At 37.9% G+C, this 144,179-nt stretch overlaps 2 protein-coding genes, 1 long non-coding RNA gene and 1 pseudogene across 8 annotated transcripts in view; 2 read left to right on the top strand and 2 right to left on the bottom strand.

The window, feature by feature from the left end:
* The window catches only part of LOC123600028, a 4,869-nt gene extending 2,901 nt beyond the window's left edge, over nt 1–1,968 (top strand). Inside the window, exons 2-3 of the long non-coding RNA XR_006713433.1 lie at nt 376–479; nt 1,321–1,968. This is a non-coding gene — a long non-coding RNA (uncharacterized LOC123600028). The remainder of the gene's footprint in view (nt 1–375; nt 480–1,320) is intronic.
* A 43,986-nt stretch (nt 1,969–45,954) lies between these two features.
* On the bottom strand, nt 45,955–58,426 carry LOC123598264 (formin-like protein 5). Of its 2 annotated transcripts, none has more exons than XM_045478352.1 (2): nt 56,967–58,426; nt 45,955–46,045 (listed from the first exon to the last, which is right to left on the bottom strand). In XM_045478352.1, exon 1 carries the CDS (start codon nt 57,801–57,803, stop codon nt 57,006–57,008), a length of 798 nt encoding a protein of 265 aa, XP_045334308.1. In that variant the 5' UTR covers nt 57,804–58,426; the 3' UTR covers nt 45,955–46,045; nt 56,967–57,005. The 2 variants fall into 2 exon arrangements, with proteins under 2 accessions (XP_045334308.1, XP_045334309.1); XM_045478353.1 differs by lacking the exon at nt 45,955–46,045 and adding an exon at nt 53,026–54,063.
* Nucleotides 57,352–122,963, top strand: ARHGAP29 (Rho GTPase activating protein 29). 5 transcript variants are annotated; one of them, XM_045478348.1, is made up of 24 exons: nt 57,356–57,464; nt 59,625–59,695; nt 62,452–62,688; nt 77,964–78,098; nt 89,420–89,516; nt 89,868–89,940; nt 92,441–92,489; nt 93,119–93,256; nt 94,082–94,146; nt 94,811–94,921; nt 95,015–95,095; nt 95,732–95,920; nt 96,637–96,774; nt 107,980–108,137; nt 108,651–108,790; nt 109,290–109,394; nt 111,597–111,695; nt 112,951–113,090; nt 113,369–113,557; nt 113,828–113,965; nt 117,784–118,016; nt 119,233–119,563; nt 119,689–119,797; nt 121,815–122,963. In XM_045478348.1, the coding sequence occupies exons 3-24, from the start codon at nt 62,484–62,486 to the stop codon at nt 122,702–122,704; spliced, it is 3,813 nt and encodes a 1,270-aa protein (XP_045334304.1). In that variant the 5' UTR covers nt 57,356–57,464; nt 59,625–59,695; nt 62,452–62,483; the 3' UTR covers nt 122,705–122,963. The 5 variants fall into 5 exon arrangements, with proteins under 5 accessions (XP_045334303.1, XP_045334305.1, XP_045334306.1 ...); XM_045478347.1 differs by lacking the exon at nt 59,625–59,695 and having other exon boundaries at nt 57,352–57,464; XM_045478349.1 differs by lacking the exon at nt 59,625–59,695 and having other exon boundaries at nt 57,354–57,464; nt 62,460–62,688.
* A 12,458-nt stretch (nt 122,964–135,421) lies between these two features.
* On the bottom strand, nt 135,422–136,231 carry LOC123596824 (annotated as a pseudogene).
* Between the last annotated feature and the right edge of the window lie 7,948 nt (nt 136,232–144,179).

Below are 144,179 nucleotides of genomic sequence, written 5' to 3'. Positions count from 1 at the left end.
GTCCCCATCAACTTCCTGGATGCATGATCCAATACATTCCTGGTTTTAAGCTAGTGGGAGTTGAATTTCTATAACTTGCAAGAGAAAGAAACCTGACTAGTCCACTGGATCAAGTGGTCCTCAATGGAATGGGAAGGATGAAACTAACAAGAAGTATTATGGAGCTGTGTGGTATGAGGAAAAAAGAGTCCTTCTGAGGTTTGGATACCCAGTGACCAAAATACCCTCCTCTGTTACTGAAAAGGTGGAAGAAGTTACTATGTTGGGTACGAAAAAGAAAATTACCGGTACTCCCAGGAACTCTGAGTGATGCTAGCTTCCAAAGGTAAATGAACAACATTATTTATGTCTGTTAACCACTCTGTCCTCTTCCAGAATCTCAAACTTGTGAAGTGTCCAAGGTCTGACTGGAATAGAACTTTTGGACTCTGACCTTTATCCTCTACCTCCACTCAGTAACCTACGAATTCTCCTCTCAGGTATAATCCATTCCCTAATTGGCTCATTCATTCATGTAACACATACTTGCTGAGGGCTTATATGTCAGGTATTGTGCTATAGTGATGAGAAAATAGATATGGTTCCCTGTCTTTAAGGAGTGTGTAATCTAGTGGAGAAAACAGACATGGCATGGATTGTCACACAAATGAATCTGATTAGACATTGTCTTAAGTGCTATGAAGAAAACAGAGTTTCATAAGAAGTTTCTCAGGGGCCTCTAATTTAGATGGAGGAGAGGGAGGGCATGAAGGGATAGCTTCTTTGGGGAAGTAACATTTAAGTTAAGGCCAGACCAGGGTGAGAGGTTCACAATGAAATACAAAGGAAAGGTAGAAACCAAAAAAGTTCGACCCAACTGCCCAGAAGAAACAAGTGACTCACCCATTAGGAATGTGAGGCAGGGAGGTTTGAAAATGGTTGCTTTGAAGTGGAGCTACAGCTACTACCCAAGGCCCTTGGAGCAGGGACTGGAGAATAGATTAGGTATTGTATGACCTGCTGCCTGTTGCCCAGTCACCTCTTGGTGACTGCTCATTCATTCGTTCATTTATTTACTCATTTACGAAATACTTATGGAGTCCCTGTGGGTGGGGAGCATTATACTAAATGCTGAGGATTCAGGAGAAGGAAGGCAGTCTCTAGTCTTGTGCCCAGCAAGAGGGCAGAGGCACAGGTGGGTCCTGCCTCAAATGGCTCCAAGAGACACCCAGATCTTTCCCTTGGGAACCCATTAGACACAGGCATATGTGTCTGTTTGCTAAGCCTTCTTTGTCTAGGCACTCACCCCTCACAAACTTGTACACTTTTTTGTTTTCTCAGAGATTTTAATCTAGTCCCTCCAGCAGGAGCAAAGCTCCTTTACCCACTTGAAGCTAAGAAAGAGGTCACATGCAGCCAACATGGCAGACTGACATCGCACCCGGCATAGCTGCCCAGTCCTGCCAGATAAACATAAGGAAAGGTCATCCAAACACAGGAAGACAGCCGGCCCCTTGCCTTTTCCTTTACCCCCTCCCCTTCCTCCCTCTGGCTCCCTTATCCCCAGAGGGTGGACCCAGCCTTTCCCAAAGTTTATTCTCAGAGTTCCAGGCTCCCACAGTGGAACGTGCTGCGGACATGGGAATACAACAGCCTGGCCAACAGGGAAAACCAAAAATATAAACGGAGAGATTTAAGAGATTCCTCTCCCCACTCCCAAAGTTGTAGCCGAAATATCTGCTTTTATTGTTATTGCTGCTTTTACTATCCTTGATATAAGTCAGCCCATTCTGGAAGGAGGCCTTCTCAAGTTTATTGCATTTGTCCGTAAACACTTTGCACAGAAAAAAAATTGAGCTCTTTCTTAGGATCTCAGTGCCACTGACTGGATCCGCTAAACAAATACAATAAAATGTTAGGAAACAAAGTCCCAAAAGTCTTGCATCTCAAACACTGGCAGTGAGATTAACAGGAATACAAATAACACTAAAACTCTGGTGGGGGGGGGAATGTTTAAGGCTACATTTTCTTTAAATCCACTACTGGAATTTTGTAAATAGCCAGGAACCCTGAGCCCATAAATTGGAAGTCATTCTATCTTTTACTGACATATTCCGATCAAAACAGTGGTGAGAACATAAGCTTTGGTTCTTATTCTCCACTTAGGAGGAAAAAAGTTAATATTACCCGGTTGTGTACTTCCATGATTATAAATCAACATTTATGATGAAATGTTCGGTACTAATTTCAAAACAGGCACAGTGTTTGAAAGCAAAGCATAATGGTGACCTTTCTCATTAGCTGTTGCTCAAACAAAGATATGTTCCAGCAATATCCGATGCTTCCTTCCTGCCAGGGCCTCCACCCAGTGCAATTGAAAACACTTGTGTTACATCCAAACCAGAACTGAGGATGTGGTGGAGCTGAGTTTCGGCAGCATTGTGTTTATTATTACTTTCTAAGGTTTTTAATTTTTTTTTTGTTTTGTTTTCATAAATGTGCTGTCATGAGTTGGGTTTGCAAGATTAAATATGTGGAACTATATAAATGAACTCATTGTATACTTATTTAGTCTTCTATGTCTCCATCTATTTCTTAAACTTTTTTAATTTTTATTTTATTTTTATTTGTTCTTGAGAGACAGAGAGAGAGAGAAAGAGAGCAAGCAGATGAGGGGCAGAGACAGAGGGAGACACAGAATCCGAAGCAGGCTCCAGGCTCTGAGCTGTCAGCACAGAGCCTGATGCGGGGCTCGAACTCATGAACCGTGAGATCATGACCTGAGCCGAAGTTGGATGCTCAACTGACTGAGCCACCCAGGTGCCCCCTCCATGTCTCCATCTACTTTTGTGGCAAATAGTTTCATAGATTCTTGACCATAAGGACACGTTTATTTCATCGCTCTTTAGTACGTGTTTTTCATTAATACATTGTAGGCTAAACAAAAACAATTTTTAAGGACTGTGCTGAACTTGTCTTACGTAAAATCCTATAAATATAAATAAACACAAATCTAAAGAGAATGTGAGAAAGAAAAAGAGAATGAGAGACTTCTTCAGTATAGGTGATCTTCATTTTCGTCATGACTGGTGTTTCTAAATTAGGTAATATACGTTGAAAATGATCAAAGTCAAGGTGATTTTTCTATGGAATGATAAATAAGGAAGGTTGGGTTTTTTGTTTTGTTTTGTTTTCTCCTGGTCAAAGACCCAATGCTCAATCTTTGTAGAAATAATCATAAACTCTCAGTTTCACTATAAATGACATACTACTTTTATTTTCCACAATGAACATAATTTTATAATAGAAAATACATGTTATTTTTAAAGTAAGTTTACTTCTTTATACTTATGCAGTATAAAGCTTTCTAAAGTATATGTACATGAGTTAAAAAGAGCTGCTAATAAATCTTCATGAAAGACCAGGTGGGTGGGTGCCTCTGGCTCAGTTTAACCAGTCAGAGACAATCACTGGATCTCAGAGTGGAATCTGTCATTCTTTAAGAATTTTGCAAAGAATTGGGGGGTCTCCTATATCCCCAAAGAAAATCTGGGCACTACTACGAAAAGGGAAGGGGAAACGGACAGTAAAGAGGCAACCAGTGACTATCCAGTTCAGTATTTCACAGAGGTTGTCACAAAGATTAAATAAACTTATGGGTAAAAGACTTTGTATAGTGCCCGGTGAATATAAGTGCCCAAGGGATGGGCTGAGACTCAAGCAGCAGAGTTTCTCTTCCTAAAGTATCATGAAATGCCAGGAGGTGAGTTTGCAGCGGCCAGTAGCCATATTTCCATATGGAGTCATATGGAGAAAGTCTGTCTGTTGCCGGAGAGAGTAAAGAATAGAAACCTTTAAGAAAACTTAGAAATGGAAAAAAAAAAAAAAAAAAAAAAAAAGAACCCAAATAGCTAATGGTAATAGTATCCTCCAAATCTATGGATCCAGATATGTCTGAAACCCCCTCTGCAGACCAATACAAACCTCAAAATCATGAGTTCAAGCATCATACTCTTTTCTACAACTTGTCATCTTTCCTGCTAGTTTGCTCAATGATGCCTTCTCAGGACGCCAGGTTTTCTACCAACTCCTCCCCTCTTTCCATTTGCATTAGTCCCCTCCTGCCTTCACTATCCTCCCTTTGTAACTTAGATTTACAGTTCAACATTTCAAAAACTCCCTGGTCTCCATTTGGCAAAAATTCAATCTGTGGAGTCTAACTACCTGCTTTCTCCATGCCTGAACATGAGCAATTAAACAGCAGTCGAGAAAAAAATCACACAAAGGCAGGTTGATTTCACCCCAAGTTCAGGACTAGACCTCACAGAGGTGCTCAGGATGGTCAGCAATCCTCTACAATTCTCTGGTTCGTTTTCTTTTATGTTCACTAATGAGAACATCATCTCTTCCCCACTCCATCTCTATTGATGACTTTGCTTCACAAAATGGAACTCATCCTCTATTAATTCTCTTTGCACAATAAAGGAGTTATCTTTCCTATTTAAGCCCCATTCATCTATCTGAGACTTGGATCTCATCCCCTCCCACCTTGTCAAGAATCCACAGTATCAATTTGCCCTTCTCTAGCCTGTATCTCTAACCTCACTCGTCTAGATAGCTCTGTTTGCCTCTCCAGAGCCACTTTTTATCCTTCTCTACCCTGCCTTTGCTGGGGGAGGTGAAGTCTGTATGAACTATATCAGCAGGCTTCTTTGCCCTCTGTCCTCTGGGGGGTTGGCCAATGGGAAGCCCCAACAGGAGGTCTGAGAGAGAGAGAGGAGCCTGAGATAGGAGCATGTATTTCTCTGACTTCTTCACCTGAAAGTCTTTTGCGGATGGCTATTTCTTTGAGCAAAGTCATTGTTTTCTCAAGACAGCCTTTTCCTTCTGGCTTCTGATAATTTCTCCCTTCCCTCATTCCTTTCAATCTGAGTTACTTGTTCCACTATTTCTTGCCCCAGGGTACTCTACAATCCCTTGTAGGTTCCCTACTTGTAACTACACCATTGTAAACACTCCCTTCCTCAAATGATCCTGATGTATTTATGTTTCCTGCTGACTAATACACTCTCCCTCTCTAATGAATTCTCATCGACTTATAAATGTGCTCAAGTAGCTTAGCTTCACGGATCCTTAATCTTTACCCATTATCTACTTTTTCTATTATATGCTTTTTTTTTTTTAAGTAGGCTTCATGCCCAGCATCCAGCACGGAGCCCAACATGGGGCTTGAACCCACAACCCTAAGATCAAGGCCTGACCTAAGAGCAAGAGCCAGATGTTTAACTGACTGAGCCACCCAGGTGCTCCTATCCTACACTCTTGCTCACATCCCAGATCTTGTCATCAACTGGAATTGTTCCATCTCTGAAATCTTAAACTCCAGTATCTGGGCACAGTCTCCTAAACTTGTCAATACATATTTCATAATTGCATCAAAAGCACTAAACCTCTTGACTCCTACACCCCACCTCCAATTTCTTAGTCTCAGCTTGTCCTTATTCCTTCTCCAGGCAGTTTAAAAACAAAGATATTTTTCCCTCAATCTCTTTCTTGCTTAATACTCTCAATTTCATGTCCCCTCATTCTGCTACATGTCCACCTGGAAAAATCCCATTCCTGAGTCAATCCAACTATCCACCTTCTCCACTCTCTACCTAGCACTGATGGAGAGGAACATGCATTTGTACATATGGGTGGCGCTATTCTTTTACGATCTCCAAATCACCTCCAAGCTTTCTAGGCGTCCCTAGACAACATTTTCTTTCTCCTCAAAAGTAGAATTCAAACCTGCTTGAATTGAAAGGAGCATCTACACTGCCATTTTACCCTTCTCACCTCTTTCTCACTTTAACTCACTCCAATACATTTCAGTTTCACACTGCCCACTGACGTTGTTTTTCCATTGTCAGCAACACATTCTTAATTTCTCAACGCAATTGAATTTTCAGGCTTTGTCTTATATGGCCTCTTGAAGACATTGACCATGTTGTCAATTTCCTTCTTGAAACCCTCTGCTGCCTTGCCTTTCAGTTCAACATTATCTCCTGTCACCAGAGGTTCCACTCCTTTCTCTCTTCTCATCCTCCTCTCATTGAATGCTCTTCTCCTCTCGCCAGGTAGTCTTATCCACTGCTAATGGTCACCAGCATGAACAACCTATAAGCAGATGGTTCCTAAGTCTAGGGGCCAAATTTTGCTCCTAAGCTCTAAATCAGAATATGTAATTGCTGAGACTTTTAATTTTATGTCTGACCACTACCCAGAACTCAATAGGTTACAAATTAAATGATTGATATTTCTCTTCACAGTCGGCCCAAGTCTTCCCCCTTTACCAAATGGCTCTGTTTTCCATTTCCCCAGTCACTGAGATCCATCTTTCTGCCACCATCTTTAACTCATAATGCACTGATTCTTATTCATTCATTTGGTCATCAAGCCTTTGTTGGTTCTAATTATTTCTCAACAGTTTTGAAATCCATTCATCCTCTCTTTTCCTACTGACCTCATTAGTTCTTGCTTAGAATGTTATAACAACCTTCTAACCAATCTCTATAATTCTAATCTACCCATCTTTTATACCACAAGAAGTGTAACATTCCAAAACAAAAGTCTTACCGTGTTACTTCCCTTCTCAGAACCCTTCAGTGATTCTATTGTCTTGAGGGTAAAATCCAGACACACTAGCATGATATGATAATCTCTAATAGTGTAAATTCCATTGGCTGCAAGGAACAAACACCAGCTTCTGTCTAACTCAAGAAAAAAAGAGTATAGTTATTGGAAAGATATTGGAGAGGCTTATGGAATTGGAGGAATTGAACAACCAACCAGCAGGAAGAACCTGAACCAAGACAGTTCTGAGGATTTCAGTAGCAAAAGCAAAAAAAAACCTTACTTAACCAGGGGGCATCTGGCTAGGTTAGTCTGTAGAGCATGCAACTCTTTATCTCAGGGTTGTGAGTTTAAGCCCCACATTGGGCATAGTGCTCACTTAAAAAACAAAAAAGAAAAAACCCTTAACCGGGGCTACCACTCATCATTGCGCTGATTGTGCACTATTTATGGTGGCCCTTCTCTCTATAGGGTTGTCGTTAATGTGACTCAATTTAAAGACTTTCAGGCTCTGTGTCCCTTGCTTCTAGGTTCAAAATTCCTAGAAATAATATTCTGAGTGGCCTGGCTTGGATGAATCAATTCATTTCTAGATTCACGGAAGGAGCACATGGCACGGATTCCCTCTTGTATACAGGACAGTCTCAAAGACCTGGGAATCACTGTGAATTGAGAGTATATCTAAATGGGTGTCTACCGTACCTTGTACGTCTTACCTCTTCATTTTTTTTTCCTCCACTGTTCCTCAAATTTTATCATATTTTCCACCATGGCTTATGTTATGGATTGAAGGTTTATGTATCCTCAAGATTCATATGCTGAAGCTCTAACCTCCACTGTGACTCTATGAGAAAATACATGACTCTTTAAGCCACCTAGCCTATGCTGTTTGTTATGGTAGCCCGAGCTAAGACAGTGTGCCACTTGCTGTCTCTTAAAGCAAGTCATGCTCTTTCATACCATCTTGCCTTTGCAACCTGCCTGGCTTTTGTTACCCACCATCCACTGGGACTTGAATTAATTTCTTCTCCTCACCAGTACAACCTTCTTCTCTTCATCTTGCAAAAGCTCACTCATCTGTTAATAATCAACTCAAGGAATACTTCCTCCATAAGGTGTTCTTTGGCTCTTCCAGACCGATTTCATATTCCCTCCTCTATAGATCGTAGCTTCCTGAGCTTGACCTTATCACAGCTCTTCCCTATTAATGACTTTGTCTCTCCTACTGGCTTGTGAGATTTTTGAGATCAAAGGGCTGGTACTTTTTTAAAATCTGTATCTGCAGAGGCAAACATAGCACCCAAATCATTCTTTGATACTCAACATATATTTGTAGAATTAATGACTGAAATTCACGGCTGTCTGGGTCCATTCTCAGTCTGCATTCAATAATACACTCTCTCCAACTCCTTATGCATTGTTTTGTGACACAGTAGATTATGAATGTGTGACTCTCACTCATGAGATTATTAGTATCTAAAAGACAATTATTTTTACCTTTAATTTTGTATCAGCCATGACCTCTCACTCGGTACTTGTACATGTTAGATAGATAATACATTTTTGTTAAATAAATAAAAATATTTGACCAAAAAAAAACTAATGCAGTCTAAACCTTATTAATAGATGTTCAGCGCAAAAAAAAAATGTGTGTACTCCTAATGGCTCTTATGTGGCTCAGATCACATCTGAAGTATTATGTTTGATTCTGGGCAATAGCTATGTATTCCTTCCTTTAGCAAATATTTATGGAGTGCCTACTTTGTGCCAAGCACTTTTCTTCTATGCCTAGGACTTGGAAATTAAACAGACTTGGGTTTGAATCCTGGTTTTGCCATTTATTATGTATATTGGTCAGGATAGACTAGATTTTGCTGCAGAACAATCAATCCAAAAATACCAGTGGCTTAGCACATCCCAGTTTCGTTTCTCATTTATGCCGCATGTCCACCATGGACTGACTATGGTTCTACTCTGGTGGTGTTCACTCCAGGATCTGGGCTGCCTCCATCTGGGTTTCATGGCAAAGAGAGAAAGCATGGCGAACCATGCACCAGTCCTTAAAGCTTCTGCCCGAAGTGACCCACATCAAGTCTGCTCACATTGTATCATTGGTTGAAGCATCATATGAGCACATCTGCATTCACACAGAGAGGGACAAATAAGGGTGAACAGTAATATGATCTACCATAGTATGTGTCCTAACTTGTTCAAGTCTCCGCTCTATCATTTGTAAAATAATTATAACAACCTCTACATTGAAGACAAGGTGAGGGTGTAAAATGTTTGATACATGGAAGTCTCTCAGGAAATGGTAGCTATTTTGATTTAAAAGTTTACAAATCCTAATATTCAGCTTAAGAAATTACTGAAGGGAAGCTCTTCAAGCACTTCAGAATAAAGTAAATTAGTTCTCTCTTCTTTTGACTTTTTTCTTTGAAGACTACACTTAAACTATCTGAACTATGTTTCCAGATGTAGGATGTTTTGTCCCTCAAATGATTCTTGCCAGGATCAGAATGATCTGTGAAGAAATCATTTTGATGAAAATTCTGTGATTTCTTCTTCTTCTTCTTCTTCTTCTTCTTCTTCTTCTTCTTCTTCTTCTTCTTCTTTTTCATGTTCAAAGTCTGTTTTCCAAACAGGATTGTAAGCAACTGGGACAGAGCCATGTCTTATACCTTTTTGCATAACTAGAAACTAGTACAATTCCCCACCCAGGGGATTTTCTGGTGCCAATAAAGATGTTTGGAAATGGAATTAGAACTTTAGGTTGTTGGGATGCCTGGGTGTCTCAGTTAAGTGACTCTTGATTTCTACTCAGGTCATGATCTCACGGTTCATGAGATTGAGCCCCATGTCAGGCTCTGTGCTGACAGTGTAGAGCCTGCTTGGGATTCTCTCTCACCCTCTCTGCCCCTTTCTCCCTCATGCTATCTCTTTCTCTCTCTCCAAATAAATAAATATTTAAAAATATACATATATAAAATAACTTTATGTTGTCATTTCACAGTATCCACTGATTTTCTAAGTTTATAGTTACATTTTGAGATAATTACTTGAAATTTTTTTTAGTGTTTATTTATTTTGAGAGAGAGTGCGTGTGCACAAGTGGGGGAGGGGCAGAGAGGGGAAGAATCCCAAGCAGGCTCCACACAGTCAGTGCAGAGCCTTACATAGGGTTTGATCCTACAAACTGTGAGATCGTGAACTGAGCCAAAATCAGGATTCGGATGCTTAACTGCCTGAGCCACCCAAGTGCCCTGAAATATTTACTTTTAAAAAAATCTTATTTATTAAATTTACACATCATTTTCTACCAAGATGTCAGAGCAAAGAGCATGGGTCCAATTTGGCACATAGTTCAAGTTACATGAATGCTGGTAGGATTGCTTTCTGGACTCACCCACTGAAAAACAAATAGAATAACAATTTACCACTTTTTCGTTACTCTTCCTAGCATGACTAAAAGAAATTCTATGTTCTTCTAGAAATTTGGTAACCATGTGAACTATCAAACGTGATTTAAGAAATAATATGCAGTTGGAGGCATTCCAAAGTGTGACTTTGAAATATACTATGTATCTTCCTATTTAATCTCTTAAGAAATCTCTTTTGATGTGAGGGACAGGTATGATGCTCAGAAGTCACATGGGTGGTACCTTTTAAGAATTGTCTAAAGCACTCAACCCTGGGGCGCCTGGATGGCTCAGTCAGTTGAATGTCTGACTTTGGCTCAGGTCACAATCTCACAGTTCGTGAGTTCAAGCTCCACGTCGGGCTCTGTGCTGACAGCTCGGAGCCTGGAGCCTGCTTCGGATTCTGTGTCTCCCTCTCTCTCTGCCTCTCTTCTGCTCATGTTCTGTCTCTCTCTCTCTGTCAAAAATAAGTAAACATTAAAAAAAATTAAAAAAAAAATAAAGCACTCGACCCTGTGAACTGTGTGTGCATGGCCACCAGACTGTCCCTCAGCAATGTCACCTTGTGCAGAATACCTTTGTGATTATGCAGTGCTTTGAAGATAAGGGCAGTGGTACCTAGGCTGCCATTCAAACTAGTGGCCACCTTTTTGGTAAGAGAACAGACTGCCATGTTTGTAATCTCATTAAAATATGCTCAGTAACAGTAGGAATTTTATAGAGTTGGCCCGGGGGATTAGAACAATGCTTTACGCATTTTTTCATAAGCTTAAAAAAAGGTTGCTGACAGCTGGTCTGTGTCTTTGCTAAACTTTTTTACTGGGTATTTCTAAAGTTCTAAATACCAGGGCCTAGACTGTCAAGGGAGAGAAAAGCGAGGAACCATGTACACAAACAGGGAACAAATACATCCTTTCTTACTCACAAGGGAGAAATACTGATTTGAACTAGATGTGAGTAATTTAGATTCACTCAGATGTTCCGTCTTAATTGTTGCCTGGGGACAAAACACACAGAGAGGGAAATCATCCTAACCAGCTTACACCTGACCCTTTCTTAGTTCTTCGGCATGAAGCAGTTCAGAGCTCTCTGAGTTGCGAGGCTTCCTCTCTCGTCAGCTACTAAAAACCCTCAGGGCTGTGGGTTTCTGCAGAAAAGGGCACCGAAGACCCTGAGAGATGGTAAGGAGCTCTTAGATCCCATTCCATCATCTTTCTTGTTCTCGTCTCTTTAATTTTTTTCTTACCAAGCATTACCAAAAATGCACTGCCACTTAAACCAGTGGTTCCCAAGACCACTGTTGGACCTCAAGACCACCTGTCGAACTTCTTTAAAAGGCAGGATTCTGGGCTCTAGCACAGGTCTTCTGAATCAGTCTCTTTGGGTGGTAGAGCCTAGGAATTTGTATTTTTTTAAAGAATTCCTTGGTGATTCTGGTTATCTGCCAACTTTGGGAGGTATTGAGAGGATTGCCAGGCTGTGGGCTACCTTGGTCTCTACCTTTGGTAAAAGAGGTTTACCTGGAGCTCGGATCATTTTGGCAATTAGATAGATCTGGTTAGAGCTATAGCTCTCCCCCACATACACCATGCTGTTGTAGATGCTGGGAAGCTCAACCCTATGGAATATTCCATGCAGAGCCTCAGTGACTGCATGTCCATCAACATGACAGCCTTAACTCATCATGTCCCCTGGGGGAAAATTCCCCCAACAGTGCTGCCAAGGCTGTGCTTATCACTCCGAGTTGATTTCCACCCACTCTAGCTGCTTCTCATCCTACTGCTCACACTGTATAGCGTTTGCCCACCTGTGGGCAGCTGGTTCCTTGTTGATTTTATCCAGAATCCCCTTTCCCTTGAGTGCTTATAACAGTACCTGCTAGAGGAACTCATTTAAAAGGAGAAGCCTATGTGCACATAATCCAAATTCTGCAGTTCCTAATGATAACGCGATTATGTGTGATTGCAATTCTCCAAATTCTTTCAGCCTATTTCCTGCCATCAGAGTGACGAATGCTTTGATATGCTCCTGAATTTCTGTGATGCCCTGCCATGAGGTCCCGTAGCTTGTCTCACTGATGGTGCTGAACTCAGGGTTAGCTTTAAGTGCTGGGCTGTTTTCAGAAAAAGCAGCCTCTAGCACACCTCCCACCTTGTGCTTGCCCAGAGAGATATGATGGCACAAGGGCTCCATTCCCTTCCCTATCATGCTGTCCTGCTTGGCAAACCCAAGGATTTAGTGTCATTTTAGAAAATCACAGACACTTGCTTTAGAAAGTGAGTTTAGATGTGTGTACACACCTATCTGTGTGAATATTTTGTAAGTGCAGAGGTATGGATATGTGTGTAGATATGTGTGAAATTAAGATGCACGTGTACACCAATATATTATATGACACAAATTTTTTCTAATGTTTTTGTATCTCAAAGAGCAATATTATGGCCATTTTGGTATCTGATGATCATAACAGACCACAGTTGTTACCTGTGGAGATAAAATTTTTTTAACTAAGCTCTACACCCAACGTGGGACTTGAAACTCGCGACCCCAAGATCAAGAGTCACATGCTCTAAGGACTGAGCCAGCCAGGCATCCCATATAATTAAACCTCAAAATGGATACCCTTCTATGTGACTGGAAGTCATTATTCAAAGTTGGGAAGCTATGCCCAGAAAGTAAGGACTGATGGAGGATGTAGCCCAGGAGAGTGGAATAGAAACACCGGTCTTCTCTGCTTCTCCCACCATCATTCCATCTGTAAGATAATTTGACAAATCCATCCCCCGCTCCCAGTTATGGAAGAGGAATGCGATAGTGGATCAGATTGCAGTTTGCAGAAAGGCATCAGGATAAGCTATAGACATTCTTTCTTTCATTCCCAAAACAACTCCCCTTCCTGATAGTGCTCCTAAGTTATTTGTCTTATTTTTTTTTTTTTTTTAATTTTCCTAACTCGGGGCAAACATTTCTTTCTTTTAAATTAGGGTAACATATAAATAAATAATATAATATTTATCATTTTAACCATCTGTAAGTATACAATCCAGTAGCATTAGATTTCTGTACCTAATGGTGAATTCCTTGAGCTCACCATGCTGACTGTAGCTGGCTTATGCTGCTTCTGGGAGAGATTAGTAAGAGTGTACAAGTAAGAACCCTGGAAGCTTCCAACCTTTCCATGTCCCTCTACAGGTTTCTTAACAGTTTACTTACTTCTCAATTCAAGGGACTTCTCCTGTGGGAAATTTCCCTGTAAAAGGTTCTGCCAGGTTGGATAGGAGACACAACCCAGCAGACCATCTCCTGTCTTCCAAGCACTCTTCATCTGCTGGGGAAGAAAGCCAGACCAAAAAAAATGAATCAAACAAAATGCAACACAAACACAAAATAAAACAAAACAACCAAATGCTAAACGGTGGAAGAAGAAGGAAGAATCAGGACTAACTAGAGGAGATTAGGAGATGAGTAAAATTTCTAAAGGAAGACAAGGGTGGTCCTGGAAGAACACAGGAAAGAACAGTGCTTGGCATATAGTAAGTGCTCAAAAATTATTGAATAAATGAGTGAAATGCAAGTGTGAATGAATAAATCAATGAGAGCCAAATCTGAGCAAAGTCTGGGGATTGTGAAAGTAGAAGGAAACTTTGATGAATGGTGTGTAATAGCTCGACGTGGTCAAGATGTGTGGTGGGGAGTAGCATCAAGATGATAGGAGACAGAGGCACCTAGCTGGCTCAGTAGGTAGAGAACAAGACTCTTGATCTCGGGTTGCAATTCAAGCCCCACATTGGGTATAGAGATTACTTAAAAAATAAAATCTTGGGGCGCCCGGGTGGCTCAGGCAGTTAAGCACCTAACTTAGGTTCAGGTCATGATCTTTCAGTTCACAAGTTCACATCCCTCATCGGGCTCTGTGCTGACAGCTCGGAGCTTGGAACCTGCTTCGGATTCTGTGTCTCCCTCTCTCTCTCTGCCCTTCCCTGACTCGTGCTCTGTCTCTGTCTCTCTCTCTCTCTCAAAAGTAAATAAACATTTAAAACATAATGAAATAAAATCTTGGGGTGGCTCAGTCGGTTAAGTGTCCGATTCTTGACTGACTTCTTGATGATCTTGGCTCAGGTCATGATCTTGTGTTCCGGAGTTCAAGCCCCATATTGAGCTATGCACTGACAGTACAGAGTCTGCTTAGGATTCTCTCTCCCTCTCTCTCTGCCTCTCTCTCTCTCAAAGAGATAATAAATGGAAATAATTTATTTCAGAATAAATGGAAAGAAAGACCCTAAGGGAAAGATTATAGCTATAGTGAAAGCCCAAGTTAACCCCACTCTTAAGTGAGGACCCTTAGGACAGTGGGTGGGAATGCGGGTAGGGGTGGGGTCCTAGAATTAAGACAAAATTTAGATCAGAGAGGAGATCCTATGAAGACACTCATGGAGTGAGTCATAAAATAGTGAAACAACAGCATACATTTGACAAACATGAATTAAAGGCCACTCAGGTCGTCCCTGTAGCCACAGAACTGGATAAAAGTCACTGCCATCATGGCCTACTTTGAAAGACAGAAAGGTAAATGAAGCGATTTTGACATGCTCTGAAAGTGTCATCATAGAGGTTATGTGGTAAGTGAAATGGCACACAAAGGAGAGATTAGTGCCACCCATCTGGGGCCAGGGAAAAACCTCATAGATGACGTTTGAACCTTCTCTTTGAAGCATAACGTAGACAGTTGTCAGTCAGAGAAGAGAGGCGGGGCAATCCAGGCAGAGGGTAAGACACAGACAAAAAGAGGCATGAAATCACATGGCACGTGAAGTATTGCTTCATACCATAAGCAGCTGCTCCCTAATCTACGCAGAAATATTAAGACTGCTAGAGATTAACCATCTGGAGGACCCTCACAGCTGCTCTTTGAGAACCACTGCATTAAGGGACAAAAGGAAACCATGAGAAATAGCAAACCTGGCCAAATGGTCAGAGAAGCAGGAAAGTAGGACACTGGTGTCCAACGCTCATATGAATACTAGCTGGATTAACAAGTTGCTAGTAAAGTTGATGCTTTACAAATGTACGTGGTAATTAGACTACCTTGATTCCTTACAAATGCAAATTGATCAATATTATTACCGGTTCATCTCCTGCACATCAGAAGGTAGTATCTTTCCTAATGGTCACATGTGTGCCTTTACCCATTAGCTTAAATACAGTCCTCCTCACCCCACTCATTCTCAGTCCTGTGACAGAGAAAGGCAGCAGTTCTACCAGACGAGCAGCCTAATGCTGTGAAGCATTTGCTCGTATTTATTGACTGTCGGGTTGGTCCAAAACCCATCTTTCCAGGCTAGCACGCCTACTTAGTAATTAAAGTGAGGTTTTTATATGGCTTAAAATATTTTAATGTGACAGTTCCCTGAGGGTCCAGAGCAAAGTTTGGTTTAATAAATTTAATAACTAATTAAGACACCCTCAATTTCAACCTCCATTAGGTTAATTTTTTAATGAGTTTCACAATGTCTCTCAGAACATTCCTCTCTGGTGGTGAGAAACACACACATGCATGCATATACCTTAACGATGGATTTTAGGCTTTGAAATGCCAGGTACTAGCTGTGTAACTTTGGGAAAAAATCACTGAACGTCTCTGGGCTGCTTTTTCCTGATTTATTAAAGGAAGAGATTTGGACAAGGTTGTCAAAGTCCTTTCCAGTTCTTACCTTTTATTAAGGCAACGTGGAGTGACTGTTCTCAGTACATCCCCTTTAAGGGAAGCAGAGGACCCTAAACTGTACAAAATACACTGTGTGTGTGTGTGTGTGTGTGTGTGTGTGTGTGTGTGTAAATGAATCTCAATCTCATGGCTTTGTGCAAATAGTAGAATTAGGAATGGGTATGTTATTGGTGTACAGAAAATTCCTTGCAAGATTTAATCAACTGGTCAATAAACAAATAAAATTTGGAGTTACCAAGATGTGTTTATTTTCCCCAGATGACTTAACCCCTCTGCTCCTGAGGGCTTGAGTTGTTTTCCCTTCAGGTGTTACATCTTGGAGAATCCCCTAGCCATTGATGGAGAAGAATAGCTCTCACCAACCTGCCTTCCTCCAGTAGGGATTTTAGGGAAAAGCAAATCACCAGCTTGCTCTTTTGTCTTCCTTCTCCTCTCTCCCTGACGGGCAGATCACACTTTGGGATATTTACCTTGATGGGGGAAGGAGGAGAGAATTTCAAAGAAGGGGAAAGAGGAAAATTAAAAGGTTAATTATTTCATTGCTACAGTGGAATGGTCCTTCCTCCCCAGTAGACTTGGGGAGTACCATCTTATTCACAAACAGGCACACACTCATGCAAGCACACACATGGTAGAACAAAATCCCATCTACTTAGCACCTAAAAAAAATAAATGGTACTTTAAATATACCTATTGTATAATTTGTTTAAAATCCTAGTCAAAACAGAGCATTTGCTTGCACCTTGAGCAGTAATTTAGAGGAACATGATCTGTGGAAAAACAAGGTCTGAACTGTCTCATTCAGCACAGCCAAATGTTGATTATCCAAATCCATGACAAATCTGCCTTTCAATTTCTTTGTGACATTACTCCCTCCCCCTGCATACTTAACTCATCTTTAAGAATGAGAAGTTGGCTTGCTCTCCAATTTCTTCAGAGCTGGATCTTCCCCGAATAGCAACATGATTTTATTTAAAGTCCATTGAATTCCCAGAATTCGAGAAACATCCATATTCAAATGTTAGAATAAAAACACATTCCAAAGTAAGATGAAAAAGTGCACTCTGCTCTAAAGCATGGAAAATTAAGAGCTGGCTGTTTGGGAAAGTTCCTGCTGTGTCAAAACCAGTTGAAAGCATTGCCTGTCTTCATTTTTAGTATTCGTAAAGGCCACGGTAACAATTTGGGGGCGTCACAGCTATGGGAGTTAAACCTGTGGGCTGGTTAGTGCTAAGACTCTAAAGTCATAATATTCGCTAAAGTTAGCTGGCCATTTACAATACTCAGAAATAGGGTGGAAAATACTACAAAAAGAAAACGAGAAACCTACAGAGTATTTTTTTTCAACATACCAATAATAGGAACTACAGTGGCAAAAGAAAACAGGGACTCGGGAATTTCTAATACCTATATTATATCTTTTAAAAATCTCTAAAAATCAGCTCTATGCACGAACAGTTACAGCTTAATGTGATCATTTGATGCCTTTATAAGATTGTGATGCCTTTATGAGATCATCTTAGTCATATTTCTATAGCCTAATAAGACACTCCTTTCCCTATACTCTCTGAAGAGACAAATGAAATAATTTAATATCCAGAATGGTGTCCAGAACTTTTTTTTTTAGGTTGAAAATCCTCCTGCTGGGCTCATAGCTATGCTTCTACCCAAGTGCCCTAATTTGGAATAAAAGATGAAAATCCCAGGTCTTTGGAGAGCCAGAGAACTGAAAAGCCAATAATCAGACTAATTTGTACAGCTGAATCAGGAATTTAGAAACCTTCTGCCACCCCAGCATTTCTTTCTCATTGCCTTCTAAAACTCCTTCTCTTCTCTGTTCCCTCTCCTTTACTCTTTTGCTTTTCCAGTTTATAAGTTTTGCCAGCTGGCACTCAGTGACCCTACTGACATTAGTTTATTTTTTGTTAATGTTTATTTATTTATTTTTGAGATAGAGAGAGAGAGAGAGAGCGTGCGCAAGCTGGAGAGAGGCAAACAGAGAGAGGGAGACAGAGAATCAAAGCAGGCTCCAGGCTCCGAGCTGTCAGTGCAGAGCCTGATGCGGGGCTCACACTCACGAATGGAACTGTGAGATCATGACCTGAGCCAAAGTGCAACACTCAACCGATTGAGCCACCCAGGCGCCCCACCTACTGAACATTAGTTTAATCCAACACAGGAGCTAAGAAGACCGCCAACCTCTGTCTGTCCAGAGCCTGGAGGCAGGAAGAATCTTGCTTGAGCCTTGCTAGACCTGATTTATACACAGGTGCTGCTCTTTTGCTGTGTGTACTTTTTTGCTGAAGTAAGCATGCAGGCATGATCTATCCAAGATTCTCATTTTTATTCTGTTGCCTAACAAGGAGGAACTCCTAACCATCCTTCAGCATATTAGGGCAACAAAGTTGACTTCCACACAACAGCCTATCAAACAAATCATTGTCCCTACATGGTAGCGATGGGAAGGTAGTAACCATGGTAAACATCCCTAAAACCAGTCAGATTTTTCCTTCCTTCTTGGTAGGATGTTTGTAAGTGTAGTCATGGCAATAAACACAGAATAGCTGCCTGGAAAGGTTAAAAGCAACTTTAGAAATCCTCCTGACCAGCAGTTTCTAAACATAGTTCATGCACATCAAAATCACTTGTGGTGCTTATTAAAAAGTTGGATTCTCAGACACTTAACCAAGATGTTCTAAATCACGATCTGTAGGATCAGGGCCCTAAAATGCTATTTCCACCAAGTATCTCATAGACAGCTTGGTTTCAGAACTACTGGTAGACCAATCCACAGCTAGCCACTTACTCGCTGTTGTTTGGGGGAGTGGATAGCAGCTGAGAGTGAGCACAGTGCTTCTCAGGGTGAGAGTTCAAAGCAAAGTCGGATAAACTAAGATCCCTAAAAATAAACTGCTAATTTTTTTGAACAGACCTCCAGGTGACATCGTCAAGCCCTTGCTGTGAAAAATCTACACTGTAAAGAGGCAGAGTTTCAAACGAATGAAGACTGCACCGCAAGGTGAAGCCATGCTCCCTCTGTTACCCAGATAGCCTTTGCTCCTGAAGAATGAGCTAAGGGGAGTTGACTCTGGATCATTGGCTCATTCTGCCAATGGTAGACTCCTCAGGTCAGATAGTTGCCCTGCCTCTACATCCCCTTGCTACCCAATCACTGCCCTTATCATATAGCACTTACACAGTAAATTAACACAAAAATTATTGTCTATTTACATGATTTTTTTTCCACTGTGAACTCCATCTAAGGTACCTGTTATCACCATATTGTCAGTATCCTGGCATCAAGCACCCACCCAGTGTTTGCTGAATGAATGAGTTTATTTTACATGGTTCCAACTTGGTTAGAATTTTCTCTGCAGGATTCCAAATGCGTTTATTTTGAAAAGCAACCCATGTGCTTCACAATTTAAAACACTGTCCCACCGGAGAACAGCAAACAACATTCACAGAGGTTAGGCCCACCTGCAAACCCAGCTGGCCTGATCTTGTAAATAAAGTCCCGTTGGAACACAGTCACGCCCATTCATCTACCTTATCGTTTATAGCTGCTTTCATGCTGCAAAGGCAGGGTTGAGTAGTTGCAACAGAGAGACAGGGACCGTATGGCCCACAAAAAGCCCAAAATATTTATGATCTGGCCCTTTACGGAAGAGTTTGCCAGCTCCTGTCCTAGAGTTGTACAGACCTGTGTGACATTGGACATGTCACTCAATTTTTTGTAATTTCGGTTTGCTCATCTGGATAATGGGGTAATAATGGTCTTCTATCTAAAAGGGTTTTTGCTTAGAATAAATGGGTTAATCCTTGCAAACCTGAACATACTGCGTGTTCAGCATATGGTAGCTGTTATTTTTATTACTTAAAAACTTGCCTAAATTCCTTCTTATCTTTTTTCTGCTATTCCTCATTGCTTTAAATTTTAATAATAATAATAATAATAATAATAATAATAATTAAAAAAAACCCAGAGCATTCTCTAGCTTTAGAGCACTGCCATTTGAAAGAACTTTGGGTTCAACTACTTTTTGATGGTAAAATGCTCAGTACCTCAGAACAGAGACTCTAAAACAAGTCTTTATTTCTATAAAAAAAAAAATCTAAGACAAGATCTTTTAATAAACATGCTTTGATATGAGAAGTTTGCTTTGCACAAGCTTCAATCGTAAGAGACAGAAGAGGGGCTTGACCTTACATACTTGGTATTGGTCTTAGATATTACTTTATCCCTGAGCTTGGCATCAGTCTTACATATTACTCCCTTGCTTCTAAAACCAAACACCCACAGCACTTCTATTAAATGTCTTGAAAAAAATGCAGGGGGGAGGGAAGAGCACAAAATATATCAGTTTTTTTTTTTTTTTTATTATTTGTAGCAAGAAAGGTCTGAGTGATAAATAGGAAACCAAGCCAAGAATCTCCAAAGGCATCTTTTACTTAACTTGTAACTCTTATTTCTGGAAAGCCTGCTGACCACTCCTGTTAAATTGCTTAAGTCCTTTCATCAGACAGATGTCCTGCAGAGTGGATTGTAGCTCATGTAAAGGAGGACAGCTCTCTGACTCACCTCACATCTTATTTATTCGTTTCCTTTTCTGATCATGGAACTTAAGTAGAATTTTAGTTCTTCCCTTAGTATTCAAGATTTCACCAAAGTCTTGGCATTGACCAAGGTTCTGCCCTGCAGGAATTTGCAGCAGCAGGCAACTCCTACCTTGACTTCTTTCAGTACTCATCTACCCATCTGAGGGTTTACCTGCTTGGGCACTGTGGCTAACTGCCCAGAGCATCGGGAATTTATAGTTTTTGTTAATGGACAAATCTATGCTCCATAAGTGGGACTGTAGGGTGAATGTGTGTAGTTGGGATACCTATGTGTTGAGTTAGAATCTATCTAGATTCAAGAAATTTCTTTTGGAATTTCACCCTGAACTCCAAGGGGTAAGTTCACTCTGCTCTTGTGTCAGTTCGGGTCCTCCGAGAAACAGTCACCAAGAAGGAATTAGGTGTGCCCAAATTTACTGGGGGCAAGGCCCCCAAAGGATATTAAGGGGCTAGAGAGAGAGTGGCAGCAGGCAGGAAGAGTCTTCTGATTGTGATGCAGGTCTAACACATGTGAAGAGGGAAGGGGAGGGAGAACTGTGCTGTAGCTCTACTCTGAGCTGAGATAGTCTACTAGAGAGGTTTCGTGTTAGGCAGAAATGGCCTAGCTCTACAATACCCGTCCCCCCGCCCCCATCTCAGGCATTGGCTGGGGCCAGCCTAGGATGACTGTGGCCTCAAAGGTGCAACAACTGGCCTTACATCTGGTTTTCTTGAAGGGAGATCTGAACCACACACTTCCATGGTCACCATAGTCTACACCTAGCACCTCACGAGGCACTCACTTCATACAAGTTCAAAGAGCAGCTCATCCAAGGTTCCCATAGTCCCTTTGTCTTAAGGAGAATCTTAGAAAAAGGAGGTTAGTAGAATAAGCTATTGTCCCATGTCTGCACTTAGTTTTAGAGTCAACACTGGTACTCACCCTCTCCCTCCTCTACTATCCATTCTAAACCTCCCTCATGCTCTACCTTCACTTCAACAAGTTTCGGTGTCCCTCCTGGGGGTTGAATCCAAACCCTCATTCCTGAGGGCTGTTCGTATCCTTCGGGCACCAGGGTTGCTATATTACCAGGAGGTACCCAAGTACATGTGTTCATCCATGCCTCCATTGTATAAAAGCAGCCCATCTCTCTTGCTGATTAGGGTTAATTGTTCTGATTTTATTCTTTATTAGCTGGTCTCTGAATACAAGGGTTTCAAAGTATCTGGGTGGGAGCTAAACCTTGTAATTCAATGGCACTCCTTGCTCTGTTTGATGGCAAGGGGGCACTTCCTTTGAGAACCAGGACTTCCTTAAAAAAATTTTTTTTAAATGTATATTTTTGAGAGAGAAACAGTGTGAGTGGGAGGTGGGGTGGGCAGAGAGAGAGGGAGACACAGAATCTGAAGCAGGTTCTAGGCTCTGAGCTGTCAGCACAAAGCCTGTCTCGGGGCTCCAACTCACAAACCGAGAGATCATGACCTGAGCCGAAGTTGGTTGCTTAACCGGCTGAGCCACCCAGGTGCCCCAAGGAGGACCAGGACTTCTAACCGTGCAGATCCCAGAATAACTAGGATGAGTCATTGGGAATAATGGTGAGACTGCTTCCATCCTTAATATTATTCTTAGAGGGGATACAGTCTCATAAGAAAGTCTCTAAAAGAGACTGTATCCTGAAGGATGGCACTCCATCCTGTAAGTATTACAACCAAATGGGTTCCTCAGCTCTACCTTCACTAGGCCATTCACATGCTTTAACGGCCATTGCCTGGGAATCTGTACTGTGAAAGGCAGTTTCTAAGATAACTCCTAATGACCCCCACCTAGTGGTGTCCATGCTCTTATGTAATTCCCTCCCCCTTGAGTGCGGGCCGGACCTAGCGACTTACTTCCCACAAATCAATCACAGCAAAAGCAAAGGGATATCACTTCAGAGATTACTTACAAAAAGACTAGCTTCCATCATGCTCACCTTCTCTTACTCTCTTACTTGCCCACTCCCATGGAAGCCAGCTGCCATGTTGTAAGTTATTTTACAGAGGCCTATGTGGCAAGGAACAGAGGAACTCTGGCTAACAGGCAGCAAGGAGCAGAGGTCCTCTGCGTAGCATCCTGTAAGAAACTGCATCCTGAGAACAACTACATGAGTGAGCTTGATTCCAGATCGTCCCTCAGTGGAGCCTAGAGATGACCCCAGTTTGGCTGACATCTTAGTTGCAGCCTTGAGAGAAACTCTGAGCCAGAGGACCCAGCCAAACCACACCCAGCTTTCTAATCCACAGAAACTATGAGATATGTGTTGTTTTAAACTGGTAAGATCATTTGTAATACAGCAGTAGATAAGAAATATACTTTCCTATCTTGGGATACTTCTCTTTCTTCACAAAGAGGAAGGCATGCTGCTGGCAGCTGTTCATTAGGAAGATTTTCTTTCTTTGCTTTCTCTCAAGCCCACCCTGAGGGTGGCTGTAATGTAGCTGCTGTCCAATTTTGGCTTGCTCCCATATGGGAAGTCAACCCATCCATAATTTAGACTCAGGCTTTGTCCTTCTGTTTGAGGTGTTCATCCAGGGACCCCCTGTATAGCATACATAGGTGTAGGTTGAAGGAAAAGTGCTTTTGTTGGTTTCTTTTTAAATATTTTATTTATTTTGAGAGAGAGAGAGAGAAAGAGAGAGAGAGAGAGAACTCTAGTGAGGGAGGGAGGGAGGGAGAGAGAAAGAGAGGGAATCCCAGGCAGGCTTTGCTGTCAGCACACAGCCCAACATGGGGCTTGATCCCATGAACCATGAGATCATGACCTGAGCTGAAATCAAGAGTCAGACACTCGGGGCGCCTGGGTGGCGCAGTCGGTTAAGCGTCTGACTTCAGCCAGGTCACGATCTCGCGGTCCGTGAGTTCGAGCCCCGCGTCGGGCTCTGGGCTGATGGCTCAGAGCCTGGAGCCTGCTTCCGATTCTGTGTCTCCCTCTCTCTCTGCCCCTCCCCCGTTCATGCTGTCTCTGTCCCAAAAATAAATAAACGTTGAAAAAAAAAAAAAAAAAAAAAAAAAAAGAAAAAAAGAGTCAGACACTCAACCAACTGAGCCACCCAGGTGCCCCAGGGAGAAATACTTTTTTTTTTAATGTTTATTTATTTTTGAGAGAGAGAGAGAGAGAGAGAGAGAGAGAGAGAGAGAGAATGAGGAGGAAGAAGGGCAGAGAGAGGGAGACACAGAATCTGAAGCAGTCTCGAGGTTCTGAGCTGGCAGCATAGAGCCCAACGCGGAGCTCGAACTCACGAACTGTGAGATCAGTACCTAAGCTAAGTCAGACACTTAAATGACTGAGCCACCCAGATGCCCCAGGAGAAATGCTTTTATAACTGTTGTGTGTGACATGGGGATTTTGGCCACCTGCTCACGAAGCTTACTTGTGCCTCTTGGTGCTGCTTAGGCTCAATCCTGGCTGTACTAGTTCCGTCTTTTAATGGACTACTGCTGGATCTGTCTGACTTTAAAACTTGGTGGCACCCAAATGACCCGACTCATCACGGATAGGTGTAGGCACTAGGTACTTGGTATTCCATTGCCAAATAGTTCACATCTACTAGGGCTCAGTAGCACATCAAGAACTCTTTCTCAAAAGGTGTATAATGTTTACATACAGATGGCATGACCATGCTCCAAAACTCCAGAAGCCTACATTGTGACTCTCCCACTGAGACTTACCATGAACTCCACTTTTCCACTGCTAACAACTTGATCATTATAGATCTGCTGGAACCTAGAGCCCGAGCAGCTCAGGTGTTTATATTGGACCTGGTATAAAGCTGTTTTCTCCTCTGGGCCCCACTCAGAGCTGGTAGTCTTCCAAGACACCAGTATATGGACTGGCACAATTTTTAGGCATAGAACGTGTTGCTTCTAGAACCCAAAAGTGTTATCAGGTGTGGTGTTTTGTTCCTTGTGGCAGACAATGTAAGCTGCAGTCACATGTGTCTTACTTTGGAGGCTTATCCCGCACACCCCTGACCACTGGACTCTGAAAACTTTATGGAAGTGGCAGATCCCTGAATCTCCATAGGGTTTATTTCCCACCCTCTGGAGTGCACGTATCTTACCGAGGTCTCCAGGATGCTAACCACCTCTTGTTTTGTGTTTTGTTTTTTGGTTTTTTGTGTTTTTGTTGTTTTTTTGTTGTTTTTTTGCCTGATCAGCATGATGTTATCAATGTAATAATGTCCTGAGAGAAATCCAGCTCTCTTTTTCAGACTATATTGGGATAAGTGGGGTCATTAGCATAACTCTGGAGCAAAACTATAATATTGTTTTTTTATCCCTTGGCTTTCTCCATCTCCAACTTTCAAGTCTGTTAGTCTCAATTACACACTTGAGAACAAGGGACGTGACTCCCATTTAGATCCATGGGCCCAGTGGACCCACTGCAACGGGGCTTTAGCCAGGACTCTAATTATACGATTAAGCACCTACCTATTACTTACTCATTTGTTTATTTTATGTCTCTCCAACTAGAATATAAGCTCTTTGAAAGCCACAACTTCATAGGTTTCAGTCTCTGCTATATCTCCTGCACCTTCCATACTGGCTGGCACATACCAGGTGCCCAATAATTTAAAAAATCGACTGCATTATTATTTTAATTTGCATTGCTTTAATTATAAGTATGATTGTATTCCTTGTTCTGTAAACTGCCTTTTCTTCATTAAAAATATGATGATAATAATAATGGTAATAATAATAAAATTTGCTCCTTCTGTTCCTGGCCATGAGCAATTGCCACTTCAGAGCAGTCAGAAGGGCTGATCCAGTCTCAAAAATCTGGTTATTTAAAGGGTGAAGTTGGCAGTGGTTTGCATTACTGAGAGACCACAAATATATCCTAACCCCTTGTGTTCCTTTAGCATCCTGTCAGCTGTAAAGAGGCACTCATATTGTATTATAATTGCCTTTTTTACTTGTCTATTACTAGTCCTAGATTAGATTCCTTAAAGAGAGGAACTTTGTCCTTTCATTGTATATAACCAGGACCTAGCATAATGCCTGACAAAGAATGAGAAATAAATTAATGAAATGAATGTTCATGAACAAATGAATCAAGTCAGCCTGCCAGGGCTAAACAGCAAATAACAACTATACTTTAGATAAAAACAGATTCCTTCTGAGCTTCCCTCTGAAATGATGCTCCATATTCAAGCACCAAAATGGAGAATGATCCAGTTGCCTAAGTGGATCAGGGCCAAACCTGAACTCATCTCTGGGAGTTTTGAAAAGGAACCTTTTCTGGACTTTCACCCCAGGGCGTTCACCCCAGGGATATGTGATGAAATATCCATGTCTTTAAAAATAAACATTCATTATCTCAAAATAGAAAAAAGGAAAAAAGTGTTACACTCTGTTGACAGGTTTAAAAGTTATTGCAGTATAAAACAAAATTTTATCTTCTTACACATGTGTATGTATGTGCATTTCTATGCATATTATATATGTACTTATAAGTACACATAGATACACATGTAGGTATATATAAACAGTCATTATTAAGGTCTAGTTTAGCTTAGCAGGCAAATAAGAAAAGAGAAATAATGGCCCAGAGATTTGCCTATATTTTTACTGTGGAGGATAATCATTTGGTAGTTCTAAGTGGACCTGCTTTAATTAAATACACCAGTGTAGTCATTTAACAAATATTAATATATACCATAGTCACTGAATATCTGTGTCCCAGGCACTTTTCTAGGACTTAAGATATATTGAGAAAAAGAGAGAGAAGAAGACAGAGGGAAAGAAAGAAAGAGAGAGAGAGAGAGAGAGAGAGAGAGAAACTTCTGTCCATGTGGAAACACACATTAAACATAACAAAATTACATAGTATGTTTGATGGTGATAAGTGCTATAGAAAAAAAGTGAGCAAGATAAAATGATTCAAGAGTGCCGGTGGTAGTGGTGGGGGTTGTGGCAGGAGTGCGGGAAGGTGAAAGCTTGCAGAATTAAATGGGATGACCAGAGTAAACCCTATTAATGAGGTGAGATTTGAACAAAAACTTATATTTGAAGGAGAGGGAATTAGTAAAGTGAACATCTTTGAAATTAACATATCGAATATTGTCTATAGGTCTTGCCATATAATACAAATGTTTTAATTAAGCTAAGAGTTTCAGTGGCTATATTTAAGATGAGTATCTGAATTAAGACAGACATAATTAATTTTAAAAATCAAAGTATGAAACAGAACTATAATTAATGAAATTTACTCATCATTCTTTTCTGTTTGTCAAAGGAAGCCTATGTTTAACTAAAGCTTACACAGAGTAAAAATAACTAAGAGAGCTAGAGAAACAGGGAAAAGGTAACAGAACAAATATTAACACTGCCAGTATGCCAAAGAAATGCAGTTATATCATCTAGTAGTTTGAATATCAAGGTCTCCTGTTATATAGTGAAGACTGAGGTAGTTCAAAGGAATGTGATAATCATAACAAGGTCAGGATATGATCTTAGATTTGTTTGATGTCAGAATCCACCATGTCACTCTTGACAGTGCACACTCCACTACATCTTACTATTATATTTGTGTCTATTGTGGGAGATAAAATGTAAGCAAGTTAAATCTTCACAGGAACAGAAGAGAAATGTAAACAGGATTTGATAATCATATTGCACTGTTACTTGGTCCCAGAACTTTAGAAACAGTGATTTAAGGACATTATGGCTATCATCCACATTCTTGTGACACTATTGCCTTTGGAAACAAGGCTGTAGCCCTGCATCTTAAGTGAGAACATACCAATAAGCACTTTCCAGGATTGGAGATTACTAGCACAGCTGTTGAGGATCTAAGATACTCCCATGATGCCCCAATTCTATACCTTAGCAGGTCATATTATTTTGAAGCTCCATTGTAGAAAGCCAAAAAGATAATGCTGCAGAGGCAACTGGCCTATTTCTTAGCTATAGAAGTAATTTCGACTCAAGAGACAGTGTTGCAAAAGCCAAAGTGAACCAAGCACTGAGGATGGCATGATAGGATGATGGAAAGGTTCCTGGATTGAAGACAGAAGATCTGAGTTCTGTCCTGCCTCTACTATTGACTCATGTGACCTGGGACAAGTCACTTCACCTCTATGAGCCTTGGTTTCCTCATGCATACAAGGCCCAATGCTATAAAGATTAAAGAATGGCAATAGGTGTATTTCCTTTAGGAGTTAATGATAGGTTGTCACAAATAATTTATTTGTACATGTGTCTTTGGAACCAGAAAGTTTGACTCAGAAAGCTGAGAATGGGAATGCTGGGCAGTGGCGGGGCGGGGGGGGAGGGGGGGGTATGAATACTGAGAAGTAAGCTATCATGAATTTAGTAAGGATTGGCTAACAGGAAATCTACTGACCTCAAAGAGTCCTTTTTAGAACCAGGGGAATAAGTTGGTTCTCCCAGCATCACTATGTGTTCTACACCCCAAACGCCACCACAGAGCAAAAGAAAAGAAGCAAAGGCCATAGCACTAAGGGGGCCAGTTCATGAAATGGGGAGGAGAAGAAAGTAGAAGGGCGAAGATAGTATTAGGTTTTAGATCTATACAGTAAGCACAGGAAAAGTTAGACCCTGTCTAAGGAGAGAGATTCAGAAACCCATTCAAAGCTCCGATAATTCCTGAACATACTCTTGGAGGGGAGAGAGTATTCATTCTGTGGAGAGCTGTTTCTGGAGTAGCATGGGCTTCAGGACTTCCCAGTCCTTGTTGAAGCAGGAGGGAGCCTGGGAATAAGCATTACAAAAGGAGGGGAATGACAGTGACCAGTGTTTATTTAGTGCCTGTCATTTGACCCTTGGACCACCCACTGCTCTGGCCACGCCAATGAGCCTGTCACCCCTACTTCCCTACTAGCTTTAACTGGGCCAGCCCTTCCTCTCATTCCATTTGCCTGAACTCTGAGTAGGTTTTGGGCTCTTGCTTGACTAGAAAGAATTGACTAGAAAGCTTGACTAGAAAGAATACCATCATGTGCCTTGCCTGCTGGTTCATAAAACAGACCAGAAACAAGAAGAGTGCTTCTTCCCACTCTTCCTACCTCTGCTTTCCTGGTGCTGTGCCAAGTCTGTAACAGCTGCCAGAGTGGAAAGGCACCAGACTCTTTTGGATTTTTGGACTTTGAATTCACACACTGAGAGACATCTCTTCAATCTCTTGGTTTTGGTGTCCCCTGTTACTTTTGGTGAGATAGCCCCTGGCCATGTAGCATTCACTAAGGGAAACCAGCTACCCCAACCTTGAAGCAGGGTGATTTAGACAGTCAGTAGCTGGTCTAAGGAAAAAGTTACCAGGGCTTGAGTAACAGGAGCAACAGCAAGGAGAAGAGATCCCATTTGTGTGATGAAAGCACTGTGGTAGCTCCCAATCAACTGACAATCTGGAATTGGGGAAGGACATTCCATAGGGAGATGATCAGGGCATTCTAGGCAACAGCTGATGGTTTGTTTCTTAGCGTTTCTTCAGATCCAAGAGGCTGCCCCTATTCTCCACATTTCTTCCTAAGGTATGTCCCTGGAAAGGATTTGCTGGAAAGGGATGGTCTGAGCTTGAGCTGCCCATGTTCAAGTATTATGCTTTATCTTCTCAGAAGAAAACTGAGACTGGAGGGGTTAAAATATCCCATCTGTGTAGCTTCTGGAACAGGGCCAAGCCCAGGAGGAGGCAGTGCCCTTAGGAATGCCAGGGCATCCCTGCTAGGACAGCTTATGGATACAGCTCAGAGGGAAGCCAGACCAGGCCAGTAATGCCAAGGTAGGAGGGAAGAGCCAAGTGGGCAAAAGGAATAACATATGGTGGGCCAGAGGCCAGAGGGAAGGTCAACCAAGGTACTGATGCCAGAGACGGAGCTTAAATAAACGGGAGGTAGGAAGGACCAAATGGATGTGGAGCAAAGAGAGGATAAGTCTGGGGAGTGGAACACAGTTTATTAAGATGAAACTGGCAATCTGCCACAGCCCTTCAGTGCTCATTTAGTACACTCCCTTAATATCCTGAAACAAGGCCTTGAGCTGTCAGCTTCTCACTGGCCTTGCAGCACACGGGCCAGGGTGTGCTGGGAACAGAGAAAAAACTCTGAGCCAAAGTGAGAGCACTCGCCAAAGTCAAGGGCAAAGCTAGGGCAAATCTAGGGCAGAGGTGGCTTCCCAGAGGAGAGGATGGTAATAAGAGACCCAGACCAAGGAAAAATATTGAAAAAACTGGCCCATTTTATAGATGTCAGGGTCAGAGGGATAACTAACACGGGGCAACAGTTAAAGAGAATGGCCTCAATGGCTTCTGGCAGAGACCAGGAGTAGGTGGGATGGAAGATTGTTGGGATGTAGGATTATGAAATATAAAGCTAAATCTTTCAAAGAAAGCCATCCAAAACGAGGTAGGGAAGAGCAAGAGATAGCCCAGTCCCAGGAAATGGGGCAGGCAAAGTGATGCAGGGAAAGCAGATACCAGCTTGATTGTGGAGTACAAGTTGGGACTCGCCTGAGTGAACTCAAAAGCCCAAAGAGGAAGAGGGCTATAGAGGGACACCCAGCGGCATCCAGGGAGAAACATTGCCCAAAGACATCAAAGCACCTAGATCTTATTTCAGCCTGAGAGCCAAAGACCATTTCCAGACTTGCACTGACTAGCAGGGCAAAGGCTATTGATGTTCTTGCTGACCAAAGCCTTCCCACTCTTGGGATGGAAGAGGCAGGCTTTGAATGTCTGGAAGTCAATTATGAACAGTGGAGATGAGATGAAGATCAGTATGGAACCTAACAAAGAAAGACTCAGAGAGGAGCCAGCAATAACTCCTTGGTTCAGTGGGACTTACACTAACTCATGGGAGAAAGAAATCAAATGCCACTATGGTGACATGGCCATTCTGATATGCCACTGCAAACACTGCGAATAGGTATATTCTTTATGGGGACCAATTTGGCATTATGTTGAAAGATCTGTGAAAATATGCCTAGCCCCAAACTTCCATTCCTTTCCTTTCCTTTCCTTACCTTGCCTTGCCTTTTTTCTTTTTTGAGAGAGAGAGAGAGAGAGAGAGAGAGAGAGAGAGAGAATGAGAATCTCAAGCAGGCTCCATGCCCAGCTCAGAGCCTGATGCAGAGCTCGATCCCATGACCCTGTGATCATGACCTGAGCCAAAATCAAGAGTCTAACGCTCGACCAACTGAGCCACCCAGGCACCCCCAAAATGTACATTTCTAGGGATCTAATCTAAGAAAGTAAGGATTGATACAGGGGCGTCTGGGTGGCTCAGTCAGTTGAGTGTCTAACTTCAGCTCAGGTCATGACCTCACGGTTTGTGGGTTTGTGAAAAAATTTAGATATATCTACAAATGCACAAAGAATAAATTGAGGAATACTAAGACATTAATAATTACTATCTTGGGGGCGCCTGGGTGGCGCAGTCGGTTAAGCGTCCGACTTCAGCCAGGTCACGATCTCGCGGTCCGTGAGTTCGAGCCCCGCGTCGGGCTCTGGGCTGATGGCTCAGAGCCTGGAGCCTGTTTCCGATTCTGTGTCTCCCTCTCTCTCTGCCCCTCCCCCGTTCATGCTCTGTCTCTGTCTGTCCCAAAAATAAAGAAACGTTGAAAAAAAAATTAAAAAAAAATAATAATTACTATCTTGGGTAGCGATGTTATAGATCATGTTAACATTCTCACCAATTTTCTAAAATGAATATGTGTTATTATAAACAAAAAGCAGAAACATACTGTGTAATACCTAAGGGGAATTAGGGCATGGGGTGAAATTCATTACATTGAGGAGTTCTGTCTCCTTGTTTGACACTTCATAATCACGCCTCAAAATTCACACGTGGGCACATGCCTCAAAAATCACACATGTGCATATGGTCTGCAAGCCTTCTAACATCTTTAGAGCACTGCTGTTTTGTTTTGTTTTGTTTTAATGTTTATTTATTTTTGAGAGAGAGAGCATGAGAGGGGAAGGGTAGAGAGAGAAGGGGACAGAGGATCCAAAGCAGGCTCTGTGCTGACAGCAGCAAACCCGATGTGGGACTCAAACTCACGAACCATGAGTTCATGACCTGAGCTGAAGTCAGACGCTTAACCAACTGAGCCACATAGGCGCCCAAAAGAGCACTGCTGTTTCTGATTGCAGATAAACCAGACATGTGATGCCCCAAACTTTTTACTTCTAAATTGCTGAAATCTTTAATTCTGTTGAGATGTAGCAATACTTGACCCATATTTATAACACAGTAAAGATAAATGAGACTCTGCCTTGTTGAAATAAACACAAATGTTTATTACTTCATCACCGAATGGAATCAGTATTATAACCCATGTGTCTTGATTTATGAGGCACCCCAGAACTTCCGCAGAAAGTAAATTGGGAAAGGGGAAACAGCAGAGTGGAGATAGGAAGGATTAGCCAAGCTATGGTAATGAGCAGTCTTAGTGTCAATGTCCAACAGGGGACTGGCTACTCAGGATCACTGTGAGGGTATCCAAGAATTCTAATCTGATGCAACTTGGCAGTGGCAGATGGTGATTTCATGGCCTTGTTTTTTGTTTTGTTTTGTTTTGTTTTTACACTGTTCATCTTTTATTTTCCTTAGGACTTGTAGAACCATCATTTTGTATCTTTTTTTTTAATACGAAATTTATTGTCAAATTGGTTTCAATAAAACACCCAGTGCTCATCCCAACAGGTGCCCTCCTCAATGCCCATCACCCACTTTCTCTTCCCTCCCACCTCCCATCAACCCTCAGTTTATTCTCAGTTTTTAAGAGTCTCTTAAAACTGCCTCCCTCCGTGTCTAACTTTTTTTTTCCCCCTCCCCGCCCCCCATGGTCTTCTGTTAAGTTTCTCGGGATCCACATAAGAGTGAAAACATATGGTATCTTTCTCTGTATGACTTTTTCTCACTTAGCATAACACTCCAGTTCCATCCACGTTGTTACAAAAGGCCATATTTCATTCTTTCTTATTGCCAAGTAGTATTCCATTGTGTATATAAACCACAATTTCTTTATCCATTCATCAGTCACCAGTAATGGTCTTTATTTTTACTATTCCTGCCATTTGCTGCCAACTTCATGTTTTCTTTTTGTTTCATGGCTTCTGCTCACTAACAGCATCTGTCACCTTCATGGCTTCTACTTTCTGTGTATGTTTTTTCTATATAGGTTTTTTTCTTTCCAACTTCTGTCCCTGCTACCAACAGTAGGGATTCTCCAGAGACTTAAACTCTCCAACATAGAAGGTCTGATTAGTGCTGTTGCTTACCTTTTTCCTCATTGGGTAGAGTTCTCTTGTCTGATTACTTCATAGAATACTACATATGGGCTGCTCTTGGATGAGACATGCAAATGTGGTAGAATTTGCATCCTGGTAGCTGAGTCCAGGATATGGAAGCTGTGGCTAGCTTTCCTCAGAATGGAGGCATTCTAGTAATTGAGAGTATAAGGGATTCCTCCCTGTTGCACAGAGTCCATCCAATTTGGGACAGAACCTAGCCAGAAGGATCTGCCCTTAGAGAAATGAAAGCTGGTGAGATTGTGGGAATTATAGTCCCACAAAGGAAACTGAATCACATGCCAGTCAGACAGGGCACACATGGCAGAGAATGGGAAAAGACTACCACACATATTCAAATGTCTATGGTTCATCCTAGCCATATTGGATTTCAGACTTGGGATAATACTCCAAATGATAGTATATTAATTAGATGGACTTCCTATCACAAGTCTTGGTCAAGATTAGCTCACAGTCAGCCATATCCACCTAACGCACTGGATGCCTAAGGTCCTCTGCTGAAATTCCACAGATGGTTTCACATTATCTAGGGAGGGAATTTTGCCTCTCTGAGGAATATATTCTTTAGCTAACAGTGTGTTAGGAAATACTTCCTGAACGTTTAACTTGGAAACTCTGAATTTAAACAGTCAACACAGATTCCTCCATTCTATTCTGAATGGGCATTACAGTATTAATTTTTTTTTCTTTTTCTCTTTTTGTTATTTTTCTTTTTAATTAATTAACTAATTAATTTTTAAATTTACTTGCAAGTTAGTTAGCATATAGTGCAACAATGGTTTCAGGAGTAGATTCCTTAATGCCCCTTATCCATTTAGCCCACTCCCCCTCCCACAACCCCTCCAGCAACACTCTGTTTGTTTCTCTATATTTAAGAGTCTCTTAAATTTTGTCTCCCTCTCTGTTTTTATTTTCTTTTTGCTTCCCTTCCCTTATGTTCATCTGTTTTATATCTTAAATTCCTCATATGAGTGCAGTCATATGATATTTGTCTTTCTCTGACTAATTTTGCTTACCATAATACCCTCCAGTTCCATCCACATAGTTGTAAATGGCAAGATTTCATTCTTTTTGATTGCCAAGTAATACTCCAGTGTGTGTGTGTGTGTGTGTGTGTGTGTGTGTGTGTGTGTATACATGTATATGCCACATCTTCTTTATCCATTCATCTGTCAATGGACATTTGGGCTCTTTCCATACTTAGGCTATTGTCGATAGTGCTGCTATAAACATTGGGGTACATGTGCCCCTTCGAAACAACATACATGTATCCCTTGGATAAATACCTAGTAGTGCACTTGCTGGGTCATAGGGTGGTTCTATTTTTAATTTTTTGAGGAACCTCCATACTGTTTTCCAGAGTGGCTGCACCAGTTTGCATTCCCTCCAGCAGTGCAAGAGGGTTCCTCTTTCTCTGCATCTTTGCCAACATCTGTTGTTGCTTGAGTTGTTAATATTAGCCATTCTGACAGGTGTAAAGTGGCATCTTATTGTGGTTTTGTTTTGTATTTCCCTGATAATGAGTGATGTTGAGCATTTTTTTAATGTGTCTGTCAGCCATCTGGATGTCTTCTTTCGAGAAGTGTCTATTCATGTCTTTTGCCCATTTCTTCACTGGATTATTTGGTTTTTGGGTGTTGAATTTGATAAGTTCTTTATAGATTTTGGATACTAACCCTTTATTGCTACATCATTTGCAAATATCTTCTCCCATTCTGTCAGTTGCCTTTTAGTTTTGCTGAGTGTTTCCATCACTGTGCAGAAGCTTTTTATTTTGAGGAGGTCCCAATAGTTCATTTTTGCTTTGGTTTCCCTTGTCTCTGGAGACATGTTGAATAAGAAGTTGCTGTGGCTGAGGTCAAAGAGGTTTTTGCCTACTTTCTCCTCTAGGATTTTGATTGCTTCTTGTCTTACATTTAGGTCTTTCATCCATTTTGAGTTTATTTTTGTGTATGGTATAAGAAAGTGGTCCAGGTTCATTTTTCTGCATGTTGTCCAGTTTTCCCAGTACCATTTGCTAAAGAGACTATCTTTATTCCATTCGATATGCTTTCCTGCTTTGTCAAAGATTAGCTGGCCATATGTTTGTGGGTCCATTTCTGGCTTCTCTATTCTGTTCCATTGATCTGAGTGTCTTTTCTTTTGTGCCAATACCATGCTGTCTTGATGATTATATCTTTGTAATACATCTTGAAGTCTGGGATTGTGATGCTTCCAGCTTTGGTTTTCTTTTGCAAGCTTGCTTAGGCTATTCAGGGTCTTTTCTTTTTCCATACAAATTTTAGGATTGTTTGTTCTAACTCAGTGAAGAATGCTGGTGTTATTTTGATAGAAATTGCAAACATTTTTCTTTAACATATGTATTAGTTTCCTGTGGCTGCTGTAATACATTACCACATATTTGGATGTTAAAACCAAGAGAAATGTATTCTCCTACAGTCCTGGAAGCTTGAAGTCCCAAATCAAGGTATTGGCAGGACCATGCTCCCTCTGAAGGCTTTAGAGGAGAATCTTGCCTCTTCTTAGCTTCTGATAGTTACCAGCAGCTCTTGGTGTTCCTTGGTTTTAAAATTAAGGCTGCATTGGGCGCCTGGGTGGCTCAGTCGGTTGAGCATCCGACTTCGGCTCAGGTCACGATCTCGCGGTCCGTGAGTTCGAGCCCCGCGTCGGGCTCTGAGCTGATGGCTCAGAGCCTGGAGCCTGCTTCCGATTCTGTGTCTCCCTCTCTCTCTGCCCCTCCCCCGTTCATGCTCTGTCTCTCTCTGTCTCAAAAATAAATAAATGTTAAAAAAAATTTTTTTTTAAATAAAAAAAAAATAAAATTAAGGCTGCATTGCTTTAATTTCTACTCATCTTTGCATAGCCATTTTGCCTCTATGTAGGTCTCTGTGTCTCTTTCTCTTCTTATAAGGATTCCAGTCATCAGATTAGGGTTCACCCTAATCTGGTGTGACCTCATTTTAATAAATTATATAAGCAAAGATCTTTTTTCCCAAATAAAGCCACATTCTGAAGTTCCAGGCAGACATGAGTTTTAGGGGGACATATTGCAGCCCAGTATAACATGTTAAACATTCTCCAATCTTTGGTAATGTAAAGGAAATCCTATGCTTTTCTTAGTCTCCATTGGATGAGGTCTAATTCTTACTTATATTTCTAAAATGGACACAGGATACAGAGATGTCTAAGATTATGAAACCTTAAATTTTTGACCAACTGTGTAGCATCATCATAGATTCTCAAGCGATCTGAGAAGAAGGGACACCTGGCAAGTGAACACTGCTTATAACTAACTGGGACTTTGGCTCTAAACTTCCAAGGTGTCCCCCATTCCAGGATTTGGGCTGACCACTTGTCCTCTGGTCTAAAGCCCTAAATAAAAGCAAGAAAATATCTTCTTATAGACCCATAGTCAAGGTTGTAATTTTCCATAGTGACAAGAGGTCAAAAAGGATTCACTCAAATGAAAAAAATGTCCCAAGGTGAAGGTGGTGGAAAGTTGATCTCACTATGTTGGGAAGCAGAAGACACAGAGGATAAAGGTGTGGGCTTTGGAGTCAAGTTTTGTGTTTTTTTAAATTTTGTTTCAATTTATTATTTTTGAGAGAGAGCAGGTTAGCCTGTGAGCAGGGAAGGGATGGGGGGTGGGGGGCGGATAGAGGATCCGAAGCAGGCTCTGTGCTGACACCAGAGAGCTTGATGCAGGGCTTGAACTCATGACCCATGAGATCATGACTTGGGACAAAGCCAGATGCTTAACCGACTGAGCCACCCAGGCATCCCTGGAGTCAAGTTTGATATGAGTTCAGATCCCGATTTCACCACCTACTAGCGGGGTGATCTTGTTCAAACTAATTAGTCTTTTTAAGTCTCAGTTTCCTCTTTAGAACAATGGAAATAGTAGTATCTTCCCCACAGAACTATTGTGAAGGGTAAATGAGATCATCTATGTGATGAATTTAGTACATGTGAAGTGCTAGCTATAATCATTACTAAGGCAAACAACTGGCCCAAGCTGCTCATATAAGGTCTTCATTCTCGTAAAGCCTGCATCGATTTCCACTGGAACTTCCTAGAGAAAGAAGGCCTTCCCATATAGGAATGACCCAAAGAACTTTTCTCACCAGCCAAATGAGAAACAAATTCTCCTGAGACAAACCAGAGAGCACTCTCATATCATCCAGATGTTTTAACCTAGAGCTCGCAAACTGGCAGCTTTCACAGCAGTTTCTGCCCCGCATGAGTTTTCCCCTTCGCCTGGACAAAGTTTTTACAAATTTGGAATTTGTTGCCCATATTAAAGATCCAAAGGTATTCTTTATTAAAAGCCCAAATTTCTGAGTTGAAAAATCAGAAGACCAGGCAATATTATGCCTAAATTTTCCTATGACTAGAGTGCCATGAGCTAGATTTTACAAACTGGCACATTTTTGAGAGCCGGAGGAGGTTCTATTAATAATTATGCCCGAACAACAGGCATGAAGTGAAACTGACTGAGGCAAGTAGGGATATGTGTTTGGTCACCCTACCCATGATCCTAGTGGTCTGGAGCTAAGTAGGAAAAAATGCCTATTTCTTGGCGCTCTCAGCCCCTACTCTACCTCTAGCGTTTTGAATTTTCAACCTCTATTTTAACATGTTTGTATATTATGCCTAATAATTGGCCCTTTGTTGCCACAGTCAAATACCTCTGACATGGGCTTCTGTCATCTTCCTTCTCTAAGAAGGAAAGAGTGTGAGGTGAGTCGTCAGTCAGTGCATTTGCTGGACTTCATTCAGGTGCTATCAGGGATTCTTACAGAATTTCCAACATCATAGTAACACCTATGTAATTTCCTTAATGCTTTGTCATTATCCAGTGTCTTATTAATTAGACCTTCTCTGCATCTTTAGGGCATACATCACTGGGTTATGTCACATATGTCACAATAATCTAGAGACATTGTAAGATTCTTGAAGAGCCCCTGACTCATAAAATAATTGGTTTAAGAGTAACATAAACTAGTTCTTTGACAATTCTGAACTTTTAAGGAGTCCCCATCCATGAATGGATTGTGTTCCAAAAGTTTACTTGTAAGTCTAGCATAAAGAATCAAAAGACATATCCTTATAAAACAATGTTGTCACCTCTCCACCCCACACACATATATACAGCCAAAATAAAATAAATTATATATATTATAAAATAAATACACCATAGTATATCTAAAGATTAGTACCTGGTAGTAATCTATCCCTTGGTATTAGTAGTTTGAATTCTGTACGTAAGAGAAAGTATCTCCTAAGTATTTTTTTTTTTTTTTTTTGAGTACTCACTCTTTAGGAATTCTGAACCAAGGCCAGTAGTGGGAGAAGTAATTTACCGAGGGGGTTTGTGGACATTCTCTTCTTCTGTTAATTTGTATGTGCAAAATGTTTATTCATGTAGTATTTGTAAAATAGGCACAATATATATAATTAATGTCAAAGCTCTTTATTATCCAGAATATTTGACATACATAAATGTATGTAATACAGAAATATAGAGGAAATGTCATTCTTTGATTAAAGTAGATTATTTGAAACTTACAGTGTGCAACAAGACTATTTAGAGATGGTGGGTGAGTTGTAAAGAGGCCTGCTTGAGGACACAGGTGAACTTGCTTTGAGTTCAATCTCTGCTATTAACTGATTGTGCAACTTTGGGTAAATAGCTTACCCTCATTGAGATACGACTTTCTTATCAGAAATCTGAATAAGAATGATAACAATAATTCATATTTCACAGACTTGTTTTGAAGATAAATTGAGATAACATATGTGATACAGCTTTGTACACTATGAAATGCTGTGAAACAATAACCAAAAAGTAAATTAATATTTATTAAGCTCTTATTATGAACCAAGAACTGCAATGGAATTACTATTATTAACTAGCTACCAATACTAATTGCAGTGGCAGCTATGGTATCCTTGAAATTGCCAATCTAAATCTTTCTCTGTTAGATACAAATAAAGAGACCAGAGCATCCCTTCTACAATGAGCAGAAACCAGTCCCCTCCCACTGAAAATACTCACAGAATACCAGACTTGTAAACATCCTGCCTTCTGATTTTAATGACAATATTACAATGGAGATGATGCTGCATCCTGGCCTACACCCTAGAGTGGGAGTGATAGTGACTCATTGCGACTTGTGAATATTATGAAGAAGACATGCCTTAATGGCAACATTCAGCCAGACTTGGACTTAATATTTCAAGGGGCAGGAGAAGGGAATGGTCTTAGGTCGAACTAGAACCCATTAATGGTATTGTTATTGTATTCCTAGAACTTAAATGGTGTTATCTTGTGTGTTAGTTTGCTACAGATGCCATAACAAAGTCCCAAAGATTGGGTGGCTTAACAGAAATTTAGTTTTTCACAATTCTGGAAGCTAAAAGTCTAAGATCAAGAGTTTGGTGTGACTGGTTTCTTCTGAGGCTTCTTTCAGCTTGTAGATGGCTATCTTCTCTCTGTTTCTTCACATGGTCTCCCTGTGTGTGTCTGTGTTCTAATCTTCTCTTCTTATAAGAACACCTGTCATCTTGGATTAGGACCCACACTAATGGCCTCATTTTAGTACCTCTCTGGAGACCCTATCTCCAAATATAGTCACATTCTGACATATGAGGGGTTAGGACTTCAACATATGAATTTTAAGGGAACAAAATTCAGCGCATAACACTTTGTAAGATAAATCAGTGATCTACTTTGTTCTCAAGAAATTTTCCCTGTGCTTTCTATCTCCTTTATCTTTTCCTCCTCCCCATGGTCCTTCCTTGTCCCCACTACAAAAACCATCTAGCCCCTTCAGTTTCATAGCAGTTCAAACACTAATTCATGAATACAACATTGCTGTTGGAATTGGCAGCTCCATTTCACTGATTCGGTGTTCAAGAAAAACTTGTGTAAAGTATCAGTTGTCTGTGAGACATCTTCATAGAGTCCTTTTAGAAGCCACTGTTCCTTGACCCACATCCTATGCTTCTACTTATTTTAGCAGCTAAGTAACTCCAAGGTCTATATCAAGACCTCTTCTCTACCGGTCTACTCATTTCCTTAGAACCTGGTTTCTTGGTAAGTTTGTTTTATCTTTTAGTCATTTTTCCAGAATGGAACTCTTTTTTTTTCCCTCTTGATCCTTAGTCATTGCCCAGAAGGAAGTCATTAGAAGTTGGCTTGATCTTGTTCATTCCAACTAAGAGTATTTGTCTTTATCTATTCACAGGAGAGATCTAAAGCATGTTTCACCCTGCAGTGCAATTCAGACTAACTCCTAAGCAAGGCAACTTACTGTCTTGATGCCTTGTTTGCCACTCCATTTGTTCTCCACCCTGAATATTCTAAGCTGATGGTTTCAGTGATGTTACATAACAGGTATTTCATCAGCTTTCTGGCTAGTAGCATATATGGTTATATTTGTGACCTCATATACTTTAGGGCCATGTAGCTCCCAGACAAAATTTAATTACACTGATGAGCATCCTAAACTGAATTTGTCATCAAGCATAATAAGAATGTCAAATCTGTCACTGGCACACGATATCAGTCCATCAATGATAATCAATGAATATTTTCTAAGGTCTTTGAAACAGAAGTGTTTACAGACATTTCCAGAGACCAAGAGGAGTAAATAGGATTATTAACTCATAGTACTGTTTTTCCCTATATTTTCTTCCTTCTAATTTAAGCCGTAGCTATTGAGATCGTTTCAGAGTAAAATCATTTAAATCCAGGCATCTAAATGACTAGATAATAATAGTTCTTCTGATGCTATGGAATGCAACCTCCTCTTGAATAAACTTAAAAGGAGACTTTGCTGAAACAGGTTTGTAAAACTAAATATTTTTCAACTTTTACAAGCAGCCACTTCCCAATCCTCTGGCAAGCATGCCACAGGCAGCCACCCCTATATAAATATGCAGTTAGAAAGATAAACACTCATTAAAGTCCCTAGTGGTAGCATTGTTTCTCAGGGTTCAGCAATATTTGTTCAGTGGGTAGATAAAGAAAGAGATTAGCAATGTTTCCATTGGGCTTTACTCCTTCCTAAAGCCAGCCAGTCTTCTCCCTAGGAGAAAGGCAGTAATCTGTGCATGTGTTCCAGAATGTCTCAGGACAACTTTCTACTTCAAGAGCAAACCAAACTCCTCATTGGGTCCATGCTAAGCCATCCATTTTTTTGAAGACCATTAATTTTAGTTACTTAATAGGTCAGACCTCCAAAATAATAGGAGTAAATATGTAGAACAAATTTCCTATTTAAACATGTTAGTATAGCTTAAATATTTACACATGAAGCAAAGAATGAATTGCGTAGGTGCTCCAATATCATTTCATAGACTGACGGATTGTCTAAAAACGTAGTCTATCAGTTAGTATAGAAAGAGCTCTGGTCTCGGTTCCAGTCTAATCAGGCCAATGACTAACCGTGTGATCCCTGGGAATGCTGAGCTGGGTTTTCCTTATAAAGTAAAGGAGAAATGGAGTACTTGAACTCTAATATCCCTCTGACTCTGAAAATTTATGATATGCTCTTGGGAAAAACAGATCTCATAATCCTCTCTCATAAGGTTTTTGTGAGGATCAAATAACAAGATGCACTCCAAAATGTAGTGTCAACCATGGAATAGAATGTACAGGTGAGGGGTAGCCATATTTGCTTTCTTATCTAGTCAGCATTTGGCAGAACAAATGTAAGAAAAACAATAGTAGAAAATGTTTGCCCCTCCACTTTAAAGAAGGAAGGAAATGATTTTAGATTTTAGAGTTATTTATGGTTCTTTCAGATACAGATTGGGTGAAGTAATTAAACTTGTCATGTGTTAAATGTTGGTTTTAAGCAGCTAATGTAAAGTTTTTGTGGAACAAAGCATTATGGTTCTCCTTTCAGATTAACATTTTCAAAATGTTAACAAACTAATCTTTTCAAAAGAGAAATCTAGTATTTAGGCACATGTTATTTTCTTTAAACTTTTTCATTTGTTTATTAATTTCAAGTACTTTTCCAGGGGCTGAGGATGCGATAGTGAATAAAACAAGCAGAATCCCTTCATCAGAGAGTTTGCCTTCCCACACCAGTGAGGGGAAATTAAAATTTGTACAAATAAACTATACTAAATCTGTAGAGGGGTAAGTGTCATTGCAACTTTTTTTTTAAGTTTATTTATCTTGAGAGGGAGAGAGCATGAGCAGGAGAGGAGCACAGAGAGAGAGAGAGAGAGAGAGAGAGAGAGAGAGAGAGAGAATCCCAAGCAGGCTCTGCACTGCCAGTGCAGAGCCCAACACAAGGCTTGAACTCACATACTGTAATCATGACCTGAGCCGAAACCAAGAGTTGGATGCTTAATTGACGCTTAACCAACTGAGCCACCCAGGTGTCCACAGCCGTGGCAATATTTAAAACAGGTTAAGAAAGATGGGGAGTATCAAAAAGGAGACATGTTGTTTTCTATGGAGTGGCCAGGGAATATGTCAATGATATGGAACAACAGTAGAGACTGGGAGGGAACAGAGAGGAAGTCATGGAGATACAGTCCACATAGAGGGAACAGCAAAGGCAAAAGCTCTGTGCAAGAGGGACCTTGGGGTATCTGGGAAACAGCAAGAAGGCCAGAGTGGTAGAGGAAGAATGAGAGGAATGATTGTCCATTATCTCTTCCAAGGAAAGAATGATCAAACTTATCTTCATCTTAATCATGGGAATCTACTCCCAAAGCCAAGAGCACACTGTATGTTAGCTAACTTGACAACAAATGATATTAAAAAAAAAAAAAAAAAGCTTATCTTCATCTTAACATCAACTTTCATTAAGTCCAGCAGAAACTCTTCATTGCACTTCTTTGGTTCTGTGCCTCAGTTTTTCATTTGTAAGGTGAGGATGATAATAGTACCTCATAAGGTTGTTGTGAGAAGGAAAGGACTTACCAAATATAAAGAATAGTTAAGACAGTGTCTACCACAGAGTAGATCATGGAGGGCTAGTTTTATTACTATCATCATCATCATCTCTTTATTTACAATAATGTCAATAATTCAATTTTTGAGACCAATAGTATTATTTTGTGCCAACATGAATTATTGGGAGTTTCTTTATACATGTTCTTAGGACATTAGCTAGGGTCATGGTATGTGGTGACTCAAGCACAGAGGTTCATGTCATCAAATGTCTTACAGAGAACTTAACATGAAAAAGAACTGGGGTTTGAAATTTAATATGTTAATTTAGACATAAAATGAATATGATATATCTGTATACTCACTTGAGTTTTTCTTTCTTTCTTTCTTTCTTTCTTTCTTTCTTTCTTTCTTTCTTTCTTTCTTTTTTCAGTCAATCTTAGTTTCCTCTCCTTGTGACAACACAGAATTCTTGGATGTTTGCAATCTCTTTCACATTCATTTCCAGCATGTGGTCTGAATTGATTCCTTGTTTCTCAATTACAACCATCATGAAATCAAGATTAATAACCTGCTTGGTGAGTTTTGTACACTTTGGAATCTGGAGCCTTTGTACTCATTATGTCTTGTCAGGCTCTCTGTGGTTCTTTCTAAATGCTCCTGCAGCGAGGGTCAAGGACAATAGCAAAAAAGGGGAATATACCTGCCTTTGGGCCACCGCTACCAGCTTCCATGATTTCTTTTCTTCTTCCAGGCATTTAATCATGGCTGAGGGGAGTCTGGAAGTGGATTTAAAGTTCATTAATATAATCCCTGTGCTTAGAACAATGCCTGGCATATCGGACGTACTAAGTATTTGTGGAATAAATAAACATGGGAGACGTCTGGTAGACCATGTTGCACTCTCCTAAACAGACCGTCACTGAAGCATGACCAAGAAGTATAGCACCTATTTATTGTACTCTTCTGTGGGAGCTGGACTCTCATCTCCACTGGCCACATGGAACATCCACCTTCATTATCAGGCCCTTCAACTCAGGGCAAAGGGTACCTGGAATAGCCTTTGCGTTTAGTGGCCATTGCACTCAGTTTCACTAGTTCCAACAGGTTGAGCAGAGCTTATGGGGAAAAAAAAAAAAGGAAAAAGCATCCTGGAAGGATTTTCATTCCTGGGCTAACTGGTCATTCGACATAGGCCAAGGTAACATAGTACTGTAGGCCTTCATACGCTAATTAGTACAAATAAACAATCACATAGTTCATGAGAATCATAAGTGGCACAAAAATAGGATTCTATGTATCATGTAATGTCAAATTGGATGATTGATTTTCAGGGAGAACAGGAAAGCTTGCGAACAGAAGTGGTATTCTCTTTATCATGGAAAGAATGAAGAACATTTTAATGGACAGAGTGGTTATGTGTTATTAACAAATATTATAATTATGAAATAGAAATACTACATCTGTGAAAAAGCTTCATTATTAATTCAGCATCCAATATGTCTCTGACTTTTTGTTTGTCTGTGATTCCTCATGCTCCAAAGCTGTGATTCTGTACCACTTCTTTAACCAGGAAACATTTATAGGTAAAAAACAACTCAGCTTACAAGGCCATGTACTGGGACACTGCTATAGGATTTGGTGAAGGGCTTGCCCTTTATTCCTTCTTTATTTACCAAACCCATAGCTGTCTGTCCCAGGGCACAGATTTTTGATGCTCATTCTTTCTTAGTTAAAAATTGTACTTATTGCTGAAATGAATTACCATCTTTCTCTGAGAATGCTTTCAAATATCCTATTTCTCCAGACGAATGAGGAAAAGTGGAGACTATGGCAGGTATTTAATATATTTTTGAGAAAGATTTAAGGGAGTATGAGATTGAGGGATTTTTTTTTCAAAGTCCCTTCCTATAATTTTGCCCACTTACTTAGCTAGTATTCATCAGGTGCCTGTTATGTCTCAGCATAGATGATAGGAAGGATATTCCCTGTAAGATGTTAAGTGTTACTCATTTATACTCTATTAAATAGAAACTCTGTACTTTTTTTCATATATGATGTGTGATCCAACATCATGATAAAGGCTTTAATTTTGGTTGTTCGTTTCCCTTACAGCATTGATGAGTCCTATCACTCAGGGCGCATCTAATGGTAAGAAGCAAGGAACATAATCAGGGGGATATGCACTCAACTAGTATTTATTGAGCAACTTCTATATATATATAGAAGTACTATATACTTCTATATAGAGAGAGGTACTATATATAAATTTTCATGTTTTGAGTAGTTTGTTTTCTGACAATGACAATCAGTCGAAGATAGAAGAGCGTGGGGGCAGTTTTAAAATTGAGCACAAAATGTATTTTTGTTTAGAAGGAGAGAAGGAGGGTGTGGGAAGAAGGCGGACAAAGCAAGTTAAGACCAGATTCCCGACTGGGAGAAATTCAGTGCCCACCAAAGGAACGTCCACTTAAACAAGAACAGAGGACGAGCTACCTGCGGGAGGATGCAAAAGGTGACTTGTGCCTAAGGTTCGCCTGTTGTGCCACAAGCCGCACAGGGTGGCTAACACGACCTGCCATGTTGGGGACAGCCTGCCGGCTGGGGCGCAGCTGACAGCCCTCGCCCCGCGCGCCTGAGCCGGCAGCCGCCCCAACCTGCGGCTGGGCGCCGGAGCCCCGCCTCCCCGGGCGCGCGGGCCAATGGGCTGGGCCTCAGGGGGCGGGCCGCGGCCGGGCGGGAGGCGCGAGGCGCGAGGCCTGGGGGCGGGGCGGCCCGAGCGGCGCGGTGGTGGCCGTAGCTGCTGGGGCGGCGGCGGCGGCGGCGGCGGCTTGGCCGGGCGTCCGCGGGCCGTGGGGGATGGGGGCGGCGAGCTCCAGCCCTCGGCGGAGGCGGCGGCGGCCGTGAGTGTTGGGCGGGCGTCCGCGTCCAGGACGCGGGATGGAGCGCCGCGGTGAGTGTGGGGCGGCGGCGCTCGCTCCGGCCGCTGCGGCCAGGGCTCCGGGCTGGGGTCGTCGGCGGTGCTGCCGGCCAGTTGCGGTCCAGGGTGTGAGCGGCCCACGCGGCGGCCCCCGAGCTGAGGCGGCTGAGGGCTGCGCGGGAGGCCGGGCGCGTGTCCTCCGTGCTCCTGTCCTCCCGGAGGGGTCCGACGGGGCGAGCGGGGCGCGGCGGGAGCGCAGGAACCGGGAAGGGCGCGAGCAGTCGTTGCGCGGGCACCCCGGACCCCGGATGGGTGTCTTGAATTAGGCGACGCCGCACGGCCGCGGGGGAGAGGGTCGCCGGGCTTCCATCCCATTTCTGGTGCCCCTGAGCGTCCTGCAGCCCCTCTCCCTTTTCTGGCCACACGCCCTCATCGCTTCCGTGCGCAGTTCAGGAGTTCCTTTACCCTTACTCCGTTGGGACTTCACTGGGACTTCACGTTCGTCTTCGACACTTGGGATCTTTTTGGCAGTTTGATGGCATTTGCTGAAATTTCAGTCTGACAAATGGAAACGATGAGATAAAATAACAGACATCTCGTATTCTATATCCGCCGTTTCTTATCACACTTCACCTAACCTAGGCCCAGGCTGTTTATTATTTGGAGAGGCAGAGAAAGAACGGAATGTAGAAAAACACTCTCCCTTTCTGAGTGTCCCTACTTGTGCGCGTATCTGTCACTGTCTTCACGCCACTCCCCTCCACTCTCCCTTCTCCCCACTCCTCTCTTTTCCCTGAGTAACTGTCCCTTCACCATCACCTCCATCCACCTTTTCCCAAGCCTTGGCTCTAGGACAAGTCCTGTGCTTTGCAAAATGGAATTGACAGGCAGGGGCTTGCAGCTACCTAATAGGAGAACGTATCCCTGTGAGTTTGTTTCCCTGGATGTCCCAGGACCCTGTGATCAAAACTTGGTGCTTGGGGGCGGCCTTCCTTTGACCTGAAGAGTAGCCAGGGACCTTCCTTGTCTTTGAACCCCTCTGACATGTCCAGGGTCTATCTCGCCTTTTCACCACCGCTCCTCTTTCCAGACAAGGGTGAGGTGTTTTTTATTTGTTTTTGTTTTTGTTTTGATCACTGTTTTCACTACCACCCCTCCATACATTGGGATTTTTGAATTTTTTTGACGTTCCTCTGTCTTCTAATGTTGGATCTTCCCAGAGTGTGTGTGATTTTGTTTTTTTGTTTTTATTTTTTTAACCTTTTGGGAGTGTGAAGAAGTGTTTTGTGAAAGTTTCAAGACTGTGATGGAGCCAAAATTGCCAAGGAGCTTTTTGTTCCTCATTTCTTTTTTCCTTTTCTCATCTTTGGGAATTAGCTTTGCCCCTTTATTCAGTTTGGGAAAGGGATAGCTTCTTCAAGAAAAAGAATTCACCAGTAAAGAAGTCAGAACAAATTATGAGAGTCCTGGAGATTTGGATTCCTTTCTTCAGAGGTTTCTTTAGGCAGTTTGCCAGAAATGCGTAATTAGAAATGCTTCCTGATTGTAGGAAGGGTGCAAGTGAGGAGCATTGAGCTTAACTTCTGCTAGCTTTATAGTACAAATAGCTCTGGTCTCCGGATTCTGAGAAGGGTTTGAGAGTGAACTTGAAGGAAAGTAAAGTAGGCCTGGGTAGAAAATGTTTTAGTCCCCAAATTGGTAGGAAATAGAACTTTGGCTGAGACGAAGAAAGCACTGTTCAGCAAATCTGTGGTGGCTGGTCAATTCCCACTCTGCCCACCTGCCTAAAATAGAACATCCTCCTAAATTATCGAGCCTTCGCTTCCCAGCTGCAGAAGCCCTTGACCTAGGAATGTGAGCTTCTACAACCACTGCTGTTGGTCTCAGGAGTGAGTACTATGTTGAACAAAGCTCACACCCAGAAGGCCCCCCCGGGAGGATTTATAATCCTGTGCCATTGATGATTCATTCAGCATTCACCCAGAAACTTTAGTTTCATCCCACTCGATGTTAGACAGAGTCCTGTGGATCCTTTCAGTCTATTGGGTAGAAGTAGGTAATCTCAAATAAACAGGGCTCAACGCATAATATATTGGGTTACCCAAGAAAGTATATTGAATGTCCTATAGGAAAATAGAAGAATGATTTGTTTTCTGTGGCTTCTTGGAAGAAACAATGTTTTGTGTGAGATTGAAATTAAGAGAATGATTTTAATAAGCACAGGCAGAAAGGCCCTTCTGAAGAGAATTGTTGGTTATCTCTATGCTTACCAGGATGCCACTGATTCTGCTATTTATTTATTTATTTATTTTAGAGACAGCATGAGCAGGGGAGAGGGGCAGAGGGGGAGAGAGAGAGAGAGGGAATGACAGAGAGAGAGAGAGAGAGAGAGAGAGGGGGGGGGAATCTCAAGCAAGACCCATGCTCAGCACAGAGCCTGACATGGGGCTCAATCCCACAACCCTGGGATCATGACCTGAGCTGAAATCAAGAGCCGGATGCTCACCTGACTCAGCCACTGAAGTGCCCCCAATACGTACGGACACATTCATGTGTAAAGAGACAAGGAAGGTTTAAAAGGAAAGTCAGGAACTAGGATTTTTATGGAGCGTTTGCCCTTTCTTTATTATTACTCTGATTAAGCCAAAGAGCCATTTGATTATACTGCCTCCCTAGATAAGAATTTTTCTTAGAAAATGTTTCATTCTTGCATTGAGAAAGTTTTCGAATACCATAGTCTTCCCTTTTAAGGAAGAAGATGGAAAACATTGAAAAGTGCTAAGAAAGGGGAGTAAGTTGAGTTTGAGGGACTATTCAAATGTAACATTCTATAATTTTATAATTTATTTACCTAATATTTCCATTAAGCACTAGCATGCTGTTAGGTTTTTATACACTTTGAGTTTTGACAAATGCGTACATTATGTGTTCACCTCCATAATCGAGATATTAGAATATTTCAATCACTCCAAAAAGTGATGAGTGCCTTCATGCTCATTTGGAACTCCCCTCCATCCCCCACCACACCACAACCTCTGTCCCCAGGCATCAGATGATTAGGTTCATCTTTCCTAGACTTCATGCAAATGGAATTATATAGTATATATTCTTTTGTGCCTGACTTCTTTCATTTAGTATGCTTTTGAGCTTCATCCATGGTTTTTGTTGTATCATGGATAACTATGGTTAAGTAGTATTCCCTTGTAAGGCTGTAACACAATTTGTTTATTCATTCATCTGTTGATGGACATTTGATTTTTCTCCAGTTTTTGACTATCATGAAAAAAGTTGCTATGCACTGTGTACAGGTTGTTGGATGAATGTATGTTTTCATTTCTGCTGAGTTGGATGGTAAACGTATGTGTAACTGCATAAGAAACTGCCACCCTGTTTTCCAAAGTGGTACCTGATGTAGCAGCAATGTGTGAGAGTTTTAGTTGTTCCACATCCTACCCCAAATTTGGTATTTCAACCTAACTAAAATGAAGAATTCTAGTAGATATTTAGTGGTATCTCATTGCGGTTTAAATTTGCATTTCCCTGATACTAATGATGTTGAACACTATTTCATGTGCTTATTGCCCATTTGTGTGCCACTTTTTGCAGTTTCTGTTCAAATATTTCACTCATTAATTTATTGGGTTGTTTCTTATTGAGTTGTAACAGTTCTTGATATGATTTGGATATAATTCTTTTGTCAGATATTTTTTCCCAGTTTTTGGCTGTCTTTCATTTCATAAGTTGCTTTTCAAAGACCAGAAGTTTTAAATTTTCATGAAGTCCAATTTACCAGTGTTTTCTTTTGTGGTTCTTGCTTTTTGTGTCTGTTTGAGAAATTGTTCCCTAGGTTTTCTCTCATGTTTTCTTTAAAAGAGGGATCCTCAATTGTTTTCTGAAAAGACTAGATTATAAATATTTTAGGCTTATAGGCTATAGCACCTCAACTATTCAACTGTTGTTTTAGTTCAAAACCATTTATTGACAATATGTAAACAATTAGGAATGGCTGTCTTCCCCCAAAACTTTTATTTATAAAAACAGGCAGCTGCCTGCCCTCTCTGAATCCTGAATTTAAAAGGCTGATAGATTTAGGTTATACGTTTAGGTCTATGATACATGTTGAGTTTAATTTCAGGTGTGCTGTAAAGTAAGGGTCCAGGATCATTTGTTTTTCATGTGAAGATCAAGTTATTTCAGCACCATTTATTGAAAAGACCATCTTTTCCTCCAGTGAATTCCTTTGACACCTCTTGAAAATCATTTGACTATATATATATGGTTCTATTTCTGGATTCTATTCTATTGGTCTATGTCTTATTGTGTCGTGCTGTCTTGACTACTGTAGGTCCATAGTTAAGTCTTGAAATCAGGCAGTATAAGTCTTCCAACTTGTTCTTTTTCAAAATTGTTTTGGCTGTTGCAGTTTTTTTATTCTTATACATTTTAGACTCAGTCTGACAATTTCTACAAAAAAACCCCAGGGAGAATATTGTTTGGGATTGCTTGAAACTGTAGATCAATTTGAGAGATATTAAAGTCTTAACAGTAGAGAGCCTTCCAATCCATGAACATGGTATATTTGTTCATTCAATTTCTTGTTAAGTAAATTTATTTTTTTTTTATTATTTTATTTTTTATTTTTTTTTCAACGTTTATTTATTTTTGGAACAGAGAGAGACAGAGCATGAACGGGGGAGGGGCAGAGAGAGAGGGAGACACAGAATCGGAAACAGGCTCCAGGCTCTGAGCCATCAGCCCAGAGCCCGACGCGGGGCTCGAACTCACGGACGGTGAGATCGTGACCTGGCTGAAGTCGGACGCTTAACCGACTGCGCCACCCAGGCGCCCCTTAAGTAAATTTATTTTAATTTAACTTGTTTCTTTAATGTCTTGCATTACTGTTTGGTAGTTTTAAATTTAGGATCCTGCATGCATTTCGTTAAATTTATTCCTTAAAAATCTTGTTTTTTGATGCTATTGTAAATGGTATGAGTTTCTAAAATTTTATTGTCCAATTGTTTGTTTCTAGTATATAGAAGTAAAATTGATTAAAGTATATTGACTTTATATTCTGTGACCTTATAATATTCATTTATTAGGTATAGTGGTTTGTTTTTTTTTTTTTTATAGGTTCCTTAGGATTTTCTAGGTACACAAACATGTCAACTTAGAATAAAGTGTTTTACTTTTTCCTTTTCAATCTCAGTGTGTTTTCTGTTCCCCCCCCCCCTTTTTTAATGTTTATTTTTCAGAGAGAAAGAGAGATAGCACAAGCAGGGGAGGGGCAGAGAGAGAGAGAGAGGGGCAGAGGATCCAAAGTGGGCTCTGGTGCTGACAGTAGAGAGCCCGAAGGGGGACTTGAACTCACAAACCAGGAGATCATGAACTGAGCCACCCAGGTGCCCCTCAATGTGTTTTGTTTGTCTTGTTCTATTGTACTGGCTAACACCTTCAGTAACAATATTAATTCTTATCTTAAGCAGAAAACATGATCCCCTTCATCATTAACTATGATGTTAGCTATAGATTTTTTGTAGATGCCTTTTATCAGGTTGAAAAAAATCATTTTCTATTCTTTGCTGACTGCTTTAATCATGAATAGATGTGGAATTTTGTCAGATGGTTTTTCTCTATTGAATATTAAAATAAACTTGCATTCCTGGGACAAACCCTTCTTGATCATAATGTATTATCCTTTTTCATATATTTTTTTTTTATTTTTTTTATTTAAAAAAAATTTTTTTTTTCAACGTTTATTTATTTTTTTGGGACAGAGAGAGACAGAGCATGAACGGGGGAGGGGCAGAGAGAGAGGGAGACACAGAATCAGAAACAGGCTCCAGGCTCTGAGCCATCAGCCCAGAGCCCGACGCGGGGCTCGAACTCACGGACCGCGAGATCTTGACCTGGCTGAAGTCGGACGCTTAACCAACTGCGCCACCCAGGCGCCCCTATCCTTTTTCATATATTATTGGATTTGACTTGCTAATCCTGTGTTCAGAAATTTGGCCTAAAGTGTTCTTGTAATGTCTTTGATTTTGTTATCAGGGTAATGTTGATCTCATAAAATGAGTTAAGAAGTGCTCCTGCCTTCTCTATTTTCTGAGGGTTTTTGTAGGATTATTTTATCTGGTTCAACAGACTTCATCATTGAGGCCATCTGGGTCTGCAGTTTTCTTTGTGAGACATTTCAAATTATGAATTCAATTTCTTTAATATATATAACACTATTCACATTTTCTATTTCTTGTGTTAGGTTTGGTCATTTGTGTCTTTCTAGGAATTTTCCCATTTCATCTGAGTTGTTGAACTGGCAACTTGTTTGTAACATTCCTGTTACTCTTTAAATATTTGTAGGGTCTATACTGATGTTTCTTCTTAATTCATGATATTAATAATTTGCATTTTCTCCCTTTATTTTTTAACTAGTCTAGCTAGACATTTATCTGTTTAATAGATCTTTTCAAAGGAGTAGTTTTCAGTTACATTGTTACAATGCTTTATTCTGTCTCCATCTAAAAATTAAAAGTAACAATGCTGACTTTTTTGTCTGTTTTCTATATCATTGATTTCCACTCTTTGCATTATTTCTCTTCTCTTACTTAGTGTTTAATTTGCTCTTCATTTTCTAGCTTCTTAAAGTAGAACATTGATTTTAAGTGGATCATTGATTTTTAGAACTTTCTTTTTAAAAGCATCTAGAACTGTATATTTATCTAACTGCTGCTTTCACTGTGTAACTTACACATTTTGAAATGCTATGTTTCATTTTCATTCAGTTCAAAATACTATTACTTAAAGATGTATTTTATAATTTCCAAGTATTTGGGGGTTTTCCAATTATTTTACTGTTATTCCAAATTTAATTTTGTTTGGGTCAGAGAACATACACTATGTTTTCTTTTTCTTTTTAAGTTTACTTATTTATTTTTGAAAGAGAGAGAAAGCAGGGGAAGGGCAAAGAGAGAGGGAGACAGAGAATCAATCTCAGGCAGTCCCTGTACTGACAGTGCAAACTTACAAACTGTGAGATCATGACCTGAGCCAAAACCAAGAGTTGGATGCTTAACCGACTGACCCATCTGGGTGCCCCTACACTTATACTATATGTTTTCATTTTCTCTTAAATGTATTGGAACTTGTTGAATGGCCCATATATGGTCTATCTTCGTGAATATTTCATGTACATTTGATTAGAACGTGTACTCTGCTGTTGTTGGGTAGAGTTTTATGTAAATATCAGGTCAAGTTGGTAGATAGTATTGTTCAAATTTTCTATATTCTTACAGATTTTCTGTTGTTTATCGATTAATGAGAGGGGATTTAAATCTTAACTATCATTGGGATTTGCCTATTTTTCCTTACATTTCTGCCAGTTTTTGTCTCATATATTCCGGAGGGTTTTTTAGATGCATATATTTGTAGGATTGTCTTTATGATGAATTGACTCATTTATCATTATGATACTCTATCCCTGGAAAACCTCCTTGTCCGATGTAATTAAGTTACTTCTGCTTTCTTATGATTTGTATTTTAATGGTATATCTATTTCTTTTGTTTTGCTTTCAATCTATCTCAGTCTTTATATTTCAAGTCTGTTTCTTATAGACAGTATGTAGTTGAGTTTTACTTTTCAATTTGATAATTTCTGCCTTTTTGTGGGGGTGTTTAGAGTATTTATATCTAGTGTAATTATTGATATGATTGGGTTTAGGTCTGTCATCTTGCTATTTGTTTTTAATTTGTCACATCTGCTTTTTTTCTCTCTCTCATTTTATTCTTGTTCTGCCTTCTTTTGGATTAATTCCTTAAAATTCCATTTATGTCTCTATTGGCTTCCTAAATATATCTCTGAAGATTTTAATAAACATTTTTTTCCTATTACGGTTTTTCTAATTATTATTATTATATACCTTTAAATGATATTATGCTACTTTACATATAATGTAAGAACCTTATTGTATAGTTTCATTTCCCTCCTTTCTTACTTTGTGTTATTGTTGTACGTTTTACTTCTGTATGTTGTGAATGCCACGACACATTGTTATTACTTTTGTTTTAAATGTTAATTTTTTTAATTTACAAAATGAGGCTTGTTTTGAAGCTTTTTTGGGGGTTAATCTAGAATACCATTTTTGTTAGGTCTGGGTTAGATACACTACTAACACGTGCCATTCAGTGTTCATCAGGTCTCTCAGCACTGGCTGGTGAATACTCAGAGGTCTTCCAACCCAGTGGAAACCCTGGGAATTGTTGAGTTACAGCTCCCTGGAAATTTTTTGTCTATCCTTGTGGGGTTTCACCCATACATGTGCAACTTTGTATTCAGCAAGAGACTTCAGCAAGAATTGCCTGTGCAAATTTCTGGAGCTCTTCCTTTGCCTACCTCCTTCCTCTTTGGTACTCTGTCCTAAAGATTCCAGCTGCCCCAGTTTGCTCTGCTTGTCTTTCCATTTCCTGTGCCATGGTCTAGAATGTGTCTCCAGGCAGAAAGTTGCAGCAGTTGAAGGCCTACGTCATTTGTTTGGGACTCCATATCTCAAGGATCACAGTTCTATGCTGTCTATAGTCCAGTTCTGAAAAGGATATAAGTGAAAGGATAAGTCTTGTCTCATTTATTCCTGTACTTGATATATATAAAATTTTAAGTCTTTTTTAATGTAGAGATTTTCTTTCCATCTTTTTCCTTGCAATTTACTTTTTAAGAAATTGTGTTATTTGCTTTATAAAATGACCCACAGTCTAGATTTTGCTGGGTGCATCCTGTGATATAATTTAACATGTTCCTCTGTTTTCTATATTGCTTATAAAGTAGTAATTAGGCCTGTGCAAAGTTTTTCAACCTTGACATTATTTCTCAAACTTGATACTATTTGTACCTGACAATTCTGTTAGGAGTGGGGGGGTATAAGAATTGGGGGGTGCTCTTCTGTGCAAGTAGGCTGTTTAGCAGCATCCTTGTCTTCTACCCACTAGATGTCAGTACAACCTCCTCCCCAGTTGTGACAACCAAAAGTGTCTCTAGACATTGTAAAATGTTTTTAGACCCATGTTCTGGTATGAAAAGTTGGCTACCTAAACCACAGAAATAACTTCAGGAATATGAAAACACATATCTAGCAAAAATAACAATGCTGACTATGTTAACATTGCAGAGGGCACATGAAAAAGATTTTAATAATATGCAAGTTGAGGCTTTATAGAATGGCTGACTCAAGAGCAGCATTATAGAGGATGCGAGTTTCTCTTTCAGAGGGAAAAAATACTAGAGACAATAATAATGTAAACTGGTTAAAACACAAGTAGTTTATTCCCAATTATGTATCTTCCATCTTTTTTCTGCAACTTGTTATACATTTTAAGATGTTGGACTTCTACAATAGATATACAGATGGCTTTACTTTTTCTTTCTTTTTTAGCACTTTAGAATTTAATTATTAAATCAAGAATTTTGAACTTACAGAAAGATATTATTTGTGTGATATAAAATTACTTAAAATGCAAGTTGGGGGAATTAATAAAATAACCCTTTTAATTTTAAGGTGAACTAACATTTTTACAAATGTTTCCAAATGTTATCATCCTTACTAAAGAATAGGGTGAAGAAGATGACAGATAATGTATTTTTAAAAAATTGTAAAAGGAGGATTAGGATTGAGAGACTTCTTAAAATTTCCCTTAGATAACCTTACTTACAATTTAACTAATATTCTTTTTTAAAATGTTTAGTTATTTTTGAGAGAGAGAGAGAGAGAGAGTGAGTAGGGGAGGGGCAGAGAGAGAGAGGGAGACACAGATCTGAAACAGGCTCCAGGCTCTGAGCGTCAGCACAGAGCCGAGGTGGGACTCAAACTCACAAACAGTGAGATCATGACCTGAGACGAAGTCAGATGCTTTAACCTACTGAGCCACCCAGGCACCCCAACTGTCTAATATTCATTGAAGACTCACTCTTCACCCTGGGTTCTTATATTTATCTTTTTCATGTAACAACATAGAGGCCTGCTTGGCTTCACTTCCCTAGAACTATGAGAGGTATCCCTCTTCCCTTTCTCGATCAGGGGGTAGTTTGTCAATCTCTTTCTCTCTATCACCTCTTTTTCTCTCTCTTCTCTTCTTTATTCTGTCTCCATTTAAATTCTTCCTTTCCTTCCACTTGTCTCTGCATCTTTCTCGGTCTTCTTTTCCCCTCTGCCTTTCTCTCCTCTTCACAGTTGTTTTCACCTCCTCACATCTTTGTCTCTCTTCACGTTTCCTCTTCCTCCCTTCTCTGTGCTCCTTACTGTTTCTGTTGTACCACCACCTCCTCCCCACACATCTTTTCTCCCCAACAGGACCTTATTCATGACATTGGCAGTGACATTGCAAATTCCACTTTAGTAAGGAACACATTCCTCCTTATTAAGGGTAATGGTGGATAAGATAGCACTCAGTAATTAATACAGTTTAAAATAGATGTAAGGGGATGGGGATGTTTGAGGTTGCTGGAGTACCTCAGATTTGTTCCCCCAAGTCTTATGATTTAATCAGCATTGCACTGCTCCAGTCCCCTTTTGGCCTGGGGACTCCTGACCTCTCCTCCTACTAGTTGTTTCTTTTCACGGCATCATCAGTTTCTGTGGTGAGAGTCCATGGTGCAGTTTTCTTTTTAAGTGTTTTTATAAGGACAGTTTGGTTTTGATGAAACTCAGTATCCCTGGCATGTTTAGTACTGCTGTGTTTGGGGTCTTAAGGGGTAAATTTGTATAGGTTGAGTCTGAAAATCCAGTGTACAGCTGAAATAACCATGGAACTGAGTGTTTTCATATTTATCTTTTCCAGGTAGCATCTGAGGGGCCACATTTATTTCCCCAACATTGTTTTTTCCTGTAAAAGTTCAAAGATGCATCTCTTTGTCAATGAGTCTCACTACTCCATGTGTTGGCTCTGTCATGCTCACTTCTTTTTTCTAAGTAGGTAGTCTCTCTTCCTTCTCTCTTTTATTTATCATTCTTATTTTCTCTGTCACCACCTTTTTCTGCCTTCCTTGGTTTCATCTCCCTATGTCTGTACCCCCATTTTCTTTCTACTTTTCCTCCTCACACCCTCCTTGTGTCCTTTTCTCCTTTCTCCCATGGTGATAATTTTTCTGTCTCCAGCACTACCCACAGTCGCCTGCCCCACATGCCCTGTGTTTCTGCATCAGTTCTTTCTAAGTGTCCCAGCACTGAGACAAAGGACATTGCTTGTTTCAGTGTGTAGTAGGATATGGAAGCTTACTGCTTTGGGCCCCTAATGCTTTCTGTAATTATTTTATCTTCCTCAGACATTTTTTCTCATTCCGAGTGAACTTTTGAGATTGTAGTTTAAGAAAGTAATATAAGTCTAAGTGGAAAATATTTTTCCTCTATAGAGGGGATTTGGATCAGGCCTGCATTACACTTTACCTGTGTGGAGTCCTGTTTTTGTTTTCTTAAATGGTTTGGAGAGGAAGACGTACCTTAAAAGAAATGTAGATTGATCATCTGATAAGCTCCTTTTAACCAGATCTACTCTTCAGGTGACTTGTGCCTGAGGTTCGCCTGGTGTGCCACAAACCGCACAGGGTGGCTAACACGACCTGCCATGTTGGGGACAGCCTGCCGGCTGGGGCGCAGCTGACAGCCCTCGCCCCGCGCGCCTGAGCCGGCAGCCGCCCCAACCTGCGGCTGGGCGCCGGAGCCCCGCCTCCCCGGGCGCGCGGGCCAATGGGCTGGGCCTCAGGGGGCGGGCCGCGGCCGGGCGGGAGGCGCGAGGCGCGAGGCCTGGGGGCGGGGCGGCCCGAGCGGCGCGGTGGTGGCCGTAGCTGCTGGGGCGGCGGCGGCGGCGGCGGCGGCTTGGCCGGGCGTCCGCGGGCCGTGGGGGATGGGGGCGGCGAGCTCCAGCCCTCGGCGGAGGCGGCGGCGGCCGTGAGTGTTGGGCGGGCGTCCGCGTCCAGGACGCGGGATGGAGCGCCGCGGTGAGTGTGGGGCGGCGGCGCTCGCTCCGGCCGCGGCGGCCAGGGCTCCGGGCTGGGGTCGTCGGCGGTGCTGCCGGCCAGTTGCGGTCCAGGGTGTGAGCGGCCCACGCGGCGGCCCCCGAGCTGAGGCGGCTGAGGGCTGCGCGGGAGGCCGGGCGCGTGTCCTCCGTGCTCCTGTCCTCCCGGAGGGGTCCGACGGGGCGAGCGGGGCGCGGCGGGAGCGGTAGCCCAGAGCAGATGACGATTACAATTAAAGCAGGCACATAGCACGTCCCGCCGTGCAAGTACTGTTAAGAATGCTCCACATTTTAACTTCTTTAAGCTCTGCGACAGCTCCATGATTGTTCTAACTCATTTTTTACGCGGAGAAAATGAGGTTAACCTGCTGGAGCACACAGGCTAGTAATTGTCAGAGTGTAGGTTTAAAGTATATGCTTTTGACCGCTAAGAGCCTGGTCTTGGCTCTGACCCGTCTCGCTCCCACCTGTCCTGACAGCAGTCCTCACTTCAGCTGGGTCCCATTCCTCAGACATTTCAGGATTTCCGTGGTGCATTGTTCTCGTCTCGGTCTTTTGGGCTGAGGAGGGCTCTGTCGTTCTAAGGCCTCAGTGTCAATTGTTTTTTCCCAATTCCGTTGTTTCGGGCTTGACTGTCGTTTTATTCTTGGTGGGTGAGCTCAGGAGCCCTAGCGACTGATGAGCCTTGTGTCTCCATGTTAATCTTTTCCTACTCTCCTTCTCAAGAAGGAATTGGCCTCACCTCATTTGGGAGGGCAGAACTGTTAGCTGCTAAGGTCAGGAGCTGAGCACCCCTTCCCCTTTCTCCAGCTGTCTCTGTGATGGCATCTCTTGTCCGTCTCTATCCATGTCCGCTGCCCTTTTCGGTTGCTCCATTTCCCCACTCTGTATTTAAATATGGGGATGGGGAGCGGGCTTTTGGCATTGAGTAGTTTTGGCTGGTCAAGAGAGAGCCATCCATGCCTGCCAGGAATGCTAGACATTCTGGAGGCGTGGAGGTTGGGCAGCTTCCTCTTTTTTAAACGTGCTAGGTTCTAACTGCACAGGAATGAAGTGTATGTGCATTGCATGCCTTTCTTTAGAAATTAGTTATTTGCATATTATTGATGAAAACTTTTGACATGGCCGTATGCTGTTTTTGTGGGGAGTACTGTACAAAAGTATAATCAAAGACCTCCAGAATGAATTTTTCTGATTTTTTAAAAGCGTCTTTAAGTAGATTCTTACCAAATCAGAAATTGTGCTGAAATGGCAGATTTCTGAAATATCTGGCAATTTTTCCTGACGTAGGAATAGTAAAATGGGAGCTATTAAGTAGATATTTGGGGGCAGTTTTATACTTCTGTTAAACAGCCCAGTGCCTAAAATGAAAACACTTCTGTAATGATGTGTTCTTGGAAGGATGTACATGGGGCATAGGACATTTGATTAATAGAGGCTACTCAAGTCTTGGGAAAGTCACATTCCAGGGTACTGGGAAGTTAATGTTCACATTTCTAATGCATATATTACTTACAATTTACAACATACAGAGAAAGTAGTTTTGCATAGTAATATTTTGTTTGCTACAAAGTTCTTTGCTAAGTGATTAAAACACGTTGTAAATGTTGATGGTTTGAAGTTGGAAGAGATGCGTGAGAATTAGAGTTTCACAAATATTTTGCTCAACAGTCTGTTTGCATAGTTCAAACTTCACTTGGAAGCCATTTAGTAGGTTTCCACGAAGTCAGTCAAGTGTCTGGAAGTGTTTCCAGTGCTATATTTCTTGCTCACAATCTACAGATATATTGTGGTAAAGCCCACATTTTGTTCATTACTTAAGTATGTTAAAAAGAAAAAAACCCACAATCTCCCACAATAAAGCACAGCTAGTCATAATGGCTAACAGTTTTTGAGTGTTCATGATGAACCAGGCACAGCATTAAGTGTTTTTTATATTATTACCTCATTTAATTAAATTGCCTCTTGCAGTATGTTATGTTAGTAACTACGTTTTATGTTACCACCAACTAGAGGGTATTCATTTTGGGACATAGGAAAGTAGTATGATCTCGGAAAGTGTATATCCTCCAAATGTTTTCACTGTCATAGTTCAATTTTATAAAAACTTGGATAAACTGTTCATCTTTCCTTTTTTTTTCAGTTTGAAGTATGAAAAATAGTAAAGTATATATAAGAAAGTTAGTACATTACTCACTATAATGCTGAATAGAGGTAAAGTATAACCCTTTTTAGTTCCTTTGCCCTTCCCCCCCACCCCCCCCCCCCCCATTTTGTTTGCTTATAGATTTTCTTAGTCTTGAGTATTGAAACACTTTTTACAACTTTGGGTTACTAACTTGACATAAGTGAAGATGGTGAAATAGGTGAATTGCTTAGATAGGTGAGTTGTTTTATTTGAAATTTATGATATATATCTTTAATAACTATCTTTTTACTAAACTAAAAGCTGTCAGAATTAATCAGAGTGACTTTAATAAGTAAGCTGCAAAAGTGATGTTAGGAGTTGTCTTCTCAATTAGTGATTTGTGAAAGCTTCCCACACAAGGTAGGTGGGAAGACTTATATATAATAATTGTACTAAAAAATTGTTCTAGGCTCATTTTAGAATTATCTACACATTTAAGGATTAATGTTAGGTAAGTTGGAACTAGCTTAAATGTAGAAATCACATTCTCAGAAATAATTTGAGATTAACAAAAATATTTAATAAAAGAACTTTAAAAGCTAAGAGAGGTAGGGAAACCTTATATAACCTTATATAAACCTCAACAGTAGAGAAAGAAGAGTAGAAGTCCAACTTTGATTCCAGTTTTGTGTGATCTTGCTTTTATCGGCTTTATATACTTGTTTTTTTCTTTTTTGAAATATACTGTTTTAGAGACAGATTTTTACAGATTTTACATCAGTAATCCAAAGTTAACCTTTTTTGTTTCTGTAAAAATTAATTGCAACTTTACAAATTTATAAGCCCAGGATTCATTCTGCAGAATCATTTATTCTGCAAGTAGTTTTGAGCAGATCATCCCTCCTATGCCAGGCACTGTCCTGTGAGCTGAGAACACATGGTTAGCAAACTGAATCCTTGATCCCTTGAGATTATAGTCTAGAGAGGAAAATATGAATAGTCTATTTGAACTTTGATAAGTGCAGTGATGAAAAGTGTAAGATGCTAGAATGCATCCAAGAGGAGATTCCATTCTGCTTTGGTGGTGGTATTTACAGGGGTATTGGTGGTCCAGGAAGATTTCTTTGAGGAAATGATCTTTGAGCTGAGGTCAGAATGAGTAAACAAAGGGGAAGGAGTACCCCAGGCAAATGGAAATGTATATAGACAGGATCCTGAGTCAAATAGTCAGTGTTTTTCAGGTTGTAGGGTCATGACCCATTATGAGTATAAAACCAATTTGGTGGGCTGTAGCCACCATTTTAAAAAATGAAATGCGATAGCATAGAAAACATCTGAGTATATCACCTGGTTCCTTAGAATCTGTTTTATGTTTTATGCATTCCAACACACATACCGCACAGAAACATTCACAAAATTTACCTAGTATGACGGTATAGATAGAAGTAGATAGATTAAAGATACTGTAGATGAGGAAGGAAAAAATTTAGAGAATTGGGTGAGGTATAGGAAAGAATAAGTGATTCAATAATAAATCTTACACATGACCTGGAATATTACATAAAACTTCCCACTGTAAGTTTCACAGAGTCCTTAGTAATTCTGCCATTCTGAAAGTAACAAAATATTGAAGACAAAATATTTGTAAAATGCCTTAGTGATATGCTTGAACTAACATAATTTCTCCAGTAATTTCCTTTTTGATTGTAAGAAATGCAAACAAAATTAGGACTTTCAGTTCTGGAAAGGTAAAATGTGAGGATGAAGCAGAAACAAGCTAAGATTTTCTTGAGTTCCAACTATGTGCCAGGATTGTGTTTTAACATATGAGATCTTTTAATTTTGTGGTCACTTTTAATTCTCACACAGCCTGTAAGCAAATTGTATAGGTTGTATGTTTAGAAAGGATTCAGCCAGAAGTCAAGTCTAAATCTCATTTCAAAAGACTGTGTTTTTACTATACCATCCTGAAATTAACAAAAATATTGCTCTGATATTCATACATTTATTTGTTCAATCAATTAGGGTGTATCAGATTAGTAGACACCCTTAGAACTTGTTTCCAACAAAAAAAATGTTCTTGCTGAAAATTGATAACCTCAAATCTGTGTGTGTGTGTGTGTCTGTGTGTATGTAAGCGTTATTACTGAAAAATAACTGTGATTGAACTTCTTTTATGTGTCGTACACTTCTATACCATTGTATCTTTTAATGCTTACCATAATCTCACAACGTAGGTGTTGTTAGAATGTTATTCCCATTTTATTAATGAGCATACCAAAGTTAAGAGAGGATTAACAGTTTATCACAATACACATAGTAAGTGATGGGGAGGGGGTTTTGAAAACAGGTCTTTTCTTTTTTCAGAACTCATACTGCATCTTTATTTTTGAAGCTGATGTCATGGTGGTAGAATATATTCTTCTACTAAATGACATTTCAGAATAACTTTTACAATTTAAAAAATTCTGTACCCTAGGAGTTAAGAGGAAGTTATTAAGAGAATGGATTTTGGCAACAAGACAGATCTGGGTTTTAAGTACCAGTTCATCATTTTTTAGCTGAGAACTGAGACAAATTATTTCACCTACAAAACTCAGGTTGCTTATTTGTGAAATGAAGAGAACAGTAGTTTGCACATCATAGAGTTGTCAAGATCAATGGCACTTAATAAATGGAAGCTGCTGCCATCAGTAGTACAGTGTTTGTTGTTGTTAATGGAATACTACTAATAGAATACTAGGTGGGCTATGGGCTATTTGTGAAAACCTAGTATAATGTTTCCCCTGGTTGATGTAGTTTTTGTGTTTCTCTCTTTTCTTTTTTTTCCCTTCTGCTTAAGGATTTCAGTTTTTCTGACTGTTCTGTGAAAGGATGATTGCTCACAAACAGAAAAAGACAAAGAAAAAACGTGTTTTGTCATCAGGCCAACTCTCTACCGATGTTACAGCTCCTGAAATGGGGCTCAAGTCCATAAGTTCCAATTCCATTTTTGATCCGGATTACATCAAGGAGTTGGTGAATGATATCAGGAAGTTCTCGCATATGTTACTATATTTGAAAGAAGCTATTCTTTCAGGTTTGTCAATTATTTTCTCTTAGCATTCTTACTGGATAGTTGGTAAAATTTTAAATGCCAGCCTAGTTTCAGATAAATGCTTACACAGTGGTAGGAACAGGGTATTCTGCTTTAGTTAATTAACAGCTTCTTCCCCAACAGATGTTTGGTGTTTGGTGTTACGATGTAAACTATTTTATTATTAGATATAGTATAATACATAATAGAAGCGTTGGTAGATGTGAGGAAATAAGAATACAAAAAACAAAACTCAGTCTTTGCTTCTTAGCAGTTGGGCCCATTTGAACATGGAAAAATTTTAGATCATTGAAATTGTAACCTTCTTGTTAATGGTACCACAGTGCATTGATTGGTCTATAAAAAGCAAACTAATGTTTATATTTTACATTTTTGATACTTATACCTAGATTTAGTTTTCTATATTGTTCCTAAAACTTAATCTAGAATCTCTGCATTTGAGTGAATTTTGTTCCTCAAAAATCACAATTCTGTTTTGCTGTTCTACATAACCTATTAAAAAAATTTTTTTAATGTTTATTTATTTTTGAGAGAGAGAGACAGGGTGCAAGCAAGGCAGGGGCAGAGAGAGAGGGACACACAGAATCTGAAGCAGGTTCCAGGCTCTGAGCTGTCAGCACAGAGTCTGACACGGGGCTCGAACTCACGAACGGTGAGATCATGACCTGAGCCGAAGTCAGAGGCTTAACGGACTAAGCCACCCAGGTGCTCCTCCCATATATAACCTATTATAGAATTAAGGGATAGTCACAGAATTTATTCTCTGTCTAGTTAGAAATGGACAATGAAGCCCAAGACTTGATTCTTCTAAAGAGTTATACACATCTGCATTCCCCAACTTGATCTTAGTCTCTAAGTCTTTTAACTTTTGATGCCTGTTTTATATTCATATTTGATGGCATTGATAAAAAAGATACAGCCCCTATTCTTTTGTGATAAATAGTAGTTCATTTCCATATTCATAATGGTAGATCTGGATGTAGAGAATGAAGATACTAGTTTTATTTATATGAGACCTCCTTGGGCTTCATAGACATAAATGTTTAATAAATATTTTTTGTATATATGTTAAATATTCATTTTCTGATACATGTGCTAGAAATATCATAAAATCACATCTTGTACTAAGATGCTTTTAGTACAAGTATGCTGCTTTTAAGAGTTTATTTCTAACCTAATTTTTCAATTTGAAATGCCCAAAATAACTGGACTTGAATTGTAGCCTCAAAATTTTAGTATTTGAATTTTCCTTAAAACAGTCACATAAATCATGTTTTTGAGACTATATATAAATATATATATATATATAAATAAGTTGCCTATATTCTTGTTCATTTTAATAGCTTGATTTTCAAGTCTAATTATAGTTGATTCAATGGTAATAAAGTTTTAATTTATTGTGAAAAGGTATTTTAAATACTTTAAGCATTATACTGGGAACAAATTTCTGCCAAATGACACTATCTGCCATTTATTTTAAAAAGCCTAGCTTTAAATAAAGGCTTGTTCTTAATTGGGTTAATTGTTTTAAATTAGTTCTGAAAATTTTACAGTAAGAGTCATTCTTTTTGATGTAAGTTCATTAACTGGGTTAGTTTTGAAAGTGAAATTTAAAATGATGTCTTGGTTGACAAATCATTTACCTCAATTTAGGGTAAAGTATGGTTTTCTTTAATGTATCAATTTAAGTAAATGTTCATTAATATAAATAAGATTCTTAGGTCTGATTTTTGTTTTTATTTGTGTTCTCAGGGGATTGATATCATTTAAAAATCCTGATCTTGCATATTTATCTCTTCTCTCACAGATTTAAAATGATAGTAATTTAAAACAAGTTGGACAACTCTTTAACTTCAGTTTTTTTAATGTGAGTTTTAATTTGTGAATAGACAATTCAGAGACTAGGAAGGAAGAGGATTGAAAGTTGATTCTAAGTGAAAAAGGAGAAAAATTTATAATATGGCAAAAGGAGGCTAACCCCTGAGATGAAAGGAGGCATATGGAAACAAAGTTTTTATGGACATTTAGTATTAACATTTTGTAAAGATACTATCTTTTTAATAAGAAAGCCAGTACTTCAAAATTTAAATACTTGATTTTATTGCTAATAATAAAAATGCTTGCCATTTATGGCTGGTAAATTAATTTTTAAAATGTAAAAACCATCTTTTGGATAACCAGCGCTGTCATTAGTAAGCTGTGGCCAGAGAATTTTCATTATTTACCTTGGATTGATTTTAATGTTTGGTTCTTCAATCAGAGTTAAAAGGATATGTGTATGCTATCTCAAAATAAACCTTGGATTTAACAAGAATTTATTTTCTGTCTTTGGATCCTTGTTATCAAGATCCAGAAATATACTAGTTTTGAGTCGATAGAAACTTTTTTTGTTTGTTTTTCTTAAACAAGGGACTATATATAAATATATAAATTCACCTCATTATATATAATAAGAATGCTACATAATAATATGTTTGTGTCTAATCTTGGTCATGATTTCTAGCTTGTTAGAGTATCAGACTATTCCTTAACAGAATTATTATAAGAATCACACAAGATATAATCTTCAGGAAAGCAGATAAAAAGTTTAAAATTCTGTAATTATTTAATATGGTGTTATTATATACCTTTACACTAGACATGGTCCATACTTTTGTCTTCTGGGTATTGAGAAATTTCCCTGAACTTCTACTGTTCTTTATTCCACCACAGTTGTAAACTGGTCAGACAGAGAGCTGTTTCACTGTTTTCCTTTTGGAGTGACAGAGCCTTGTCAGTGGCCTTGTCAATATTTTGTCTTTTGCCTCCTTAAGAGGAAGGATGCCAAATTATTGGCATTGTTACCCTTTAATTCATATCAATTGGCTGTTAAAATTGCTGAAAAGTTAGCTTTTAAGAATACAGAATGTAGGTATACAGTTAAATCACTTTTTGGTTTAATCTGAATACCATTTTCTTTATATATGTTACCTGTCATGAGGCGATGATATGCAAAATCAGTTGACTGTTGCTTCTGGTGTTCATATTTTTGAGGCTAGGCTTGGATTAACAGCTTTGTGATTGGTTTATAGCCACGTTTTCCTTTTTCTCAAACTAGTTCTAGAAATGATACTTAATTGTATATGGTGCTTTACATTTTACAGGGAAACAACATTTAATCACAGAGTTCCACAAAGGCAGGTACCTTTTTTTTTTTTTTAAACATAGTGATTTCCATTTTATTTCCATATTTATTAAGTCACAGGAAATTTTATTTTTATTATTTTTTAAATGTTTATTTTTGAGAGAGAGAGAGAGAGAGAGAGAGAGAGCATGCATGAGTGGAGGAGGGGCAAAGAGAGAGGGAAAAAGAATCCCAAGCAAGCTTTGTACTATGAGAGCAGAGCCCGATGTGGTGCTCAATCCTATGAACCGTGAGATCATGACAAGAGCTAAAATCAAGAGTCTGATGCTCAACAGACTGAGTAACCCAGGTGCCCCCAAAGACAGGTACTTTTAGCCCCATTTCACAGATGAGTTGTATGTATAACGTAGGTTGTGTGATTTCATCAACCTCTCATTGCTGATATATAGTGATTTCGTTTGGAATCTGGAGGTTATAAATGCAGAATGGTGTTTCTTTCCTTGGTGTCTCAACTGCTTCACATGGCAAATACTTTAAAAATACCATTCAGTCTTCGTTATTTCATCAACCAGTTCTGTTTTTAGTGGAGATTATCTAGACCTGCACTGTCCAATATGGTAATCTCTAGAAATGTGGCTGTTTAATTAACATAAATTCAGCTCCTCAGTTGCAGTACCCACATTTCAAGTGCTTATTAGCCACATGTGGCTAGTGGCTATCATCTTGGACAGTGGAAGATATAAATATTTACACTATTGCAGAAATTTCTATTGGATGCTGCTGGCATAGACGTTTGATCTTTATCAATCTCAAGAACATTCAGATGAATTCTTGAACTGTAAATATTTTTTAATTCTATAGCATTAAAAGAAACCTAGAAAAAGTTATCAGAGCAAATTTAAGAAAATTTTACCTAGAAGTAGGAACTCTTAGTCTATTTGGAATCCTGTTAAGTTGCTTTTGAAGTATATAGCTTTCATGCCCTTCTTTGATTTGAACTAGCAGATCAGTTTCCAGCCCAATTATACAAATTGATAAAAATTGTCAGTAATTGATGGCAGAAGAGCTCCGGAAAGAGAATCACATTTTCTAGGTTCTAGGCCTTGTTCTGCTACTGACTAGTTTTAGAATATGGTTTAAGTCATTTAATGATTTAAGAATGAGGTGCTATACCAGATGCTATCAGTTTTATAATTCTGTGATTCCCAAAATTTGATTGGAGTTGGAGATTCTACATTGTTCTGAAAATTGAAGAGTTCAGAGCTAGAGAAGACAGTTAAGTGTATGTCTTTAAACTATATAATGCATTTTAGAGGACATCTGCCTCCCACCAGTCTATAGAATTTTTTAATTTTTATTTTTAAAAAAGTTTTTAAGTTTATTTATTTTGAGAGAGAGAGAGAGAGAGAGACACAGTGGGAATGGGGGAGGGGCAGGGAGAGAGGGAGAGAGAGAATCCCACGCAGGCTTCATGCTGTCAGCACAGAGCCCAGTGCAAGGCTTGAACTCATGAACCGTGAGATCATGACCTGAGCCAAAACCAAGAGTTGGATGTTTAACCGACTGAGCTGCCAGGTGCCCCTATAGGATTTTTTAAAGGTGAATTTTATAACTATCTTAAGTGTGGTATTTGTGAAAATTTCCCAAGTGAGAATGTGAAACTCATATTGCCATAGTTGTTGAGGAACTGATGACAGAAATAAGCATCTACCAAAGAGCTCTGTGGTAATATGAAAGATAGGTATGCAGTTTGTTTTTGCTCTTTTTATTTACAAATAAAAATGGAGAGTTTAATGTGCGACATCAGAGGACTTTGAAAACACATACTTAGATAGGATGACTGATAGAGTTTGCTGCTTCTCTGACCACTGTTTATTTCCAGGAGGAGGTTATCCTCTTCTCTTATATAAGTAGCACATGTGGAATTTGAAGTTTTAGATTTCTATCCAGTGCTATTAAGGTGCAGTATGAATAATTACAAGGCCAAATTTTACATTTTATATTAAAATGCTGAATGCACTCTCTTATACATATACTGTCTGTGTTTATATCTAACACTGCAGATTAACATATGTGCTGTATAAACTACTTCAAGTTCACAGCTGTCCCCCTGAGGAATAATGTGTTCTGAATTCCAAAGAACAGATTCATAAGTGTTGTTCTAGTTCATACAATAATCTTTTTTTTTTTTTTTTTTTTAAATTTTTTTTTTTTCAACGTTTATTTATTTTTGGGACAGAGAGAGACAGAGCATGAACGGGGGAGGGGCAGAGAGAGAGGGAGACACAGAATCGGAAACAGGCTCCAGGCTCTGAGCCATCAGCCCAGAGCCCGAAGCGGGGCTCGAACTCACGGACCGCGAGATCGTGACCTGGCTGAAGTCGGACGCTTAACCGACTGCGCCACCCAGGCGCCCCCATACAATAATCTTAAACTCTGTGGCATACCTCCTCATTTCCAGGTAAAACACCATTCAAGGAGGTTCAACAGTGATTTTGAAAGGTGCAAGGCTTTTTAATTAGATTAGAAAGAATAGTGCAAATTACTTAATTTTTCTGCACTCAGCACTTAGAAGGGTCCATTGCCACTGTAAAATATATTTTAAGGAAAATCAGTAGTTAGTCTAATACTTCTTACATCTTTATTATGTAACATTATTTTAAGAATGGATTTTAATAAAAGTTTACTGTTGTGACAATGGTGCCTTATTTTGTTTTGTCCTTTATTTTTTCAAATGTTTGTTTATTTTTGAGAGAGAGAGAGAGAGAGCAGGGGAGGGGCAGAGAGGGAGAGAAAGAATCACAAGCAGGCTCCCCTCTGTCAGTGCAGAGCCCAATGCAGGTCTTGAACTCACAAACTGTGAGATCTTGACCTGAGCCGAGATCAAGAGTCAGATGCTTAACTGAGCCACCCAGGCGCCCCTGTTTTGTTTTTTAAATAGGCTAGAAAGGAAGATAAAACTTTATCATCTGTTTCAAATAAAGTTCTCTAATTAAAAAAGAACTTTCTAATTTAAGGGTGTATCACTTTTATTTTATAAATATATCACTGAATCTTATAAGTGATAACTTCTGATGAATTCTGTGTAGGTCCTGAATTTGGCAGAACTTTAGTCAGAAGAGTTATGTTAACTTTGTAAAGCAAATTTTTTTGAATAGGAGAAGTTAGATAAAAAGTTTAATGCTTGGGCACCTGGATGGCTCAGGCTCAGTGGGTTAAGCATCTGACTCTTGCTTTTGGCTCAGGTCATGATCTCACAGTTCGTGAGTTCAAGCCCTGCATTGGGCTCTTTGCTGACAGCATGGAGCATGCTTGGGATTTTCTCCCTCTCTCTCTGCCCCTCCCCTGCTCGCTCACGCTCGCTCTCTCTCTCTCTCTCAAATAAACTTAAAAAAAAAATTAATGCCATTAACTAATACATTCAGTCGTGACAGGAAAGTTCTGCATAAATTTTCAGAGTTTCAATTGAAATCCTGTCTTGTTGATTAATTAAGATTTCCTCAGGTGAATATATAGGAGAATGTGTAAATTTATTTCAACAAATATCAATGAGTGTTAGTTTTACCATTGATGAATATTTATATTTAACTTAATACTTAATATTTATATTAATGTTTAAGTTTCATCCTCTATATTGTGCCAGAAATTTTGTGAAATATTGAAAACATTAGGTTGCTAGTCTTAGATGTGTCCTCCTACTGTGTTCTTTTAGAAGGAAACCTCTCCAGAAGTGATTTCTAATGGATAGCACTTAGGAGAAGTTCAGGTAAATGTTGATAGGTTATGACTTAGAAGTGAACATTTGAGGAATGAAGTGTGAAATATAGGTAGCTCATTCATGACACATGTACCAGCTCTTAGGAGACTGTTTTTTGCACTTGTCTAGAATGGTTTATATAATTTAACACCGTTTATAATAGTAACACCGTTTATAATAGTTAAAGTCTGTTAAATCACAGACTGCAGATCACCTGTCATTAAGCTATAACTTCTTTAATCATGTTAATGTATCCTAGTGATCAAGAGCACAATTCTAGAGGTGGAACACTGAGGTGGAATCCTCATTCTGACACTTGCTGGTTGTATATAGCCTTGAGCAAGTTACTTACCTTCTCAGTGCCTCAGTTTCTACATCTGTTGAAAGGAAATAATAGTACCTACATCAGTGAGATGTTGTGAACATTAGAGTTCATATTTGTAAAGCTCTTAGAATGAGTGTTTTTGAACGTCAGCTATTTATTTTATAATCCCCAAGTGGCTGGATAAAGAAAGCTGCTGTTCAGGCTTTGCTTTTATCATGTAAATTCAGAAGTCATTACAGCAAAAAAGGGGAGTTTCCTAGTGATATGTTCTGAAACTTATTTTCCTCCTTGTTTTCATTGCTTTCCCACAGAGGTTAAGCTGAATTAACAAGACTGGTTTTAAAAATTATTGTCAGTTTTTTTAAATCAAGGAAAACACCATGGTTTTTTCATGTATTTACTTAAGCATTTCCATGAAGTGTTTGCAATATAAACACTGTGGTATTGTGTTAATATATGAGAACCAAAAAATGGAGTTAGCTAATCTGTTTTCACTTGATAAGCTGAGTGAAGCCGAAAATAAGTGGCACAAATGAGTGAAACGATAAATTAAAATTCAAATTACCATATTACAGGGATGGTAGATAAACAAGCAAACATTGGGATACAGGAGTTTTACTCTTCTAGATAACTAGTATTAAGATTTTGGCTGAATGTTATAATACTGCATATTGAATATCTTTGTAGTATAAATTTCATTGCATTTACAATGTGGGCACTATAAAACTTAAAAATGGTCTTGTATTTAGTTATATGACTAAATTAAATACTATAACGTGATAAAAATAGAAATATTATAAAATATATCTTTAATAATAACTTTGTTTCCAGTTAATTCATTAATTTAGAATTTACATGTAAAATGAAATTGAAACTTAAAGGTCTCTTTTCCATTAGCCAAAATATTGTAGGACCTTGCTGTAAGTGTATTTGTTGAATGTAATTCTATGTGAGACAAATCTATTGTCAAAGGTATTTAGTTTGGCTTACAGGTTTAACAGAAATAATAGCTATTTATGTGTATTAAGTCAGTAAAACAGTTTTGTTTTTGTTCATTTATTTGACATTCACAATAACAAAGTAGCTAGAACAGTGTTCTTACTAATTCTGTTCTATGGATGATAAATCAGGGATTAGAGAAACTAAGAGTTAGTTGCATATGGTTCTTTCAAGGAAGTGGAAGATCAAGCATTGGAACCCAGGTTTCTTGATCTAAATCTATTCTTTTTTTTTTGAGTAGGCTCCACACCTGATGTGAAAAACCCTGAGATCAAGAGTTGCCTGCTCTATTGACTGAGCCAGCCAGGCCCCCCCGAATCCATTATTTTCTATCACACCAATTAGCCACTTACAGCTTTCTTTTGTATTGGGGAAGAACAGTTACTAACCTCATTTGCTTTGCTCATTACTGCGACTGTTTTTGGGGGGCGGTTTGGGGGGGGGTGTGGAGTGGGAAGAGTACTGTTGGTGAAAGAGCTGCTTAAATTCCTTAAGCCCTTTTTACAAAGTTGTATTTTCAGTTTAAGAGGCTTTTTGCTTCATAAAAATAACATGAGATAGCTTTAGTCTATTATAAGGGGAAAGAACGTTTGGTAAAAATGGAACTTCTTTTTTTTACCACTTATAATACATAATTAAGAGCTTGCTAAATTATTAAGTCCCATTTGAAGTATTACCAGGACATACTGACGTTCTAGTAGTTGACTCATCTACTCAGGAAAGTTTATGAATCCTTGTAATTAACATTTCTAAAAAGTAGCTATCATGTTTATTTCTGTTGATTTATAGGCTTCAGAAAAGTGTTCAGTTACAGGAAATTGGAATTACAGGGTAATTTGAGACACTTCTGAAATTTATTACTAAAGAACTCAGTTACTGTTTTTTATAGTTTGATTTGAAACAACTTCAATATCTATTTATAAAGGCTTCCTTATAGGAAAAAAAGAATTTCAAGTTGATAAAACATTTATGTTAACAGTTATTGGAATGTTTTGCAGTGATTTTTAAGAAAAACCGTAGTAGGGATTCTTAAGACCTCTTAATACTGTTAAAAATTATTGAGGATCCTGAAGATTTTTGTTTATGTGGGCTGTATCTGTTACTATTTATTGTGTTAGAAATTAAAACTAAGAAAATTGAAAAACATAATAGTTTTGAAATATATTTAATTCCACATATTTAATTTCCTTGGCTCTGAAAAGTCCAGAATTTATTACTTTGATTTATTTAGGCACTTAAGCCATTAGTATCTTGTAGTTCTTGCTTAATACCCAACACTAATTTTGAATATTGATGGTTGTTGACACTCCACAATCAAGCTCTTTTGACCTGAGATCTTAAAATAAGTATTCTTACAGCATTCCCCAGGTATATTAATAACTGTAGATTTTGTTGTGAAACATCAAGAATACAGGACAGAGATAACTGGCTTTCCTTTCTCTTTTTTAGGACTAACATAGGTTAGGTTTTATGATATTAGATAATCATTCAACCTTGATTTTGATAAGTAGGCAGCAGTATTACCATTAACTAGCTTTATTTTGTTTTTTATATGTTATTTTTTAAAGCTATTCAAATTGTATTATTTTTCAGAAGTTTGTTTTATTTCAAAGCTATGAGGTTCCATTTCAGACCTAATCTATGTTATTAACCTGTTTCTACTATTGCATACACTAATAAAAATAGCTATAAACATTTATGGAGGGCTTATTATGTTCTGGCCACTGTTCCAAGTACATTATGTGTTTTAACTCATTTAATCCAATAATCCTATAAAGTAGCTACCATTATCTTCCTTTTATGGGTGAGGAAACTGAGGCACCGAGAGGTTAAGTAACTCACCCAAGGTTTATGAACCATGGAACTGAAGTTCAAATTCAAGCAATCTGGTTGTAGAGATAATGTTTTTAACCAACCACTAAGCTGTATTGTTTCAACCAAGTAAACCTACTGAATGAGCTAACATACAGAATTATAAAACAGACCATATAGTGATCATTTAAGATAATTCTTTCTTTCTTTATTTTTTTCAACATTTATTTATTTTTGGGACAGAGAGAGACAGAGCATGAACGGGGGAGGGGCAGAGAGAGAGGGAGACAAAGAATCGGAAACAGGCTCCAGGCTCCGGGCCATCAGCCCAGAGCCTGATGCGGGGCTCGAACTCACGGACTGCGAGATCGTGACCTGGCTGAAGTCGGACGCTTAACCGACTGCGCCACCCAGGCGCCCCTAAGATAATTCTTTAAATTGCATACCACATTTTCCCTAGGAATTAAAACAAATGTTTAATTATAAAAGTAACATATATTTATGGGGAAAATTCCAACAGTACATAAAATTCCTAATATTTCTTGCCCATTTGTATGTCATTTTTTAAATAGACCTTATTTTTTTTATTATATGTATATTTTTAATTTATTTATTTATTTTTAATTTACATCCAAGTTAGCATATAGTGCAATCATGTTTTCAGGAGTAGATTGTAGTGATTCATCCCCTGTGTATAACACCCAGTGCTCATCCCAAGTGTCTTCCTTAATGCCCCTTACCTATTTAGCCCATCCCCCCCACCCACAGCCCCTTCAGCAACCCTCAGTTTGTTCTCTGTATTTGAGTCTCTTACGTTTTGTCCTCCTCCTTGCTTTTATATTCTTTTTGCTTCCCTTCCCTTATGTTCATCTCTTTTGTATCTTAAATTCCTCATATGAGTGAAGTCATATGATACTTGTCTTTCTCTGACTTATTTCGTTTAGCATAATACCTTCTAGTTCCATTCTCGTTGTTGGAAATGGCAAGATTTCATGCTTTTTGATTGCCAGCTGATACTCCATTGTATATATATACCACATCTTCTCTATCCATTCATCTGTCAATGGATATTTGGGCTCTTTCCATACTTTGGCTTAAATAGACCTTATTTTTAGAACAGTTTTTGATTTATAGAAAAACTGAGAAGATCGTATAGAGAATTCCCATATATTCTTATACCCAGTTTTCCTTATTTATTAATATCTTACATTAGTAGAGTACATCTGTTAATGAACCAATATTTGATACTAATGATGCATTCTTATTGATTAAAGCCCATAGTTTATTCATATTGCCATAAATTGTTCCTAATGTTGTTTTTCTCTTCTAGGATCCTATCATATTACATTTAATTCTCATGTCTCCTTAGGCTGTTCGTGATTGTGACAGTTTCTCAGACTTTCTTCACTTTGGATGCCCTTGACAGTTATTTTATTTTATTATTTATTTATTTAAATTTTATTTTTTATTTTTAAAAATTTACATCCAAATTAGCATATAGTGCAACAGTGATTTCAGGAGTAGATTCCTTAGTACCCCTTACCCATTTAGCCCATCCCCCCTCCCACAACCTCTCCAGTAACCCTCAGTTTGTTCTCCATATTTATGAGTCTCTTCTGTTTTGCCCCACCCCCCCGTTTTTATATTATTTTTGTTTCCCTTCCCTTATGTTCATCTGTTTTGTCTTTTAAAGTCCTCATATGAGTGAAGTCATATGATTTTTGTCTTTCTCTAATTTCACTTAGCGTAATACCCTCCAGTTCCATCCACGTAGTTGCAAATGGCAAGATTTCATTCTTTTTGATTGCTGAGTAATGCTCCATTGTGTGTGTGTGTGTGTGTGTGTGTGTGTGTGTGTGTGTATACCACATCTTCTTTATTCATCCATCAATGGACATTTGGGGTCTTTCCATACTTTGACTATTATTGATAGTGCTGCTATAAACATGGGGGTGCATGTGTCCCTTCGAAACAGCACACCTGTATCCCATGGATAAATGGCTAGTAGTGCAATTGCTGGGTGGTAGGGTAGTTCTATGTTTTGTTTTTTGAGGAACCTCCATACTGCTTTCCAGAGTGGGTGCACCAGCTTGCATTCCCATATTTATTTATTTTTTTAATGTCTATTTTATTTTTGAGAGAGAGACAGACCGTGAGCTGGGGAGGGGCAGAAAGAGAGGGAAACAAAGAATCTGAAGCAGGCTCCAGGCGCTGAGCTGTCAGCGCAAGGCCAGACATGCGGCCCCAACCCACAAACCATGAGATCATGACCTGAGCTGAAGTTGGATGCGTAACTGACTGAGCCACCCAGGCGCCCTGATGACCTTTACGATTTTAGGGAGTACTAGTTTTTTTGTAGGATGCACCTTGATTAGAATTTGATGTTTTTCTCATGATTAGATTGGGATATTGAGGAGGAAGATAACATATGTGAAGTGCCATTTTCATCATGGATCATATCAAGAATAATTACTATAAACGTGGTATATCACTGTTAATGTTGACCTTGATCACCTGTCTTTAATAGTAAAGTTTCTCTAAAGTTACTCATGTTGTTCACCTTTCTCTACTGTATCTTTGGAAGGAAGTCACTATGTGCATGCTCCACCTTCTTGAGGACAAAAGATCTACATAAATTATTTGGCATTCTTCTATACAAGAGATTTGTCTCTTCTCTTTCACGTGTTAATTTATTCATTTGTGTCAGTATGTGCTCATTTATATTTATTTTATATTTTGGGTTATAATCCAGTACTACTTTATTTGTTGCTCAAATTTTTCTAGCTTTGGCCATTAGGAGCTCTCTCAGTTGGCTCCTTTGTGCTCTTGGCATACCTTATTCAGTGTGAGGGTTAGTTTTTCTAAGCTCTTACTTTCCGGTTCTACTGGATCCTTCTAACTCATCTTGCATGTTTCCTTCCCCGGTCCTAGGGTCATCCCTTTCTCTAAGAAGCCCTGGTTCCTTTTCCTTTTATTAGAGAACAGTATTAGAAACCAAGCTCACAGTGATAGGTTTCATTTCCTTTAGGCCCTTTCAGTGGACAGATCAAAGAAATATATGTGTGTATACTAACCTGTGTAAATACACATATCTATAAACATTTCTATATTAGATACAGCCACCTGTGTATTAAGCTAAACATGAATTCGTTTTTTAAAGCTTTTATTTTTAAATAATCTCTATACCCAACGTGGGGCTTGAACTCACAACCCCAAGATGAAGAGTTGCATGCCCTACTGACTGAGCCAGCCAGGTGCTCCATAAACATAGGTTTATGAAGCATCCAACTGTAATCTACCACAGTATGGATCCTTATAGCCTCCTTCTCCTGTTTATTTGTGAATTTCTGTGCCAACAGTGAGATTCCTGGTTCCCACCATCCACCATCCATTTACCCAGTTGTTCAATTCCAGTACATATGTATAACAACATCAGAATCATTAACCAAAGCCTCATTGGAAGCACTTTGTCAATACAATAGAGTATAATACTTTTGTGCGTTTTGTTTTCTTTTAGTCTTATAGACTCACTCATTCTAAGGTTACTTAGGCCAGCACCTTTAAAATTAAAATTTATTGGATGAATGAGTCATGTTTTCTCCTGAAGGTACTCTGTTCTCTCTGCTTCCATCTCTCCCTGAACTATTGTTTGCCTCTTCCTGGAATACTCTTTGCCCTGATAGATCTACCTCCCTACCTTGCCTACACCTCTTATACATATTTTTTTTCTCTTGATAATGTAGTTAATGAATGGAATATTTGATAGATGGTAGTAGAATTTTTCATTTTTGTTTTTTAATCTAAAGACAGTTTTTCTTTCTGATGGTTGTCTTTTTAACATTTCTGAAAAATTTGTATAAGATGACATTGTGTTTAAAAAAATGGGTTTTGTTTGCTTTTTAAGCTATTTCAGTAGGGAGGCAGTGTAACATTAAGAGCATGGCTTCTGTAATTATACTCTCTGGGTTCAAATTCTGGCCCCACAGTTTAGTAACTTGGTGAACTTAGGTGTACCTCAATATTCTCAACTGTACAATAGCTATTTTAAAATTATCTACCTAATTAGATTGATATGAAAGTTAAATGAGATAATACCTTTTTAAGTCTTTTTAACAGTGCCTAGCACCTAGGAACCCCTTAATAAATGTTAACTATTATTAAACTAGCGCTATATGTAAGGCTACAGAAAGGAATATTACATCAGAGTATTGCATTTAAGGTGGTTGTCCTTTTAGATGTTTGAGGATTACTTGAGGGATTTCAAAGTTTAGGGTGATTATACATTCTTATTTGCCTGGGATGATAGTCCAGGAATATGCCTATTGTGCTGACACGATTATGGGTAGCATTACCCTTTTTACTTGCTTAGAGTGTTTTGGTTTGAATGATAATTCATATGGCCACCTTATTTCCAGGGATTATAAAATCCTGCCTGCCTCCATCTGCCCAGAGTTGGTATAAATGAGCAGAGCAGGCTTGGGGTAGACAGGTAGAGACTGGGAAGAAGGGGGTACCCAAGAGAGCAGTGTTGCTTTGTTACAGCTGCTTATGGCCAAGGAGGATGTGAGCCTGCTATAACCAGATTTTGAGTTTTCAAGAGTAAATTCCAGAAATCTGGAATTTTTGGAATGATGTCTCAATTTTTCATCATTGGCAATAAATTCGATTTTCCTAAAAGCACACAAATTCATTGAACCATATAAAGATCTGTGTATTTTATCATATGTAAATTATATCACAGGTTTTTAAAATGGGCAGGTCAAATGGTAGTTCTTATATGACTTTTAATCTAATAATTACCTAATGCAAAGAATCAATTCTAATGTGGAAACTTGACATGTAAGTGTTCTTTAGTATTAGTTTATATACCAGGCATTGTTGAGCTTTAATTCTGTTACCATATATATTCTAAAGCATGTTATGGTTGAAACTATAAAACAGGAAAAACTGACCTCGAAGTTGCCTCAAAGGAAATCTGGAGACATATTTAGACTTGGAAAACTGAAAAAGGTAGTACTAACTTGACTGTAACTGAAATCTTTACTGACTTAAAACGATTATGAATTTTTGAAGGCTGTATAAACTATATATACTAACTGCAATGGTGAAAACACAAGTGAACGTATAGTGGGCAAAAATTGTGGGGCCACTGCTTCTACTTAAAGTGTGTTTCAAAATGATCTGTCATAGTTTGCATTCCTGAAACCTGGTGGGAAACAAACCTTTTTTTTTTCTTTAAGATTGCTTTAAAGAAGTCATTCATATACGTCTGGATGAACTCCTCCGTGTTTTAAAATCTGTAATGAATAAACATCAGAACCTCAATTCTGTTGATCTTCAAAATGCTGCAGAAATGCTTACTGCAAAAGTAAAAGGTAAGAAAGATCTATTAAATGTGGGTGGTGTGGGCAAAAGGCATCCAAGTGATACATTTTGGTCTATAATGACTATAGTGCCATCTCCCCATGTGGTATTGGTATCATGTGTCAGTAGGAGTTATGTATACTTTGATATGTGGATATTCCCACGGAGTCACACCTAAAACTCTTTTCCTTTCGAAAATTAAAACTTATTTGGCAGGAAGCAGCCTAAAAATACTACCTGAAATAAATTAAACAAATGATATTTAAAATTTTTGAGTTTTTTGAAAGAGGGCATGCTCTTTTGAAGTAGGTCATTAGTGTACAAGTCCTTGTTTTGTGAGGACAATTGGTGCTGGAAAATGGTAATTTGTAGCAACTCCACTTAAAGGAGGGAGCTGAATAGAGAAAAAGACTTTTTTTTAATGTAAAAAAAGTGAAACTATATGTATGGATAAACACACACACGTGTATTACATATAATAAAGAATCAAGAATTAGGATTTATCCTCTGATGAAAGGACTTGCCACCCAAAGTGTTAGAATCTGTTTTTCTGGACTACAGTATATAAGAAGGATTGAAAGTGAAGGGAGTATTTGAGAAGAATGAGACGGAATTCAGTTAGGAGATTAGTAGAAATAAGGGACTGGATGTGGATTGGCAGTCTGATCTAAGGCAGAAGCTTGAGTGTGGTGGAGGTGGAATGTGGTTGTTCTAGAGGAGGGGATGGATATTGATTTGATGAAATGCAGGATGTTGATGATTAATGTGAGTTGACAGGCAGACTTGAAAGGTGTGGTGTCTAGGTGGTAATGGAAGAAGGTGACCAACTCAGACTGTGCAGAGTAAATATAGGCTGAGTAAGAGATCCCAGGGACAGAGAGAGGATGGAGAAACCTGATGAACACCTAAGAAGAAGGAGATGGTCTGGAGAAAGATGTCATGGAATTTTAAATTAGAGTACAAGAAGTGATTGTCAGTGTTATATGTCACTTACAAGTAATATGAATTCAAGTAATGTAATTGTAGAAAGTGATTACCTGCAGGTTGAGTAAGGAAAGGAAAGGATTCTTTGGGGCAGGGAAATTACTGTACTGAGTCTCAGAGGTTGAGTGGGCATTTTTGAGTTGGGGTGGTGGAGGTTGGGACTGTGATTTGGGGCACTTGCACAAGAAATCTGGATGTGAAGAACATAGTGCAATTGGTGAACACACTCCTATCTAGAGAAGGCAAAGGGCAAGTGTCAAGGGATGAGTGAGGCATGAGGACAAAATAAAAAGCTTGTCAATAAAATATGGTCCGTATACCTGAGAAACACTTCCTCTGCTTTTTGACATAGATGTATTGTGTTTGTGTGGTTCTTTTTTTTCCCCCTGTATTTCAAGCATTGAGAAACATATAGATGGCTTTAAATGAGAAAAATGGGTAGTTTCTGTTGTGACTTTTAAAAATGTGTTTGGTAACCAAATTTGTTTTTAAATAGATTGTTTATAAGTCTCATTTAACTTAACTTAGATAGGGAAATTTGCGTCTATAGATAGTAAAATTTCCATGCTTGGAAATAGCGACCACAGTTCATTCAATTGTTGTCAGTAGCTATTGTGTGCAGTCAGGATGTCCTGGGGAAGGAGTGTGCCTGTGTATAGTTGGTGTCCACATTCCAGAAACAGACTTGAAGAAAGTGGCCTCTCAGCTGCCTTGGAGATCTTTTTCCTTTGAGGTAAAGCAATCTTTTGAATATTATCTCCCACTATGAGTGTCTTTACCCTTGGGATTATTGTTACAATTTTACTTTTGTGTTGGGTGAAATTTAAAAGATTACTTTTTTGTTCCTAAACTTCTGTTTCAATATGCCCCATGAGATTAGAAAATTTTTTAAATTGTGTTTTCCTTGGTATAAATTTATGTGTTTAAATAAAACCTTTCCAGCTCACTCTTATTGTTGAGGCCATCTAAGAACATCACTGATACCTCAAATGAAAAATATTCAGTGACCCGAAAAATTGAGGTCAAATTCAAACATACTTAATGTTTTCTTCTAATGATAATTTAATTTTAAAACCCTGGAAAGGCAAGGGGGAGGTGGAAACTATTTTTGAATCTCTGTTCTCTGGCAATCTAGATATTTTGCATATGCTATTTTAATATTTAAAAAAAAACTTATAAAAGCGTGTTTTATTTCTATTTTAAGGGGGGAAAATTTAAAGAAAAAAGCTATCATATATTAGGATCAGAAAGCTGACAGGAATGTGAAGATCATTTTGTTTTAAACACGTGATTACATTTAAAAAAACAAAGGTGACATGACTTGTTCTGAATGTCTTCACTGTCGATGCATTTGACAAATATACCAAAACATTAAAAGATAACATACACAGAATGAGTTTAGAATCATGGAGGTCTAATCTTGTTTGTGCTACTACAGGTGTTAATGCATAAAGTCTGTCTGCTTCCTCTGCATACTAAATGCATTGGAATGAAATTGGAATCTTTAACTCCTTTTACTTTTTATTTTAACTTTGGAATTTACCTTTTTAATAACTTTAAAAGAACATTTTAAAACTTTAAATTAAAAACTTTAAAAGATAAGGTTTTCCTCATTCATTCTAATAGTGATTTGTATTTCCTGTGTCTCCTCCTGTTTCCAAGCAGGAAGTTCAGTCTGACAAAATATTTGCAATATGGTAAGAGAGATATAGCTTATTTTTGAAGTAGATAAAAGACATCTTCAGTGCTCAGTAATTTGTTAGGTACTTAAGTATTTGTGTTTTCATGATTTATAGTTATTTTGGTCAGTCTTGTAATATAAATTAATAGGACTAGGACCATTTATTTAGGTTTTTCATGATCTGTATTTTGCCCTAGATTTAAAAATTGACAAAAAATTGACAAAAAAAGCTTTTAATTACATATCTAAAATTGTAGAAGCCTCGTGTCTTCTTTCTGTTTTGAAAACTTAATTTTCTAATAGGCAGTACATTCAAATGGTTCATAATGCAAATGGCATAAAAGAATATTCAACAGTGAAGTGTCTATTTTATCTCACTTAGCTACCCTTTCCTTTACCTGGATAAGCGACAACTATTATTGATTTTTTTGTGTGTCTTTCCAGAGACATGTTATGCATATATAAATGATACAATATGTTCTCTTCTTTACCCTCCTTTTTACACAAATGGTAGCCTTTTTGCTCCTTGCTCATTGTTCTGAGTTATGTTCTGTACATAAAGCATTTCCTAATTCTTTTGTTGTGATTTGTTCTGTTTTTTTCAAAGCTGCATGGTAATCTGTTATATTTATGTGCTATATAATTTATTTAACCAGTTCACTAATAGATGTTTGGATTGTTTCCAATTTTTTTCTGTTACAAATAATGCTTTGATGAATAGCCTTATTCATTTGTATTTGTATTTCTGATATTGCTAAACACCCTTTGCAGTGGTTCTGCCTTTCTGATAGCAGTGCTGAAAATGCTGATTTACTGCACCTTTGCCAACACAGTTGGTTACCACACTTTGTTATCCAGTCTAATAGTAAAAATTGGCATCTCGGTGTAGATTTGATTTGCATTTCCCTTATTTTGAGTGCAGTTGTCTTTTCATATGCTTTGGAGACATTTATACATCCCTCTATGTGAGTTGACCCTTTTTTTTGATGGTGGGTCTTTTTTTTCTATTTTGATTTGTAGAAACTCTGTGTTAAGTGAAATTAATCCTTAAACTTTGATGTAAGTTGCAGACTTCCTTTATCTTTTGATGTGCTTATGGTATTTTATTTTATTTTTGCATTTAAATTTATCAGTCTTGGGAACCTGGGTGGCTTAGTTGGTTAAGTGTCTGACTCTGGCCCAGGTCATGATCTCACAGTTGATGAGTTCAAACCCCACATCGGGCTCTGTGCTGTCAGTGCGGAGCCTGCTTCACATCCTCTGTCTCCCTCTCTCTCTGCCTCTCCCCAGCCCTCTTTCTCTCAAAAATAAATAAACATTAAAAAAAATAATAAATTTATTGGGGCGCCTGGGTGGCGCAGTCGGTTAAGCGTCCGACTTCAGCCAGGTCACGATCTCGCGGTCCGTGAGTTCGAGCCCCGCGTCGGGCTCTGGGCTGATGGCTCAGAGCCTGGAGCCTGTTTCCGATTCTGTGTCTCCCTCTCTCTCTGCCCCTCCCCTGTTCATGCTGTGTCTCTCTCTGTCCCAAAAATAAATAAACGTTGAAAAAAAAATTAAAAAAAAAAAAATAAATTTATCAATCTTTTGTATGGTTCTTCGGTTTTAAGTAATAGGAAGGACTTTCCTGCTCTGAGATTATAATAGCATTCTCCAGTGTTTTTTCATTGAATGTTGTCATGGTGTCATTTACTAAATTTAAGTCCTTGATACATTCTAGAGTATCTACATGTCTGGCTTACTTATCACATAATTCATCTTTTCCTGACTGATTTGAGATGCCATTTTTATCATAAGTACACTAAACTGTCATATGTGTTTATATCTATGTTTGGACTGTATTATGTCCCACTGATTTGTTTAGTCATGTGCCAATACACACCATCTTTATTGTAGTTGTAAAGTATGTTTTAGTGTCTGAAAGGGGTAACTCCTCTTTCTATTACTCTTTTTGTTCAGGATTTTATTTTTCCATCAGGACTTTTGAATTGGCTTATGTAGTTCCCAAAAATATCTATTGGTATTTTTGAGGGGATGAGTAAGGTTTATAAATTCATAAAGTCATAATTAAAGTTATGAATTAAGGAGAAGTTATATACTTAGCATTTCTGAAAACATAGTATGCATTTCATTTCTTCAAGTTGTCTTTTATGTTTCTCAGAAGCAACTTAAGGTTTTCATTTTGTAAGTCTTACTGTTTTTGGTTTGTTTTTTCCCCTAAACATTTTTTCCCATGCATAAGGTGAAAATTTGCTTCATTATATCTTTTAATTCAGTGGTTTTCACCTGTGGTCCCTAATTTATGACATCAGGTTAGTGGATTGTGACCAACATTTTTAAAATACAAAAGAGAATAGAAAAGAAAAACCAGAATACAACACTATTGTATCAGATGTAAGGATGTGGGGTTTCTGGGTGACTCAGTTGGTTAAGCATCCTACTCTTGATTTCAGCTCAGGTCATGATCTCACAGTTCATGAGATGGAGCCTCACATCAGGCTCTGTGCTGAGAGCACAGAGCCTGCTTGGAATTCTTTCTCTTTCTCTCTGCCCCTCCCCTGCTCACTCTCTGTCTCTCAAAATAAATAAATAAACTTAAAAAAAAAAAAGACCTAAGAATGTTTCAGAAACTTTATAGGTGTTATATAACTTATAACTATTATGTGTGTATGGTATACTTGGTCATGATATAATATGTATTTCTTACGCAAGGTTGTGGTCAAAAAAGTTTGAAAGTCACTAATAGATGATATGTATGAAAGCTATTCATGTGATTTCTTAAAGAGATACTAAATGTGCCTTAGTGCTTAGTGACTTAATAAGGAACCCAAGGGAGACAATTATTTAAACCTTGAGCAAAATTTTGATGGAATTTTGAAGAATGTCTAATAGGAAGAAGAGAGTGGAGACAGAGAAACCAGTTAGCAGGTTGTTAAATAGTCCAGACTAGAAGTAAAATGTGGCCTTTTGAACTAAGTGGCAGTGGGAATGGAAAGGAAGAAAATATTTTAGAGGCATCTTGAAAGTAAAGATAATGAGCTAAGAAATGTATGGAAAAGAGTTGGCTTGGGGCGCCTGGGTGGCGCAGTTGGTTAAGCGTCCGACTTCAGCCAGGTCACGATCTCGCGGTCTGTGAGTTCGAGTCCCGCGTCAGGCTCTGGGCTGATGGCTCGGAGCCTGGAGCCTGTTTCCGATTCTGTGTCTCCCTCTCTCTCTGCCCCTCCCCCGTTCATGCTCTGTCTCTCTCTGTCCCAAAAATAAATAAAAAAACGTTGAAAAAAAAAAGAAAAGAGTTGGCTTAAAGGGCAGACTAGAAGAGAGGGTAGAGTTCAGTTAGGACATGTTGAGATTATAATGCGGGTAAAGCCTGGGAAGCAGAAGGAATATATCAAACAGACCATTGGAAGTGTGGATCTGGAGCTCAGAGGTTAAAACTAGACAGGTAGTTTTTAAGGATCCATTTACCTCAAAGATATGAAAGAGGATGTGATTCTGTGGGCATAATGTATAGAGAAGAGAGCCAAGGTGAGAACTGCAGGCTGAGTGGAATGACTATTAAGTAAAATTGCCAATAGATAGATATAGAACATGAGGGCACCATGTTCACTATCAAGCAGGGTACTCTAAGCGCTTGACATTTCTTTGAATAATACACCATTTTACAGACGAAGAAATTGCAGTGAGGTGATGTATCCAGAATAACTCCAGAAGTGGTAATGGTTAGATTTGAACTCTGGTCTGAAACTCTGAAGCCCTCTCCTTTTAGTTACTATCTATAACAAACTGCTTCTAACAGTGCAGAAGACTTCAAGATGGAAGCAAGTGGTTAATATTTGTAGCAGTAATAGCAGACATTATTGACGATACACTTCCTGTATGCTAGACACTGTTAAATTTTGCTTGGATTATGCTATTAATCTGCACAGCAAATTTTTCAGGTCAATACTATATTGTTCCATCAACTCTTACTTTGCAGATAAGGAAGCTGGGACATAGAGAGGTTTGCCCAAGGTTGCACACAAATTAGGTGGTAGAGTTGTTGAGAGTTGCAGAGTAGTCAGGTAGGATGAAAACTTGGAAGAAAAAAGGCCTCCAAGTTTGACCAATAGGTTTTTGTTGCCAGTGTTCAAAGTGGTTTTGAGTGAAAATAATAACTAACATTTATTGAGCATTTTCTGTGTAGCAGGCTCTGTTCTGAGTTCATTCAGTTTTTATAACAGTTCTCAAAATACATACTATTGTCCATATTTTATAAATAAGGAAACTGAGGCACAGAGCAGTTGTGTTACTTAACTTAGTAGGAGACATAGTTAGATTTAACCTAGGCAGACTGGCTTCTGGACCCATCCTCTTAACCAGGCTCAGCAAACTACTTCTGGTGGGCTAAATCTGGCCTGCCTATTTTTGTAAATAAAGTCTTACCAGAGCACAGCCATTCTTACTCATTTATATATCACCATATCTCATTCATTTATGTATGGCTCCCTTAGACCAAGTTGAATAGTTACAACCTACCGTATGGTCTGAAAAGTCTAAACTATTTGCTCTCAAGCCCTTTACAGACAAAGTTTTTCAGCCTCTGATAACGATTAAACTGGATGAAAAGCCAAATCCTGGTGAATTTAGTTACGACCTATTTATAGAGGTTTGGCAGTAAAAAAAAAAAAAAAAAAAAAAAAAAAATAATAATAATAATAATAAATAAATAAATAAATAAATATTAAGTTGGATGTTAGGTTTAAGAGGAAATATGGTAAAATTAAAGTTTTTTCACATAGGAAAGATTTGAATATGTTAGTAGCATAAGAAAAAATGTCAGTTAAATTTTTTTTTTATCTTTATTTATTTTTGATAGACAAGAGTGTGAGCAGGGGAGGAGCAAAGAGGGAGACACAGAATTCAAAGCAGGCTCCAGGCCCTGAGCTGTCAGCACAGAGCCCGATGTGGGGCTCAAACTCATGACCTGAGCCAAAGTCAGACGCTCAACTGACTGAGCCACCCAGGCGCCCCAGAAAAAAATGTCAGTTGAGTGAGAGATAATAAAACTATGGAGGAAGGTGGCCCAGAGTTTTGGAGAATGCAGGAGAGAGTGGGAAGATTTATTACTGGAAAGGAGCCAAAGACTTTTCTTTGAAACACTGAGCAGAAGAAAAAGAAAAAAAAAAAAAAAAAGAGAAAGGATATTAGAAATATAGGGCTGTTTTGAATTGGAGGCAAAGGCAATAATAGGAATTTTCATTGGATGGTTGTAATCTCATTCAAGTAAGGAGGAAGGCAAAGAAAGATGTTCAAGTAAGTGTCTTTTCACTATTCACAATTACTTCTTAAATCTCCCAGTCATGTTTAGTGCTATGAAAACCATTTAGGAAAGAAATAATAATTGTAGAATTTGGTGTGGTGTTATAAGGTATTTTTTTTTCTTTAAAGTCTAACAGGTTAAGGTTAGGAAATATAAGTAGGCTTTACATTTTTGCTGGTTATAAGTTATTTTAAATATACATTATAAGTTACTATTTAAAGTTTACTTTCCAAGGGGGGAAAAAAAAAGAGGTTAGAGTGGGAGAGAGCCAAAGCATAAGAGGCTCTTAAAAACTGAGAACAAACTGAGGGTTGATGGGGGGTGGGAGGGAGGGGAGGGTGGGTGATGGGTATTGAGGAAGGCACCTTTTGGGATGAGCACTGGGTATTGTATGGAAACCAATTTGACAATAAATTTCATATGCTGAAAAATAAATAAAAAATAAAAAATGAAATCTTCAAAAAAAAAAACACCTCAATATAAAATCCAAATAAAAAAATAATAAAGTTTACTTTCCAATGAGATGTTTAAAGCAGGGTATAACTGATAATGCAATAAAGTACATGTATTTAAAGGACACAGTTTGATCAATTTTGACATGCATACCCTGTGAAACTGTCACAGTTAAGATAATGTGTACCCCTTTGTAAACCCTCCTTTCTATACCTGCCTGCGGCCCCCTTTCATTAAAACTATCTTCCTTCCTTCCTTCCTTCCTTCCTTCCTTCCTTCCTTCCTTCCTTCCTTCCTCTCTCTCTCTCTCTCTCTCTCTCTCTCTCTCTCAAGAGAAAGGCATGGGGGGAAGGGCAGAGAGAATCCCAAGCAGATTCCACACTCTCAGCACAGTGCCTGATGCTGAACTCCATCCCATGAACTATGAGATCATGATCTGAGCCAAAATCAAGAGTCAGATGCTTAACCTACTGAGCCACCTAGGCGCCACCCCTCCTTCATCAATTTTGATATGTTGTGTTTTCATCTTCCTTGTGTTCAAAACATTTTCTAATTTCCTTTTTTCTTCTTCAAGCTATGGGTTATTTAGAAGTGTGTTATTTAGTTTCCTGGTATCTGGGATTTTCCAGAGATCTTTCCCTTATTTCTAATTTAATTCCATCTAGTCACAGAACATTTTTTGCCTGATTTGAATCCTTTTAAACACATTTTAACTTGTTTTATGGCCCATTATGTAGTCTATCTTGGCAAATATTTAGTGTGTATTTGAAAAGACATGTGTTCTGCTGTTACTGGATGGAATGTTCTATAAATGTCTGTCTAGGAGAGGTGGCTGATAGTATCGTTGAAGTCTTCCATATCCTTACTGATTTTCCATCTACCTGTTCTGTCAATTATTGAGAGAGGGCTATTGAAATCTCTGGCTATAACTGTAAATAAATTTGTCTATTTGCAATTCTACTAGGTTTTGCTTCATGCATTTTGAGTTGTTTATCAGGGGCATAACTGTATAGAATTATGTCCTTGATAAATTGACTCCATTATTATAAAGTGACTTTTATCCATAGTAGTTTCCTTTGCTGGGAAATGTAATTTGTGTGATGTTAGGCAGTAAGCTGGGGCTCTTGTTGAGCTTTCCATGTTTCTTGTTTCCCATGTTTCTTGTCTGTCAAGATACTTGTCCTTCGTTGCCTGATAGCCAATGTCTTGAAAATTTTTGTTTCATGTATTTGGTATGAGTTTCTTCTAGTTGTTTCAGACAGAAGTATAAACCTGATTTTCCATCTTGGCCAGAGCAGAAGTCCAAAAATAGTTTTTAAATTATTTATTGTGGTTCTTAAGTTTTTCTTTTTGTTTGTATTGGGGATACTTTAGAAGAGTCTAATAAAAGATATAGACCTGAGCCCCTCATGTCTACAGAGGCTTATCCATGTAAAAGCTTGGTTGTAATTTCATGAGGTTTAGAGGCTTGAGGTTTCATTCATCCTTGCTTAGGAATTCTTGCTTTCCAGCAAGCATTTTCAACTCCAGTTGCACATTAGAATCACCTGGGAGAGCTTTTGAATAAATACGTATGTTCCATCAGACCTTTGAAATCTGAATTTTTGGTGGTAGGACGAGATTTTTGGTTTTTAAACTTCCTAGATTTTTGAACAAATACCAATGCTTCATCAGACCTTTGAAATCTGAATTTTTGGCAGTAGGACCCAGATTTTTGGTTTTAAGCAATGATTGTATTGTGCAGCCAAGCTTTAAAACATCTTGTTTTAAGCAAAGGATGGCTTCCTCTTCACTTGGTCTCTTTACCTTTCCTTTACTGTCTAGGATCCTAGAGAGGGTGGGACACAGGGAGCCAGTTGCTCATTAAACTCAACTTAAGTAAAAGGGGTTACTTTAAAAAAAATGGCCAATTCCACCTTCAGATTTTGTCTTGGTAAATTATATCTGGGCTTTTAACAAAGGTGCCTAGAGAAGTTATAATAAGAAACCTTTTTCAGTTATGTTTCACAATTTGCTTTTCACAAAATGCAAAATGGTTGGACTGTCTCTTTGGCAAACAAGAGACGGCTATATATATCAAATTAGCCTGAACCTCAGAGCCCAAGAGCCTGAAAGAAATAAAGCTATAAATAACTAGGAATTTAAATTTTCTAAAGCATTGGGTGTTTATGTGATATGCTTTGTATGTAGGATTTATGCTATGTCAAATGTATATATGGTGTCAATTAGTGGTAATTCTTAGTGAAAAATATAGTTCATTTGACTAAAGTGGGCCCACAGTGCATTTATCTATTTTTTTAAATGCTGTAAAGCAATAAATATAGAGAAAATAGGGTGCTCTTAATGAGAGGTCTGATGTAATATGGACTCTGTGACTTCAAGATGGATTGATTTCACATTGCATCACTTTTTAGATGTGTCAAATTATGTAATGCATGGAGTAGGAAGTTTGGAATGCCAGCTACTTTTATGCAACCTGATTCTTTTGTATGATTTTTTTTAATGAAGAACTTGAACATCATATTCATTTTGTGTATTAGGCTTCTCAGTTCCCAAATCTTCTAGTGCTTCTAGAAGTAATGGTGAATTTTTAAGAGATTAAATGACTTTGTATGAATCTAGTTTAAAATGTTTTCTCCCTCAGGGCACCTGGATGGCTCAGTCAGTTAAGCATCCAACTCTTCATTTTGGCTCAGGTCATGATCTCACAGTTAGTGAGTTTGAGCTCTGTGTCAGGCTCCAGGCTGGCAGCGCGGAGCCTGCTTGGGATTCTGTCTCTCCTCCTCTCTTTCTGCCCCTCCCTGATCATGTACATGCTCACGTGTGCTCTCTTTCTCTCTCAAAAATAAACATTAAAAAAATAATTAAAAAATAAAATGTTTTCTCTCTCATTTATTGTAACCAACCTTTCCCCATAGCTGTGAACTTCACAGAAGTTAATGAAGAAAATAAAAACGATCTCTTCAAAGAAGTATTTTCTTCCATTGAAACCTTGGCCTTTACCTTTGGGAATATGTAAGTAGAGACTGTCATTTAAAGAATTTGGGCCTGGGTATCTCAGAATATGTCACATAATTCAGTAGAGACTTGGAAAGTAAATATTAACCAAAAAAAATATTATCACAATACTGGAAAAGCTATATTCATTATTGTTTTATTACTGTATTTGCCAGTGTCTTTAGAGCTGTTCAGAAGCAACATCCATTTGCAAGTGACTATGTGAATAAGTTCCTAGGAGTTTATTTCTAAGGTTCTTACTTAAAAAAAAATTTATTCTAGATTACATATTGAATGTAAAGCCTGTGACAGAGCAATGTAATGACTTGTCTTTTTATTTCTGTTTCTTATTCTTACTTCCCTGGATAGCCTGACAAACTTCCTTATGGGAGATGTAGGCAATGATTCATTATTGCGGCTGCCTGTTTCTCGGGAAAGCAAGGTAAGCCAGGTTCGTGTGAAAGCAGAGAGTTTAATATTTTTAACATAATATTTCAGTAATTTCCTGATTTTAATCTCAGCAGTAGTCTTTGATAGTTTTTGAGTTGAGCAAGAAAAACCGATCAGTTCATTTTAAATATAATTATGGTAGGGTCACCTGGGTGGCTGAGTTGGTTGAGCGTCCAACTTCAGCTCAGGTCATGATCTCGCAGTCTGAGTTCGAGCCCCGCATCCGGCTCTGTGCTGACAGCTCAGAGCCTGGAGCCTGCTTCCGATTCTGTGTCTCCCCCTCTCTCTGCCCCTCCCTTCCTCATGCTCTGTCTCTCTGTCAAAAATAAATAAACATTAAAATTTTTTTTTTAAATATAATTATGGTCAGTTTCTGGAGCAAAAATTTAATTATACTCTCTAAGTGGAACTATCATTTTAAAAGACTATCTCTGATAGTTTTATGGTGTTTTATGTAATGAATCTATATGTCATACGGTCCAAAATTTTAGTAAGTAATTCTTAACCATTTTTTCTTCCTGACATTGTCACAGATCTTAAAGATTGGTGCAAAGAGAAAAATAATGCAAGAAGTAGAGAGGGTGTTAATCTTTTTACACAGCCTATAGTTTGTTACCATGAAACACTTATTAGTAGACCTGAAGGTTTTAATTCTGCCTAAGAGTGTTATGTCAGAGGATTGCAGTTCTGGTTCCCAATTTGAAGAAAAATTGCTGTGGAATAATAGAACATGAAAAATATTTGTAGAATATTGCTTTAAAGATTTATAATAGTAATATTTTTGTTTGACTAAAAATTGTTCTCTAAATGCAAGAAGCTATTTTTCAAAACTGTGATAAGGGGGCACTGAGTGGCTCAGTTAAGCGTCCAACTCTTGATTTGAGCTCAGGTCCTGATCTCATGGTTATGGGATTGAGCCCTGTGTCAGGCTCTGGGTTGACAACTGGGAGACTGCTTGAGATTCTCTCTTCTCCCTCCCTCTCTCTGCCCCTCCCTCACTTGCTCTCAAAACAAACAAACAAACAAACAAATAAATAAATAAATAAATAATCATTTTAAAAAAACTGCAATAAGGACATATGTTGATCATTTCTTGTTAAGAATGTTCAAATCCAAAAAGATTTCAGCAAATACTTGGAACTGTGCTAAGTATTTGTATTATATCAAAGTAGTATAAAAACTGCAGATCTTAAAACGATACAAAATATGAACGACTAATTGAAGTATTTGTTATATGTACAGTAACACTGAGAAAACAATAATGATTATTTCTGAAGTCATCCATTGATTAGTCAAGGAGGGTAATGTATAAACCATTTATAATTTTCCTTTAATTTTATCTTTTAAATATAACTAATTCAGAAGATATAATAACATTATATCAGTGTGACAGCTCTGGACAATTAAAATTTTTGGTGTGACTCATATTTCTTGTTTTTGTGCCTCTATTGTGCACACTTATTATAATAATTCTTAATAGGAAAATACTTTTTCCTTTTTTCTTTTGCACCTTGTTTTCCTTTTTGCAGTTTTTAATTAAACCGAGATTGAGCTTTAAAGGTCCATGATGATAGAATTCTAATCATAAAGTAAAGTTACTTTGGTGAAGAGTTTTGAAAAATATCTTTAAATACTAGTTGCCATTTACTTAATGCTGTTTATTATGTACTATGCACTGTGCTCAGCCTCCACCATCTTAATCCTTAAAGTAGCCTTAGGGAAGTAGTGTTCTTATCCCCATTTTACAGAGGGCAAACCAAAGTTACGTGAGCTTAAATATTGAGCCCGGTGTCCTACAGCTACTAAGTGAGTGCTGGACTTCAAACCCAGTCTCTTTAATCCCTTTTGCATTGAATCCCTGCGTGGTCTGTATTGCCCAACCAAAGAGATCAAATTTGTTTAAGATCACACAATTTTGGTAGATATGTTTTCCTACACTGCCCAGTAAGGTAGCCACTTGCCATATATAACTCTTTAAATTTAAATTACATGTAACTAGTATCTACCTTATTGTACAGTGCAGATACAGAACATTTCCATCATCATAGAACATTCTGCACTAAGCTGTTCACTAGACCTTCAGAGAAATGCTTATTATATGATAAAATGGTAAAAGATGGCTGGAAGAAGCAGGTCTTTGTGTTCTAAGTGACAATATAAATATTTAGATTGCTTCTATAACTTCCTGACTAATATTTTTAAAATTTGCAGAATTGTATGTTTTGAATGGATTTATTAATGTTAATTAATGCTGTTAGCAAACAATGAGGTTATTTATTCTTAGATCTTGAGAACTGCAGTTGTAAATAGGTATACAATTCTTATAAGATGTCATAGCATTTAAACAGATTTCTTAAGCCCTTTGAGTTCTAAATACTTGACATTCTTTAACAGGAATTATGTCATATAACAAATCAGAATGAAAAGTTTCTGAAGCAAAAATCTGTTAGCTTCTGCTCTAATCTTAAGTTTGTTTTCTTCCATGTTGTAAGTCTTTTGAAAATGTTTCTGTGGAATCGGTGGACTCATCTAATGAAAAAGGTAATGCTTGAGGTACTTAAAATCTTAGTCAAATTTTTTTTGCGATTACTTTTCATAAGTGTTTTTGGATTACTTAATGTCTTGCTTGGTAACCTAAAGTGTTCATTTTTAACACAAACTGATGTGTCAAACTTTACATAAATACTTAAGGGAAAAAAACCTGCTACACTAGATAGATAATGGAGAGACTGGTCAAGAATTCTAAAGGGCTTGGGGCCCCTGGGTGGCTTAGTTGGTTGAGCGTCCGACTTTGGCTCAGGTCACAATCTCAGATTTGAGCCCCTCATCTGGCTCTGCACTGACAGTGTGGAGTTGCTTAGGAGTCTCTCTCTGTCCCTGTCTCTCTGTCCCCACCCCCCGCTCTCTCTCACTCTCTCAAAATAAATAAATAAACTTAAAAAAATTCTATCGGGCTTGTAACTTGATGAATAATAGGAATATATATTAAGAATAAAACATACATTATAATTTAAAACCATTTTAAATTTGAACTGTGACCTTTATGTCTAAATTTGCCACTTGAAATTTTTTAAAACAGTTTTCATTGAAGAACATCTTAGGATTTGAATGCTTCTTTGTTTAGAGTTATGTGCTGATATTTAATATATACTTGGTATTTTTATTTTCAGGAAATTTTTCTCCCATAGAGCTAGACAGCGTGCTATTAAAGAACACTGATTCTGTAGAATTGGCTTTGTCTTATGCTAAAACGTGGTCAAAATATACCAAGAACATAGTTTCATGGGTTGAGAAGAAGCTTAACTTGGGTGAGTTGCCCTTTAGGGCATCTGATTAACTTTGGAGTGTAAGAACTAAATTGTTCACAATTCATTTTCTACAGACGATGACTAATATGATTCCAAATTAGTAGCTGTTTCATTGTAGTGAATAAAATCATTGTCCATTTTCTCTTCTTGAAATAGGAAAGACTTTTCTTACAATAAATGTACTTACTGAACTTTACTGTGGGCCAACCACTCGATCTGGGAACACAAAGACAAATAGTATACTGTCTTTGACTTTAAGGAAGTCATACTTCAGTGGGTGAAAAGAATTGCAATCAGATGATATGGTTAAAAGAAATAAAAGCAACAATAGGTGTATGAGCACAGGCGATGGAAACATCTTAATAGTTAGGTTTTTTCCCCAGTGTTTTCAGTTGACAAAATACTTTCACATCCTGTACTTCATTTAATCCTTACCAAAACCCTGGAAAGAAGGCAAGAAAAGAATTCTTCCCATTTTACAGCTCAGGCAAACAAGACAGGTGATTTGCCTAAGGTCAGATAGCAGATTTGCCTAGGATTATATAAGTAACTGGAAGAATATGGGATTTACCCAAAGCCTGTGCTCTTTCTACCACATTATTTGCCCTTTATAGGGACACATATCCTAAGAATTGAGGCCAAGCAACTATATTTTGAAAGTTTCCTAGTGGGTTTCATGAGCATTTCTGGTTAAGAGTCACAGTATCATATGATGCAGACTACTATGTGTGCTCACTCTTTAAATTGGGAATTACAAATAATTTTAGAGTATAGAAGGGAAAAATAAGTTAATTTACCTTCTGATACTTTCTTTGACCTTTTCAGAATTGGAGTCCACTAGAAATATTGTCAAGTTGGCAGAGGCAACTAGAAGTAACATTGGAATGCAGGTAAGTGTTCAGTGAACTCCTAAGGTTTTGTACCAAGAGGTTATCCAGATGAGCTACTGATAGTGCCTCTCAAAATCAGAAAATTGTGTAGTTAATATAGGAAAGAAATGAAATGCTCAACTTAATATCCTTTTATTAAAAAAAAATTTTTTTTAACATTTATTTAATTTTGAGAGACAGAGATAGAGCACAGGCTGGGGGGGGTGGGGCTGGGGGGCGGCAGGTGTGGGCAGAGATAGAGTGAGACACAGAATCGAAGTGGGATCCAGGCTCTGAGCTGTCAGCACAGAGCCTGATGTGGGGCTTGAACTCATGAACCATGAGATCATGACCTGAGCCGAAGTTGGACACTAAAGTGACTGAGCCACCCAGGCACCCCTAGACTTAAAATCCTTTTAAACTTACATGGATACCCATTATGGAAAAAAATGAGGAAATTCACAATTTTATGCAAATATTGATTGTCTTGTTAGCCACTAGTTTTGCTACCTAGTTTTATAATTAATATTCTTCAGTATTTTTTTCATATAGTCGTATTTATGACTAGTTTTTCTGCAAAAAAAGTCTAAACTTAAAATTTCTCCTTCTGAAGAAGAGTAATGGGAGATCTAGAACTTCAGTGCTATTTCTATTGGAAAATTTACTTTTCAATTTTGAATTCTAGGAGTTTATGCCATTGCAGTCTCTATTTACCAGTGCTCTTCTTAGTGATATCAAAAACAGTCACCTTTTGCAACAAACAATCGCAGCACTCCAAGCCAACAAATTTGTGCAGGTAAAAATGTATATGTGTAATACACATTTCTTTAACAACAGCATACCTTTAGATAACAGCTTTTTTTCCTTTTTTTAAAAATGCTCTTGACAGCCTCTACTTGGGAGGAAAAATGAAATGGAAAAACAAAGGAAAGAAATAAAAGAACTTTGGAAACAGGAACAAAATAAAATGGTTAGTATTATAATGGAGTTTCATCTAGAATGGATAAAGAAGATGTGGTATATATATACAATGGAGTATTACTCGGCAATTGAAAAGAATGAAATCTTGCCATTTGCAGCTACGTGGATGGAACTGTAGGGTAGTATGCTAAGTGAAATTAGAGAAAGACAAAAATCATATGACTTCACTCATATGAAGACTTTAAGAGACAAAACAGATGAACACAAGGGAAGGGAAACAAAAATAATAGAAAAACAGGGAGGGGGACAAAACAGAAGAGACTCATAAATATGGAGAACAAACTAAGGGTTGCTGGAGGGGTTGTGGGAGGGGGGATGGGCTAAATGGGTAAGGGGCACTAAGCAATCCACTCCTGAAATCATTGTTGCACTATATGCTAACTAATTTGGATGTAAATTTAAAAAACAAAAACAAAAAAATAAGTTATGATGGAGTTTCATCTACCTATTTGTGAATATCTAAAATCATCTGCAGTATATAAGCATCTACCGTAGAAGATGCATCTTACTCTGTAGTTTTTCTAAAATGCTGTCTTAATTAGCTTGTTGAATATGCTAAAGAAGCTTATACATTAGGGTTTCTTATTCTGCATTTAATAGTCTTTTTTTTTTTTTTTCTGTGTAGCTTGAAACAGAGACTGCTCTTAAAAAGGCAAAACTGTTATGCATGCAACGTCAGGATGAGTACGAAAAAGCAAAATCTTCCATGTTTCGTGCAGAAGAGGAGCATCTGTGCTCAAGTGGTGGAGTAGTCAAAAATCTCAACAAGCAGCTAGAAAAAAAGCGAAGGTTGGAAGAGGAGGCTCTTCAAAAAGTAATCATCTTTTTTGTTTGCAAGTTGAATTAGCAATAATCTGCTAAGGCTCAGGATTGCCTGGAAGGCTTGTTAAAACAGGCTACTGCCCCCTCCTCCCCCCATCCAGAGTTTCTGATTGAGTAGCTCTAGGATTGGCCCCAGGCAACTTGCACTTCCAACAGCTCCCCAGGTGATGCTGCTGCTGCTGGTGGTGGGATCCACACGCTGAGAATCAGTATGCTAAGCGGTTTTTGCCTACCTTCTAAATCTTTGGTTTTGTTTATGAAAAAGTATCTTAGAGAAAGCAGTAGTTTAATATTTTGACTTGATTATTCAGGAAGTTCAACTTTTAGGCAATTGTGTGTATATGTATACTGATTCCAGTACCTGATAGCAAAGCTAGGCTAGAACTTTATATTGTTTATAAGAAGATTATAAAGAAAATGGTGACTGTAAATAGAAAAGGCTGTTAAATAGAAGTACACATGTATTTCGTACATAGTATACTAATTGTAAGTCCTACTTGACTGTCCATTAAAGTCAGGTGCCCATGAATCACTGACCAGAACAGATTGTTATCTTTAGAAATATTCTCTTTGAAACAGATTATTTCATAATTTTTGTATAAAAAGATTTTTCAATTATTTAAATTGAGTTTTATTATATATGTATTTGTTTTAAAATGTAAATTCTAGTGGTCAGTGTTATTTTTTTTTTCTGTGATATTCCTGAAGGTAGAAGAAGCAAATGAACTCTACAAAGTTTGTGTGACAAATGTTGAAGAGAGACGAAATGATCTAGAAAATACCAAAAGAGAAATTTTAACACAACTCCAGAAACTTGTTTTTCAGTGTGATCTTACCCTTAAAGCTGTAAGTTTTTTTTCTTTCAGTATTTTGAAGGCCAGGGGCAAAAAAGAGTAAATATCTGCAGAAGGGAGTGCGATGCTTGATGGGTCATGATTCTTAAGGGATTTAATTTCTGAGATTAATGAAACATTTAGAGTTTGAAAATTGACTTTCAGTTTTTCATAGCAGTATATGATTTGAGTTACATTTTTCATCTGGTCAGCCACCCCATGGATTGATGATTTGTCCAATTAAAATTAAAGTCTGAGAGTTTGAACATGCCTCTAAGCCACTGTCTTTCTTAACTTGGTTGACAAAATGGATTTGACCATTGAAACTTCTATCAGTACTATAAGATCTATTCTGCAAAATTTGCATAAAATAAATATTAAAATTGAACCCAGTGATTTTTTTGGGAAAAAAGTATCCTTCCCTCAAATATTTTCATTTGCCTCTTTAAAATGACTTTTATTAAAAGTTTATATACAAAATACCTTTTTTGGGTATACATTTCACAAGCTGTAACCCATGTATAAATTTGTGTAACCACCACCATCACAATCAGGATTCAGAACAATTCCATCACTCCAAAAAATTTTGCTCATACTGCCCCTTTGTAGTCAGACTGTCTACCCAACCCTGACCCCTGGCAAATATTGACCTGTGCTCTGTGTTTATAGGTGGGTCTTTTCCAGAGTGTCATATAAATGGAATCCTATAGCATGTAACTTGGAGACTGGCTTCTTTTCCTCAGCATAATGTCTTTGAGATTCAGCAGTGCTATGCATGGATTAATAGTTCATTTCTTTTTATTGCTGAATAGTATTCCGTTACATGAGTGTACCACAGTGTTTATGCATTTATCAGTTGGACATTTGTGTTGTTGCGAGTTTTGGGTGATTGTGAATATAGAGCTGCTATGAATATTTGTTTACAGGTTTTTGTGTGAACATAAGTTTTCATATTTCTAGGGTAAGTACCTAGGAGTGAGATTACTGGATGGTATGGTAAATGTCTGTTTAACGTTACAAGAAATTGCCAAATTGTTTTCCAGAATGACTATAACATTTTTCATTCTAACCAGTAATATATGAGAGTTCCGGTAGTTCTGCATCCTTCACAACACTTGTCAGTTGTTGTTTTTATATCTTAACTGTTCTAATACGTGTGTAGTGGTAGTTGTTTTAATTTGTATTTCTGGAGTGACTAATGATACTGAGCATCTTTTCAAGGACTTATTTGCAATCTCTATTTTGCCAGTTTTTAAAACTTGAGTTTGTTTTCTTATTGTTGAGTTTGCATATTTTGTCTTCCAGTCTGAAACTTTATTCATATATCAGTTTCTTTCAGGGAACAAAGGGTTTTAATTTTGATGGAGTCTAACTTAGGAATTTCTTTTATGGGTCATGCTTTTGGCATTATATCTAAGAGTGTTTCACCCAACTGAAGGTCACAAAAACTTCTCTCCTATGTTTTCTCCTAAAAATTTTATAGTTCGACATTGATATATGATCTATTTTGACTTAATTTTTATATAAGGCATGAAGTATAGATCGAGGTGTATTTTTTTGCATATAGATGTATTAAAATTATACCCATGGGGTTTTAATTTATGGAAATGACTGAATGCTGACATGGAGAGGTCAATGTTATTGAAAGATGAACTGCTTACTTCCATTTCCCGAGAGAAGGGAACATGCTGTGCCACACAGGGTCACAGAAGTGCCAGGTTTGGTGAAGCAGAGGCAGGAGTGAGGGGAAAGCTGAGTACATAGCCTTTGTTGGGTTTTCAAGGGAAAAGCAAGGTACATCAGGATAAGCAGTATAGGATTGGTTAGCTTGAATAAGTCCAGTGTGCTTTGGGATATAGGGGTGGTCTCTAGTTGCTTGTACCTAGCCCTGGGATGATTCAGAGCAGGAGAAAATATCGACTTGGTGTGTGAGAGTTAGTTAATGAGGTTGTTCAGGTTGTATATGAAAGATGTGCCCCCTCCACTCTCTACCCCTGGGCTAAGAATTGGTTAGCCCTCGGAGGAGCAGACTCTCCCCAGCCAGCAAGCTTTTTAAGATATCAAAACATTATAAAATATGGAAAATGAAAAGCATTAATACAGGTGTCCACTTGTTCCAGTACCATTTGTTGAAAACATTGAGCCATCTCCAATGATTTGCCTTTGCGTCTTTGTGAAAAATCAATTGACCGAATTTTTATAGGTCAGTTTCTAGACTCCCTATTTTGTTCCATGGATATATGTACCTTTCCTTTGGCCCAAATTCTACTATGTTGATTACTGTTTTATATCAAGTCTTAAAATCAGGTAGTGTGAGTCTTCAACTTTATTCTTTTTTAGAATTGTTGTATTTAAGATTCTTTGCCCATAAAAATGTTGGAATCAGCTTGTCTGTATCTATAAACAAAGCCTGCTAGTATTTTAATTGGAATTGTGTTAAACCTTAGATCAGATAGGAAGAATTGACTGTATATGTAGCATCTTAAATATATATAGAGTTGTTCAATCCATGAAGAGAGTATGTCTCTCCGCTTATTTAGAAACATGGTATTTTTTTAATCAGAATTTTATAGTTTTCAGCATAAAGGTTTTCCACATGTTTTGTTAGATTTAAACCTATGTATGTATGTATTTATTTGGGCGGCTATTGTGAATGTGATTGGTACAAATAAATAAATAGATAAAATACATACCACATATAATTTATGTGTATGTATCTATGCATACACATTTCTTTAATTTCAGATTTCAATTGTTCATTGTTAGTATTCAGAAATACAAGTGATTTTTGTGTATTGATCTTGAATCTTGCAACCTTGCTGAAATTAGTCCTACAACTTTTTTTGTAGAAACATTGAGCTTTTCTACATAGAAAATCATATTATCTACTAATAGGGACAGTTTTATTTCTTCATTTCCAGTCTGTATTCCTTTTATTTCTTTTTCTTTTTTGCACTGACTGTGGCTGTGACAGAAGATATCTTTGTCCTATTCTGGATTTTAAGGGCAAAGCACTTAGTCTTTCACCATTAAATATAATAGCTTATAGGTCTTTTGATGATGCCCTTTATCAGGGTAAGGAATTTCCCTTTTTCTAATTTGCAGAGAGTTTTATCATGAAGAGAGAATTTTTTTTAACTGTTGAGAATTTTGGGATTGTTTTTTATTACAGCATAAACTAGCAAATCTGTCTGCTATAGTATATATTTAATATATGTGTATATATTTTCTAAATTCTTTTATAGGTACCTTTATATACTATTTCATGTACACCTAAATATGGGAGAGGAACATATTTAGAACAAATAATGTATAAATACAATTTACAAAACTTAAATATGCAATGTTTGCTAATTAAATTATTATAAACATTTATAATTGTGTCTTTGTTTTTTAAAAAAAGAGATGGTTTTATCAAATGATTTTTTTGCATCATTTGATGTGATAACACAGTTTTTCTTTTGTAGTCTGTTAATATGATGGATTATATTAATAGTTGAGTGTTGATCTCTAGTCTTTTATTCCTGGATAAGCTGTTTTTGGTTGTTATACACTGTTCTTTTTATATGTTGCTGGATTCAATTTGGTTAGTATTTTGTTGAGTATTTTTTTCTTTTTCTTCTCTGTTAATGAAAGACATTGGTATCTTGCTATTGTTTTTTTTTAATCTGGTTTTATATCAGGGCAATTCTGACCTTATAAAATGAATGGGGAAGTGTTCCTTCTTATCAGTTTTCTGGAAGAGAAACTGGTGTTATTTCTTCAGTTGTTTGGTGGCATTCTCTGGTGAAAGCAAATGGGCTTAGGGTTTTCATTTTTGGAAGGTTTTTCTTTCTTTCTTTCTTTTTTTTTTTTTTTTTGTTTTGTTTATTTAATTTAAGAGAGAGACAGAGAGTGAGCAGGGGAGGGGCAGAGACAAAGGGAAAGAAAGAATTCCAAGCAGGCTCTGTGCTGTCAGCGCTAAGCCCAATGTGGGGCTCAAACTCACAAACTGTGAGATCATGACCTGAGCCGAAACCAAGATTCAGATGCCATCTGACTGAGCCATCTAGGTGCCCCGTTTTTTTGGAAGGTTTTTCCTTATGTATTCAATTTATTTTGATATAGGCCTATTTGAGTTAATTATTTCTTTTGAGGTGATTTTTGGTAGTTTGTGGCTTTCGTGTAATCAGTCCCTTTTACCTCAGTTGTGTAATTTATGTGCAAAAAGTTGTTCATAGGTTTTCTATAAACTTTCAGTGTCTCAATAGGCTGTAGTGATATCCTTTGATTCCTGATATTGGTAATTGTGCTTTCTTTCTTTCTCTCTGGTTAGTCTGGCTAGAGGTTTATCATTTTGATTGACCTTTTCAGAAAACTAGCTTTTATTTATTGGTTTTTAATTTATTTTAAAATGTTTATTAATTTTTGAGAGAAAGTACAGCACATGGGAGTGCACAGGGGCACATGGGGGAGGGGGCAGAGAGAGAGAATCCCAAGTGTTCTCTGTCAGCACAGAGCTTGATGTGGGGCTTGAACCATGAGGTAATGACCTGAGCTGAAATCGAGTCTGATGACTAATTGACTGAGCCACCCAGGCGTCCCAGAGCTAGCTTTTAATTTCATTGGTTTCTCTATTGTTCTTTTTAAAATTTCATTTATTTTTGCTTGCTTTGGGTTTATTTTGCTCTTCATTTTAGTTTCTTTTAGCTCTTCTTTTTTAGAGGTGGAATCTTAGATTGTTCTTTGAGACCTCTGTACTTTTTTAATACAAATATTTAAGTATTTAGATTTCTAAGTAATGCTTACATCCCACAAATTTTGAATTTTATGGCTCTATTTTTGTACATTACAAAATATTTCCTAATTTCCCTTGAGACTTCATCTTTGACCTATGGGTAATGTAGAAGTTGATTGTTTAATTTCCAAGTGTTTAAGGATTTTCTGGATATATTCCTGATACTGATTTCTAGTTTAATTGTGTTATAATGAGAGAAATATTTTGTATAATTTCAATTTTCTTAGATTTATTGTGGTTTGTTTTATGATTCAGGATATGGTCTGTCTTGGTGAATGTTCCATGCATATACTTTTAAAAATGTGTATGTATTCTGCTTTTGTTGCCTCGGGTATTTTATGTCAATTGGTTGTTGTTGGTTTATGGTGCTATTTATTCTATATCTTTGAGGATTTACCTTTTACTTCTATCAATTACAGAGGAAGGAGGGTTTTTTTTTAAGTTTTTATTTAATTAAATTTTTTAATGTTTACTTATTTTTGAGAGAAAGAGAGTGGGGAAGGGACAGAGAGGGAGAGAGAGAGAACCCCAAGTGCAGAGCCCTACCCAGGGCTCAAACCCACAAACTGTGAGATTATGGCCTGAGCTGAAATTAAGAGTCAGATGCTTAACCCAGGAGCCCCTAAATTTTTATTTAAATTCACTAGTTAACATACAGTGTAATATTAGGTTCGGGTGTATAATGTAGTGATTCAACACTTCCATACAATAAGTATACTCATCACAACAAGTGCCCTCCTTAATCCCCATCATCTATTTAACCCAACCCCCACTCACCTCCCTTTTGGTAACCATCAGTTTGTTCAGAGAAAGGAGTTTTGAAGTCTTCAACAATATTGTATATTTTTAGTTGTATCAGTTTTTGCTTTATGTATTTTGAAACTCAGTTGCTTGTTCATTAATGATTGTTACATATTCTTGGTAAATTAATCCTTTTATCCTTACAAAATGTTTCTTTTTATCCTGGTAATTTTTATTTTATTTTTTAGTCTACTTTATTTAATACTGATATAAGTATTTCAATTTTCTTTTAGTAATTTTTATCATGATATATCTTTTTACATTCTTCTAGTTTTAGTTTTATCATTTTATTTATCTATTTATTTAAATTCAAGTTCATTAACATGCAGTGTAGTCTTGACCTCAGGAGCAGAACCCAGTGATTCATCTCTTACATATGATACCCAGCACTCATTCTGTAAAGTGCCCTTCTTAATGTCCATCACCCATTTAACCCATCCCACCACCCACCTCCCCTCCAGCAACCCTTGGTTCGTTATCTGTATTTAAGGGTCTCTTATCATTTGCCTCCCTGTTTTTATCTTATGTTTCATTATATTTAAAGTGAATTTCTTATATAACATATAGTTCAGTCTTTTTTTTTTTTTAATCTGTTGATAATCTGTGTCTTTTAAGTGAAATATTTAGACCATTCTATTTAATGCAAATGTATGTTCAAATTTAGGCCTACTCTTTTTTTCTGTTTATACCTTAATGTTTCCCTTTGTTTCCATTTTGTTGCCTTATATTGGATAAATTGATAATTTTTTAGAATTACAGCTAATCTATATTACAGATTTAATCTATTTTTATTTAGGTATTACAATTATATATATTTTTAAATGTTTATTTAATTTTGAGAGAGAGAGAGCAAGGAGGGGAGGGGCAAAGGGAGGGAGACAGAGGATCTGAAGCAGGCTCCATGCTGACATCAGAGAGCCCAATGTGGGGCTCGAACTCATAAACCTTCAGATCATTACCTGAGCCAAAATCAGACACTTAACTGACTGAGCCACACACGTGCCCCTAGAGTTATATTTTAATTTACCTAAAATGCTCATTTACATTTTAATTAATTTGTTATCCACATTTAGATTTATTGTGTTTTTTACTATATTGCTTTATACAATTTTTTTTTTAATGGTTGCTGTAGGGACATGTTTATAAAAACTTTCTTCTACTTAGAACTAATATTTTTACCACTTCAAGTGGAATGTAGAAAGCACATAGTCCCACTGTAAGTCCCTTTTACTTGCTTTGGGTTGTAGTTGATACATGTATGCTACATCTATATACTTTGAGAAATCCATAGTCATTTGAATTATTGCTCCCTCTATATGGAATGTTTTTGGGGGGGGGTTTGTTTTTTGCTTGCAAGGTTTTTTCTGTCTTTGGTTTTCAGCATTTTGAAACAACACTCATTTGAGTGTGAATTTTGTTGAAGTTGTTCTCTTTTTGGTTCCCTGAACTTTTTGAATCTACAAGTTTGACTCTTGGAATATTTGGGAGGTTGTCAGCTATTTCTTCAAATTTTTTTTTTGTAGCCCTTTCTCCTCTTCTCTGAGACTTCAGTGACTCAAATTTTAAACCTTTGTTATTATCCTAAGGGGCTGGAGGATCTTTTTTTTTTTTCCTAATCTTTTTTCTTTCTCTTTTTTTTTTAACATTTATTATCCAGAGACAGAGAGAAACAGAGCAGGAGTGGGGGAGGGACAGAGAGAGGGAAACACAGAATCTGAAGCAGGCTCCAGGCTGTAAGCTGTCAGTGCAGAGCCCAACGTTGGACTCGAACCCACAAACCTTGAGATCATGACCTGAGCCAAAGTTGGATGCTTAACCAACTTAGCCACCCCGGGCACCCCTCTTTTTTATCTTAATTGTTGTTCTATTGGATCTGTCATTGAGTTCACGGACTCTTCCCTTTGTTATCTCCATTTTCCTATACAGGCAAAATAGTAAATTTTTTTTGTTTGTTTGGGATACTATATTTTTCAGTAGTAAATTTTTATTTTTTAATATCTTCCATTTCTCTGCTGAGACTTCAGTCTTACCATATTTCAAGATTGTTTGCCTGTACTTAAACTGTCATAATAGTTGCTTTAACGTCTTTATCTAATAATCCAATACCTGAGTCATCTCAGGGTTAGTGTCTGTTTATTGTCTTTTCTCTTGTCAATTGAGATTGCCTGGTTCTTCTAACAAGTAATTTTGGATAATATCCTGCACTTTCCAGTATTACCTTATGTGACTTTATAACCTATACTGAATGCTTATTGTTAAAAAATTTCAGCAAGCATTTGATCTACCTAGTTAGGTTCACTTCACAGCTCCTAAGGAATCCCTTCCAGGTTTTCTAGCTCTGAAACCTAGTAGGCCTACTCTGCTGCTGTGAGGGTCAAGTAGGAAAAGGATAAAGACAAAAAACAACAGGTATTTCAGACCCCTCCCTTTTCAGATCACAGTTTATCTGATCATAGAGAATTCCTCTCAAAGTTTTAGATGTCTGCTCAGGCTACTGCCACCACTGCCACAGCACTGCGTCTTTGTGCTTGGAACTTGCTTTGGGGCTGGGGGACAAGAGAAAACAAACATACAAAAGAAACCAGAAGGTTTCCCCCCACTCTTTCAGTCACATGTCTTTGAATAGGAGTTCAGTATTGGCTGGGAAACAAGTAGCAAAAGAAATACAGGAAGCATAGCACTGGACTGCTCATACCTTGGTTAGTAGTTTTCTTCTCTTAATGTTTATTTCTTTATTTTGAGAGAGACAGAGATAACATGAGCAGGAAAGGGGCAGAAGGGGGAGATAGCAAGGGAGAGAGGCGGGGGGGGGGTGGTGGGGGGATGGAGAGAGAATGAGAATCTCAAGCAGGCTCCATGCTCAGCACAGAGCCAGATACCGGGCTCAATCCCACGACTGTGAGATCACGACCTGAGCTGACATCAGGAGTTGGGCACTCAACCGACCTAGCCACCCACGCACACCTGTGGTTCCTTTCTACAAACTGCCTGCTACTGTTTACTTTTCAGCATTTTCAGATAGTTGAGAATTCGGTGGGAGACTGGGAGCATTGAGCCTATTCCATTTGAATCAGAAACTCTCCATAAAGTGTTCCTGAGTATTTAAAATTGTATCTCATTCATTTACCAAATTCCAATCAATATGTGATTAACTTACAGAGTCAATTTTAACAAAATGATGTAAAAGAATTATAAAATCCCAGGAATCAAAATTACCTTATGAGTCACTTAGGCCAACCCTTTACATTTAAAGAGTCCTTTTCACCTCAGACAATAGCTAATGATAGCTAAAATTGAGTATGCACCTGCCAGTGTATTAAGTTCCTGGCCTACATTAACTCATTTAATTCTCACACAATTCCATTAAGTAAATATAACTGTTTTTTAGCTCCGTCTCACTGGGAAAGAAACTAAAGTTTAGAAAACCTTTCTTCTCAAAATGCAGTCCTTGGTCCAGTCCCATTCTCATGACGTTGGGAACCTATGAGGAATGCAGAATTTTAGGTTTCAATTCAGACTTTTGGAATCTGAATCTGCATTTTGAACAGAATCCCCCATATGATTCATTTGCACATTAACTTTTTTTTTTTTTGAAGCATTTGCTTAGAGAGGTTACAAATAACTTGATCAAGGTCACCCAGCATGTAAGTTGTAAAGCTAGGATAGAACTTGGTTGAATGACTTCAGAACCTGTGCTCTTAAATACCGTGCTGTCTTGCTGAATGATTATTTAGCCTGGGTGTGACAGCTCCAAAACTAATATAATGTTTCTACTGAGTGAAAAAAATGTTTTCTTGTGGCCTTTTCAGGTCATACTATACTGTGATATACTCCCTCTTCTACAGAATAACACTTTAAATATTTAAAGATAATTGTTATCTTCCTTTCCTGGATGGTTTGTTTTTTTTTTTTTTTTTTCAGACTAAACACCCGCAAATCAGATTTTTTTCATACAGCATGGTTTTAAGCTCTTTCACAAACTATAATCTTATTTGTCTACATACCTCTTAAAAAATGATGCTATTTGGTGATCCAACAATTATGATTTCCTTTAATTTGATGTAAATAAGAGGTTACTTAATTTTGTATATAGCATGTATGTATTTATTAATGCCCACTATGTATATAAAAGAAATTTAAGTCAGTTATATGCTCTCAAAGAGTGTAGCATATATTTAGGAAGAGAGAATTAACCCATCTGAAAAATTGGAGAGCAATACCTATCAGTGTATGAAGTAGACTTTGAGGTTAAAGTCTCTCAAATTTGGACAAATCCCTAAACTTACAAAAATCTCTACAACATGTAATGTATAGAGACAGTTATAATAAAGGTGTTCTGTGTATATATTTGTGAAAAAAATTTCTTATTGACTAGAGTTCTTTGGAACCAATTTAGTTGATCAATTTTAGTTGTTCTGACTAGCATTTATTCACATGCAGATCCAAACAGATACCAAATCCAACATTCAGTTCTTAAATATGGGTACTATTTTCTAGGAAGAACCATGACTTTCTCATATTTCTTTATGTTCTTTTCTCCTCCATCAAAAGCAGAACTTGGGAACTTGGGTGACTTATTTTTCAACACCATCTCTCAAATTGTTTTTTAAAAAATTTTATTTTCACCCTAGGACATACCGCATTTTTTAGAGATTGCAAGAAAAGACAAATTATTTGAGATACAAAGATGCTAGACAGGTTCTCTCACTATCTTAGGGAAGATACAGAAATGACATTATATCCTAGAAAAATTGTAAGTTATATCATGGACATCAAGGATTACTTCTGAATATCTAAAATTGTCTTGAATTATGAAGTGTTGAAGGTTATGGGATAAAGACCATAATTATATGACTGAGAGGAAGGAGAAATGACCAGGTCAGTCATTAAAGACCTAAGCAAATCAATGGGCTTTGAAGAGTGAAAAGAATTAGAACAAGAATTGTTTTGCTTTGTTTTTTGTTTTGTTTTAAAGTACATTTAAGAAAAATTTATCTTTAAAAAGATACAGGGTAGAAAATTACACTGAACTAAATTTATTTTAGATTTATTACTAATTTATATGAGAGAAACTTTTTCCCTTATTTGAAATTAAGGTAAATTCTAGTTGAATAGCTGTCATAAACATTTGCTCTAATCCATGTACCCTGGAATAACTAAAAATTTGATGTAGGTGATGAAAGCTGGGCATGGAGTTGGAAGTCGTATATGTTTGAGCAATACCAGAAAATGTGCAGAATTACAGTATGACTTTGGCTAATGACACTTTCTATTACTGTTCATTTGGTCATTTCCCCTTTACAAAGCACTTAGGACACTGTGCTACCATAGAGGATCCAGAAGAAAAGGACTTAAGTTCCTGACTCAGGGAGCAGACTGGGGGACAAAAAAGATTTGAACTTTTCAGTTTAAAGACAGTTTTGCGGCAATGATTACTTCTAGATGTTGGATTAAATCTGTTTGTTTGTTTTTTCTAGACCTTGCCGAAAGTCAGGCAACATAATATGCTCACGATGATGTTCAGTGTTGTATGCTTCCCAGTGTGGCCTTTTACTTGGTGCTGGCACTTGAAATAAATTTATATTTACAAGGCATTCTGGATAGCATAAGTTATTTTGCCTTTTGTCTCTGTGACCATAGGTAACAGTTAACCTCTTCCAGATGCAACACCTACAGGCAGCCTCCCTTGCAAGCAATTTACAGTCTCTCTGTGATAGCGCCAAACTCTATGACCCAGGCCAGGAGTACAGTGAGTTTGTCAAGGCCACAAATTCAACTGAAGAAGAAAAAGTTGATGGGTGAGAATTAATGTATAGATGAAATTATTTCAAACATAAAATAAGTTTCTATCTGGTATAAGGTGGTGTCTTTTCTAACAGCAGAATTTCTGAATTTTTTTAATATCCCGATGTAACTCATGTAAGACTAAAGCTTTTCAGTTTGACACAAGGCTCAGTTCTTTGAGATTTAGACATCCTCTGAGAGTGGCAAACCATGTCAATTTTGAATGCCCACACATTTAACAACCTCCATTTTCTGCAGTGGTTATACTAGAAACGTTTAACCATGACACAAATTATTAACCATACTTTTGCTCCTCTTTTCCATGTTTCAGCTGTAACAAGTTCAAGTGATTAATAAATTTTTTTCACATCTCCTTTAAGAAGCTGAACCCTTATAATGTATATTCTTGATATTCACTTAGTTTAATTACTCTTCATTAAATCAACAGATTTTTCTGAAAATAGAATAAAATAGGCTGTTAATTAGTCATTCTCCTAAATGATGAATTTTATTTGGGTTTTTCTTAGGAATGTAAATAAGCAGTTAACAAATAGTCCTCACACTTCTGGATATGGACCCAGCGACTCGTTAGAAGATGTAGTGCGCCTTGCTGACCCCTCTAGTAAGATTGAAGAGGACAGATGCTCCAATAGTGCTGATGTAACAGGTAGCGTTTAACATTAAAGGGAGCTCTAATTTATGAAAGATCAAATTATTTGAATGTGATTATTAAATGAGTTGCAGCTCTGAAATTTAAAAATCAGGCCTTGAATTATAACTCTGTGAGACCTTAGTCAAAGTTGTAAGCACTGTGGCTCTTTTTTTTTTTTTTTTTTTTTTTTTTAATCTTTATTTTTGAGAGAGAGAGTGTGTGAGTGAGGGAGAAGCAGAGAGAAAGGGAGACAGAGGATCCAAAGCGGGTTCTGCACTGACAGCAGAGAGCCAGATCCAGGGCTCGAACTCATGAACTGTGACATCATCACCTCAGATGAAGTTGGATGCTTAACCCATTGAGCCACCCAGGCACCCCACACTGCAACTATCTTAAAGTCAATGGTTGATCACTGCTAAAGGAATTTGACTTGTCTCATTTCTGTAATGTCAGTATTTTGCCTGATGAAATCCTTCTGTAGCCAAGTTTGACTTTAAATATTCTTTTCTTGAAGGTCCTTCTTTTATAAGGTCATGGACATTTGGGATGTTTAGTGACTCTGAGAGCACTGGTGGAAGCAGTGAATCTAGATCTCTGGATTCTGAATCTATAAGTCCAGGTATGTAAGTATTTAAGTCTAGCAGAGAAAATTCAATGAAATACTCCTTTTGGGGGGATATATTTTAACTACACTATTTTTATAAGGAACTGTGTCCTAGAGGAGTGTGTATATATACACGCACAGTTTAAAGAAAAATAAACAGCTCCTCATGTGTTCACCACCCAGCCTATAAGAAATAAAATATTATCAGTATATGAGAAGGGCCCTGTGGACACCTCCTTGAAAACCTTGCCCTGTTGCCCACCAGAATAAGCCATCATCCTGAATTTTGTTAATAATTCTGTAGCTATTTTAAATGTGTTAGTGCCTGTATCTACTTGAGCTTTTCCCTCTTGGAATGTTATACAGATGGAATTATATACTATTTTTTGTGTGTGACTTCTTTCATCTTTTTTTTTAAGATTCATGTTGATGTGAATAGCTGTATTTATTTCATACCATATCTTCTATAGTATGCTATTCTGTGAACATAACTGTATTTTTTAGATTGCTTTGTAGTTAATTGCTAAGATGAACAATATAGTTAGCACCACTTTTTGTGCCTATAGTTACTTAATTTTTATAAATGCACCTTAAAAGGTACTTTGATAAAGAGAATTCCATGCTCCTTAGAGAGGCAGGATAGATATTCTGAACTCTGCTTTAGTGGCTTTAACGAAGATAAGCCATAGGTAATACAGCTAACAGGAAAAGAAGGTGGCGTTTGAACCCATGAGATTTTTACTTCATACCCATGAGATTCTTACTTTGGCATCCTTTCTCCTCCACTCTTTTACTAGTCCTATTCTTCCTGGCCCTTCTCCTAGGATCCTTGGCACTGTGGGAGATATATTATAAGATTTAGCCTACCTCAAAAGTCCAAGATATTTTTTATAGTGTTCTACATATTACAGAAATTTTATTCATATAAATACATCTCTTGAGTTTAAATTTAGAAATAACTTCTATGCAGCATTGGGGTTTGTAGGCTTACTTTGTGTCTTCCTTTAAAACTAGCTCCATTCAGGCAGCACCCCGGAGATAAGAGCCTAAATACTTAACTAGATATTTCTAATTAGCTTTGTAAACACAAGATGGTTGTAGCTATCCCCAGAAATTAAGACCCAAACTAGGGCACACCCTAAATTATTTGGAATCCTATAAGACTTCATGTGATAAAGACAAAAATTTGTAAACTAGTCACAAGATAGATGGTAAAGACCTAGGGATGCCTGACCTGGGAATGAGGAAACCTGGGGACATGACAGCTGTCCTCACATATTGGAGTGTGAAGAGATTACAGGGACAGGGCTTGTCTGCTCCTTCAGGGAGAAGTGTGACCAGAGGCTGGGTTTCATAAGCGGGCAGACTGCTGCTCAAAAATGTCAGGAAACCATTTTACAGTTGGAATCGTTCTGAATGGAACATGTGACCCCATGATTTCTGTCGGTAAGAACACATTCAAAACAAAAACTTAGATGACCACGTATCTCTTAAACATATTTTGAAAGGAATCTTTTGGAGGGAAAGATGTTGGTTTAAATCATCTCTCAGCCCTAAGATCGTTAAGGCCTTGAGGTGAGTGAAATCTTCCACTTAGATATCGCCCTCTTTGTAATATCAGCCCCCGGAGCAGATAAACCTCATTACCTAGTCCAGCTGCTCTGATACCTGCACAGTGTCCTTTGCTGACGTGGCTTGTGTCCTGTGTTCTCACCTCCTTGCCAGGGATCTTTATTCCTGCTTCCCATTCTCCCATCTTCCTGGGCAACATTAATGTGATCTTACTGTTATGTTGCTGTAATCATAGATGTTTGTATGTTTTAGACAGCTTTAGGTTACACTGTATACATTTCTTTGTAACTCAATTCAACGAGTATTTAATGACAATTTATCATTGTGCCAGTATTCCTTGCCCTTGTAAAGCATACAGTGTCTAACACTTACTATCAGAAGTTGGCAGTAAGGTCTTACTGGAATGTATGATTCCTCAATTTTAAATTTATTTGGAAAAGTCAGGTTTGGTTGAATTTTCTGTTGTTCCTAGTAATAAATATCACAATTCCCTATATCCAAAGTCTGTGAATGGAAGCAGCTTTTTCTATTTCTGTTTGTTCTCTTGAGCAGAATAGTATGATTGTGTTATTCCAAAAATATTGTCATTACCCATTTCTTAAATTCTACATTGGTCAGGTGATTGTATTCACAATTTTCTTTTAGGAGACTTTCATCGAAAACTTCCACGAACGCCATCCAGTGGAACCATGTCTTCTGCCGATGATTTAGATGAGAGAGAGCCACCTTCCCCTTCAGAAGCTGGTATTGCTTTAATGTGAATCAAGTACCCACTAAACCCTTTGAGTCAGCAGCACTGCATGATATTAGGAAAATAGTATAAAGAATTACTTTGCTGTGTGTTAAGAGACATTATAATGACTTAAATATATCCCCCCAAATTATGTAAAGTATGGGTTAATAATGTACTAGTGAAATGTTACAAATAAAAATAAAAGATTAAGCAACAAAACTACTAACTCTAAAATGTATTTGATGCCAAAATAGGCTAGTTATTTTGATCTTTTATAAAACAAATACAGTGACTGAACTGTTAAAAGGTTGCAATGCATGAGAAACTCAGAAAAAGTCTCTTTAAAAGAAATAGTGGAAGAAGCTAGGCATAAAAAGTAAATACATTCTTGAGGACAAGGAAAGTTATGGAGGTTGACAGATACAAAAGATATCAGTTACCTTAATGACTTGAATTAGACTCATAAATAAGTTTTGCACATTTGAAAACTTGATATACCTTTTTGGGCATCATTAACTAAAATAATATGGAACATCTGACCTCTGGTAGGGTATTGATACAGAACTAGCTAGTATTATCTGTAATTTTATAATGAATTAAGAATAAGTAGCTTGGGGTGCCTGGGTGGCTCATTCGGTTAAGCGTCCAACTTCAGCTCAGGTCATGATCTCGCAGTCCATGAGTTCGAGCCCTGCGTTGGGTTCTGTGCTGACAGCTCAGAGCCTGGAGCCTGCTTTGAATTCTGTGTCTCCCTCTCTCTCTGCCCCTCCCCTGCTCATGCTCTGTCTCTCTCTGTCTCAAAAATAAATAAAAACATTAAAAGAAAAAAAAAGAAGAGTAGCTTTATCTTCAATGCAAATAATACTGACAAACTGGTTTCATACAGCTAGTTTTCTTTCTTTCAAGCTTTTATAGGGGCATTTTCTAAGAATGTAATGCTACCTCCATAACACCCTTCCAGGCGCTATAAAGAGTATATTAATAACAGTGTAGATTTACTGATTCTGAAAACATTATGCCATGCTATATTAGAAGTATCTTACTGGTTTGGTCATGATTTTTACCCATTGCTCAAATATTTAATAAATGTTTACCTTGAAGAGATCTATAAATTGAATGTTTATTTTGATGTTACAGACTCAAATTAACAGCTTTTTGTAATGCATGAATTATTACAAGGTCTAAAGATTTTTTAAAACTTAGTATCATGTGTTATAATTTTTATGCCATTTTATAATTCTTATACTAATTTATTTCTGTTTCAAGGACCCAACTCCCTTGGAACATTTAAGAAAACATTGATGTCAAAGGCAGCTCTCACTCACAAGTTTCGAAAATTAAGGTCCCCCACAAAATGTAGGGATTGTGAAGGCATTGTAGTATTCCAAGGTGTTGAATGTGAAGAGGTAAGACATTTCTGGAATTACATTAGCTCCTTTATGCTCTTTTCTGTATACTTTTTTGTTGCTAATTTTATTGATTGAGATCTCTTGCAGGTATATTTTTAAGAAATTAAACTATAGTGTACTTTCTGTAATTTTATATTTCATTCAGATATTGAGTGTATTTCAAACACCAGTACCTTTTAAACTCGTTTTTGTTATGTTACCACTCTACCTAGTTTGCTCTGTTGTTCACAGCTTTAAAGTGAGTGAACCATGTTTTAACTGTTATTTTCTTGTAGTGTCTCCTTGTTTGTCACCGAAAGTGTTTGGAAAATTTAGTCATCATTTGTGGTCATCAGAAACTTCCAGGGAAAATACACTTATTTGGAGCAGAATTCACACAAGTTGCAAAAAAGGAATCAGATGGCATCCCATTTATACTCAAAATATGTGCTTCAGAGATTGAACATAGAGCCTTGTGTCTACAGGTACATTGTAACTCTTAAAATTAAGTTTAAAAACACAAATCCCTATGTGATTTGTTCTAATGGTGAGACTTTAAAGGAAAACAGTGCTCTCAATTTTTAATAAGGAACTGAATTTATTCAGATTTATTTGGAAAATACCTCACTTGGCCCTAGTTTTTTTTCCTTAATTATTAAGAAAAATTGAAATAGACGCATCAGATATATTTATATGTCTTCATTTAACCATTGATACTAAAGGAGAATTTTGCCCAATTTTTCCATTTTCTTAAGGGAATTTATCGTGTATGTGGAAACAAAATAAAAACTGAAAAACTGTGTCAAGCCTTGGAAAATGGAATGCACTTGGTAGACATTTCAGAATTTAGTTCACATGACATCTGTGACGTCTTGAAATTATACCTTCGACAGGTAACGTTTTCATCCTTGAAAAGTACCATTAAACAGAAAGAAAAAATATGACTTGTGTTTTGCTGATAACATTTACTACACATATATTTTCATTGACATAGACTATATCGATGTGTCTCTAATTATTGTACAGATCAAAGAGTATATTAAATACATATATAGTTTAAAGACGAATAATAATCAAAACATTCATTTCCCATCACCTCACTTAAGGAAATAGAACATCACCCTGTAGAAGGCTCCTGTGTGCCCTTCTCCAGTTGTGGTGCTCAACTCGGCCTCTGGGCTCTTTTCTAACCTTGTTAATACCTCCTTCTCTTTTCTTAATAGTTTTAATACCTGTTGTATATTCCTACACAGTGTGTCGTTAATGTGTCATTGAGGACTGAGAGGTAATGAGTTTAGGTAACTGAGAGGAAAGCATAAATCTAGCTATGTAAGCAAAGGCCATAGTCCAACTTTACCTTCATTGATATTCTCACATAGCTAATGTGGGAGGCCAGTGGGCAAGATCATGAATGCATCCTGGGAATGTGAAGTTCAGTGTATCTGGGGCATCTGCAGGGCTTTCAAATAAGCTGAGTACTGGAGATTTAGCAGGAATATGGTCATGGGTGGGCTGCTCTGTATTTTTTCTTTTTATGCTCATTGTTGAATCTGGGGCTTTTAGGAGTAGATCCAAAGAAAAGACTCCTGTGGGATAAAGTAATAATCGGCCTTAGTGGCTTCAGGCAGCAGTTCATGGAGCAGTTGTAGAAACAATCAGCACATTGTTATGATGAGCCAAATACAAAAAAGATACGGGTCAAGTGTGGCTGCATTCTGTCCTTGGGTGAAAATGAAGAGAGAGTCACAGAGAGCAGAGCAGTGATGGTCTTGGCCATGTCCATCTGGAGTTCTGTTCTGCATCTAGATCCTTTTTAATTATTGTGAATATCTGTCATCCTAGGATCTCCCTTCACCTTCTCCCCTCTGAGGGGGACACCTGTCTTCTGTGTCTTGTCTTCCTATTCATGGTTTATGTTCCTGTTTTGGTCATGCCATCATTGAGCAAGGTGGAATAAGAGTAGATTCTTGAAATCTTATTTATCTGTATATGTCTTTATTCTGCTTTCTTAAATGGGATGAAAGAGTATGGATAGTATGGAAGGTTATAGTATCTTACTCTAGAAATTCTTTTCCTTCACAATTTTGAAGACTTTTTTTTTTTTGAGACATTTTTTATTCTCCTTGAAGCCTGAAATCTTTCTCATTTCTGATTTTTTTGTATGAGGGCTGTTGTTTTCTCTTTGAAAGCTTGTCAAATCTTCTTTTCTCCCCATTGTTTTAAAATTTCACAACCTTGATGCCTTGATGCATGTGTCTTCTCCTCTGTCCTTCAAAGCACCCCACAAGCTCTGTCCTCCTTGGCCTTTTGTTCTTGGGACTAATTTTGTTGCTCATTTCCTCCTCTCTGTTTTCTCTGTATTTTCTTTCTGGAACTTAAATGTGTATACCTGACACCTTATACTGGTTCTCTAGTTCCCTCATCTGCTCTCTGTTTTGTTTTTGTTTTAACACTTTTTAAAAAGATTTCCTCAGTTTTATTTTCCACATCTACTTTGATCTATTTCATTTCTGAGATCATGGTTTAATTTCCAAGAACTTGGCTGTCTGTTCCTTTTACAGCATCCTTTTTTAATGAACGTAATATTTTATTTATCTGAGATATTCACAGCTTTTTTCTAAAAAGGATTCTTTGCTTAACCTTCAGCACTATTCAGTAGGAATATAATGTGAGCCCTATATATAATAGTAAAATTTCTAGGAGCCACATAAAAAGGTGAAGTTAATTTTCATACTTAACATACTGAAATATCATCTGAACATCTAATCAGTATTTTTAAATTATTAGAAGGAAAGGTTACTGAGTCTTTGAATTCTGGTGTGTATTTTTCATATAGAGTACATGTCGTTTAACCACATTTCCAGTGCTCAGTAGCCCTGTGTGGCTAGTGATTGCAATATTGCCAGTTCTAGACCTTCATTTGGTTTTTTTGAAACTTATTTTGATTTCTGTCTTCTGTGGTTGTCTACTTGAAATGGAAGAATTGGAAATTGAAGTCTCTTTGGAAGTTTTTGAATACATGAAGGCTTTAAAGATTCTGAGCTTTAGTGTCATCTAGAAGGGCTATTTGGGAAACACCTGATGTCTGTATCTCTAGGTCTGTGCTCTCAGGCTGGCTTCATACCCCACAGAAGGGTCTTTCCCTGCCTATAGGTGTGGTGCCAGAACTCTGTGAGCCAATTTGGGTAAGAAGACCCCATGGTCTCTGCCTCAGCATGCATCCAATCACTAAATCCCTATTTTTAGAAGTTGACCACCTGTTGTTTGTGCTTGACATTGCCCATCCAGAAGCCCTCTCTTCTACACTGCCCAGAGAAAAAAAATTCTCACACTTCTGGGGAAGAGGTTGGTCAGAAGCATGTTGCTGAGACAAGGATCTGGATATCTAATACTTCTTAAATAGTTCACCGTTCTCCAGGATCAGAGTACCTAGTGCTGACAGTTCCTGAGTCTCCTATAAATTGTGTTGTTTCTCATTTCACCTTTCTCAGGACTGCTGTCATTACTTATTTATCTGCTCTTCAGTGGTGAAGTGTTGCTTTTATCTACATTCCTTTTCTGCTAGTCTTGTGGGCTTAACTGTGTTTTAGTGGGGTTGCAGAGGGAAAGAAACTAGGTACAAATGTTGGATCCGTCATGTTAGCCCACAAAACTATTTATATTTCTTTTTACAGGATGTTCACATTTGCAGAATTCAGCTGAGAAATGGAGACAGAGTACCTCTGAATGACTTTTAATCTCACAATGAATCATCCTTTATCTCTCCTAGCCAGTCAGGGAGAGGAAATAAACGGAGTCCAGTACTATTCCGTCTCAGGAATACTGTGGGACCAACACTTTAGTGTGGGGAAACTATTCAATTCTTACAGTATTAGAAAGCAGTCTTCATTTTACTTATATATGGGAAATTTGAAACCTCAAGAGGCTAAGTGACCTCCTTTAGATCCCAGAGTAGTAGGGGTAAAAATTAATGTCAAGGCTTCTCCTCCAGCAGGGGAGATCGGAGAGGTGGGTGCCAACCTCACCACAGATAGTGTAGGACACCAGCTAGCCAGAAATATGCTGTTTCCATTGCTGAGCAGTGTAAACGTTGGAATCAGTTATGCCAGTAGGGAGATCATGCCCCTTGATAGTTTGAGAGAGGAACTTTTCTTCAACCCACTTAGGGCAATTCAAGTTGTGCTTAAAAATTAGATAAAATGTTGACAGTGTCTTTCTTGTAAGCCATAATGTCTTATGCTGGTCTTCAGTCTGGCCAAAGTAAAACACAAGGACCCTGTATTATTTTGTTCTCTGTCTACCCCATACCAATAAAATTCAGAATATAAACTTTTTCTAGTTAATGTTATTAATACGACTTTTAATATGGTTTTAATAAAACAGCTCTAGATCTTGCTAACTTTGGGGCAGTCATGAATGTAATTGGTATAGGGTACAGCAGAGTTTTAAATTCCCATCATGCAGCTTTAGGTTTTAAAAAAGTTTTACTGATTATCAATCAACTCATATTTAATATAGATATAATTTTTGGCAATGTCAGATTCACCTTATAGATCGCATCGGTAACAAACGTGTACATTTATAATGAGGATTAACCTTAAATCTTGTGAATCGTAATGGACATGCTAAATCACTCAGTAGCTAGTCAGTAAATTATTAACGGGGGAAAAATGGACAGATTGATATTCCTAATGTAATCTTATTTCTTTAGCTCCCAGAACCATTCATTTTATTCAGATTGTACAAAGAATTTATAGACCTTGCAAAAGAGATCCAACATGTAAATGAAGAACAGGAGTCAAAAAAGGATAACTCCGAGGACAAAAAATGGCCGAGTATATGTATAGAAATAAACCGAATTCTTATAAAAAGCAAGGACCTCCTAAGACAACTGCCAGTGTCAAATTTTAACAGTCTTCATTACCTCATAGTTCATCTTAAGCGGTAAGAATTTTGTATAAGACAAGCATTCATTAGTGGGTGGAAATCAGTGTTTTCATTTTGCTTTTTTTGGTTTTTTAAAAATTGTAGCAAAATACACATAAATTGACCGTCTTAACCACTTTTAAGTGTATGGTTCAGTAGTATTAAGTGCATTCATATTGTTGTGATGTTTTTAAAAGGAAAATTTTCTTTCTAATATGTGTTAGGGAAAGGGAGACATTGAATATATGTTCTTACAGCTAACATCCTTCCTTCAGTTGCCTCCTATGTGCCAGGCTCTCGCTGGGAAAATAAGGATGAGAATGTAAGGTTTCTGTCACCTGTTGTGCTTGTCAGCCTCGGGGCAGACCTGCAGACAAGTGCAGTTGCAGCACGGTTCTTGTTCTAAGGGACCCGTGCACAGCATGCAAAGGAACATGGGGGATTGGAAGGTCGTGAATCAGAGAAGGTAGCCCTTAGCCAGATGTGAAGAACTGGGTGGTGGTTTGGTGACCAAGAATCTGAAAAGGCATTCCGGGTAGGAGGTAACAGACACAGAGACACGAGATAAGTTTGCATTTGGGAAGTATAGGTAATTCAGTTAGGCTAGGACAAAGCAAGCAGTAGCTTGAAGTGAGTTAGGTAGAGGCCTGATAAAGTCATACATACCTGCCAGATGAGTTGACTGTCTTCCTTCTGTACCTACTGAAGAATTTTGATCCAGGAATTTAACATGTTCGGATTTGCTCGTTAGGTCTTTCTGGCAGCCATATGGAGAATGAGTTGGAGGGGGTCCTCTACTGCAGTTCAGAACTTCTTGGGTAGTCTAGAAGTGAAAGGTGTGGAGAGCTTGAAACAAGGCAGTAGAGCAGAGAGATCTTTTGGAGGCAGAATCAGAAGACTAGCTGTGGCAGTGAGAGAGAAATCGACAATGTTTAACTTTCCAGCATAAACACCTGGAGGATGTGCTATATACTAAGATGGGAGCAGCTCTTAGGGTTTTTTTGCTTCTGCTTTTCTGCTGGTAAAACTTTAGTAGTTCTTTCTACTTAATTAAATTTAATCCAATACTGTGAAACCCAATTTTCTGTGTGGTCAATATCTAATCAAATAAATATATCCTTTTTCTAGACTTGTACCACCCATTTTTCCTCCACCCTTCCCAACCCATAGTAAACTACCATCAAGGAAATCTAATAGGCGAATCTTATACAGTTTTCTGTGTTGTATTTCACAGAGTCGTGGATCATGCAGAAGAAAACAAAATGAACTCCAAAAATTTGGGGGTGATATTTGGCCCAAGTCTCATTAGGCCAAGGCCCACAACAGCACCTGTCACCATCTCCTCTCTTGCTGAATACTCAAATCAAGCACGGTTGGTAGAGTTCCTCATTACTTACTCACAGAAGATCTTCGATGGGTCCCTGCAGCCACAAGATGTAGTTGTGTGTAGTATAGGTGGTGTTGCATCTCATGTTGATCAAGGCTGTCTTCCAAAGCCTCTATTGTCACCAGAAGAAAGAGACCCAGAACATTCTACGAAGTCACTGTTTTTCTCTTCAAAGGAAGTGAGTTTTGACCTTTATGGAATTGTGTTGGAAATTTGTAATGTTTGTATTAGTAAGTTAAAAATCTTTGAATTGTTTTAAGGTGTGTTTTACTTCTTACATTTAAAATTCTTCTCCATCAACAGGATATGCATACTGTGGGTAGTGAAACCAAAAGTTTTGAGCCAGCTACATCATTTGAGGAATCAGAACGAAAGCAAAACGCATTAGAAAAATGTGATGCATGTCTCACCGGTGAGTAGCCATTTAAATACATGTTTGCTGACTTAAAACTGTGCCAGTTAACTATGTCTAAAAGCCAAAATGAGTGAAGTCAAAAGAAACCAGAGAAAGAAATTTCATTAGTAAATGGATCTTTACTGGCTATTAAAAAGTTGCTCTATACTATACCTTACATTTGAATGAATGTCATTCTTTACAATAAGACATCTTGGAATTCATAGTCGTTTTTGTTCCCTTTCCAAAAGTTCTTTTTCATTTTTGCCTTCAAGTAAAGTCAAGGCAGAAATGTGTTGAACAGTAGGAATTATCATACAATCTGTTAGTATATAGAGTATTGTATTGACCTAACTGCTCATACCAAATCAACTAGAATCCTAAAATTAAAAATAGACTCTTAAAACTCCTCTAAAACTTTTTTCAAGTGCTTTTACCTGTCACCTTTCATGTATTAAGCATAAATATGTGTATATCTTTTTTTATTTACTTGACTACAGTCAATTTATTCACTGTATGATAAGTTTAGTTGCAGGGGTTAGCTGTCAAGCTGGTGAAAGGCTTCCATTTGTTACTATAATTCGATATACCACCACAGCTAACTTCCAGTTTTTAAAAATGTAGTGATATACATTAAATTTGATGTGTAATCCTGTATCAATGATCATAGTCTGACAGGATCTAAAAGGTAAGGAAGCTAACATTCATTAAGTATTTGCCTGCTCTGTGCTAAGCACTGTGATTATTGTTCGATTCCGTATATCTGAGTTGATCTTCATAACAATTCTGTGCTGTAAGGTAGGTAGTACCAGCCCCATTTGACTCATAGCCTAATAGTCTGAGGGTGGTTAAATAAAGTCAAAGGTCATGCCCCCAATAAATTGTTGAGTCAGTATTTGAACTTATATCTGTGCTTATTTCACTCTTGTGATCTAGGGCTCCCAATTAGGAACAGCAGTTTTCATAAATGTCCTTTTTCTGAAAGCATATTACATATCAGAAAATTGTGAACACTTTTCATGATTACATCATTTAGGCCACACATCATCATAGATACAATTATGATTTTTTTTTCTTGGTAGATGAAGACAGGGACAGTGACATTGCCTTGGCCAGTGCAAAAGCGGTAGAGCTGAGCTAAACCCAGCACGTGGGCCTCAGAGTATGCACTCTTACCCATTACACGATAAGTTTGTCCCTCGGAACTTAAGGAACATATTTTAGTTGGTGCCCATAGCCCGACCACAACCGCTCAGTTCCCTTAGAGTGGTCCTCAAATGTGGGGAAGGACCTGGGAAAGAAACACGAGACAGCATTGCCCTGGAAGCCCAGGGGAGACAGGTCAGTGGTGTCAGGTAAGGAGGAAGGTCAGCTGAGATGAAGACTGACCAGTGATTCTGATGGCCTCCTGTCTGCAAAGCTCTGCCTAAGAGATGTGGGGGGAGGGCCCGGCAACGGGAAAGGACTGCCTGCTGTGCTCAGGGCAGCTGAAGTTCAAAGCCAGAATGGTGCCGAGGCACAGACTTGTTTGATGTTTTCCAGCAGTAAAGAGGAGCCATGAGCAGAGGGCTGGAATTTTCCAGGAATGGGAATTTTTCGGGGGAGACACTGCAAAAAAGGACAAGGTTTGAAGGAGCTGAGCATTCTAGTTTGAGAAAACGTGGGCCACGGGTCCAGACTGTAGGAGAGAGAAGAAAGTAAGCCTGGGGGTAAACAGTAAATGGGGAGAATGGTGTTGTCTTTACCAAAAACAGAACAATTCAACCTTAATGGGACAGGACGAATGTTATAGTGCATTTATTAGTTGATCAGATAAGAAGGGGCATCTAAGGCATCTAATAGGATATGTTCTCACTGTGGGTTGAATGTAACTGAAAATAGCAGATTGAGCTCTGCATGGATAATTGAGAATAACTTGGAAAAATACATAAGACTTTTGCTGTTTTGATTGGCTCTTCATCTATAAATCATTCAGACTCTCTTGTTAACCACATGCCATGAAATTAATTTTTAAATAAATCTTTTCCTTTTTTAGACAACAAAGTGGGTTTGCTTATAGACCTAGAGCTTGAATCAGCATCACAGAAGATGGACGATGTTTGTAAAACCTCCAAGCCACTTAATCTGAAATCAGATAGGGAAGCAAACAGTGTTGAAAGGCATGCTCCAAGGACCAAGATGAGACCTGTAAGTTTGCCTGTAGATAGACTACTTCTTCTGGCAAGCCCTCCAAATGAGAGAAATGGCAGAAATATGGGGACTGTAAATTCCGACAAGTTTTGCAAGAATCCTACCTTTGAAGGAGTTAGTAAGAAAGATACTCCTTCTGTTGGTTGTTCCAAATTGGATGGCTCTGAGCAGTCAACTCTACAAAGCCCTTGGGAGCAACAATGGGAACAAAATGGCCTAACTGTAAAGACCGCAGTGACTGTACCCAGTGCACTCCAGGACAGAGGACTGACAACGAGCCCCAGGATCACTGGGGGCCACCCAGTCAGTGCCGCCCAGCCCAGTAAGCCATATTCAGAACCAGTGAGGCCAGCGAGACAGGTGTCTGGGAGACGGTCCTCTGATTCCTGTCCTCCTGCTCCTGTCCGAGCGCCCAGAACACTGCAGCCGCAGCATTGGACAACGTTTTATAAACCACGTGCTCCCATTGGTGGTGTGAAAGGGGATGAGGAGAAAGCTGCAGCACCCTCCCCAGCACCGCCTCCCAGCACAACTCCCACCCCCCAGGGGCACGCGCTAAGAACAGTGCCAGACTCTGAAAACGCCCCAGCTGCCCCCACACAGCCCACCAGGAAGCCTAAAGAGAGCCCTGAGGAGCGGGACTTGCCTGATGTGCCACCAGCGTGTCAGAGACCAAGGCTAAAACGAATGCAACAATTCGAAGACCTTGAAGATGAAATCCCACAGTTTGTGTAGGGTTGTCAGAATTCAGCTTTTCTCTTTTTGTTGTTTTGTTTTGTGGTATTATGTTTTGTGAAAGAAACTTTTGACAGGGCCCCTTTTGTATAGTATTGCCAAATCATGGATTTTGCTATTTGTCGTCGTATTACATTATACTGTGTTGGTTATGTTGAATGGTAGATTGTTTTGATAGGGCCCCATCTGTGCCTCACTGGAATTATATGTATTTTTAAAGTTGTGAATAAATAGGTGGACTCATGTTTTTTAAAGTTCAGTTGATTTTTCCCATAAAATGGTTCATTTAAATGCATCCCTAATATATGATATAGTTCTTAACTAACAGGTGCAATTGGGGAAAATCAGCTTTATTTTTTGAAGTGAAACTACGTTGCTTATTTATAAAAGAAATATTTCTGAATGCAAGTGCCTGAAAGATCTTTGTTTGGTAGGATTGTTTTGTTCACACAATTTTATAGTGTGTCTTCGACCATTTGTATGGTATATATGTAACCTTTTATTTTTCAGTTGGCAGTTCACTTTTTAATATTTACATAATGGCCAAAAGGCTTGCAAATCTCTATTTAATTGCATTTTGGTTAATTGTCAGATTTTCCATGTGGTAGTCAATTGAATTGTACAAAGAAAGTGCACTTAAGCTTGTTTCTAAATTACATAGTTCAGCTATGCCTTATTTGGCTTTAGATGGTTTTAATACATTTAATATTTTTTTTACCTCTTGGCTTTGTTCTGCATAAACTTTTGTTGTTCGACAGTTCTGAACCTTTTGGTATTTTATATAATGGTCCAAAAAATGTTTTAAAATTCAATGCATTTCCTCTTCATATTGTCTGTTTTTTTTTTTTTTTTTTTTAAACCACTCCTTTGGTATGAAACGTTTTCGCTTTTAAGTAATTCTATGTACTTTTTCTACCAGGACTTTTAACCATTGACGATGTATGTTTCATCCAAATCATGCAGAGATTTATTTAGGTTGATTCTAAGAGTATAGTTCGATAAGGATCATTGTTTGGAACTTGAGAGAAGGTGTAGATGATTGGACAGATGTATTTCATTTATCAAATTCTCAGTTTTTAGAACTAGTACAGTCCTGTTATTTTCTGGGTTTCATTATTTTGCCTAAAATAGGGTATAAAAGGGACTAAAAAAGTAAAATAGCCTCTTTTCCTATGTGTGAATTATATTTGTAACAAATGCTTTTATATGACCGTGTTATAGTTGATAAAAAATGTGTGTGTGTGTGTGTGTGTGTGTGTGTGTGTGTGTATACATGGCTTCTCATGTATAAATTAAGTTCTCATGGCTTCTCTGAAATTGTTGCCTCTTAGGGCATGAGACTTTAAGATTTATTAACTGTTGGCTTAATGGTCAACACTTGGGCTCATACATCCCTTACTATATAACATGGAATGCATTTATGGGACATTGCTGTTATAGCTCTATGTGACATTAGAGACTAGGGAGAAATGAGTAACTCACTCCTTTGTTCTGGAGCCTTGTTGTTAGTCTTTATTGTACAGAATATAAAAGAATCGTATTGCTTCAAAAACCTAAAAAGTAAATAAGAGCCAACATTTATTGAGCCCTCTCTTTGTGCCATGAACTCTGCTAAATCCCTACATAAATGATTTCATTTCAGGTTCACTGCAACCTATAATATGTAGGTAAGTACTTTACTATTCCTGTCTTATAGATAAGGAAACTGAGGCTTAGTTATGATGTGCTCTAGGTTCCTCTGGTATCACAGTTGGAGTCAAGTCTCAAACTGGTTATCAGACTCTTGATGGTTACTACTCTTACTGTGTTATTACTAAGTATTATTAGTATTTAACAATATAAAATGCACCTTAAAAATTTTTTCATTGTGGTAAAATATGTGTAACATAAAATTAGCCATTTTAGCCATTTTTAGGTATACAATAACATTAACTACATTCACATTATTCTGCAACCGTTACCACTATCCCATCTCCAGAACGTTCTCATCATCCCATACTGAAACTTAGAAAATATACCTTTAAGTTCCTTCAGTTTTCTTTTAATGTATTGAGACAACAGAGTCAAAACATATGTCATAGAATCAACTGGCGTCTCTGTTTCCCCATACTGTTAAAGCTCACATGTGAGAGTTCCACTTGGGCCTTTCTGTCTTTAGGGCCCTCTGGCGTCTCATCCAGCTTAAACCGTCAGTCTATGGGTGCTTCTAGTTTCCTGAGACATTAAGCAAGTATCTCCCAGAAGATGTTGCTGTTTCTAGAGTACTCACTGTGCCCTACTCTACTCAGTAACATGGCAGCAATTCCTCATAGGAAATTGTTTTATGACACATGGAAAGAATGTGAGTCAAGGGAAAGAGCAATAGTGGGGAGTCCTTTTAGAGCTGCCACGTCACTAGAAAGGTTTGTGGAAAGCATCTCATTCAAGTTTGCAAGAAGTCATTTGTGAAGGGTTGATCCAGACTTTCTTAGATAGGCTTATTTTACATAGTGAGAAGTTAATTAGCATCTATGAATATTTAAAGTCACTTTTAGTGCACTTCAGGCAATGTATTTCTTTTGATGTAGAGATGAAGAAGAGATGATCCCTGTGAAGGACTTGTCCAGAGATCTCAGAAGCAAATGAAATCACACCTCCCTTCCTTGAGTGATTAAAATTAATTTAAACATGATACTAAAGCGACACTACTTCCAGCTAACATTGTGTTGCTTACAGCATTTGTACAGCTATAAAAGTCTCTTTCAATGGCAACCATTGTATATTTTATGATAAGTTATCATCAATGTAATCTCTGGGTTTTTCTTTCCTAGAGGCAAGAAATTGTTTTGATGTGCTGATATGATTATATATGTAGATAATTCAGTAACATCTGGAGTTTAGCAAAGTTGCTACATTCACAATATGCAGATGTCCGTTATATTCCTACATATCAGTAATTAATAGGCAATAAAATTTTTTGGAAGGATCTCTTAAAATAAGTTCGAAATACCTAAGAATAAATCTAACAAAATATATACAAGATCTTCATGGAGACAATCTAAACTCCATCAAGAAGCATTTAAAGAGATCTTGGAAAAAATGGAGTGCTCTGTGATGTGCATGGAATGGAAGCCTCAAAATTGTAAAGGTGTTCATTTACCTGTCACTTATCGATTCAAATGTAGGGTCATCCAATGTAATTTTGAAAGTAAGCTGCAGACATGATTCCCCATCCCGCCTAAATACTTTAATGATATTTCCTTGAAACAAGAACACTCCTACGGAACCATAGTATGACAATCAAAATCAGGAAATTAACATTGATGTAGGACATCCAATCCATAGACCACATTCAAATGTGCTGATTGTCCCAATGTTCTTTGCTCCAGCATCCCTAGGCAAGATCAAATGGTGCATTTCGTTGTCCTGTCTTCCTACCTCCTTTGACCGGGAACAGTTTTTCAGTCTTTTCTTTCATGACCTTGATTTTTTGAAGAGTATAAGCCAGGTACTTTGTAGCATGTCCCTACATGGGTTTATCCAGTTTTTCCTCAGGATATACATTTTTGTCAGAAATGATATTCTTCTCATTATATCCTACCAGGAGATCCACAATGTCAAATTGTCCCATTGCTGGTCATGTTAACTTTGATCACTTGGTTTAGGATAGTATCTATCAGTATTGTCTATTTTAAAATTAATAAAAAGAACTTTGTGAGGAGAGTTTTTGAGACTGTGAAGGTCCTGTTTCCCATCAAATTGTCACCAGTTTGAGTCTATTAACACCTGTTGCCTGAATCAATTATTACTCTTCTGGTTGCCAAATGGTGAATTCATCATTGCTTATGCTTTGATTGATGTGAGGAAAAGCAGTCCCTTCTCCATTCATTTATTGTTTATTCATTTATATCAATGTGGACTTATGGATTCCTCCTTTATTCAGTAAATTCCTATATATGACTATCATTTATTTCGATACTGAACTTTTTCCAGATTTGGTCTATGGGAGTCTATTACACCTTGCTTCTATGTCCTTTTGATTTAAAACAAAATTTTTTTTTAATGTTTATTTATTTTTGAGAGACAGAGGCTGAAGCATGAGCAGGGGAGGGGCAGAGTGATGGAGACAGAATCTGAAGCAGGCTCCAGGCTCTGAACTGTCAGCACAGAGCCCGACGCAAGGCTCAAACTCATGAACCATGAGATCATGGCCCGAGCCAAAGTAGGACGCTAAACCGACGAGCCACCCACGCTCCCCTGTCCTTTTGATTTTTTTTAGCTCTTCCTTATTTTTTGGCACATGAAGGTATCCCAAGCTTATCTTGTACTTTTTCCTGAGGAACATTGGTTCCTTTAAATGGAAAATAGTATATGGAAACCAAGACCTGAGAAGTGCTCATTGCTTTTGGAGAGTCATTGGTTTTAAGCCCTATTGGCAGACAGGTCAAAGAAATACATGTGTGTACACACAGACATATGCTATATGTGTATCTATATATACATATATATTGAAAAACCTTGAGTTCACATTAGTACCTTCAATTCTAATTCAATAGTTTAGAGTTTAGTATTTCCCTTTCCATATTTGTAACTCCTTTCTCTCATAGTGAGGAATCTGGCTCCCATAAACCTAAATATATTATTTGCTTACTTTTTATGTTCCAGCCTCCTGACAATGCTAGCTGCTGCATTGGGCCACCTAGCTCCAAATATGTCAAATATGTCAGCCACCACTGCACTGCCCTGACCACACGACTCCCTAATAACACCAGTTGAAACCCTAGTCTCAACCACAAGGACCAGGTCAGCTGAGCCTTGACCCTAATGATGTCAATCCTAACCATTCGATCCTCAGCCGTGGTCATCTGGCTGAATCTTCCACCCCAATCAGAAGGAAGGGAAAGGACAAATTCATGATCTTTTGATAATAAGCAAGTATTAAGTATTTGTTTACTAAATTCACTAGGACAAGTCTGCAAATGAAAGGTTATACATATATATCAGCAATGTTTAAACATACATTGGTATATTTGTGAAATTCATAGAATGTTTTAAGTTATTTTAATATCCCTTTTGTTCCCACTCTAATACTTGCAAGTAAATTTTAAATATTAATACTTCCTGAATAACTAAGCCATATTACATATGCTGTTTTTTAATGTCTTTACAACTAAAGTTTATTACCCTATATACATAAAATTAACATGCTTTTCAGAAAATAGGGTGAAAAAGACTACTTTCCCATGTTTCTGAGTTACAAATGTGAATAGACCAATGAGCTTTTCATTGTCTAGAGAGTGATAATTGGTAAATGAATGTGGCCCTGAAATAAAATCAGGGCACAGACCAAGTATGGTAAGATCTTATTTACAATTGTAGGCACAAAGCCTGACACATGGTTGCTCTCCACTAAATTAATTATCTGTATCTCATTTGATTTTACACCAGAAATTTGCTTTTTGAGATCTACTTCCAATGAATTAAAAACTTTCCTGCATCCAGCTATTTTCTTCAAAGTTGTGAGAGTTCATCTAGCCGGGTGCCAGTGAAATCAGTCCATGGTGGTAGTATTCAGCACAGGAGAAAGCTGTGAACCTATGAATTCCCCGTCGACAAGTGCAGATACGTATTTAACTCAGATTCACTGGGAGATTTAAATGACTTTTTGTTTTAACTTGAGTCATAAATGCAGAAGTGTATAATATATGTGTATCGTTTAAAGGATAAAATGAACTCTCAATATCCCCTTCAGAGAATGTTAGGGAGACACCAGAGCAGCCTCCCTGATCACATGACTGTCTCTTCCCCTCCTCCGACACACACCCTCTCTGGTGTAACCTCTGTCTTGAATTCTATGTTCACCATTTCCTGGCTTTTAAAAAAATTTGCTACCTATATATTATTTAATTTTGACTGTTTTAACCTTTTACCAGAGCATCATTGAATCTTTTGTGGCTTCTTACATTCATATTTTTGAGATTAATCCATGTAAATGTTTGTAGCTGCAAGCATATTTTTCCTTTTTTTTAACTACTGTAAAGTATCCCTGTGGTAAATTTACCAAGGCAAGAATTCTTAACTGCCTTTTTCAGATGAGCAAATAGACTTCAAAGAGATTAAATAACTTAACTTTATGTTATGTAGCTAATAAGAAAGGGTGCTAAGACTTGGACCCAGGTGTCTTTATTATAAATGCTGTCATTTCTAAATACATCTTCAATTTTTAAGCCAGAGGCTGTCATAAGTAATATACTTTCAGGCTAAAGTTTTTCTTACTAGTTGCTAGGATACTAAAATTTAGGGTTATATTCCAACTCCAAGGTCATTTTTAGTGTACATGCGTATTAAAGTTTATTCATTTCTTAAAACCACTGCATCTAAAATTGGTGAAGTTTTTCTGGATTGCAGCAAATTTTGTAGGTTAAACTTTGCTAATAATGAGAGAATAACAGAGCAGTGATGGAATAAACAAACAATTCTACCTCTCCACACTCAGTTCCAAAAGAATAGTTTGGAAAACAGTGCTGTAATGGAGAGCTATTAAGGAATTTAAGTATATAGGGAATAGTGTTTGCATGAGATCTCCTAGCTTCTGTTTATAATCAGGAAAAGAGTCAGCAACCCAGGTGAGAAATAGGTCCTAAATTAAGCCACTGACCTAATTCCAGTTTATTTTTAGGAACATAATTGACAGGGATTAGTGACCCATTGTGAATGTGGAGTTAGTGAATGTTGAGGGTGGAGTTGGCAGGGTAGAGAAAGTGATGCTTACCCTGGAAGCCAGGGACAGAGTAGTTCTTTTTACATGCTAGAAGTGAAAACAAAGGATTGAAGTTAAACATCTTACTTGCTCCTTTAGGCAGAATGAGATCCCATGACTGGTAGTAAAACAGAGGCAGATTTTGTTTCAGTGCTCTCTAAGGAATCCATTTATGATTAGAACTGTTTATAAATAGAATGCATTATCTTGTGATTTGGTGAATTCCTCAAAACCGGAAAAGTATTCAAGGCAAACACTAACCTCCTATAAGGATTATTACTACGGAGGAAGTTGGGCTAGATCTGTAAAGTCTTCAAGCTCTGATCATAATTTTATGACCTTGAATTTAAAGTGAAGGAGATGTTTCTAAAATCACTGCATTAAGCAATTTTAGTTTTTTCATTATGCCCCTCTTATTAATGTAGGCAAGGAAACATTATACCTCATTAGAGACATCATTAAAGACTTTTTAAAGTGCTGGGGGGCAAAAGTCAACCCAAAATTCTATGTAGAATAAAAATGTTCTCTATAAATGTGAAATGTAGAAGTTTAAAAAAAAAAAGTTACTAGCAGGGCTGCATTAACTAAAGTCTGTAGAGAGGTCTTTAGGCAGAAGGAAAGTGATCCTAAGTAGAAATACAGAAATGGAAAGAAGATTTTTACAAAAAGTGAATGCGAGTGAATTTTGACTGTTACAAAACAATACTGGCAATGTGAAGTTTAAAAATTTTGTAGAGTCAGAATACATGGTAACAATAATATGGAAAAGGTGGAAAACATGGAAGAATAAAGTTCTGGTATCATCAAGGAAGTGGTAAATACAATAATTTGTATTAAATTTAACCCAAATGTGTATCATAACATCAAAAAGAGTAATCCAAAAGAAGACAAGACAGAAAAAAAAAAAAAGTAAATGAAACAGTGGGTCAGATAGAAAACAAGTAGTTGGATAGTAGGTATAAAATCACCTAAATCAGTAATTACATTAAATGAAAATGGATCAAATACTTCAAGTAATAAGCTAATGTCAGATTGGGGAAGAAAACAAAGCCTGCGTATGTATTTCTGATTTACAAGACACACATATTAAGTAAAGGTGCATAGAAAGTACAAGGATGGCAGAAAATCAACCATATTACAGCTAATGAAAAAACAGGTGTAGCTACAGTAATGTTAGATAAAACAGATTGAAGTCGGGAAGCATTACTGGAGAGGAAGAGGGATATTCTGAAATGGTAAGCCAGTTTACCAGGAAGATTTCACAATTGTAAATAACATTATTTCAGATTTATAAGGCAAAAAATAGACAACTAAAAAGAAAAATGGACAATCCACAATCATAAGGGTTACTTTAACATACCTCTAAACGAACAGAAAAAAAGTAGGAAAAATAATCTGAAGAACAGTTAACAAACTTGATGTGATTGATATATAGAAAATACTGCCAACAATGACAATGTTTTACTTAAAACCATATTTAAAATTTATCAAAACTGACAATAAGCAGGCCATAAAGGAAGCCCCAAAACATTTCAGAGGATCAAAATAATTGAAAATATGCTCTGACTTCAGGGAAATGATGCTCGAAATCAGTAACAAAAGATTACTAGAAAATTCTCAGGTGCCTGGAAATTAAACAGAACACACTTCTAAATAATCCATGGAACGAAGAAGAAATAACAGGCTTTAGAAAATATTTTAAGCTGAATGATAATGAAGATGTGCCATATCAAAAGTTGTGGGCTACAGCTAACACAATGCTTGGAGAGAAATGTATAGCCTTAACTATATTTACTAGAAAAGTTGAAAGACTAAAATCATTTACACTTCATCTCAAGAAGCAAGAAGAGTAAAACAAAGAATGCAGAAAGAAGAAAACAAAAATCAGAAATCGGTGAAATAGAAAACGAAGCTAAGGTCACTTGGGTGGCTCAGTCAGTTAAGTGTCTAATTCTTGGCTTCAGTTCAAGTCATGATCTCACAGTTCCTGAGATGGAGCCCCACATTGGGCTCTGCACTGATTGAATGGAGACTGGGATTCTCTCTCTCCCTCTCTCTGCCCCTCCCCCATTCTCTGCCCCACCCCCCCCACTGTCCCTCAAAATAAATATTTTTTTAAAAAAAAGTTAAACAGGGGCGCCTGGGTGGCGCAGTCGGTTAAGCGTCCGACTTCAGCCAGGTCACGATCTCGTGGTCCGTGAGTTCGAGCCCCGCGTCAGGCTCTGGGCTGATGGCTCAGAGCCTGGAGCCTGTTTCCGATTCTGTGTCTCCCTCTCTCTCTGCCCCTCCCCCGTTCATGCTCTGTCTCTCTGTCCCAAAAATAAATAAACGTTGGAAAAAAAAAAAAAGTTAAACAAAAACAAGCTAAAAGCTTGTTCTTTGAAAAGTTTCAGAGAACTGACATACCCCCATTAAGACATCAATAAAAAAAGAGAAAATAACATCAGGAATGAAAAATACATTATCATTGGAGACTACACCAACAATGAAAAGACGTGATGATAAAATGAACATTTAACATCAATTTTAAAATGTGAATAAGGACAAATACCTCAAAAAATTAAACTGACAACACAAATGGAAAATCTGGAGAGTGTCTTCTGTTAGTGGAAGTTGAATCAGTTATTCAAAAGTCTTTCCACAAAGACAATATAAAGCCTTTTCAGTGAGCTCTTTCAAACATTTGAGGAAGAAATTACCTTAATTTTAAACAAATTCTTCCAATAAATAGAAAAATGGAATATTTCCCAACTAAGTCCATCCTAATCATGATACCAAAATATGACAAAGGCATCATGATGTATAATAAGGGAACCTGAAATAGATACAAAAGATAATATCTCACTACCAAGTGACATAATTCTCAATGTATGCAAATGTGGCTTAACACTTGAGAAACCAATGTACTCTGCCACGTTAATTTTTATAAAGGGAGAAAAATAGTTAACATACAAATTGGAAAAAGGATTTGATGAAATTTAACAACCATTTATAAAAAATTCTTAGCAAACTATGAATAGAACTTCTGTAAACTGCTATACAGTCTACTAGCAGACATATCTGGTGGTAAAATACTGAAAGTTTTGCCCTTGAGAGCAGGAATGACACAAGGATTCCCATAATCACTTCTTCTATTCAACATTGTACTAGAGATTCTTGCCATATATAATAAGGCAAGAAAAGAAAATGAATGGCATAAAGACTAAAAAGGAAGAAATAAAATAGTCATTTGTTTGCAGATACTATGTACATAGAAAATCCAAATGAATTTACCGACTATTAGAATTAGTAGGTGAATTTAACAAACTTCTTGCAAGTACAGTACTCAAGTCACTTATATTTATAAATCAATACCAAATAGAAAATGGACTTTATGAAGTGATATCATTTAAAATAACACTCAAAACATCCAAGAGCTAAGAAGTCTAAGGGGAGATGTGTAGAGATATTTATTTCTATACTGAAATACACAAACTATTTTTTATATGAAGAACCAAACAAATAGAAGGATATTCCATTTTTGTGGGTTGGAAGATTCAAAATATGGAGATAGTAGTTCTCACCAAACTGGTGTAGACAGTCAACCCAGTCTTACTGATTCTTGTTAATTTTTACAGATGTGCTTTAAGGTACGTTAACATAGGCGGTCTTATGATCCTCAGAGGCAGAATAGGTGTTCTGAACTTTCCTTTAGTGGCCTCAAAGAGGATAACTGCCCAGAGGTAATATGGCTAGCAAGAGAAGAAGGTAGAAGAACCCACAAGCTTCTTTTTTTGACCTTTTTCTTTCTCCTCCACTCTCCCACCAGACTGCTCCAGTCTTGTTCTTCCTGGCTGTGTTCCCTCCTCCTAGGACCCCAGGCTGCATAAGGTACAGTCTAGGATTTAACCTACCTCAAAATCCACAGCTGAGTTTGTGTGTGCGTGCACGCTATATATTACAGAAATTTTATTCATTTAAATAAATCCCTTGAATTTAAACTTAGAAAAACCTCTCCATGCAGCACTGGGGCTTATAGGCTGACTGTTAGCAACTACTTTGGGTCCCACTCTAAACCAAGTGCTATTTGAGGGACCCCCTGGAGATGTGGGCCCTAAACATTTAACTGAATATTTATAATTAGCTTTGTAGAAAACAAAGTGTTTCTAGCTATCACCAGAAATTAAGACCCATTCTAGAACAAGCCCTAAATTATTTAGGATCCTGTAAAGACTTCATGTAATAAAGACAAAAATCTCCTAACATGACAGAGTTGAGTGGGTTATGTTAGTTGCAAATTCTTCTGGTTAGCCATTGAATAAGTCTTTTCTTTCCTCACTACTTCCCTTTGTTTAAACTAAATCTAATTTCAAAGGGAATTCTTTAAAGCCTATAATCTTATTTGGGCTAAGCTATTATCTGAAAACGTTCCTCGTAAAATAATGTTCCCAGAGCTGTTCAGGGTTTCCCCGATGTTAGCCAACTCCATTGAAATCACATAGAAGTCGTGACTGGCCAAATATTTGAGGTATGGTATGTGATCATTAAATGTATAGTTTTAAAACATTTTAGACATAACACTTGTTGGTAGTGGGGATGGACCACTGGGGACGCACTGGCCTGGGAATGAGGAAACCCGGGGACTTGACAGCCGTCCTCACATACTGGAGTGTGAAGAGATTACAGGAACACGGCTTGTCTGCTCCTTTAGAGAGAAGTGTGACCAGAGGCTGGGATTCATAGGTGGGCAGACTGCTGCTCAAAAATGTCAGGAAGCCATTTTACAGTTAGAATAGTTCTAAATGGAACATGTGACCCCGTGATTTCTCAGTCGGTGAGAACACATTCAAAACAAAGACTAGATGACCACATATCTCTTAAACATATTTCGAAAGGAATCTTTTGGAGGGAAAGATGTTGGTTTAAATCATCTCTCAGCCCTAAGATCGTTAAGGCCTTGAGGTGAGTGAAATCTTCCTCTTAGATATCGCCCTCTTTGTAATATCAGCAGGGAGCAGATAAACCTCGTTACCTAGTCCACACAGCATCCTTTGCTGACTGACATGGCTTGTGTCCTGTGCTCTCACCTCCCTGCCAGAGATCTTTATTCCTGTTTCCTGTTCTCCCATCTTCCTGGGCAACATGAATGTGATCTCACTGTTGCTGTATTCATAGATATTTGTTTATTTTATTTTTAGAATTGTATTTATTTATTTTTTAAAGTTTGAGAGAGAGACAGAGACAGAGTGAGAGTGGGAGAGGAACAGAGAGAGAGGAAGACACAGAATCTGAAGCAGGCTCCAGGCTCTGAGCTGATAGCATAGAGCCTGATGCAGGGCTCGAACTCACAGACCATGAGATCATGACCTGAGCTGAAGTCGGAAGCTCAACCAACTGAGCCACCCAGGCACCCCTAGAATTTTATAATATACATTAGATATTTCTGTAAAAGGTATTCCATTTTTCAAAGGAGTTTCTCCTATTTCCCTGTTCTATTTTCCTTAGAGCAATAAGCAATAATTACTACTCTCGTAAGTAAGCTGCTCGGTTGTATTGGACAGTAATTATATCTTTATGTTTTAAGGCTTATCACCCCAACCCCCCTTTCCTTTCACTGCACAGTTTCACTGCACCATTTCATAGTAAAATTGTACTCTGCTCAAATTCAAAGAGCCTGAACAAAAGCTAGAGGCCCAAGGATTTGGGGGTACTGATTTAGGAGCAGGGTCTACTGGCACAAACCTTCTAATTATTCATAACTACAAAAATAGCAATGAAAGCTACTTTAATGAAAAAGGAACTCGGGAATGAGATCATTAAATATAACTAAACACATTTTAAATATAAATGTCATGTATTTCCTGATTAGTGCCAGGTACATATCTAAGCTATCTATCCCGAATTCTGGTCTCAGAGAAAAAGGTCAGAAACCATTATAAGCAAGGTGCTTCACCTCGGCAGGTCCATTTAAAACAATGAGATCTTTTGGAACAATCATTTCAGTCTTTTTTTTTTTTTTTTTCACCAGAGATTTCCATTGGTCCTTTTCTTGGTAATCCATTTATGTCTGCACCCTTATAGTCTACTTTGCCTTTGTTTTTATCACGGGACTTTCAAAGAACTTCTTTAGGCCACATAGGACTAACAAAAGGGGACATCAGAGGGTATGTGTATTGCTCCAGGAATTTTTTGTAGATTCAGAGAAGAAAAGGAATGACAAGGCTACCAATGCACACCATCCTCCCAGGCTTGAGGTCCTGAACAGTGACCACCAGGCACAAGTGGAAATGTCGGCACCTCCGAAGAGAGGAAGATTTTTGTGTATTTTAGACAGCTTTAGGTCACATTGTATACATTTCTTTGTAATTCAATTCAACAAGCATTTAATGACAATTTACCATGTGCCATCCACTATACCAGATAATGCAGACAAAATAGAAGTTAAAAAATACTCCCTGTCTTTGTGAAGCTGACAACCTATTACTGTCAGAAGCTGGCCCTCAGGGAGTTCTAGTTTACATTTAGAAAAGTCCGGTTTGGCTAAATACCTTTTTTTTTTTTTCCAGGAATAATAGCAGAATTTTCCTGTATACAAAGTTTGAGGATACAAGCAAATGTTTATATTGAAACTAAAATAGTATGACTTGTATTTTTCCAAAAAGCAGATAATTTGAAAAATAGCCATTTATTGTATCTAGATACAAAAGGCATCAGAATTAATTATAGCCCTGGTTTGTACAAATATGGGTTGATAATGTGTCAATCAAATGTTACAAGTACAGGTATTAAAATGGCCAGTAAAACTAATTTATCTAATATGTACTGGCATAGTACTAAAATTACAGACTGGAAATTCTGCCATGAATCAATGACAACTAAGGTATGTGTTGTGTAAAGTGAGAATTCTTTACAACTTCTGGTCCCACAGTTAAGTATATTAGTCTAACTGCTCAAAAGGGGTCAAACTAGACTTCTGAAATTTATAGAGTTTTTATGTTGTTCCTAAATGGTTTTGGCTATGGTCTGTCTAACTCATTATGCACATACATATATATGTATATTTTTTATTTCTTTAAAATATACCACTTTATTCACTGTTTTTCTCTGTATGACAATTTTTTTAGTTGCAGGACTTCATAGCCGCGATGGCAAAGTCTCTACTGTTAACTGCAGTTTTATACACTAGTAGAGCTAAATTCCAATATATATTTGAAAGTAGAACCCTACATGTTAAATTTGGTCTGCTTACTATCTGCTTGCTGATAGTATCAATAATCACAGGGTCTAAAAAGCATGGCAATAAAAAACAGAAAATTTCTGCTGGCTTTATTCTGGGTACTGCACTAGATACTTAATTCTATTTATTTTATCTCATATAAGAATGCGGTGATATAGGGCGCCTGGGTGGCGCAGTCGGTTAAGCGTCCGACTTCGGCCAGGTCACGATCTCGCGGTCCGTGAGTTCTAGACCCGCGTCAGGCTCTGGGCTGATGGCTCAGAGCCTGGAGCCTGTTTCTGATTCTGTGTCTTCCTCTCTCTCTGCCCCTCCCCCGTTCATGCTCTGTCTCTCTCTGTCCCCCCAAAAAAAGAAATAAACGTTGAAAAAAAAAATTAAAAAAAAAATAATAAAAAGAATGCGGTTATATAAAAAAGATAGAATTAGCTTCATTAAACACATAGTCCAGCAGGCCAAGATCAGTGTCACAGCATACCCCATATCATACTCCTAGTGAATTGTTCAGTCAGGATTTGAAGCCAGTCTGATGCCTGTATCTGTGCTTATTTCATTATCCTATTATTTAGGGCTCCCAATTATGAATAGTAATATTTTTTCTTTTTTTATTTTTTTTTCTTTTTCTTTTTCTTTTTTTTGCTTAGAAAACACATTTATTTTTCATTGTGACTGGGAACTCCAAGATCAAGGTGTCGGCAGATTCAATGTCTGATGAGAACCCTCTTCCTGGTCTCCAGTCTGCCATTTTATTGCTGTACCTTCAGATGGTAGAAAGAGAAATGTCATTTTTCAAGTGCTTATTATATACCAGAAAATTGTGAAAACTTTTCATGATTACATCATTTAGGCCACACATCATCATAGATACAATTATGATTTTTTTTTTCTTGGTAGATGAAGACAGGGACAGTGACATTGCCTTGCCCAGTGCAAAAGCGGTAGAGCTGAGCTAAACCCAGCACGTGGGCCTCAGAGTATGCACTCTTACCCATTACACGATAAGTTTGTCCCTCGGAACTTAAGGAACATATTTTAGTTGATGCCCATAGCCCGACCACAACCGCTCAGTTCCCTTAGAGTGGTCCTCAAATGTGGGGAAGGACCTGGGAAAGAAACACGAGACAGCATTGCCCTGGAAGCCCAGGGGAGACAGGTCAGTGGTGTCAGGTAAGGAGGAAGGTCAGCTGAGATGAAGACTGACCAGTGATTCTGATGGCCTCCTGTCTGCAAAGCTCTGCCTAAGAGATGTGGGGGGAGGGCCCGGCAACGGGAAAGGACTGCCTGCTGTGCTCAGGGCAGCTGAAGTTCAAAGCCAGAATGGTGCCGAGGCACAGACTTGTTTGATGTTTTCCAGCAGTAAAGAGGAGCCATGAGCAGAGGGCTGGAATTTTCCAGGAATGGGAATTTTTCGGGGGAGACACTGCAAAAAAGGACAAGGTTTGAAGGAGCTGAGCATTCTAGTTTGAGAAAACGTGGGCCACGGGTCCAGACTGTAGGAGAGAGAAGAAAGTAAGCCTGGGGGTAAACAGTAAATGGGGAGAATGGTGTTGTCTTTACCAAAAACAGAACAATTCAACCTTAATGGGACAGGACGAATGTTATAGTGCATTTATTAGTTGATCAGATAAGAAGGGGCATCTAAGGCATCTAATAGGATATGTTCTCACTGTGGGTTGAATGTAACTGAAAACAGCAAATTGAGTGAGTTGGCAAAAGCCTTGGGATTCAGGGCACACCTGCGTTTGGTTGTTGTGTAAATTGGTGTAGCTTTTCTGAGGTTTATTTACCAATATATGCCTGTTAAAATCATGACAACTCTTTGATCCAACAATTTCACTCCTATGAATTTGTCTTGTGGAAATATTTGCTGAAATTTTCATAAAAGTAATTTCATAGAAACGTTTTTTTTTTTTACTAAGTGCGTTTAAAAAAAACAAAACAAAAACTGTGTTTTGTAGTTGTTTATTACATTAACTTAAATACACATTAAAAATAAATAAATACACACTCATATATAACTTTACTATTTCATTCAAAGTATAGCTTTGATCTTTTAATATAATTTTGGGGATAGGTATTTCTAGTGAGTAGCTAACAGTTTTTCTCTAAAGCAGAAAAGAATATTCACTAATTCCGATGCATCTTTTAGACTGAGAATAACTTGTTTAAAAAAAATTATATAATTTCTCTATTATTCTGAGAGTGAGTCCATCTGTCAATTGGGCTTTTTTATCAAGGGATACCCAAGTTTGATTTTGATCTATAAAGTGACAACCCTTTTCTTTTCTTTTCTCTTCCTTTTTTTTTTTCTTTAGGACATTATATACCTGTTTGCAGACAAGAACTCAAAATGAAAAATGCCTGAAAAACCCCTAATCAGCTTCCTCTTCTTTTTTAAGTTTATTTCTTTATTTTGAGAGAGAGAGAGAGAGAGAGAGAGAGAGAGAGAGAGAGAGAGCTGAAGCATGAGAGGGGCAGAGAGAGAGAGAGGGAAACAGAGAATCTTAAGTAGACTCTGTGCCATCAACACAGAGCCCCAAGCGGGGATTGATCCCACAAACCATGAGATCATGACCTGAGTCAAAATCAAGAGTTGGTTGCTTGTTTAGTTATTTATTTTAAGAGAGAGGGAGAGAGAGAGAGAGAGAGAGAAGAAATAAAAAATGTAAATTAAGAACAGTTTTTCAGGTCTTCTATAGAATCTGGAATATCACCATTTTGCCCCTGGTGAAACTATCCAATGAGGTTAAGTAATTTAGTTTTATCAGGATGTGAACCCAAGCAAATCTGATTTCTAAGACTGTGGTAGTTCTGTCCCATAATGAAGTATATATTACAAGAAATGTTGATCATAATAAATAGCTAAAATACACAGATTTTATTAGGTCAGGTACTGTTTTACGTACTTTGCCTCTACCTCTCAACAAACTCTAGTGAGCTCTTTATTGATTTATGAGGTTATACATCTGTGAATTCAGTCAAACTTGGCTATTAATTAAATGCCCTTCAAGTTGGGTTTGTAAAAAATTAATTGACATTCATTCCTTTTTAAAGAAAACAACAGGTTTTTGGCCTGGGACCAAGATGTTCTTTAAAAAAAAACAGTAAATATCTAGATCTTGCTCAACTTCAAGTTCTTTCAGAATTTGTGCTTTCAGAGCACTGAGAACATTGCAGCCAAAACAAGCAGTGACATTCTGTACACCTCTTGAGTGACATCATTACATTTTATGTTTTGAAGCTTATAAATACAAAATGCTGATTTAAAAATTTTTAAATTCCATTGATTATTTTGTTTCCATAAAATGCCCTCTTTTAATCTATTTTCAATAAGGCACAGCTGTCAAACTAATAAGTACAATCAGTAAGAAGCAATTTTACCCTCTAGAATGGAACTAAGTGCTGATTTATAGAAATAATGTTTCTGACTACAGTGGTTTAAAAAAAAAGTCTCCAATATAAATTATGTACTTGTAAAAAGAGATGACAGGATTTTTTTTAATAGTTGTCTCCTGGTAAACATAAGCTTCTGTCCTCCAAATGACAATTGACAGCTTCATTTTCAAATATTTTATGTAATAGCCATAGGCTAGCAACTGTGTTTATGTATGTATATATATATGTGTGTGTGTGTGTGTGTGTGTGTGTGTGTGTGTGTGTGTGTGTATAAATGTTTATTTATTTATTTTAAGAGAAAAAGAGCACAAGCAGTGGAGGGACAGAGAGAGGGGGAGAGAGAGAATCACAAGCAGGCTCTGTGCCATCAGCACAGAGTCCCACATGGGGCTCAGTCCCATGAACTGTGAGATCATGACCTGAGGTGAAATCAAGAGTTAGATGCTTAACTGAGTGAGCCACCCAGGCATCCCTATATATTTTTATACCAGAATCATAGTATTTATCAGTGATGGTCGTCTGGATTGCATAAAGAAGATGCACCTAAGCCTGTTTCTGAATCATGTGGTTTAGTTAAATCTCATTAGTTGGATTTTAAAATATGTTGATAGTTTCTTTCAGCACTTAGTCTTTGACATATATAAATTTTAAATTTCCAGTCAAATTCAGTGCTGACAACATAAGTATTTTATGTAATGGTGGAAAAAATCCAGAACTGGATTACAGATTTAAAAAATCAAAGTGTATACACAACAAAGCAGAAATATTGGGAGACGGATGGACTCCTAGTGTTTCAAAGCTATCAAACCTTATTCTGAATAGTATGACTTCTGTGAATCTCACATTCACAAATGAAATTAACTATTTTTTTATTGTAAAGGGACACATAATTGTGAACAACTGAAATATTAGCATAAAACAAATACAATACAGTTTTAAGCTTTTTCACAATTAAACATTTAAACTTTGTTACATATTTATAATGCATCAATTATATATAGTATATATAATAAATAACTATAGATCTTTATGTGTGAACAATGCACAAATTGTTAACCAGTACAGAGATCAGATTAAGTTTGTTTCTGAATAGTTGAGTACATCATGTTAGAGTATGATATATGGTTTAAATCAGAATGAAAAAGCTATGGCCCACAGAGCACATCTGGTCTGCCACCTGTTTTCATAAATAAAGTTTTATTAGAACATAGCCATGCCATCCATTTACCTAGTGTCTGTAGCTGCAAAGTCAGAGTTGAGTAGTTAGGACAGAGACCCTATGGTCTGCAAAGCCTAAAATATTTCCTATCTGTCCCTTTACAGAAAAAAGTTTGCTGATCCCTGAATTTGATGAATGAGTCCGACTATGAGTTGACTATTTCACCTGCTATTCTAGTAAGTGTTGTTTGTGCCTATAGGAATTCCCTCTTCCGGCTTTTTTTTTTTTTTTTTTTTTTTAAATTTTTTTTTTTTCAACGTTTATTTATTTTTGGGACAGAGAGAGACAGAGCATGAACGGGGGAGGGGCAGAGAGAGAGGGAGACACAGAATCGGAAACAGGCTCCAGGCTCTGAGCCATCAGCCCAGAGCCCGACGCGGGGCTCGAACTCACGGACCGCGAGATCGTGACCTGGCTGAAGTCGGACGCTTAACCGACTGCGCCACCCAGGCGCCCCTCCCTCTTCCGGCTTTTGACTAATGTGTTTAAAAGATAGCCAAGATAGTCTAAATGTCCACATTAGTCCATTCATTTCATATTTACTTGTTGATTTTTTTATGACCTTGTTAGAGCTAGTGTATATATATATATATATATATATATATATATATATATATATATATATATAGTATATATAGTATAGTATATATAGTATACATATATACACTCATTTTCAAAACCTATTTCAAAGACTCGTGTCTCCTCTGAAATCATGGCCTCAGATATTTTTCAAGACGGTGAGCCATACATTTGGTTTTCAACATTTTGAATCACACTTCCTTTGGTTATGAAATGAAATACATTTCATGGGAAGTTATATTATAGTTCTAAATGGCACTAAGAACTAGAGGGAAATGAATAGCCCGCCCTCTTTGCCCTGGAGTTTTGCCTTTAGTCCTTACTATATGAAATATAAATCACATTACTTAGGGAAGCCTAAATAGAAAATCATGGTAGCTAACAATTATTGAGACTCCATTATGTGCCAGGTACTGCTAGGTACTCTATATACATTCTCTCATTATATCCACATAAGTATAAGAAACAGGTTGGTGAGTTTCCCCATTTTACAAATGAGGAAACTAAGTCTTAATTAAGACACTTGCCCAAAATCACAGAACCAGTAATCAACAGAACCAAGACTCACACATAGAATGGTCAGATTACTAAACCAGGGCCTTTAATCTCACTATTAAATAATAGGTGTGAGTATTTTTGCACTTTAATATACTTTCACATGTCCTTTAACATGTTAATATAACCAACCCAGAGAATATAATGGAATTACTCAGTAAATTGACATCTTTGTTTCCTCTCATTGGCAAATGTCAATGGGAGAACTGTTCCTTGCTGTCATTCCTTCTTTCTTGCCTGATCTTCCTGTCCATTCCCAACACCCTACCTGTATAATCTGAGACAAGCAAGGAAATCCTGCCTTTGGGGTCCCTGGAGTCTCATCCTATTTTTAATCCTCAGCCTGTTGACACTCACCAGCTTCTGAAGGCCATTAAACAAGAAGAGTTGCTACTTTTTCTATTGTGGAAATCACTAACTGGAAGGTGACAGTACAAATGGGCAGGGAAATTTGCCTGAGGGAAAAGAGCAGTAGTATTGAGCTAAAAGGCCTACTGACTACCACAAGTCCTCATAGTTAGTTAACTGTGTAGGTGCATGAAAACGGTACCTGAGGAGTTGGGGAATTCTAGGTAATCTGGCTTCATGACTTCAAGCGTTAATTACAAAGATGAAAGGGCATTTGAAGATGGTTCTTACCGTGCACATTTGGGCAATAAATATTTAGGAATACGGAGATGAACAAAGTGTGTTTCCTGTGGTGAATTTTTGATCTAGAGACCTCAAAAGCAAACAGAATAAGACCCTCTCTTCCTTAAATCATTTACTTGAAAAATGGTACGATGGCTTCCTTAGGCCCAGCCAGTATAATGCCTGTTACATTTGTAAACTCTGGAGGGTCCTGTAACATAAAATCTATTCATGCAATTGTATTTGGGGATGGAGTGGAGTAGTAACCCAATGTCTGCATCATACTTAATGGATGAACAACACCAGAGGCAAACTGATCTAGAGAAACATAGTAAGAATGCTGATCACTACTGCTATTTAACTACTATTGAACATTGTACTGGAAATATCAGCTAATATAATTAAGGAAGAGAAAGAATGTAGAGGTAAAAGACTTGGAAAGGACAAGATAAAATGATCACTATTTGTAGATGAAATATAATTGTAAGCCTACAACCTCAAAGAGAATCACCAACAAAGTACAAAGAGTAGGAGAATCCAGCAAGATGATCGGGTACAGGGAAAGAATCCTAAGTTAATGAGTAGCACCTAACAGCTATCTTGAATGAGTAGCACTGACCCACCTGTTGATAATTCCCGCTGGTAAGAGGTAACCACACGATTGATTGTTTTATTTAGATTTTCTGATTGAAAAACAAAATGTGTTACCCTCCCAACTGTGAAAATTCTTTTCAAGTCCATGTCCACAAATTACCCAACAGAATCTTCTGAGCCAATACAGAGAATAAGGTAAGCTAATTCAACATTTTTCCTAAGCAGCCTATTAAACAAAAATCTCAACGGAAGTTTTGGCATGTTTATCATCTGAGGGCCACCTCCATTTGTTCCTTTCCCCCGCAATAGCAGTGGTCCCACCAGAGATTTGTCCACTTATGTGAATTGGGTCTTTTGAGCATTTTTCCAAGAAAAGGTAACTTTCCAGGCAGGTTTGTTGTAGCTATTTCAATAATCATTGTGCATATGTCTCCTGTAATAATACTTAAAATCAGATGATGCTGACCCAGTTAGAGCTAAGGATTAAGGAAATCTGCTTAGAAGTGAATTGAGTCCACTAGATCAACTGCCAAGAGAAATGCATTCCGCA

Source organism: Leopardus geoffroyi, chromosome C1 (assembly GCF_018350155.1).
Source record: "Leopardus geoffroyi isolate Oge1 chromosome C1, O.geoffroyi_Oge1_pat1.0, whole genome shotgun sequence".
In the NCBI taxonomy this organism is placed as follows: domain Eukaryota; kingdom Metazoa; phylum Chordata; class Mammalia; order Carnivora; family Felidae; genus Leopardus; species Leopardus geoffroyi.
This window is presented reverse-complemented; position numbering and strand designations above follow the sequence as displayed.

What these genes read in the sequence shown, in the direction of transcription:
- LOC123598264 (XM_045478352.1), bottom strand. Translation starts at nt 57,803, where the DNA reads ATGGAGCTGTCGCAGAGCTTAAAGAAGTTAAAATGTGGAGCATTCTTA.
- ARHGAP29 (XM_045478347.1), top strand. Translation starts at nt 62,484, where the DNA reads ATGATTGCTCACAAACAGAAAAAGACAAAGAAAAAACGTGTTTTGTCA. An exon ending in GGACTCATCTAATGAAAAAG is followed by an intron (nt 92,490 to 93,118) that starts GTAATGCTTGAG and finishes TTTTATTTTCAG; the next exon opens with GAAATTTTTCTCCCATAGAG. An exon ending in GAAGTAACATTGGAATGCAG is followed by an intron (nt 94,147 to 94,810) that starts GTAAGTGTTCAG and finishes TTTGAATTCTAG; the next exon opens with GAGTTTATGCCATTGCAGTC.